This window comes from Sprattus sprattus (assembly GCF_963457725.1).
Source record: "Sprattus sprattus genome assembly, chromosome: 4".
NCBI classification, from domain to species: Eukaryota; Metazoa; Chordata; class Actinopteri; order Clupeiformes; family Clupeidae; genus Sprattus; species Sprattus sprattus.
In genome coordinates, this window is record NC_137923.1 from 38,696,941 (window position 1) to 38,818,571 (window position 121,631).

The following is a 121,631-nucleotide window of genomic DNA, read 5'->3' on the forward strand; positions in this document are numbered from 1 at the left end:
AATTACGCCCCCTCGATGTCCTGTAATGGTCTCTCTGAACGTTCTAAAAACGTAAATGTGCATGGTTCCCTTGACAACTCTAGGACGTTTTGCACGACGTTCCAAGACGTTGCAGTGACAATTGGGAAACGTTTTCTATAGGTTCTGGGGACGTTCTGCAGGACGTTGTAAAACCGTCCCCAGGACATTGCAATGACGTCTGGAAAACGTGTTTCTATAGGTCCTGGGGACGTTCTGCAGGAAGTTGCAAGAACTTCCTGAGGGCATTGTGGTGACTTCTGGGAAACGTGTTAAAGACGTCCTGGGGACGTTATTCAAGGACGCACCGCGGACGTAGCAGGCACGGTGGGGGTAACGACCGTTTTTGCTGAGCTAAATGAAAAAAATAAAATAATAATAGATCGCGGAGCCGTCATTTTGCTTACAGGGCGCACACACACACGTTCAAGTTCAAGTTTATTTATATAGCACATTTCATATAATATACATAGACACACACACAGACACACACGCGCTTACAAACTTGATTGCAAGGCATGGGAATTGAGCCGTTAACCTTCCTATTACTAAACCACTTCTCTACCTACTGTACTACCACTGTCTGATTGTTATTTTGTCACTTTAACACGTTTATCACAGTGTGAGACAGCCAACAAACTTAGTCATTTTTTCCGAGGGTTTGAGGAAAAGCATATTTAAGCGATCTCAGTCACTACGCATTGAGGGTTTTCCATTTTAATTAACATCCATGGCACGTCACGGACGTGCGGGCAGGGAGGCAGAATAACTAGCCAAACTAAGAATGATGAAATAAAATAAATATGAATGCTTCTCTACTGATCTGTGCTATAAATGTAATGTCTGCATGATTCCAATACAATGCATACATAGGAAGGTCTATCAAGTCTCTAGCTTCCTAATATTTAGGCCTATAAAGCAAACGTGCACTGCCCTTATTATGTTTTAAAGGAACAGGCTAATCTGCCGTTAGAAAGTTATTTAACAACACACATATGCAGCATTTTAAATAAAGCGCAAACCCTCGGTTACAAACAAGGAGCGAGCCGAGTGAGAAGGATCCAACATGGCCAAGCAGACTAGCCTTAAAAGCTTTTTTTCAGAGGCCAAACACAACTGATGAGGGTAAACCGTCTGACGAGGATGAACCTGTAATACTTGCAGTGTTGCGTCTGAACGCGTTTCATTTCATTATACTGTCTATGCCCGTGCGTGAGCGCGCCGAAGTTGCATAGGAGCCGAGAGCGGTATTGTAGACAGAAATTTGGAAAAATTATAGCTCGCACTCGCAGCATATTGAAAATTGGAGCTGTGAACTTAGTTCAAAATTGAACTGAACTAGTTCATGTAGAAAGTGAACTTTCCAAACACTGAATACCTGAAGCCCTAGATGTTAGAACAGCTTCACCAGAGAAAAGGCCGAAATGTCAGGCGTTTATGTCGTTATGGAGTGACAAGTTCTCTTGGCTAAGGTGCGAGGTAATTGATAGTCACAGTAAAATGTTCTGTTAGCACTGCGAAAAGGCGATGCAAAGGATTCACAATAGGGTCGAATAATTTTAGAATCTCTGCTCTCATTGAACAGAGCAATGACCATGTTGCGGCGCTCATTTTAACGCGACAGCAGGTTGCGATTAAAGGTCACTTATTGACGCGCATCAGACATTAATGTTTTTGTTTCCCATTGTAAACTTAGGAAAATAAACATGTTGCATTCTAAACTACCTGATTATGTTATGTTAACGTAGGCAGTACGTTTTCCTCAATAGGCTAATTTAGAAGCAGAAATAGATATTTGGCCGGCTTATCATTCAAATGTCGGGCAAATGAAAAACATTTTTCTCTAGCGGAACCTCTGGTTCAGAGAGGAACATCAGAGGACGTCAAGGGGACGTTTTGGAAGGACTGAATGCGAACGTCCCGCAGAGGACCACAGGTAAAGGGGACGTTTTTGAAGGACGTCCTGAGGACGTGTGCCGAGAGACCAAATCAGAATGTTCCCTAAAAGTCCGATTTAAGGCTCATGCGAACGTCACGCAGAGGACCACAGGTAAAGGTACGGGGACGTTTTTAAAGGACGTCCTGGGGAAGTGTGGCGAGAGACCAAATCAGAACGTTCCCTAAAAGTCCGATTTAAGGCTCAGGCGAACGTCATGCAGGGGACCACAGGTAAAGGTAAAGGGGACATTTTTGAAGGACGTCCTGGGGACGTGTGCTGAGAGACCAAATTAGAACGTTCCCTAAAAGTCCATTTTAAGGCTCATGCGAACATCCTGCAGAGGACCACAGGTAAAGGTAACGGGGATGTTTTTGAAGGACGTCCTGGGGACGTGTGCTGAGAGACCAAATGAGAACGTTCCCTAAAAGTCCGATTTAAGACTCATGCGAACGTCACAGAGGGACCAAATGTAGACTTGCTACGAACGTCAAAAACGTTCTGGTAACGTCCTCTAGCGAACGTTGTGGTGGGGACCAATTGGGGACGATTGTGGACGTTGCGAATGTCCTGTTAACGTCCTGGGGACGCCCCTTGTTTGCGGGGTTGACAGCATCTAAATGGCTTCAGAGGCTGTGATGAGAAAGGTGCCTAAATTGTCTCCCTCATTTGGGGCAGGATGTCTGTCTTTCGATAACAGACTAACAGCTCCTTCTCTCATTCTGTTCTTTAGTTGGAAAAGATTCTGCCACCTCTACCTCCTTGTTCTTCTCTCTCCTTTTCTCGTGTCTGGACCTTCTCCGTCTTTTTTTTTTAATTCCTTCTTTTCCTCCACCTTCCTCGCCATGGCATTCTCTGTGATCTACTCTTCATGTCTTTAATGATGTGTTTTTCTTCTAAGCACAGACTGCCTCTCATGCGGTACAAACTACAACTACACACAGTCTGCAGTAACATCAAGACCATGCACACAAACACACTAAAACACACAGACACAGTAAAACACAGAAACACACACTTAATCCACTCCCACACATATGTGGCCACCATCACAGACACCCACACGTGCCTACATATTCATTAAAACAAGCACGGACACACACACAGACAGACACACATACACACACACACAGGCTTAAGATCTCTCAAAACAGTGAACATGTCCTCAGGGGAAAATATTTTACTAAATTGCCGAGGTCAAAAAGCTAGAAGCTAGACCTATCTGGCTTTCTACATTTCTACATATGTATTTAATATTTTGGCGCAAAGCTCCTCATATAGGTTTGAAATGCTTCCACTGCACTGGTGGAACATTCTGTTTCGCAGTTTTTACACAAGAAATTGTATACTGTAATATGTTCTTACCGTAAAGAGTGCCAACAGAATGTGTTCATTGCAACAGCCCAACTGATGAATTTGCCTGAGGAAAAGAAAAATCAGCAAACATAGCATTCATTAGTGAAACACTGGCAAATGTACATTCACTTCTTCTCACATGGCAGTTATTTCTATAGGTTCTCCCCTAATAAAGACAGGCAGGGGGATGCAGGGCGAGATGGACCGATTTCAAAGGACTGGATGGTGGGCCATCGCGTGGAGCTGGCACCTCTTTAACGATGCGCTCCTCTCCCGCAGTGATTTTCCGATGAGATTCATCTCGCCTTTCCATCCCCCTATTTTTAATTTCATCTTCAAAGCAGGGCCATCCAATTCCAATTTCTTAAGTCTGCGGTTGAATATAATTTATTATGAATGAGACACACAGCAGACAGTGTATGGTTGGAGGGGGGTTTGGGGGAGGGGTAGGGGGGCAGACAGGGGAATAGGGATAGGATACAGTTATGCACAACCTATATACTGTAACTAGAACATACTATCCATGCTTGGCATTAGATATGTATGAGTATAAGACCGTAAAGGATGAAAGCTAAATAGATAAACACATGAAGGGAGAGAGAGACGGAAAGAGAGGGAAAGAGAAAGAAAGAGAGAGAAAGAAAGATGGAGATAAAGTGGAAGACGAGTAGGTGGTGGATGTATGTAAATAAGGCTACAAAACTCACTGCAAATATCATAAGCACTGGCAGTAAATTGTGAATTAAGTGTTGAAGAAGTGCAGTAAACAAGCAACTTGGTAAATATGTGTTTATGAGAGCGACATATAAACATGCTACCGTCAGACTTTTGCTCTGCTGTTGCCAGGGTTATGTAAGATTACGTAACAGCTGTTCAGCATGAGTAATATTTCATAATGGCCAGAAGCTCAGAAGAACGGCATCGCACACTTCCACTCACGCCTTCATATCTAAATCAAAGGCCAGAGAGATGCTCAGAACGTTCTCCCCTGGGTTCTGCAGCGGCGCCTTCCCCGCCGCTGTCTGAGGCTTCAGAGCGTTCTAATGCAGAACCCTCTCCGCAGTCTCTCATGCCTCTGTTTTGCATGCAGACCCAGACTATCCTCTTATGAAGTACCAATATCAAAGACTAACTACCTCCTCTCCCTTCCAACCACCCCCTGCTGCTATGGAGATGTCTGGGAGGTTAGGGAAAGGTCACGGCCCATACGTTACCCAGCATGCTCAGATGCACAGATTCCTTATATCGTCTGCCCCTGCCAACGAATACTGGGAACCTCCAAGAGAAAATATGGATCCTTCTCGCCATCAACTCAACGGCATTAAGAAGTCAATGGGGAACTAGAATGGAGCACTCAATGGATTCTGTTCTAATTAAAGGCATGGTATTGCACACTCAAAGTACTACAGACCTTTGAACATGAGACAAGCTATAGTTTGCCCATCTAAATATACACACAGAAGTGTCCCAGAAAACTGACCAATGCCTGCCCTCATCATTCTTTCCTTCTTTTTTTCTATTATCTATTTATCTTTCTTTCTTTCTTGCTCAAACACACCATGCAGACACACACACTTTAAGTGCATCTTACATTTTAAGCTTGTACAAGCTTCTTCTGACATGTTTTAAGACACCTTTGCATCATACAGCTATCCTTTAACATACATAAATACATTAAATTATATTATATAAGCAGTAAAAATGCATATATTTTAAAACATAAAACATCTTTTTAACATGAATTTCTAACAAGCCAAGTACTGAAGCATATCCATTAGAAATAAAAACTATCCAACTCAAACTAAAAATCCTCACAAAAAATCTTAATCTAAATAGGGTACACACTCAATATGCAGATATACATAAACCCACACTGGAAACACATGTCGCACACACATTCGCTCACACATATATATGATGCCCTGAGGGCCCCAACAGACGTGCACGTACACACACAAATAGACACACACACACACACACACACACACACACACACAAACATATCTCACAGCTGCGGATAGTATCTCAATGACCACAGGCACAGATAGGCAATGCACACAAGCAGGCAAGCAAGAGATACTGCAAGAGCAGAATGGATAAAGGACGACTATATAAATCACCCACAGGACTAAAGCTAGATAATACAGGGAGAAGATATAAAGATAGAGAGAGCGAAAGGGAGAGAGATGGGGGCCACAGTGAGCGAGAGAGAGAGAGAACGAGGGAGGGAGAGGGAGGATTATACATCGTCGGAGCAGGAGTGGCGGGGTCAGGTCATTTCTGAAGCAACGCCAAAGGTGCAGACGGATCCGATGACGACAGCGGCAGCGGCAGCAACTAGCGATATCTCAGAGCCACCCCCTGTGCCCCTACCTTCTCCTGGACAGCAGATGAACAAGCAAGTACGGGACTAAACCACTGGCCCGGGATCAGTAGCGACGTGCTGGCATCGTTCCGCGTCTCTGAATTGAAATACCGCACAGAGTCCATCGCGAGCCCCCACTGAGAATCCCACGAATGCCCTCTCAATCAGGGCCTTTGTCTGGTGTGCCGGACAGGCCAGCAGACTGATGGACAGTTCCGGAGGTTCCCGGATGAAGAGATGGAGGTCATGTGAGAGGGTTGAGGAGAGATGGGAGGAGCAAACAATGGACGACCCTTACAGATTCCCCTTTCATCCACACACACTAGGGCATACACACGCACACACACACACACATATATATTTATACATACAGACACATATGCATACCTATACGTACTCAAACACTCACACAGACAAACATACACACATGCATACACACACACGGAGCCATACACGTGCACAAATATGCACACTCTCACACTAACGCGCGGACTAACGCTTACTAAAGAAAAGAAAGTTGGAGCTACTACCTTAGCACTGATTGCACCAGTCATCCACAAAACTCCCCGCCGCCCACCCTCATTCCCAATCCACTGCATTAAGAACACATACGAGTGGGGTTTAAAAAAAAGTGTAATAGCGCAGTCCCAAAACAGCGATAGATGAGACACAAAGCTATGATTTGCAGCAGGCCCTTCCCTGTGCGCGCGCACACTCTCCCCCCCCCTCAAATCTCATTCAGTGCTCCATGAGCTCCCCACTGCCGGGCCCCTGAAAGCGAGATGTTCTGCGAGCAAAACCCTCTCCCTCCCCTCCAGAACCAGGGGAAGGAAACAACATTGTCGAGCCTAGAGAGTAATCTTTCTGTGTGAGACACAGGAGAGAACCAGCAGAAAGATAAAGAGAATGCAGTAGAGAGGAGAGGAGGGAGAGAGAGAGAGACAGAAAGAGAGACAGAGAGAGAGAAAGCGAGTGAGACATAAATCGAGCAAGAGAGAGTTAGACAGAGAAAGAGAGAGAGAGAGACAGAGAGAAAGATATGGAGGGAGTGAGATGGACTGCGAGAGAGGACAAACAGAACGGGACAGAAGTGGAGATCTCTGACTGCGGGAGAGAATTTAGGGGGAAAGAAAATGGAAAGTTCAGGACTTAAACACACAAGTGTAGCAAGAGAACACAGAGGACAAGTAGTACAAAGAGCTCAAGAAGCATAGAAGCATAGAAGCATAGAAGCCCAGAAATGCACATAAAACAGAAAAAAGGTCGCTGATAGAGACAGAGCAATGAGAAGTAGGTTGAAACAGACACACACAGAGAATAGGACAAAGGCGAATGAGAGTGTACCAGCGTGGGGTGCAGGGGATTAGACCCCTCGTCTCAGTCCTCCTCGCCTGAAGGTTCAGTCATCACCTCATTTACCCCTTCTTCAGCTCTCCTTCTCTCTGTTTTCTTCTCTTTTCTCTCTCTCTCTGTCCATTTTGAGTCTTATTCATTGTCCCCCTCACTCTCTCTCCCTCTCTTTTGCGCTTTCTCTGTCTATCCCGAAAGCATGCTTGCCTTGGCCGTTCTTCCTCTTCCTTCTCTTCCTCGTCCAGCGTGGGGGGCTCGTCACGTGAAGAGAGAGTCTCGTCGGGGACAGAGGGAATACCCTTCAGATGGCGCACGGGAGGCGAAGAAAAGAAGCGGGCACAAAATAAGGAGAGCGAGAAAGTAAAAAATGGAGAGATGTATGGCTTCTACCCAGGCATGTTGGCAGACGGGGCAGGCGAGATCCTGGGGCCTGTGATTGGAGGGGGATCCCTGGAGCTGAAGACTGAAGCAGGTCGAGTCTTTTCCGTGCAGCAGCAGCAACAGCAGTAGAAGGAGAGAGTTCACAAATGCCAGGAGGGTTGTGATAGAAGAAGAGAAAACAAGAAGGGGGAATAAAGCTCTGTTCCCGATGTGGATCCATGACCGAAAAGCTAGTCGGTGCGCGCGAGGAGAGAGACACAGAGCGAGAGAGAGAAGGAATGGGTCAGGCTGCATGTGTGTGTGTGTGTGTGTGTGTGTGTGTGTGTGTGTGTGTGTGTGTGTGTGTGTGTGTGTGTGTGTGTGTGCATGTGTGTGCCTGTGTGTAGCGAGGTGGGAGGGGAAAGAGAGAAAGAGAGACCGACAGAGGGAGAGGGAGAGAGAGGCAGGGGCGCTCATGGAGGAGTATGCAGCAGTGAAGAACAGAGGAGTGTTCCGGAGCGAAGGGGAGGGGGATAAAGTACCCCCCCCAATGCGCACACACACGCACACACACACACACATACACACCGAACACACAGACACACACACACAACACACACACACACACATCCCTCCACCCGGCCTCTCCCAGTGTGCCATTTTCTTACATTCATTTTTTTCTCTCCCCTCCTCCCTTTCATTCCTGTGCTAATACCTCCAGTAGCTTCTCTCTTCCTCCTTTCCTTCCTTCAGCTTCCCTCGCTTTCTCTTAGCTTTCTCTATCCCTTGCGTTCCCTCGTCTCATTCAAGAACCCCCTTTTTTTACACATGCACTTGAACTCTGAAGCCCGCCTCCCCTCCCCCCTGCCACCCCCTCCCCTTTGCAGACTCCTCACAGGCGAGGGCTGAAATAGCTCGCAGGCTGAAAGTGAGAGAGGGAGGGAAGGGAGGGAGAGGGGGACAAAAAGGGAGAGAAGTATAAGAGAGAGAGGGGGAGGGGAAACGCAGACAGAGCTGACTGTGGTGGAGTGTGTGCCTGTGTGTGTGTGTGTGTGTGTGTGTGTGTGTGTGTGTGTGTACATGTACATGAGTGTGTACCTCTGTATATGTATGCGTGTGTCTGTGTGTGTGTGCCTGTGCGTGTAACTTCATCTCTACGTGTATGTGTGTCTGGTTTTCTTTGAAAAAATTTTTAAGCCAGCAACACATACAGTGTCCTTCTCTTATTGAATTTCTGGCCTTGGATGCAATTCAAGACACAAAAAATACACAAATCACACAAAAAAAACTACATTTAAAGAGACACTAGAAATCATCACCTTGCAACACTTCCTCAACTCTCTTCTGGCTTCTTAGGATAAGCTGTCCATTAGGTCAGTTTTATGCATGGGACCAAGCTCTGAACTGCCCACACAAGCTGCTCTTTCATGTTAGCGGGGTACTACTAGTATGTAGGTAATGGAAGAACAGGAGGACTATGGGGAGCAGACTGTGCTATGTCACCTATGTATTGTTTTAGAAACATTATAAATAATAATAATAATAAAAAGCAGAATTATAAATGGTATATAGGCTATATATATATATACACACACACAAGAGCGCTGTGAGATAACCATACAAACTGAGTGAGAGAATGACACATTTTATTACATAGAATTCGGTGTCCTCTCTTTGGTTTAGCTGTGCAAATGTGAACATCTCCAGTAGAGATGGAAACATCTCTCTCAATAGGGGGTGTGATATCAAATTTGCTGTTGCAAATGCTCATATTGTTGGAAATGTGCATTGAGGAAAAATCTTTCAGATGTAACAGCACTCTAAATGTGAGTGGGCAACCTCCATGCTGCTGGGCAGAAAAGAGGTGACTCATGCTCATAAATCGTGCCATGAACAGGCTACCATGACAGTGACATGTGTGTTCGTCATGAGATGGTTTGAAACAGTGACGTTCAGGGGAAATGACAATCAGTCCACAATATATGCCTTAACCAACCACACCAATCAGATTGGAAAAGGCTAAGTACCAGTCACAACCAGTGTCTTCTCAATGACAAAATGGTACCACCTGAATGACGTATAAATTCATCATTATAGTTTGGACCTTTTCACTTTCACATATTCAAAAAAACAGGAAGCATCTGCTTTGTCAGTTCCTTAACGTGCTACTAACACTGTCAATTTCCTACACATAAGTTAAGAACACATAACAGGACAGTGCTTTTTAAAGTACTGTAATGAAGGCTCTTTATGAAATTGTTAGGATTCGTATGAAATCATTAGGATCCTTAGGTTTCTTTGGTTAACAACTTTGCAGTAAATTGAACAGAGAACCCTTTTCCAAGCAGAGGAATTGTTGCTAAAGGATGCCACAGTAGACCTTCATATAAAAAGATCCCTTTTTTTACAAGTAAAGAACAGAAAACCATCGCCCCAGTAGAGAAGCCTCAACAACACAAGGACAGGAGTTGTAAAGGAGGAATAGAATGTGAGCTACAGAGGAGTGTGTGTGTGTGCCTGTGTGTGTGTGTGTGTGTGTGTGTGTGTGTGTGTGTGTGTGTGTGTGTGTGTGTGTGTGTGTGTGTGTCTGTGTCTGTGTCTGTGTCTGTGTCTGTGTCTGTGTCTGTGTCTGTGTCTGTGTCTGTGTCTGTGTCTGTGTGTGTGCCTGTGTGTGGTGAGGTGGGGATGGCAGAGGTCAAGAGGGGTCAAGGGAAATGCTTGCTAAATTGACATTCACCTTGATGCAGGAACCATTCTTCCTCTACCTCTCTCCTCCAGGCCTGAAGCAGGTTTAGTGTTCTCCTCTCACTGACTCACAGACTCAAGGATGGCCCGCAATCTTCAAGATGCATTGATTCACAAAGAGATCCAATTTCAATGGCTAATTAATTCAGGATTCTGAAGTGCTACTACTAAAAATACATCTATATCTACACACATATGAAGATACATGAAGTTGAGATGAATGTAGGAGAGAGAGAAGTGTACTGAAGGACTGACATGAGATAAAAAGATAATCAAAGGGAATTGCTAAGAAGTACTGGTTAAAAAGAGGTAGTGGTGCTGGAAGAGCATAGGTTGAGTGTTTCAGGATAGAGGCACATAGAAGTCATGTTTGGCATTAACAGCATACTTGTGTTAGAAATGTCAATGTCGAGAATTTTTAAAACATTTATAAAGTAATAATTGCAAGTGAGAACATGGCAAAGTAGTGACTCTGACTTTGTTAACTGGCTGGCTATGATTAAACATTTACAGGGTTGGTATGAAATGGAAGAAAAATAAACATAATTGGAGATATCGGGGTGGGCGTCTTGATACAGAGAACAGAAGAACAAGCTGTTCTGATAACAGTTAACTCTGGATCAGTACTAGCCCACATCTGGGACCAATTTGTTCCAGAGTCTATTGGCATCAATACGGATACTATGGGAGGAACCGGACTGAATATCACAAAACCTCTGAAGCGGGGTGAATGTCACAGGATACAGTAGATACAAATCTGATAAATATTGCGTTAGAAAGAAAAGAACAGAGCTGTGCCCCCTACTGCCAAGTTTTTTTTATTATTGTCACAACACTTAAGTACCTCATACTGTTTGTATAGCATCCATGTAAAGTATAATAACAGAAATGAATGGTATAGGTCTACAGTCCTTAGAGTCAAAGTGAATGATGGCTTATCAAGACAAGTTAATATTGTAGTTTCGGAGGGTTCTTTGAAGATGACAAAGTAATTCGCTTTGGTTGGAGACAGAGGGGCAGGAACGACAGACAAAGACACTGACGGCGCAAAGGCTCTTGGGGCTTGATAACTCTCTCACACACAAACAGCATTACCGCAGAGCACATGATGAAATCATCTGAAATATTTGTCATTCAATGTTTTTTACGCCAGCACTGAGCCCTGCTCCAGCCAAACCCCCTCCTGATTCAACTCACCTGCTTCAGTCACCTTCCCAATCTCCTGATTGCCTGATTACCTGCACCTGTCACTCCCTCCACCACTATATAAACTCCTCACTCCCTTGTCTGGCCTCGTTGTAAAATGACTAATCTCCATGAAGCAACCAGTTCCTAGCGCTACGTCTCCCGCGTTTGTCCCAGCTCTGTTCTCCCACTTCCAGGTCTATCGTTATCTCCTATACTGTTTCGAGCTTCTGCGCTCTAATTCTCCTGTGTGGAGTTAATTCCTGTTTTCGAGTTTCCACAGATTTTCTGTAGTTAAACTTCTGAGCTTTGTGTTTATTGGACTTTATAACTTATAAGCATTATCTCGTTTTGCGTTTGTTCTCCCGTTAATTCCGCTGTTCCCCTTTTTCTGGGTGTTTGCAATAAACTCTGTCATATTCCACCACTGAGTCCTGATGTCCGAGACAATGTTACACTGGATACAAAAGGAGGGCAATACACATGAAATTCTAACTTGGAACACAGAACACAGTTATCCACCCTATTCTAACGCATAACATGATGGGAACCAACTCAGCACAAAGTCCCACAAGTGTTGTGGAAGCTGCTGCTGTCGTTGAGAACAGCCCTGCAGAGCCTCAGTAACTTGGAGTGGGGATAGGAGGTGAAGCCTCGGTCTTTGCCTCCGGTGCAAACCTGTCTCGGTTGCGCACCACCACCCTATTCCTTTTGATCATCCACACCCTATACACAATGTCTGGCAGTCTTTGCCATTACAGAATATAGTCCAATTCTTTGGCTCGTTAGTTTAGGAGAAACCCCTTTTTTATGCTCTGGACAGCTTGCCTGGCCACACACCTGGAGAGGCCGAGCAGCAGCATGAAAGTCATGTTCTTTGACTTCTCCAGCGTCTTCAACACCATCCAGCCACCCCGACTAGCTGAAAAGCTCTCTGTAATGCAGGTGGACCATAGCCTTGTGGCCTGGATCACGGACTTCCTCAGCAACAGACCACAGTACGTGAGACTGCAGGGCAGCCTGCCGGATGTGCTGATGAGCAGCACTGGCGCCCCCCAAGGAACTGTGCTGTCTCCTTTCCTGTTCACCCTCTTCACCTCCGACATCCGCTTCAATTCAATTATGTGCCACCTACAGAAGTTCTCCGATAAGTCCTCCATCGTCAGCTGCATTACGGACGACAATGAGGTGGAGTTCAGTGCTCTGGTGGAGAGCTTTGTAGGGTTTTGTGACACCAATCACCTCCAGCTCAACATCGGAAAGACCAAGGAGCTGATGGTGGACTACCAGCGGAGCAAGAAGAGCCCCCAAATCCTATCACCATCCGAGGGGAAGAGGTGGAGGCGGTGGACACCTACATGTTCCTGGGTGTTCACATAAACAATAATCTAGACTGGACTGACATCACTGAGGCCCTCTACAGGAAGGGGCACAGCAAGCTGTTCTTCCTCAGCGACTCAGGTCTTCCAAAGTGTGCAATAGGCTGCTTCAGATGTTCAGTAGCCAGTGTCCTTTTTTTTGGCGTGAATTGTTGGGGGGGGTAACATCAGCATAAGGGATGCCAATAAACTTAATAAACTGGTTAGGAAGGCTGGCTGCGTGCTGGGAGCTGAACTGGAAAATCTGGAAGCGGTTGCAGAGGAGAGGACGAGGAGGAAGCTGGACGCTATCGTGGAGAACCACTCCCATCCCCGCTATGACGAACTAGTGCAGATGGTGATCACGTTCAGCCACAGAAACATCCCTCCTCGGCACACCACAAAGCGCCATTAGGCTCCCGAACTGAGGACTGACCTCCCCACATAATAAAATAATAACTTGTATCTAATATATGCCAGCTGTCCTTTAATGCTCAGCGGTGGTTTGTCAAGTCGCTTCCTCTTCCTCACTCTCCTACAGGTCATCCTGGCACACCGGTGCTTTACCCCAGGAGACCACAGGCTGGAGCATGAGCTCTTCCTACTCCCTCCCTCTGCTACTGTCCAAGGTAGGATAGCCTTGAACAGGTTAAGATCCAGCGGCGGCCAACCATCTCGGTCATGTCTGCAAAGATCAAGTGGTCCTGCTGCCACGGTGTTGACTACTGATTGAGCTGCGGTGATATCAACGGCTAGTCCTCAAGCTACCAGTGTGGCTGCTTCCCACGTCCTCACTGGGAACACTGGAGCATCCCGATCCCTGGTCCTGGCCGGGGTGTAGCTCTTATCAACAAACAACACAAACAAACAAGGCTGACTTCAGTCAGTTCTTTATTGCCACAAGCGACACACTGCAACACACACGTGTATTTTTGAAGGCGGCGACACAGGACACACACACACACAAACACACAGGAGCAGTGGTCAGCTTCTCAGCGCAAGGGGACCAAGTGAACTGTCCGTCTGGGTCACGGACGGACAGGAGAGTGTTCTTTTTTTGCATGTTTTTCTTTTGGGGTTCTTATTGGAGGAAACCCCTTGTGAACACGGGGAGAACATGCAAACTCCACACAGAAAGGCCAGGTAAATAGCCCACCTGAGCACTGAAGGTCTGGGGAGGACCTGCCCCCCAGAGCCAAAAGCGAAATCAAACCCATGACCTTCTTGCTGTGAGGCAGCATTGCAAGCACCTGAGCCACTGGTCACGGGTTCTGGTGGGGTTTCAGAGTCGGCGACTGCGCCCAATCCTATTGAAGCTGATTGATGAGCTTTTCGAGTTTTCATGGCTCAGTCATCTTCATTCATTTCTGACAACTATGCAGCATCGGAATTTGGTTCCTCAAATATGGCAATTTCTTTGGTTGACCCTTTTATTTTGAAGCACATTCAGCAGGAAACACTAATACAGAAACCACTGTGGGCTTCATGTGCTTTAAGAACTATTGTAATAATACCATAGTTCCGAGCACATGAATGGTATAAAAAAAAAAGTCTTACTAGTCACTAATAGGACAGTTTTCCATGAGGGTGTATCAATGCAAAAATAGCAGGGCATGGCTAACACATGATAAGAATTTGTTTATTTAACACTTAAAGTTGTAAGCAAGAGAAAGGTGTGTGTGTATGGTAATGCTTGACCAAAAGTTTTCATAAAACAGAAAGCAAGGTTGACGTTTAAGGACCAGTATTATATTTCCTGTACTAAATCATAAAATTATAAAATCATAAAAAGATAGCTAAGAGCCCAGAAGGATTTCAAGATGGATGTAGAGTTGGCTGATTTTCTCCCGAACAGGTAAGCATTGACCTTCAGCTAAGGTAAGCTAACCTTAACAAATGTATCAAGGCTACGAGTAGGGATGGGCACAGTCATTTCAACATGCCACTACTCAAGGCAGGAGTATATGAGACACAGCCGGTGCAGTAATTCGAATTAGAGCGGGCTAAAACGTCATGCTAACACACCATAATGTACGGCTATCAGTCACACTGGAGGAGCAGCGGGCCAGTGTGACAGAAATATACAATACAACAGTAACAGTTGATTAGCTCTTGCTAATTGTGTCTCTTTTCAGATCAAGATGTCCAGAGTCTACCCAGACTGTGGCCATGCCCGGGAGAAGGGTGACCGGCATCGCCGCTGTACGCTGTGCCTCGGCAGGGGGCACGCTGAGGCGGTGTTGTTCGGAGATATCCCTCCTGCTTGTGCGCTCTGTGCCGCAATGACGACGGCACAAGTCACGAAACGCCTCTCTCTATGGGAGAGAGAGAACCTGCGTCCGGGGGTGCAGCCTGTGCTGTCCGGGGTGGTGTCCCCGGACGGACGAGGCTCCCCTCGCCCTGGGAGCAGCAGTGGGCCTGGTGGTTTCCTTCGGGTAGCCGCTGGGTCCTCCTGCTCTTCCCCAATGCGCTCGGTGGCCCCAGTCGCGGTGACTGCGGAGGCCGCCGAGCCGCTGTCTGAGCTCGACGTCCAGCTCGACGAGTTGGACGTCCACACCAGAGGAGAGAGTCTGTTGGAGGATTCGTTCGAGGACTCGGACGAGGACACAGACATGGTGATGGGTGACGTGCCGAAGGCTATGAAGCCTACGGCACACTCCCGGAACCTGGGTCACCAGCTACACGAGGTAGCGGTGAGGGCGGCGAGCCGGCTTGGTCTCCCCCTCCCCCCTCCGCCCAGCATGCGTTCTGCATTGTTGGACGGAGAGTACTACGGTGACCCACCCCAGCCAACTTCCTCAAACATCCTCTTCTTTGAAGAGGTTCACGAGGAGTTGGAGACCTCATGGGCTGCGCCGTATTCAGGGCGCGCTCCGGTTCCGGGGTTTGCGGAGTACCTCCGTGTAGACCGAGCGAAAGAGAAGGGCTTCCTCTCCTTTCCGCCGGTGGAGGACACCGTTGCAGGGTATCTCTCCCCTGCTTCCCCCACGATGCGCCTCGGCCAGAAACCCGTGCTACCCACCAAGAGCGCTCGTCACATGGCGGTTCTGGCCGAGAAGGCTTACCTGGCTGCGGGGCAGTCCGCGTGTTCCACGAACACGGCGGCGCTGCTCCAACGCTACCAAGCTAAGCTCCTCACGGAGCTCGCAGCTCGTCTGGGGGACGACGAGACGGTGGAGGAGCTACGGAGAGCAACGGATTTGTCTCTCCGCCTCACCAGATGCTCGTCGCAGGGGCTGGGGCGAGTCATGGGGCCTTCTGTTTGACGCAGAGGTACCTGTGGCTCTCCCTGGCCAAGCTTTCGGACAGGGAGAAAGCACCACTCCTTGACGCTCCAGTCAGCGTCCAGGGCGTGTTCGGTGATGCGGTGGGGGCGATGAACGACAAGTTCGAGGCTGAGCAGAAGAGCCGTGAGGCTTTTCAGTCGTGGATGCCTCGGTCGAGCAGCTCCGAGCCAATGTCCTCTTCAGGGCAGACCACACCGGCACAGGGCGTGAAAAGGAGTGGGTTCCGATCCCCAGCTCCTCCAGCTAAGGTGGCCGCACGCCGCAGCTGGAACAAGAACCCGTTCCGGCCACCGGCCCAGCCTGCTAAGCCACAGCAGCAACAGCAGCAGCAGCCAGCGGCACAGACAAGCTCCGGGGCCATGCACAAACCCACACAACGTGGTACGAGAGGGCGAGGCAGACAGCAGGTGCCCTGATGTTCGTCGCCCCCTGAAACGAAAGGGTGGGGAGGTGGTGTGCCCGCCACCACCTGGGAAAGTCGCCAGATGCGCTCATGTAAACCCCATGTCCAGCATGACGAAAATGTTCCCACAAGCACTACATTCCCATGTTCTCGACACTGTCCCGTTAGGCGCAGACACAAGACAAGCTTGCTTTTCCCCTCCCGCGATGCACCCGTTGTGTTCGCAAAACCAATTTTTTATTCAAACCAAGAGGGGAAAATCCCAGATCTCACCCTCCTCCGTAGGAGTGGGGTCAGATCAAGGTTTAGACAGATTGGTGATGAGCAGCTTAGTAGCCGACAAATTCAATATGAGCCCCAGGCTGGCAGACTGCGTTTTGAGCTGGCGCGCATGCGCAGTCTCGCCCTGGGTGCTGAAAACGATTTCAAGTGGTTACACTCTTCAGTTCGCCAGGCCTCCGCCCAGGTTTACGAGTGTAATTCAATCACGGGTGCCACGAGATCGCGCACATTTCCTTCAACAGGAGATAGATGCGTTACTCGTGAAAAGGGCTATAAGCGTAGTGTCGCCAGAGAATGCAAGCTCAGGCCATTACAGCAAGTATTTCCTCGTCCCCAAGAAGGATGGGAATTACCGCCCTAGATTAGATCTACGTATACTGAACAAGTCTCTCATGCCGCTGAAGTTCAAAATGTTAACTCCACGCCGGCTGATTCAGTTCATAAAGCCGAGCGATTGGCTGATCACGTTAGATCTCAAGGATGCGTACTTCCATGTTCCGATTCATCCCAGACACCGCAAGTATCTGAGATTCGCATTCGGCGGAGTAGCATACCAGTTCCACGCACTTCCATTCGGTCTCTCCCTAGCTCCGAGAGTATTCACAAAGTGCGTAGAGGCTACCATCGCTCCATTGAGAACCTACCTGGACGATTGGCTCCTGGCTTCTCGCTCAGAAGCAGAGGCGGTGCGGGAGTGCCATCTTGTGGTGGCACACCTGTACCGCCTCGGATTTGTTCTGAACAAAGAAAAAAGCTCGCTGCGTCCTCAGCAGGCAGTGCCCTTCCTAGGCATGACAGTAAACTCCGTTTCAATGACGTTGTGTCTGTCGCCAGCACGAATAGATGCTATCAGGGAATGCGTGCAGATGTTCAGACTAGGACAGAAGGTCTCATCCCTTCGCTGTCAGAAGCTCTTGGGATTGATGGCAGCCGCAGCAGTGGCACGCCCCCTCAGGATGCTTCAGGCGCGTCCATTCCAGGCGTGGTATCTGTCATTGAAACTCGACTCCGCCAGAGACAAGTTTCGCTTGATCACGGTGGATTGCAGATGCTGGCAGGCCTTGGCCGTATGGCGATCCCCGCATTTCCTCTCAGAAGCGGCTCTGCTGGGTGCAGTAGTGAGCCGCGTTATCGTCACCACAGACGCCTCCACTACAAGCTGGGGTGCGATATGCGAAGGATATTCTGTGAACGGGCTCTGGTCATCATATAAAAGCCACGTCACATATAAATGTGTTGGAACTACGAACGATTTTCCTAGCGCTTCGACATTTCATTCACATTCTAAGCGGGCGTCACGTTCTCGTCAGAACAGACAACATGTCCGCCATGGCCTACATAAATCGCCAAGGAGAGGTGCGCTCCCCTGCACTTTATCATTGGGCGAGCCGACTGCTCCTGTGGGCAGCGAAGCGCATTCGCTCTCTCAGAGCAGTGCATATACCAGGTCATCTCAATAACGGAGCCGACCTTCTGTCAAGGGGCAACCCTCGAGCAGCAGACTGGTGCCTTCACCGTCAGGTGATCAACCAGATTTGGCTTTGGTTTTACAGGGCACAGGTGGATCTGTTCGCGAACAGAGAAAACGCCTGCTGCCCTCTGTGGTTTTCGCTGGGAGCCAGCGATGGCCCAACATGCGTCTTTACGCATTCCCTCCGGTTCCTCTGCTACATCAGGTAATCCGCAGAGTGGAAGAGGAGGGTTTGGAGTTGATATTAGTGGCGCCCCATTGGCTCAATCGGCCATGGTTGGCGGAACTAATCAGATTGTCAGTGCAGCCTCCGTGGGAGCTCCCTCTGCGCAGGGATCTCCTCTCACAGGCTCACGGGATAGTTTGGCACCCCAGGCCAGAGCCTTGGCAGCTCAGGGCATGGCTCCTGAGAGGAACAGGCTCTTAGCGTCAGGCCTGTCGGATTCTGTAGTGAATACTATACAGAGCGCTCGGGCGACGTCGACCCGATCTCTGTATATGCTCAAGTGGCGCATGTTCGAGCGATGGTGCCCTGCACGTCAGCACGACCCTTTTGATTGCGCCTTGGGCATCATCTTGGAATTCTTGCAACAATTATTTGATGAAGGAAAAGCTGCTTCTACTATCAAAGTGTATTTATCAGCTATTTCCGCCTGCCATATTGGCATTAACGGCAAATCTCCGGGTAATCATCCATTGGCTTCGCGCTTTATGCCTTCTTGGGATTTGCTAGTTGTGTTACGGGCACTCACGGGTCCTCCGTTCGAGCCCCTAGAAACGGTGGACTTAAAGTTTGCTTCTTTGAAAACCGCGCTGCTCCTGGCACTAGTGTCGAGAAGCGCGTTGGTGACATGCAAGCGCTGTCTGTCAGCCCATCGTGCATTCAGTTTTCGATTGCCGGGGACAGGGTAGTATTGCGGCCTAACGCAGCATATACACCCAAAGTAGTGACAACTCCGTTTCGTAACCAGGTCATTGAGTTGGCCGTATTCTCGCCCCCTCCTTTCGTATCAGCGGAGGAGGAGCACTTGCACAAGCTCTGCCCAGTGCGCGCTCTACGCATTTATGTAGAGCGCACTGGTTTATTCAGGCAATCAGATCAGTTATTCATATGCTTTGGTGCAAGCGCCAAAAGCAAACCCCTGACAAAGTCGAGCCTCTCCCGGTGGCTGGTGGAGGCTATCACTTTGTCCTATACAAGTTTGTCATTGGAACCCCCGCAGAAGCTTTGTGCGCATTCTACTCGTGGAGTTTCGTCATCCTGTGCCCTGTTTAAGGGCGTTTCAGTGGATGACATTTGCAAAGCTGCAAGCTGGAGCTCTCGCCACACCTTTATTAATTACTACATGTTAGATGTGGCGGAGCCCGGTTTCCTGCAGAGCGTGTTGCAGGCGAGTGATCTGTGATCATATGCAACATGCAATGTTTTATTAACTGCATGACTGTCTCCCTTTATTGATTAAAGGCGGACGGCGCAGATGGGTGTAAGTATTCATAAGCATGGGATCGGTGGTCCCGTTTCTCTTATATTGAATTCATTCCCCTTATAAGACACACTGCCGCCGCCACATGAACCTCTATGAGGGCAAGGCGAATGGGTTGGCGTGTGTATATGTATATTGGCCGACACTTTTGCACGCGGGATTAGACACGGTCCCGTCAATCACATCGCAGACCCAACTGCGATAGGGAACATGTCGGTTATAGGTATAACCTCGGTTCCCTGTGTTAGGGACCAGATGTGATAAGGTTGCGTGCACAGTGCGTGTTTTCTTCTGGAGGCTCAAAGGCTCAGAGTCTTCAGAGGATGAGCGGCTTAGTCACCTTCAATATATAGGGACCTGAGGGGGCGGGCTCAGGGTGGTGATAGAAAGTACTTCGATTGGTCAATGAACAGGTCATTTCCCGTCAATCACATCTGGTCCCTAATTAGAGACTTGGACAGAATTGGTGGGCAGGTAAGTTCTACATGAATGCTTAACACCCTTAAAGTGTAAGTTCACCCCCAGCTCTGAACTCCACCCACTGACATTTTTTGCAGTGCTAAGAAGCGGGTAAGGGGCTGAGAGTTGACTAAACTATATATCTCTAAATATCATGACAGAGACGTACCTAAGGTTGACTCTACCTCAGCGTCAGCCTTGCAAGGTTCATGACCATTTTAAACAGCAGATGGCGTGTTATGCACAAAAAGCAGATTTTTGTTCCCAATAGGAATCATTTAGTTTAAAGCTCAATATATATATATATATATACAGCCGCGGAAAAAATTAAGAGACCACTTCAAAATTATCAGTTTCTCTGGTTTTACTATTTATTGGTATGTGTTAAAGTAAAATGTACATTTTTGTTTTATTCTATAACCTACTGGCAACATTCCTACCAAATTTCAAATAAAAATATTGTCATTTAGATCATTTATTTGCAGAAAAATGACAATTGGTCAAAATAGCAAAAAAGATGCAGTGTCTTCAGATCTCGAATAATGCAAAGAAAACAAGCTCATATTCATTTTTAAACTACACAATACTAATGCTTTAACTTAGGAAGAGTTCAGAAATCAATATTTGGTGGAATAACCTTGATTTAAAATCACAACTTTCATGTGTCTTGGCATGCTCTCCACCAGTCTTTCACATTGCCGTTGGGTGACTTTATGCTACTCCTGGCGCAAGAATTCAAGCAGCTCGGCTTCTTTTCATGGCTTGTGACCATCCATCTTCCTCTTGATCACATTTCAGAGTTTTTTTTATGGGATTCAGGTCTCGAAATTGGGCTGGCCATGACAGGGTCCTGATCTGGTGAGACTCCATCCACACCTTTACTGGCCTGGCTGTGTGGCATGGAGCATTGCCCTGCTGGAAAAAACACTTCTCAGAGTTGGGGAACATTGTCAGAGCAAAAGGAAGCAAGTTTTTCTTCCGGGACAACGTTGTACTTTGCCTGGCTGAGGTTTGTAAAAGACCATAAGGGTTGAACCAAAGCCGACTGGAGGGTCTCCTAGTTCGTCTTCTCTGATGAGTCCAATTTCACAGTAGGTGCAAGACTCTGTGGCTTGTAGGCCTCTCCAGGTCTCCGTCTAACCATCAGACGACCATGTGTTGGGCAAAGCTGAAAATTGGACTCATCAGAGAAGACGAACTAGGAGACCCTCCAGTCCGCTTTGGTTCAATCCTTATGGTCTTTTACAAACCTCAGCCAGGCAAAGTACAATGTTGTCCCGGAAGAAAAACTTGCTTCCTTTTGCTCTGACAATGTTCCCCAACTCTGAGAAGTGTTTTTTCCAGCAGGGCAATGCTCCATGCCACACAGCCAGGCCAGTAAAGGTGTGGATGGAGTATCACCAGATCAGGACCCTGTCATGGCCAGCCCAATTTCGAGACCTGAATCCCATAAAAAAAACTCTGAAATGTGATCAAGAGGAAGATGGATGGTCACAAGCCATGAAAAGAAGCCGAGCTGCTTGAATTCTTGCACCAGGAGTAGCATAAAGTCACCCAACGGCAATGTGAAAGACTGGTGGAGAGCATGCCAAGACACATGAAAGTTGTGATTTTAAATCAAGGTTATTCCACCAAATATTGATTTCTGAACTCTTCCTAAGTTAAAGCATTAGTATTGTGTAGTATAAAAATGAATATGAGCTTGTTTTCTTTGCATTATTCGAGATCTGAAGACACTGCATCTTTTTTGCTATTTTGACCAATTGTCATTTTTCTGCAAATAAATTATCTAAATGACAATATTTTTATTTGAAATTTGGTAGGAATGTTGCCAGTAGGTTATAGAATAAAACAAAAATGTACATTTTACTTTAACACATACCAATAAATAGTAAAACCAGAGAAACTGATAATTTTGAAGTGGTCTCTTAATTTTTTCCGCGGCTGTATATATATATATATATATATATATATATATATATATTTAATTACATAATAGTCAAATTAACTGTTAGGCATATTGTTCTGGCTTTTGTCATTGTAATTCAATGTATGAAGTATTTCAGTATCATTTGAGTGTGTCTTTTTAGGAAAAAAAAGGTTTTTATGTGTAAGATTGGATTCCTGTGCCTGTATGACCACGGATATGCATGTGTGAAACCACTGGTGCATGGACTGGTGCATTTAGCATGGAGAGGAACTAGTTAATTAATGGAAAATATCACAGCCAGTGAGTTTTTTTCTCATCGAGGAATAGTTCAGTTCATTGCCTATTCTACTCTTAACTAATGTCTACAAACTAATGTGATGTCCTTGTCAGGAAGTGCGGTGGTTTTAACTTTACAATAATAATAATACTACACAATACTATTTTTTTTACCTGCAAAAACAACTGTAGTCAATAAAAAAAAAATCTCTAAATCTTGTCATGAAGATTGTGCTACCAGCAAAGACTTGAATGTGATGACGTCACAGCATTTCTGATGGTTTGTTCATGAATGTGTGTTCATTAAATTAGGTCTCTGTGGAAGCCATATTTCAGTCCCAAATGTCTTTATTGGCCATAGAGTTCAGCATGACAGCATTGTGTCATTGGAACAGAGGTGTGTGTGGGTTTTTAGTTGCTGTTCATGACACCCTGGATCCAGCTGTTGTAACGGCACACGCGGGCGTAGACACTGGGGTGGCCCTCCATAGCACACTCATAGCCCCAGGAGACCACACCCTGCAGCTGGCCACCGCACACCAGAGGTCCGCCAGAGTCACCCTGTATGGAATGAACACGCACACACGCACACGCACACGCATCACAGACAGACACACGCCCACACAAAGAAGTCATTCAGCTGCTTGAGTAGGCTTTCAGTTCTCTCCTCAATATAGATTTTGCTTTTCATTTTCTGTCAGCTCATTCTCCGTACTTGTACAGTCTTGAATGTGGTCATAGTAAATGGTCACAGTAAATGTTGCACATCACAGAGACAGCCTAGCTTTTAAGTGATATGACATGCTCAGGACAAGGTATGATAGTAGAAGCATGATCCCAGAAGTTCATGTGTCAAGGCATTCAGTACTCTACTAGCAATACATTATAGTTATGCCATGATTCCACAGTGTGTGATTCATGAATTATGATATGAGGACTCCGGGGGTTATCTGTGGTTATAATGTCATAATTCTAGGGATGACCTGAGATTATCAATGACAATGCTATCATGATTCAATTGGAGATCTGTGTCTATGATAAGCTTTCTGCGGTGATCTATTATTTTGACATCATGATTACAGGGCAGATCCCTAGTTATGATGTCATGCTTGGGGTTATCTATATTTATGATGTCATAATCCCAGGGGGCATTGGGCATGGCTCTGACCTGGCAGCTGCTGGCTCCTCCATGCATGAAGCCAGAGCAGAGCATGTTCTCAGTCATCAGGTGGGGGTAGGCATTCTTGCAGATGCGATCATCGATGATGGGTTGTCTAAGGCACTGCAGGCGGTCAGGCATGGCAGCTGATGGGGCGACAGGGGTACAGGAGGTAGTAAAGTCGTTTAGTAATCAGAAGGATGCTAGTTCGATTCCCTGTCGAAGCGTCCTTAAGCAAGACACTAAACCCATAATGGCTCCTGTTGTGCAAGAAGTCCTGCATAAGTAAGGGATAATGTATTGTCCGGAGGTCATTCTACAAAAATAATTCCCGACGGGGCGAACAACACCCCGACGCGCAGCGGAGGGTGTTGTTTCGTACCGAAGGGAATTATTTTTGTAGAATGACCTCCGGACAATACATTATCCCGCTTATTATACGGGTACTTGCCAAAAACGATACAAGACATTCCTCCAACATACCTCTTTTTAATGATTTAGGTGCCGTTTCATGTGTCCCGTTTAGAAATGAATAGTTCTTCAAGCAAATAGAACTTTGAAGTTTCAGGTGTTGCATAGCAACCCATTACTTGCTGACTTCAAATTACTCTCTACTGTTGCGTTAAAATTACTGGACTTCTGGCGGAATGATATGAAAGATGTGAATTAGAAGTACAAAACCCGTTGCCAATGACAGCGGTGATTATCTTTGGCAGAGGTCTGCTAGCAGGAATTAATGTATGGGTATGACGTAGGGATGGCCCATTCAAATCAACGGTACTTTTTGGAACGTTCTGAAGAGCCGTATAATAAAAACACATAAAGCGCACAAAGATAATGACAGAGGAGTAACTATACTACTTACTACTTACTTAATCTGATACACTTTTTAAGACACACATGAACAGTGAAGCCTCCTATGACGGCTTGTTACAGAAACTCTGATGCATACAGACACCCTCACATTCTCCAGGACAGGTACCCACTTCCGGTGGTGATGGTGTTGCCCCATCCGGACACCATGCAGCCCTCGTCGGCCACGGGGCATCTGCTGGGCAGGGCCACAGTCTGGACGTAGCTGTTGATTGTAGCTGGGCGGCTCAGCTTGATGAGCATGATGTCGTTATCCAGGGTGTTGTCGTTGTAGTTGGGGTGCTTGATGATCTTGGCAGAGGCGATGGTCTGTTCGCTGCCATCGTTGGAGGAGTGGCTGTGCTCACCAAGGCGCACCTGGATGCGACTTCAGAGGAGAATGAAGAGCTAGGCTTAGTTAGTTATGAGTTAAGACTTAGCATGAGCTAATGCTAAAGCAGGCTTTCAATCAGAATGACAACTCTAACAGAGTAAGTGTTAATTATGGAGTTGTTACCCGGAAAAATATTATATAAGGTACATTGACTGTTGTGTATGGGAGAATATACAATGTACTGCAGTTTCGACCCTGTGCTAATGCTAATTGTAGAGAGACCACAGGTCGCCTGGAAGATCCTCCTTTCTAACCCAAGGTTTAGTGCACCTGTGATCAGTGCTTTTCTGTTATTTGGTCATCCAATGAAACTCACACACCTACACAGATTGCAGCAAACGGAGGAAAGGCTTCCGACAGTCTGCTGGATCGGTGTGTCTGATCGGCACAAGATCTGTTCCAGAACTATAAGCAGGTGTATGTTTTCTCTTTTATAATTTGTGGTTGATTCAGACACCACACTTTTTAGTTTCTGCTTGGGTGAGTTTGGACGCCATGCTTTAGATTTCTGCTTGGTTAATTCGGACACCATGCTTTAGATATCTGCTTGGTGAATTCAGACACCATGCTATAGATTTGTGCTTGGTGGATTAGGACACCCTTGTTAGGTGGATGCTATTTTCAGAGAGGAGGTAAGGACTCACGACTTGTAGCAGTGGGCAGCAGACACAACCCACTGGCTGGAGATGAGGGAGCCACCGCAGAAGTGGAAGTAGCCGTCATTCAGGGAGACCTGGTAGGGCGCGGAGTGCTTGGGGCACTCATAACCTCCCACAACCTTCTCATCTGACGCCCCTACAGCGGCCAAACCACAACAACATATGTATTAAAGATAGACGTTTTTCTGCAACAAGTATAGATGCAAGAAGGTATCAAGAGAAAAAGAACCTCACACCAAAAGTGGAGATAAACCAGCATGCAATTACAACCCAGATTACAGCTGATTGTGTAATAAATACATTTGAACCTGATTGATCCAGGCTAGGTCTCTCCTAGTGTCGGCTATTAAGTTGGTTAAGTTAATAATACTTATTTGCATAATACCAATACCAATGAACATTGTCTGAAAGCACTTGATTGAACCCCCTAGGCTGGGCACACAGATGACTGTGGTGAAAAGGGAAACCTGTTAAAGGCAAGGGTCATGTAGATCTGTAGTAGAATCTACTTACAAAGCCATCTTCCTCTTATCAGGCAGAGAGCTAGGGTCAACTGTTTGGTAGGCAGCCATGCTAACTATTGTATCACTAACACCTCCTGCCTAACAGTTCCTAGCTCAAACTATGAAAACGTTCAAATAACCGCCTATGTGCTGTTTCACTGCAGTTTACTCACATGCCACCCCGAGCAATGCCAACAAAATCAGGCTCTTCATGTCCACGCCGGTCTGCAAGCTATTCGCTGTGAGACATGGGCATCTTCCTTCCTTTTTATACCTCCTGCCTGCCCAAAACCACCTCAGGTTTTATCAATGCTGTGGGAAAGCTGCAGGTGTCTCTGGAACCTTTACCTCATCCCAGAAGGAAAGCTCATGTTAACTTATCCACTGCGCATGGCAATATGTTATTCAAGCTTTTAGTTAAATGCAATAAGGTTATGTGATCTATGCTATAGAGGTTATATGGTAAGAGTTAGGGTTGGGGTTTGTAGAAGTAAATCCTTTTGCTCTGTTGGACAGGTGCTGTGGTGTCTTGGTGTGAGCCAGTTTTATATGGATACTATATGGTGCTGCAACAGATGTTCCATAGGGTAGGCAAATAATATGGCGCCCTGACATCATGTTTGTCAAAGACGTTTTATCAAGTCGAGATAGCAGACATGCAAGTCAGTGGAAATTGGTGAACTGGTGAAGTACAAGTGTTATATCTTTTTGCAAAGTGAAAGACTGTAAACAATCTTTTTTAAATTAAATCTATTTGAGTGTTTTCCATTCGAGCTATTCTTGAAAAGGCCTTTTTACAGAATTCTGATCAAAGGGCCAAAACAACCAGAATAAGGAGAGTTACTACCGGTAAGGTCAGAAAGGTTTCAATGATGACGGTCTGGTGTAAGACAGGATGGCAAGAGAGACATATCCTTGGTTTAAATTAAAGATGCAAATCAGCATATTGTTCCCCACGGTCCTTTAGCCGACCGTTTAGTGTGTGCATGCTTAACATTTTTTTACTGGCTCAAAGTTCTCTCACTGGAATACTGAGAATATTCTTCATGGCTAAAGACACAAGTCGTGGTGACATCAGAGGTCAGAATAGGGGACACAGAAATCAATCCGTTCTAAAACCCTTACACAATACACTCATTCTGTTTCCCTGGTGATTTGGAGGGCAGAGCAGAGTTATGAAACTCCCTCGGGTGTGGCGTGTGTTGCGCTCTAAGGATCAGCTGAGTTGGCTTAGAGTGTGGAGGAAGAACCACGCCAAGCATGGCGTGATCAGTTACTGGACACCTTCCATAGCAGAACTGTAAGTCATTTTAAATCAATTACAATAGGATAGAAAGCTGATGTCTCTATATGATTGAAAAAATATTGAAACTATCTGTCAGGATTGTGTCAGGGATTGAATCCGAGACGCTGGATTGGCTAACCAGTGCTCTAGCCCAGTGTGATAGTGAGGACCCAATTGCATGATGTTGTTCACAATTGTTTTCTTTATTTCCAAACAGGGATATTTCCAAACAGCGGTATCCATCGCACAGAAGAACAGTGGAAAATCCAAACGCACAGAAGATCAGGAACAGGGCAAAAGGCATAAACTAAATCAGATACAAAATGTAGCTTTCAGGCAGGCCTGACCATAGCTACCCGAGGCAGGCTTCAAAAAGCCAAAAGCGGCTAAGGACCGCAACGAGACACAAAAGCGGTGTGAGAACTGCAGCGAGACACCAACCAGAAACTAGCTAGAGCTAGAGCCACCTGAGTGCTTGAAAGGGCTGTGTGTCTTGTGAAAAGACTAATGATCTGAAAAGGGCCACAGAGATTAGCCAGGTATTTATACCCTGGTTAATTGAGAGAAATGGCAATCACAAAATGCGAGACAGGTGAGGGCACACAATGGAAAACAGATGAGTGAACACAAATTACAACAAAAGCACACAATGGGAAACAGGTGAGGGCACACAAAGAAAACAAAATACCAGCACATATGCATAATAATAAGTCAGCCATATATTGGCCTTTGGCCACCAGAGGCCGCCAATGTCCCAATTATTGGCCATCGCTTCGTGACACTATCAGCAGCACTATATTGCATCATAGATATGAGAGCCTCTAAATGTTATGTGGAAAGTCCAGCAAAGGAAACCAATCTTTCAAATCGTAATACATAAAAAAAAAAACACACACACACTGGCGATTAGGGGGGAATTGCAGCGGAATAACCTGGGAGGTTTATTTTAGAAGTAGATACTAACATGGTACCAAATGGCCCAAAAATGTTTTGTAAAAAAGGAAACAAAAGTTGCATTCAGAATCAGGTTTTATTAAGTCCATGTGGAAAACAAACAAGCTCAGCAGTTTTGCCTCCTCACAGGAGAGGTGGTGAAGTGGGAACTGGTTCCAATATAGCAGATAGAAAAGCGGAGCTCAGGTTGTTGAACATGATTCTGCAGGGAACAGAATATTCTTTTAAACCACAAAAATGGAGGCTGTCCCACACTTGCACAACATGGAGGAGGCGTGCCTATCAGTACTTTTATCAATCAAGAATGATGTTTATTACTGTAAGTAATGCACATTTTCATATGCTATAGACTATCATGCTAAATATGGGTCCCAAATAATTCTAATACTGCGCAAAACTAGCCCCTTAGTTGCAGATTAGCATTAGCAATGGCAGACCAAGATCAGTGGGCAGCACAGGTCAGGTCAGGTCATTCACTGATCAGAGGTATTTTAAAGTATGTGTTACTTACCCCAGAGATTGCTGCAGTTTTTTACTCAGAGATTCTGCCGTCTTGTCTAAAGTGCGGTCCCAGAGGTCGTAGAAAGGCCTGCTAATGGCGGCTCCAAGAGGGTCCACTGCCTCCTCTGAGGAGTCAGATGAGATGGGGAGATTATCCACGCCTGTAAGCAAACAACAATGAGGGCACTCATTCACCTGTCACTCACTCAAGTCATTCAGGCACTCATTCATTCACATACTTATTTATTCACTTAATGAATCACTCTCCACTGATTTGAGTGGGATTAGAAAAGTGTTTACAAGATTTGGAGTAGGGGCAAGCTCATTTTGAACTGCAGTCCCTTAATTACACAAACTCAGTAATATAGTAACAAACACCGATAAATTCTCTCCTATACATGCACTATTTCTGTATTGAGTACACTCACAAACAGTGGCATGCAAAGATAACCAGAAACCAGTATGAACAGTGGCTTTGCCATCAACATGCAGACTTTTTCCCATCAGACTCATACACACAGTTCTTACACAGTGCGAAAGCTGCGATGATAACAACAGCCAAAACGTTCTTCATGGCTACAGAGATGACAACCTCAAGCACACACAGGGAACACACACACATACAGGGAAAATAGTAAAATGACCCATGCTAGCTTCAACACAATTGTTATCAGTGTAATAAAGCATAAAAAAGACTCCATTTAAATGTCATTCATTGTTACTTACCTGCAGTCTTCCACAGATCCTGTCTGTATGTCAGATTTTTCCCCTTAGTCTGTGTGTACATGAACGTGTGTCTATGTGTGGTGTTGGTCAACACTGCAAATATTGAAAGCTACAGTGAAGTCATTCACCTGATGACGGCATCCAATCCAAACTGTTGAACTTGTTCCCCTGTGAACCGTAAACTAGGTGTATGGCACTAGATCAGACCAAACAATGTAAAGTGCACTCAAATCCCAGCCAACTGTAAAAGGCCTATTTTGATGGAATGTCTTCTTTGCTGCCAGTTATAACTGTGTTCCATGACTGTTCACCACTCGATCAAAAACCAACGAATCAGATAAATGCATGAATTGGTTTTCAATTTGAGAGGTACATCCACAGTAACCTGAAGATATCACAAATAACTTTCTATTGATAATACATTTTCTATTATATTTGACCAAACACAATGCCATATATAAGTGATAAAGCATATTCACAGAATATTCATAATACTAAATACACATTTTTTTTATTTTGCAGGGGCAAAATAAAGTCATAATATATGGTTAATTGTTAGTATATTTATTATTATTGATATTTCACAGTATTTAAAGGTTTGCTTCTTAACCTCAGTACTACATCATCTTCTGTACATGGTCTTAATTAGCTTTGGCACTGCAATTCTTCATACTTGCATTTCAAGTGTCTTGTGGGATTGAATGTGGGATGGTACATTTCAAGAGTCAAACTAAAATGGCCACCATGCAGTCCATCAGATCATTTTTAGTACACAAGTAAAGAGGGGGAAAAAATCCTTTTGTTCTTGGTCAGTTTAGCCTCCACACAATGGTTGGACTTCGTACAAGACTGATGAGCAATGTGTTCTTTCCAAACAGATGGTGAGGTCACAGACAGTATGCCGTTCTAAAATGACATTTAGGAAAAAATATTTTTTATTTGAATGTAACACACATATGCATGCATATATCATCAAATGCAACATCCATTTATTCATTCATTCATCCATCCATCCATTCATTTCTCTTTGCATGTGGGTTTTCCATGGCGTTTAAAAAATAACACAATAATGACCTGCATAACTTAAAATTATACAATATCACTTAAAGTTTGTAAAGAGAGCTTTGAACATGTTCTTTGCAAGATCAGCTGTTGCGTAGACCAGACTTAAAGTTGTTTCGGTTGTTGAACTGGGAGACAAAATAAGACAAATAGGTCAAAAGAACATCTCTACTTGAACTTACATCATTGGCCTGAGTTATATTACAAATTAAAAATCACATTATGATTCCCTCATTTTATTACCAATGGAAATGTTACTTTCAGCTCCAACATTAAACTATGCTCTTACAGAAACACAGAGGACATTAAAAGCTCTTACAGAAACAGAGGACATTAAACTATGCTCTTACAGAAACAGAGGACATTAAAAGCTCTTACAGAAACAGAGGACATTAAACTATGCTCTTACAGAAACACGGAGGACAATGAAGAAATGCTTAGTGATAAACCTACTCAAAAGCAGCTTGAAGGTTCTCTTTTCCAATTATCTGGCCAGCCAGGTCCATGGTCTGGTCAAATGTTGAATGAACGTGGGGAACCCACTCAGCATGCCTTGGGACACGAAAACCCACCACACCTTGATCAGATAGCACAGAGCACCTTGATCACTGCATGTGTGGTGTTTTGCAGTTTATTGAGAAACAGTAAAACAAACACACGTTACATGCTTTCCCTCTCTCTCTCTCTGTCCCTCTCACACACACATAGTTTTGAAAATACACACCAGGTTGTGTTTCCAGAAGAAGAATAACACTTAACATGGGAGTCATGAGAGCAGAACTTACTGATGACAAGTACTGCCAGGAAGGCTGAGATGAATAGTAGCTTGGCCATGGTGAGAATCCTGCAACAGGCAAGATTTTAACATACATATACCATACATGTCATGCACATATAGTATGTGTATATATATATATGTATACAGTACTGTGCAAAAGTTTTAGGCAGGTGTGAAAAAATGCTATGAACTAAGAATGCTTTGAAAAATGTAAACAATAAATGTTTATTTTTTATCCATTTACATGGTAAGACTGAGCACAGCAACAAGACACAACATAGATATACTGCATCAGCAGGGTCTCTCCCAGACAAAGATTTCAAAGCAGACAGGGGTTTCAAAATGTGTAGTTCAAGCTCTTTTGAAGAAGACGTTGAGGATCGTAGACGCAGTGGTCAGCCAAGGAAACTTAATGCAGCTGATGAAAAACCCATCAAGCTTATTTACCTTCGAAATCGGAAGATTTCAAGCAGTGGCATCAGCTCAGAACTGGCAGAAACCAGTGGTACCCAGGTACAGACATTTACTGTCCGGGGAAGTCTGGCCAGAAGTGGTCTTCATGGAAGAGTTGCAGCCAAAAAGCTCTACCCCGACAAGGAAACAAGGCCAAGTGACTGAACTAAGCACGAAAACATAGAAACTGGGGTGCAGAAACATGGCAGAAGGTGCTCTGGACTGATGAGTCAAAATTAGAAATATTTGGCTGTAGAAGAAGACAGTTTGTTCGCCGAAGGGCTGGAGAGAGGTACAATAATGAGAGTCTGCAGGCAACAATGAAGCATGGTAGAGGTTCCTTTCCAGTTTGGGGCTGCATTTCTGCAAGTGGAGTTGGAAATTTGGTCAGGATGAATGGAGTCTTCAATGCTGAGAAATACAGGCAGATACTAATCCAACATGCAATACCATCAGGGAGGCGTATCATTGGCACCAAATGTATTCTGCAGCAGGAACATAACCCCAAACATACAGCTACAACTATCTTCAGCTTAAAGAAGAACAGAAAGTCCTGCAAGTGATGGTGTGACCCCCACAGAGCCCTGATCTCTACATCATCGAGTCTGTCTGGGTTTACATGAAGAGACAGAAGAATTTTAGGAAGCCTACATCCACAGAAGATCTGTGGTTAGTTCTCCAAGATGTTTGGAACAATTTACCAGCCGAGTTCCTTCAAAAACTGTGCGCAAGTGTATCTGGAAAATTGATGCTATTTTGAAGGCAAAGGGTGGTCACACCAAATTTTGATTTAATTTAGAATTTTCTTCTGTTCCTTCACTGCATTTTGTTAATTTATGAAGAATTGATGAAAATAAACTGTTAACACTTCCATTTTTGAAAGCATTCTTAGTTTACAGCATTTTTGCACACCAAAAGGAAGCAAGTTTTTCTTCCTGGACAACGTTGTACTTTGCCTGGCTGAGGTTTGTAAAAGACCATAAGGATTGAACCAAAGCCGACTGGAGGGTCTCCTAGTTCGTCTTCTCTGATGAGTCCAATTTCACAGTAGGTGCAAGACTCTGTGGCTTGTAGGCCTCTCCAGGTCTCCGTCTAACCATCAGACGACCATGTGTTGGGCAAAGCTGAAAATTGGACTCATCAGAGAAGACGAACTAGGAGACCCTCCAGTCCGCTTTGGATCAATCCTTATGGTCTTTTACAAGCCTCAGCCAGGCAAAGTACAACGTTGTCCCGGAAGAAAAACTTGCTTCCTTTTGCTCTGACAATGTTCCCCAACTCTGAGAAGTGTTTTTTCCAGCAGGGCAATGCTCCATGCCACACAGCCAGGCCAGTAAAGGTGTGGATGGAGTATCACCAGATCAGGACCCTGTCATGGCCAGCCCAATTTCGAGACCTGAATCCCATAAAAAAAACTCTGAAATGTGATCAAGAGGAAGATGGATGGTCACAAGCCATGAAAAGAAGCCGAGCTGCTTGAATTCTTGCGCCAGGAGTAGCATAAAGTCACCCAACGGCAATGTGAAAGACTGGTGGAGAGCATGCCAAGACACATGAAAGTTGTGATTTTAAATCAAGGTTATTCCACCAAATATTGATTTCTGAACTCTTCCTAAGTTAAAGCATTAGTATTGTGTAGTTTAAAAATGAATATGAGCTTGTTTTCTTTGCATTATTCGAGATCTGAAGACACTGCATCTTTTTTGCTATTTTGACCAATTGTCATTTTTCTGCAAATAAATGATCTAAATGACAATATTTTTATTTGAAATTTGGTAGGAATGTTGCCAGTAGGTTATAGAATAAAACTAAAATGTACATTTTACTTTAACACATACCAATAAATAGTAAAACCAGAGAAACTGATAATTTTGAAGTGGTCTCTTAATTTTTTCCGCGGCTGTATATATATATATACAGTATGTATGTATATATATATATATAGAGAGAGAGAGAGAGGGGGGGGGGGGAGAGAGAGAGACACACACACACACATACATGCAAATACACTACAGTGAAAAGAGGCACATTGGAAAAGATGCTGTAAAGTAAGGAGGCTTTCAAAATGTTCATGTTTGAACTTAAAATGTAAATAAATAGACACACTAACGCAGAAAAAAACTATTAAACAAATGCCTACGACCTTTACATAGTACTGTGTGTGTGTGTGTGTGTGTGTGTGTGTGTGTGTGTGTGTGTGTGTGTGTGTGTGTGTGTGTGTGTGTGCGCGTGCATTAACAAAGGCATGTTGCTTGTGCCATAAATTAATAGCTTTTTCAAGTACCTTGGAGCTTGGGTGAGTATCTGAGTTGAGTTTGCAGGATCTGCAACAGCACAGTGTGGAGGAGGCCTGTTTTATTCAGTACAGCCAGTAAGACAGAAACAGGCCTAGAGAGTAAAGTGCAGTCATGTCATAGGCAGGGCAGCTGCTGGTCTACAGGTCAGCAGTCAAATCAATATCAACAGAGCACATGGAAACACAGAGGCTGCTTGCTTAAAGGAGAACAACTCTCCACCCCCCAATGAAAATAGTGTAATGGGGGCCAAGTACCAAACGTGGAAAGGCATAGTGTTTCTACCATCTCTAATAATTATGCATCTTCTACTGCCACGAGAGTCTATGGCATCCCCTACTATATGGTAAAATGTTATGTTGGGTGCAGTCCTTTAAATCTTTTCAAGTTTCAAGTTTGACCACCTGTAACCGTCCTTGCTGTAACAATAGGTCATACAATCATATTTAAAGATCTGTCACACATGTAATGTTGGAACTGGTACCATTACATTTCTTAGGTCAAGTCAAGTTCAAAGTATCCAATGATGTCTATATCCACCATAACCAACTCATACATTTTGTCAAGTCTTCAGTAGGAATAGCAAAAATGATCTCAAGACTAAGAATCATGTTGATAATGAGATACTGTAGATGTGTTTGCCAGTGGCAGCCAACTGAAATCTACAGCCATCATAACAAGAAGTCTGCTTAACATCAAAATTGGAAGATGGACTTGAGACACTGTCCGGAGCATGTCCTAAAACAGTCACTTTCTTTTTTTCCACAAAAGAAATCTGTAATCAGCTAAAATCATACATCCCCATATGTATTCTTTACATATGAAATGAATTTGACCTACATCTGACCGTCATTTGGCACTGGAACTAAACAGGAAGTGATGTTGTATCCTTTAAAAATGTAATGGGGACTCTAATAGTCCCCACGATCATATTGTCATTTGTCTTGTAGGTGGCCCCTATCCAAAAATTTGACACGACTGCATAATTTCATTGTTAGCTTAATGTAAATGCATAAGAGTGTCTAAAAATCTTTACAAACTTCATACATTTTGATAACAAAACCATGGTGACTCTGCTAATGGGCTTGGCCCCGACATCCCTGTAAAGAGCCGAATTTCTGCATTTTTAAAACACAGTTGAACGGTTTACTGATGGTTTCTTGTGTGACTCCACACATGGAAATGCTACACAATGAATCATTCCCAAATGAATCGCATACGGAGTCATGGTGGCGTTGATGGGTTTTTAAATTAAGTACAGGGAAAACAAGCATGAGTACACAACACATGATCTTCCCACCTTTGTTCTGTGCAAAGATTCCCTTCAGACTGATTCTGTGATCTGAAGGACATCTCTTCTGGTGCAGGAACTTTGCCCAGGTGACTAAACCATGTTGTTACTGGGGGAGGAGAATGGCCACTCCCATTCAGACATGATCAATTGTTTGACTTCGAATGACCACATAGAGTGGTAGAAGGTTTTTCTGAGAACTAATAAATGGACTGAGAAATTAATTGATGAGGCCTAAACCCTCTGAATCTTTGCATGTCTTTCATATATTATCTTTTGGATTTGACTGAAGTCCTTTCTGTCCACCATGACACCAGCAGTCGGGGTCGGAGGTTTCCTTCAGGTTTAACTTGTGCAGATCAGAGACTCCGTTAATGTCTAATTTTGAAGTGCATTACACTACAGATAAATTCCCCAGAGATGTTTTTCATGTTTACTTGTTATTTAACAGCCATTCATTTGTCTGGAAGTACAACATACACTCTCATTGATCAAACTTCAGTGAGAACTCCTTTTAAAAGTGGTTTGTGGTTTGTGAAGGTCGTGCCTGAATAAAAGTGGATGACTTCATTGTGTTATTCACCATATTGAGACCATATTTAATACTTCAAACAAACTGATCTTGAAAAAAGAAAATCCCATCGACAGTCTTATTCAAAGTGAATGGATTCCATTAGAATCATTTGTGAGGTATGCACTGGAATCCTTTTTGGCGCAGCAAAGATGACATCACTGGGACCAGAGAAATGCTGGAAGTACATGCAAGAAATAATTACTAATTGTTAAAAGAAACTGCAGTAAAGCAGAAATTAGACAACAAGACAAGACATCCTATATACTATGCAGAAAGACTTGGCTGCATTCATCTTCTGGCCACGTCCAGGCAAACACTGACCTACTCTACTCAAACACAGAGCAGACTTATTATATGTCCTGAGGTACCTTTAGGGCCATTGAAGAAGGTTTCTAGGAGCCCACTTGCTGTAGTTATCATACTGCCTGCCGTGTCAGTGGCCATTCTAGACAAGAAAAAAAGACAAGAAAACACATTTCATTCACACATTTATTCTTGGGGCACTAGCCTCACTTATTTTAACTGAATCTGAACCATGTAAAATTATATGGTTTACTGGTTTACAAGAAACTTCAACTGTTTGCTTGGGCTACAACAGTCAGTATTTGTCTTTATTTTTTAAAGTACTACAGAAGAGAGTGGAGGAACACTTTGGCCAAGACATACTTTAAAACTGCAGCAAGGCTCTCTTCTCCAACTGCCTTGCCGGTATGTTCCATGGCCTGGTCATACACAGACCACAGGGACACCATGGGGGATTCAGACTCTGCCTGCCTTGAGACACGGAAACTCTTCACACCTTTAGAAGAGAGTAGGCACAAGGAGTAAAAATGTCTACAAAAACCAATACAATCTATGTGGCATCGGATTCATTAGCTGGATGTAAAGTTCCAAGAATAGTCTTTTCAGAATCTGCTAAATAGTTCTATAAACAAAGACGTTGCGTGCACTCATATATCACTCATGACTATGGTGCCACAGACTAGCTGAGAATCTAAAGACGGTTTGTTTCATTGAGCAACATCGTTGGCAGGGTTACTATGAGTGCTTACCGACAGCAAGAACTGCCAGGAAGACTGTAATATGTAGCAGCTTCTTCATGATGACAGGATGCAGATGACTGGAAGACAAACCTTCATCGATCAAAACAAAACCTACCCAAGCAATAATATCATTAAAAATAAACCTTTCCAAGCAAGATCATCTTTAATACAAAATGAATAATAATAAAAAAAATCATTGATAATTAGCAAAACTAGTTTTAACACAAGTGAGAACCTTACTGTAGTCTGTAAAAGCTGCCTGAGGACCTTGTGGAAAGTCAGAGGTTCAGGAGCTGGAGTTCAGCTTTATGAAATGCAGTCAGTCAATAAGGAGGTATCAGCCTTGGAGGGTAAAGTTCCTGCTGGTTTAGAGGTCAGCGATCAAATCAATACCCACACAGAGAACACACATAAACAGTTTGCTTCACAGACCAGCACAAGTTATTACAACACAACTTATTTCCTACCATGCATGCACCCACACACATACTACCACTTACCAAAAAGATAATGGTGTCATGCTGCATAGCAACTCATTTTAAACCGGAATAGATCAGATGGGTGAAGCCATATGTACTAATTTATACTGGCTGTACAGAGGTATTGGGCCAGAGCGCTCAGGAGCTCAGCTCCGCCTCCTTAGATCAACAACAAACCCTGCCGGTGTAATAATGCATTAATTAATAATTTATGTGATAGCGATATAAATGAAGAGGCTTTTGAAAGATGATCATTGACCATCAAGTGACACAAGGGCTTCCCCTCCTCACAAAAGCCAATTTAACCACTGGGGGTAACAGAAGGTGGTCATTATCAGTCATTTGCAGGATGATGTTGAAAGTTTAAGTCATTCACATTATCTCTAGTGACATATGAAGTGTAACACCAGAATAAAGGGAGGTCATACACCCCAAAGGGCTCTCTGAACATTTAATACGGTTATAAAGATTAGGACATAGGCTACATCATATATAATAGGTCATCCCTATATGGCAGAAAATTTAGCAAGCTTGCGATTGCTGACAGCAACACTCTGACATGGCTTTTATAAACCCAGTCTGTTGACTTCCTTCTCATTCCACATCACTTTGCGCATTACTGTTTTGTACAAAAGTTTACGCAGACGTCAGAAGTGAAACACAGTGAAAGATAGCATTTTCAATGTTTACATCCAACCTTGAGAGGCAAAGTAATGAGATGATAGAGCACAACAAAGTTATATGTAACACGTGTGTTTATTTAAGCAATAAGGTTCGAGAGGCAGTACGGTATCGTCAATAATGTACTTGTTCGAGGGAGTTGTTAGGCCCGACGCGCAGCGGTGTACTGCATAGCAACGGTCAGTTATCGGAAAATAGTTGACCGCAGAACGTTGGGAAGCCCCATTCAAGTGAATGGAGCATTCTACAGCATTAAGAAGAGCCGTGTAATAAAGATAGAATATAGGACACCCCGGAACTAATTCTCAGAATGGTGGATTCCATCTACCCGTGTTATAATTCTATCTACCCGTGTTATAAATAAGGCTTATACACCCCCACTCCATACTGTCCACCACCCATGGAATTAGACCGGTGTACTTTTTTTTGCACCTTTGCTGTTTGGTAGCAAACCAGGTGGAAGCACACAGCGGTGTTTATTCAGGCCAGGCTTGGCATGAGTCTCATCCATACTCCAGTTCAGGGATGGATAGAAATGACTAAGAAGCTCTCAATCCTTTACCTGCTCCATTATTATCAATCTCATGTTGAGAAGCACTGAGTCATCCCAGATCTCAGATTGATGTGCTGAATCATTCGCTCCAGTTTCCCTTAACCTCTGATTTGATTTCACAACACTGACACAGTTTTCGTCAAACATCATTAACATCTTTATTTTAGATCATAGCATCATAAATTAAAAAAGTGCGTACAAAATTTGAACAAGTTAGGAAATTTTTGTAGACAACTATGTACAAAAAAAAAAAATCAAATTTGTGCTAGAACAGCAGGTAAGTCAAGCTCAATATCCCTCAAAATTAAACTTCAGTGTGTGCAGCTGTACATTTCAGACCTGACTCAGTGAGTTCTGGACTATCAAAAGGGGTCACCCCATTAAAGCATGCAACAACCTCTTCACCGCCACAGGCCTCTCCATTCAGAGCAGGAAATGGAGCTAGCCGATGTCTTGGTCCCTAATGTATAGGGTCAAGGACCTTCAGTTTGGGGGCAGGTGATTTGCGTCTGCTGGTTCTGCTGGTTGTGTTGGTTCAGTAACATCTTGACAAGATTGGCCACAGATGGAGAAGGGCCTTGCTGTTGGTATTGAAAATATAGGAAGGAAAAAAATGGCTGTTCTGAGGTTGCTGTATTGTAACACTTTAAGGTTCCCTACTGTATTTTGTTTACGAACAAACACTAAGACACGCATATAAAAACAAAAACAATAATGAAGCTATTTTGGGGAGCTTGAGTCGTAACAGCCAGCTCCATTCTGGGGGCCTATGTTAGCTTGTCTGAAACACAGCAGTCATAAAGAAAAGAAAAACAAAAAAAATACCATCTGGAGGAAAAGCGGTTCATCTCTATGCAGGATTAAAGCAGTATTTGTTCATGAACTGCGTCTACTTCACAGGTAAAGATGTGGATAGTCTTGGAGTAACACCTACATCAAATAAAGTCACCGCTGTAAGATAAAAATCAAAATGTATCGAAATAGCATGAGAAAAATGGCGAGTGAGGTTCACTTGGGAAAAGACCAAGAATACAGCAGGCCATAACTCTGAATGTCAGTGTGAGAAAGGGTGGCATCCATAGACAGACAGGAAGAAACACTTGACATTTTTCTCATGCTATATCAATACATTTTGATTTTATCTTACACCGTGAACAGCAAAGTGTCTTCAGTAGAAAGAAAAACATCTTTCTTGCATTTTCAACTCCCCCTGAAGTCAAGGGTGTACTACAGTAGAAAAAAATCCCCCCAAAAAACATATAGCTGCTCAACAAAATGTCAAATAGTGCTGAAGTCCTGTGTTGTAAAGCTGCATTTCCATTGTGTCTATGTATGAGATGTTGAACATGGTTTGGTTTGTCCAAAGAAGACTGCACAAGTCTGTGGGTTCAATAAAGCAGGAACCCAATGAAGGACAGAGGAGGGTTTTGCCATCACTTTTATCAGCCATGTCCAGAAGGTAGCGCTCCAGCAAAGGACATACTATTTTTCTTCGACTCAGAAAAGTCAAACAGACATAGCCAGCTAGTTAGAAAAAGAGGTAACGAGTCCTAGGGAAGATGGAGGAGTCTTGAGTTGACTCCCTGAAAGTGGGAAAGACAAGATAAGGGAAATACATTGTGGAGAAAGTTAAGAGAGAGAAAAAAGTATGGTGGGAGGGGGAAGGGCATTTCACTTGTATAGGCATTTTGACATGGGGCCATCGGTATAACAAATCCTCCAGTGCCACAACCTCAGGCTGATTAGCCCCATGCTAACTGCTGTGTAAGTCTCCCAGGCTTGTAGGCTCACTTTGAATCAGCTCACCGCAAAGTGCTCTGTAACAAGAAACAATGGACAACCCCGCACCTAGTCCCACCTCCCCATCCCATCTCATCCCAGCTTTCAGTGTAGCCCTCACACTGCTTATTCTGTGAGCTTCTGCGTACCTCCTCCAAACACCGTTTTTTTAGACTGTGAGGTAATCCAGCACATGGATATTTACCAGTCTACAACCTTACGAAGGAGCTTGCCTTCCACCAGCACGCTACTCGATTCCGGTTCCCCAATCCTTCTGCCATCACAGTTTCTTCCTCTTCCCTCTTTGCTAGTGCCTCCTCAGTTGAGGTAGCGGCGGCAGCGCCTGGCAAGACAGTTGCAGTGGAGCTTGCTGTTGGCATCCTCGATGGGGAACTTATAGTCGTAGGTGAGCTCCTCGCTGCGGTGGATCTTCCTCTGCGCGAAGATGACGATGTGCTTCTGGCCATCCACGCTGATGACGCGAGAGTAGCAGTTGGGCTCGCACGAGTGGTTGATGAAGCGCGCTGCGTTGCCGTGCATTGTGGCGTCCACAACCTCGAAGTCGTCGATCCGGAACATGTAACAACCTATGCCCTGTGAGGAGCAGAAAGGGAGGACAATTCAAGACTTGACACAAATTAGAGAGCAGGAAGAGACAGACTTCGTATATATCCTTCTCCACAGATTCTTTTCTCTCTCTTTCGCTCAGAGTAACTGATCTAACGAACAAATGGACAGGTTTCACCGCTCAGTCTTTCATGCACTAACCTTCCTGTCGTAGTGTTTTTCCCGCTTATCGGTCAAAACGGAGCGGATGACATTCCCGGCGTACTCGATCACCATCTCACCAGCCTCAATGTTCCTTTTGCAGAAAAGTCCACGTCCGTGGATGGGAGACCTGAGGAAAGAGGAGCAGAGAAGAAACAGCGAGAGATCAGTTAGGGACCTTAAAACAGTCAGCATACTGAGATATATAAAAGATTTTACAAGATACTAGTTTTTACTCTTCATGTTTATGTTTCAAAATATCCCCACTACATGAACTTGTGGTATAGGATGATTTAGATTCCATCTAGAAATACAGTTCTTAAGTCAACATTGCATTTCCAACTCATTTTTTAAGTAATAACCAGTGTCAAGTGATGACTTCCATATTTAGCTATATTCTCTTCAATCATGACCAGGCTAGAACTCATGAGATCCTTTGAATGGATCCAAACCACATCACTAAGAGTGTGTCCACACTAGCCCGGGTAAATGTAGAAACGCATTAATATGTCTGCGTTTGGCTTTACCGTCCACACTAATACGGCGTATTCGGACACTGAAAACGGAGATTTTCGAATACGCTCCCCTGGCCGGAGACATCTGAAAACGCCGCGTTCGAGTAGTAGTGGGGACGGGGTCCACGGAGCTTTTCAGATACGATGACGTTCGGTTGCTATGGCACTAGGGGTAGCTTGCGCTTGAGAGGCTAGAACTTTAAAATAAACATTGGAGGTGAAATGATTATGCTGCTGTCTCTACAATTTCCTTAGTATAGTTAGTGAATGTTATAATGGATACCCATATATGTAGTGGCAATTAAACGTTGAAATTACTCTTTTTTTTCTTTCTTTTCTAACAGTATATTCAATGAACGGGTCCATTAAACTAGACAATTACTCAAGCTTATGCATATGCATCCGTCTTTAACAAGATCCGTAGCGTACAGACAAGTTCACACTCACAGTGGCATAAACAAATTTGCGATACCTTTATCCTTATCAAAGAAAAAGTCCAATGTATCTATAAGAAAGAAGCCTCTATAATTCCTTAAATAATGAATGATAATTTAGGCACGTGTCAAATTAGGCACAAAACTAACCTAAATAATAATGCTTCTTAAATAAATAACAATGTACTTAGGTAAGCGCGAACTTCGTAAGCCAGGAGAAGAGGCCGCGAAAGAACAGACAGGTCACATAAGACAGAGTAAATGATAACCAGTTTCTTTATTTGACAACACTTTTGAACATAATCAGAGTCATAATTATTTTAGGGAATGAACTTGGTGTGGTTGATGCATAAAACATATTAGCAAGATAAAATAAATAGCAAGAAAAATAAAAGATAAATGTTTTACAAAAGGGAATAATATTGCCCGAGGAGTGGAGAGTTTCAGGTTGTCAAGAGGGAACCTTTACAGATTGAGTGCAATCTTAGGCCCTCATATTGAAGGCCAGGCAACTGGAATGAGAGAGCCAGTGCAGGTGTTTAAAAAGGTGGCCGGTACGTTGTACTACCTCAGCGACGAAGGCAGGCTGTGCAAAACCGCTAACTTATTTAGCTTGGCCCGTCGAACGGTATCAAAAATTGTCAGGTAGGTATGTACAGCTATCACCAATCATCTTGGTACAGCACCCTGCCACTCACTCGCCTGCAGTAGCAGACCTTACCAGTAATTTCTACCAAAACTATGGTAGCCTATAGCCTACATCAGTGTAGGCGCTGTCGATGGCACACACATAGACATAAAACAACCGTGTTCAAATCTTTCAGATTTCATCAACATAAAGAACAAATACTTGCTAAACATCCAAGCTGTTTGTGACTATAAATACAGCTTCATTGATGTAGGAGTCGTGAAATGGCCCGGTGAATTCGAAGATCAACAAGCACCTGAAAGATATGGCACGATTCCTCCATGTCCTTAGGTCGTAGTGGACAGTTCACTCTTGAAGCACAAGATTTATGCACTCATCAAGTTGACATCGGTGGCTGTTGAACACATTTTATCGTAGCTCCGGAGCTTTGTTTTAAATGCTGCCAAATACATAGTCTCATCACTCTGAGTAACGTGAATGGTAAATGGCTTAAACCATTCGGCCAGTCCTTTCAAAATCATTTGCCACAAGTTAAGTAGCTGAGACCAACGGCTGCTGCTTGATCTGTCTGGGTTTTTCTGTTGCTCCTGCCAACCATCCTTTCCTATTTTAGCTCAAGCCCAAGTGGACTTGACTTTTTGTATTGCCTAGCTATCTCAGTCTGGGTAGATCAAACATTTCGGGCAATTCTGTCAGATTTGAATTGCACGGAGACTCGTGCATACCCAGTTACTGGTATAACCTACAGAATGAAAAAGTAAACGGAGGAATAAACTGCTTGAAGACACAGTTGCTGGAACTTCATCCAACGAACTTAATCCAACGGAAACACACACGGTTATATTTTGATGGGTCACATGTCAATATTGACCCATATCATTGGCTGTCAATTGCCCAACATCCACAATGCTGTACATCCACATTCCCATTTTATACAATTGAGGGCATACCCATTGCGTTTGGTGGTCATTCATCTATGTTAACACTAAGCACAATGTAGAGTGAAGCACTTGGTAGTATAGCTCGAGTTGTAACTATGTAGGTAATGCTCCTACCCGTGATCAGTAAATAGTCCTACACTATATTCGGAGGACGAGAGCGGCAAGTGGCGCAACCATGACAACGATTGTCATGTACCCGTGTACACCCGTACTAGTGTGGACCGCAAACATTTTTGAAAACGGTATGAAAACGCTAGTATGGACGGAGATAGTTTTCATTGCGAATACGCGTATTTGTATTTACCCGGGCTAGTGTGGACGAACCCTAAATAAGATCCAGTAACGTTCTCCAGATGAACAATAAGCAGCAATAAGGAGTTCTGTTCCAAAACTAGCATGCAAAAATCTTGCAAACACCACCAACAGCCAAGTTGACACTGATAAAAGCTTGCCAACACACCAACAGGTGTCTTTTGGCAGTATAGCTGGCAAAGTCCTATATGGCTAGTGGGAAAGACACAGGTGTTTATCTGTCCGTCACATGACTAGTGGTCCCTTGCTTTGGATCACAAGGACAGCTGCAAGTCCTGTCCAGAGTCCACCCTGGGCATTAGTTATATTGAAGCAGGTCTTTTGATATTGGGGTGGAACTCACGGTGACCTGACAAATTCCCTATAGCAATTCATTTGTCATACATAGGCATACTGCCTATTGCTGTATGTCTGTTATTTTATATGGAACTTGGCGTCTGAAATAAAGATTTATATATATTAAGAAGACTTCTTTGATTACCTGTAGACCCCAACAGCTTCCTTAGAAGTCCTCTTCAGGTGCCTAAATCTCATGGCCACAGGAAGCTCACTGTTGGTGGCTCGCCTGTGGGAAAATGAAGCGGTTCAGTGAAACTTGGGAAACTGAAATTAAATGAATGTAGTTCTTCAGAATGGGACATGGGTGACAAAGAGGATTTACTTAAACCATTTTATATATAAAAATCTCACTAAGTATAGCACCGTTTGATCAAATTATAACTATACCTACAATATTACAAAGTCGGGACAAAGATACGATCAACAAGAGACTAACAGCAGAGAAGTGGGGCTGGAGAGAGTTATGAAGAACATTTTCTCAGAATGAGTTGTTGGACATGCTAAACACCAACCTGGTGGATTTGAGTGGGAGGTCGTCCTCCTCTTCATCGTAGACGGTGTTCTCTGGTAGCGTTCGGTGCTGAGACGCCAGGAAGTCAAACATGTCAAAGGTGGACTTCCTGTAGAAGACACAGCCATGCATTTGACAAATATTAGGTGTGAGTTCTAAGAGGTATGAAACATTCAATGCCCCTTCCTCTGCATATACTTTGGCCTTAGTTTCTTTTCATCAGGCCACATATTGCTTTGTTGTATTGTAAAAGAGCCATGCATATGATATGCTTCAGGTGTGAGATAGAAGGAAACCATGTGTTTTTGTAAGGGTATGTTATTGTATGATTTACACACAAAAAATATTTTACTATATTCCTTTTACTCTCATGTTATTATTGCTGAGGTCTTCTAGAACAGTGGTTCTCAAACGTTTCACCGTGAGTACCACGTCAGAAAATATTTGGCTTTCAAAGTACCACCATTGTAACTATCATTGACCTTCGGTAGCATGCCGTGCGATAGGAACTAAGTCTTATTACCTCACTGTTATGCCTCGCATGCCTTGCATCAATGCTTGTAGTAAATATCAAAAATATCAAGGCATGTCAGACTACCTAAAAGAGTCTATCAGGACTTGGACTCCCAAGTGTTAACCGGCCCCTCTGTTTTTTTATTTACTTAAACAGTTTTTACTATTCATTGAAGAATCGACTATGTAACAAGACTCAGATATCTGCAATTGTCTATTCTGCCATGTTTAATTCCCATTTGATGGGGAGCTGAAGAGACAGGCTGTCGGCAGAATATAAAACATCACTGCAGATAAACACTGCAGAGCAGATGAAAATCCTTTAGTAAGCATTCTGTAGAATGTACTCAAGCGACAAGCACAGACGGTTCTATGACAAGAACCCTAAAAACTTCAAGACACAATTTTTTTTCTTTTTGTAGTTCTCCAAGAACATCGTCAGCTGTATCTTCCTGTCTTGTTCTACTCTTTGCTTTGTTGTTTGCTGCCCTGTGCCCTGCTGCCTAAAGTACTCGGGTCACGGAGCTAGGGCTCACCGCTGGTAGACCTCGGCCCGAGCACAGCCGCTGGGGTTGATGGGTAGCTCCTCCTCAGGCTTCTCTTGCTGGTGGAAACGGAAGCGGTGGCTTTGGCACTTGGCGGCGCCCTGCAGCTGTTCCAGGAGGTAGAGCACGGCGTTGTGCACCACACCCAGTAGCTGGCCGCCGCTGAGCACGCTCACGGGTAGCTGACGCATCCCGCAGCCGATCCTCGCCTCCTGGACGCCCTCTAACACAGCTCGCCATGCCACTGCAGGGGTAACCATGGAGAGAGAGAGAGAGAGAGAGAGAGAGAGAGAGAGTGGGGGGGGGCGGGAGAGAGACAGAGGGAGAACAAGACATAAGAGACACATAGAAACAGATTTAAAATAATAAGTTATGGAGCAGATTGAATAATGACCCAACAGTTGAAGCACTGGTGAGAATGCAGTGGCAGGTGTGGTGTGGTGTGGTGTGGTGTGGTGTGGTGTGGTGTGGTGTGGTGTGGTGTGGTGTGGTGTGGTGTGGTGTGGTGTGGTGTGGTGTGGTGTGGTGTGGTGTGTGTGGTGTGTGTGTGTGCATTTGCAGAGACCCACCCTCGATACTGTCCGCCTCCACCCTGAAGCCGTCATCGCTGGTGATGATGAAGCTCAGACGAGGCTCGTCTTTTCTCGGTGACTCGCTGGGAGAACGTTTAGGAGACGGAGAATCCTCATCAGAACTCATCCCTGACAGGATAGCCAGAAAAAGGAGGACGTGAGACGAGAGCTGAACCAGGAAACACACCCATTTGTTTTCCATGCTTCTAGAACGTTCTACAAGGTTATGGTCTGTAACGCACCTGAGTAGGGACCCCAGTCAGATAGATCACCCTCTCGAGCGCTCACCCACACGTGGGTTTTCCCTGGGAGACCACCGTTAGCTCCTTGGGGGACAGCTGGTCGGACATGTTTAGTCGTCTCCCTGGTGACAGGTATAGGTTAGAGTACTGTTAGAGTACTGGCAAATACCATGGTAAAGCTGGTAATATATTTATCATGCATATAGAACTAAGTCTTAAGTTTAGATTCAGTGACACAACAATCAAACAATAATAGAGTTGAGATATCTTGAAATTTCTTACACTTTGCTATCTTCTTGTTTGGGGATGTCAGGTTTTGGCCGTTCAGGACGCTCAGGTTTCGGCTGATCAAGCTCCAAGATATCCTTTGCTGATGGATTTTTTATACGAACGCCGCTACATCTGTGTGATAAGTATTTCATGGTCAAATGAAACAAAATTGTACATCGTACACTATACATACAAAAAACATAATGAAACTATTCTAAACAATACTTTACTTTCTACATCAGTAAATACAAAAGGTAGATTATTATGAAAATCAAGTCATGAACGGAAAGATTTCTAACCTAGAGGCTGCTGCGCTGCTAATCAGATCCGCCTTGGCAGTAGGGGGTGCCTGTGGCAGAAAATCAGTCCGACATTTTTTCACTCCGATGCGTTCAGACACAGATGACACGTTCTTTATCCGCACTTGGGAAGCCGATTTGGTCAGGATAGCAGGCTTGGTTCTCCTCTGTGCAGACGGCGGTGTCGCTATCATTTGGGGAGACTCCAGTTTGTTCAGGAAAGGATGCACGGAGAACTGGGACGGGCTCAGCTTAGGAGAGGAGATCCCTTCACGGTGGCTGGCCATGGCTTTGTCTATTATAGCTTGAGCCATCTCTCCCTGACTCTGACCTCGGAGTGGAATGGTGACCTCATTAATTCTGACACTGGAGGGTGTCCCGCTTTGGCTTTGAGTGATTTGCTGTGATGCGTTGGGCATGGGTAATTTTCGGATCCAGATGTTAGTGGGGGGTGCTGAGCCACTACTGGTGGTGTAAGAGATGATGTGTGTGGTGACGTTTGAGGTTTGAGGGGCCACGGTGCACGGTGAAGAAACAGGGGTCACCAGAATCTTTGGGACTGGTCGTGGCAGGACATTCTTACTGTGGATGATCTTGGCGATCTGACTAATGTTGTTTAATGAGGGTGATGTTGCACTAGGGCTCTGGAAGGTGTTGCTTTGGGGGTCTTTCACGAGGATCTGACCGAAACGATTGACCAGAAGAATCTGAGGGGCCTGAGATGTGCCAGTCGTAACGCGTCCCTGCTGGTCTAAGGGCTGCTTTGGGTTAGTCAGGCGAATGGCAATAGGTTTTCCCCTAGGGATTTCGTTCTCTTGTGTAGGTGACCCAAAACCATTGATTACAATTGGGGCAGCGGTTATAGGATCTTTTAGGGGTACAGCACGGAATGCTGGTGATGAGGTAGATGGGATGAGCGGACGAGACCTACTTGCGGGAAATGCGAGCTTAACTATATTCTGCTTAGGTTGAAGTCGAGGAGAAGGGCGTGGGGTGTTCACAGCTAGGTAGGTTGGTGGAGATGAGGTTTCAATTATTCGCACCCTTGGATTGAATAAAGGTCGGGTTTTTACTGACAACTGGCTGACAACTGACTGTGGCCTTGAGATGGGCATTGCTTTCAAGCCACTATCTGCAGATACAAACTCACCAGTGTTGGGGTCCAGCATGACAGAGTTTTGAGGATCTGCAAAAGCTACAGAACCTGACGATAATACTGATGCCACAGCAGAAATCTTGGAATGACTTGCTGATGTTGTTACCGTACTAACGTGTTCTTCACTGGTACTAGTTCCTGCAGATGGCTCTGATACCTGATTCTGGCTGGTCTTCCCCAGTCCCTGAGAGTCATCTTCCCCTGTCGCTTCCCCTGCGTCGCTCTCCGACTCATTGTCTGCTCCGTCCAGCTGCGAGATATTACCTGAGGTAGGAAGGCAGGACAGGCCTGCCTGTGCCGGGTCCTTGGACGCCTCGTGCAAAACCACAGTCCTCGAGAAATTCAAATAGTGGTCCATGTCCTCATCGTCCGAGGAATCGATCCGCAACCTCTCCGCCACCAAATTGGGAGGGGAAGGCTCTTTGGAGCCTGTTGACCTACATGCATCTACCAACTCCTCGTGAGTTTGGGTCACCTCATCTCCTCCTCCTTCACCTTCTCTCATCTCTACATCCCCCCCTGTGTGTGCTCTGTACTGCAGCACCATGTTCTCGTGCAGCAGGGCCTCGTCGAACTCTAGCTTGGTGTTCAGCATCGAGGCTACTACGTCATCCGTGTCCACATCAAAGTGTCCGTAGGGTGCTCCCTGGTCTGTGACCAGTATAACGGTGTCCTCATCAGCATCTGGGTCGGCAGACAGCTCATCTGCGACTAAGAGAACGGTCTCCTCATCTGTGTACGGCACAGGACTCACGCCATTGGTCGCCATCACAGCCGCGTCCTCCGGCTCCGACGAGGCCAGGAAGTCTTGCGGCACCTCGGCTGATTCTGGTTGGGCGATGTGGAATAGCTGTGGAACTTTTGGCGAGAGGTGGAGGGTCAAAGAGAGGCTGCCCACAGTGGCAGGAAGAGGAGAGAGTCCTGAGGGGGCGAGGGACGTGGGGGAGGAGGACAAAGACCGGTTTGGAGAGCTGAAGGGGAGGGACCTTGGGAGAAGCGAGCCGGCTTCAGGCCTAAGGGGAGAGGAGTTACGTCCCCGCAGGGTGGCACTAGGGCGGCGGGGTCGTCGAGTTTCATCCAGATCGCTGATGGTCAGGATGTGATGGGACTTGGAGCCTGCATTGCCTGGAGCACAACAAGCAGCAACTGATAAGTGTTTGCACCACAATATCACATCACACATCTTTTTGGGATATTTCCATCAACAGAGGAGCTCACCTGGGGAAGGCAGGGGTCTGGATAATCCCCCTACCGGTCTTCTAGAGTGGGTAGAAGCTGAAGTTTTGGATCCAGCATCATGTTTGGCTTTTGGTGACTGAGTGCCAGTGGGAATCTCCACGGGCTGCGGTGTTGTGTCTTCTTCAGTTACCATGGCTACAGAGACAAACACCGCTTAGACAAAATACAAAAATACGTAGATTATAACTTCCTCAAAATTAACCAGTGAAGAAAAAAAAAATTCAAAATTAACTGGTATGCAGAATATTTCCATGCACACACATGCAAACACACAACCAATGTCTAAAGTTGTATAATTAGCAGGGGTTACCCCGGAGTGGTGCTGGGCTGTGGGCCGTGGTTTGGTTGCTGCCCTGGCAGTGGACCTTGCCCGCCGCCGACTGCTCTGGCTGGCTTGGCTGCATCTCCCGCACCTGACAGGTGTACTTACAGCGACGGTGAGGGTTCACTGTGCTCCAGTACCAGCGGGAGCACCTGTACACACAGACAGAGCACCATTATCATTCACCCAACCACCACTCAGCACAGCGAGCAACATAGGGTCGGCCGCAGAGTAGAGAAATCAATGGGTGAAATCCCATTTCAAAGAGACTAGGGGTTCTACTCACTGGTAGCCCACAGGGAACAGCTTTCCTGAGTTTGCAGACAGCTCTGTCAACACACCCAAACGATGGATTTGCATCGAGCCTGAAATAGAATAAAACAAAATGACAATATTAACCCCCACACATCGGCACTGATAGGACAGGGTAGATTAAAATACTGTAATACCCTCTTCTAAGCCCAAGAATGATTGTGATTTTTGTGAGTTAAAATAGTCTGCAATGCATGTATCTTCTCAGCCCCAAACTCACCAATCATCATGTTAATGACGTCTGGCTCTAAACCAGTGAGGAACTTCCGGCGGAGACTAAATCCTTCAAAATCCACATATATGCGCCGCAAAACCTCAAAGCCATCACTGGACACCACCTACAGGAGACAAAAATAGACACATTACCATCTCAACAGGAAAAGAACAACACCTCTATGTGGTACTGCTGCTTATTACAGGATGTCGAGAAGCTTTTGTAGAACAATTACTAATACAGCACCACATGTATTCTGCCAGTAATATGTGTGCTGTATAAGGGATAATGTATAATCTGTCGATTAATAATATATGGGCCATTCTACCGAATTGGTGCAAAGTCAGGTCGGAAATATTTTGAATTTGTTTATGTTTTATTCCCAAAACTTTGTCTGTATGTATATTGTACCATATCTAAAGTACACATATCTAGTAAAAGAACAGTCAATTTTTATATTGTATTTTCAGAATGTGTTGGAATGTTTTTCCTCTTCCAAAAATTGTCACTACCGAAACATCACATTTACTATAGTAAAAAAGTATTATCATTGACCTGTTCAGATTGTGTTTCCTTCCCTTCTCTGAAGAGTATTTTTACAAATATTTCTTGAAGGTTTTCATAATGAAATTCATAAAAATGAAATTTTAACCAAATTTTCAAGTTCAATTTATACAATTCATCAAAATCTAAGTGCAATATTTCTTTGTAAAATGCAAAATACTGATCATATTGATTCCAGAGTTGTTGATTGATGAAATTGAACATACATTAATCCAATCAGTATCATAACATTTTAGTTGATTACTTAATACACTTAATTTTTTACAAAACATCCTGTGTTTCGGTAGTGCTGCACTGTTTGGGTAGTGACATCCAGTGTTTCGGTAGTGACTGCACTGTTGGATGGATGTTCATTTCTCTCCCAAAATCATCCAAAAGGTGCTCTGGGCCGCCCTTTAGTCAACACAACACATTTATTTAAAAATTATGGGATCAAACTACTTACCATTTCATTTTGTCACTACCGAAATCATCTGGTCAATACCATATGTTTCGGTAGTGACTGTTTCGGTAGTGACAATTCTAGCTAACTTTAAGCATAAATAAAGAATTCTAGCAAGCACACGGCTTGCAAACACATCTTTGAAGAGGTGAACACACATACAAACATAAGATTTTCCATGAAACCCCAAAAGGTTTACTTAATTGAAGAACATGCGTTTCGGTAGTGACAATTCTTAAGGTTACACGTCGATTTTCAGACTTTGGAACACATTTATATAAAAACTATGGGATTTAGCTACTTACCATTCAACCATGAGGGACAGAGATGCAGTGTCACTGCATGGTCAAAAATGCAGAGTCGTGGCTAAAACACAGGCTCAGCCAATGGACTAAAACTGTTGTGTTTCGGTAGTGACATGAAAACTAGGGACATGATTTTTTGAGTATAGAAAATTGATTTAAAAATGAAACCCACAATAAATCTAAATATTCCAAGTTCTGTTTCAACCCAATCATAAAGATCTTTGAAATTAAATCATTGAAAAAAATAAAAAAAAATTGAAAAGTGTTATTTAAAGGCATTGAAATTTAGATGTCAGGGTTGGGGACAGCTACTTCCCAATAGAAAGTATAAATGATGATTTTGTATATATTTAGCTTATCACTATCTCATGTAATGCATTGGGTTTATATAGACCATAACATGTTCTAATTAAATATCTATGCCTAAATACCTAAATGTTTTGTAAATAGTTTTTATTGTTGAGGGACTGCATATTACACGAATTCGGTAGAATGGCCCATATAAGAAACAAATGAAGATTTGGGTGGCCAATTCAACGAAACATTCTGCAGCCTTCTGAAGAGCTGTATAACAATAAAACATTCAAATCAAACATAATTTAATAGAATACAGTCTCTCTGATTTTCTTACATACACAAACACACACCTTGCCATCGTTGAGGTCACAATGCTTAGGGCAGTAGACTTTTTGGTCCTCCTGAAAGACGCAGTTGCGGACGCGGGCGCACATGAAGTGGTAGTTACTCTGACAGGAGCTGAGACAGCAGCCCACTGTCGCCCCCGACAGGCCACACCGCTCACAGCGCTGGTTAGAGAGGGGTTGGAGAGAGGAACAGAAGTAGTATGAAGACAGATGGATAAAAAAGTGGCAGGGAAGGAACAATAAATTAGGGAGGGTGTGAGTCGTGACAGTATGCAAGTGACAGTTGACAGACTGAGTTTTCCTCAAATTAATTTTGACTGGATTATGGTCATGCTAGGGACAGATACATACACATGTCTTTACAATTACCAGCTCTGGCTATTTACTATGTTGTTTTGTGATCCAGGTCTGAAATCCAGCAAAAGTGTCACAGCTTTTACAGCATTACCTATCACCAATATCTATGTGTTATAAAGTATGATAGCTTTTATCAGGGCCAACTGTGCTATTGTTGCCTTGTCCAAGGCATGTCTGTTGGCTTTTAGCTGGTTAACTTGCTAGTTTTAGACACAACAATTTCCTGGAGTTTAAAAAAGAGGAGTAAGAAGTTAAGGCAAAGGTAAACATACAACTTAAGCACTTAAAAATCTTCAGGAGGTTCTCACCATGTAGCGCCCCCTGGTCACAGCGCTGTGAACATGCAAGAGGGCCCCCTTTTCCTCTTGCACCTCAGCAGACCAGATGCAGCAGTTAACATGAGCCCATTCATTCTGACCTAGATACAGCAGCCTGCCTGCCTCCTGCATGTCAGAGATATAAAGAGAACAGGGGGGGAGACAGACAGAGAGAGAGAGAAAGAGAAAGAAAGAGAGAGAGAAATAGGATGGAGAGAGGTGTGGGTGTTAAACAGGAGTGCCTAAACTTTCAAGGACCAACAGGACATTAATCAACAGCCGCTTTTCCATTTTCATCACTCTGTAGTTTTCACATCACTTTTGGAGTCGCCAAAGCCCGCTTGGAAGCTCAACGGAGGTGGCACCAAAAATGTACCAGGTCCACCAAATGAAAAAGCCAAAAAAGCGAGCGGAGTTGAGCCGAGACTAGCCGAGCCAAGCCGGTACCATGCAGTGGGAAAGCGGATTATGATTGTTGTGAAAGTACGGGTGTAAATGTAATGGCAATAGGGCTCACATTGGGCATGGCATCTCCATGTTTCTGGCAGAGGGCGCACTGTCTGGAATCCTGATACAGACTCTTAGCTTGGTCAGGATTAAGGATCCCTTTCACTCCTATGAGAGAAAACAGGAGTTAGTGAGACAGAAAGCACAGATTGATCAAGGCATTCCATCATTGAGATTTCACAACTGACATAATTAATAATTCACCCTACCTTGGGCATCAAAGTGATCTCTCTCCAGCCACTGGGCATAGCTATGCTCATCAGAGGGAGGAAGCACCGCTTCTGGGAGCATACCACTATAGGAAAACAGGGGTGAGAGATAGTGAGCCAATGAGAACGGGAAAAAAAAGAAGTTAATTAATTGAGCATCACAAAATGATTTACAACTTATAATGCTCACAATTATCAGATTTATGTTAGAAATGATTTACAACTGATACGGCTTACAACTCTAAAGTAAAATTTTAAGGGTTTTAAATGCATAACCAGAATGTGTAAACAAGCATTTTTCTTCTCTTGGACAGGTTGATTAGAATTAAACAGTCCAAGAGAGTCCAAGAAAAGTCCAAAACAGAGAAGAAACGGGTAGTAATGGAGTAAACAGAGTAGTAAACAGAGTAGAAACTAGTGTAATGTGGTAGTAATGGAGTAAACAGAGTAGAAACTAGTGTAATGTGGTAGTAATGGAGTACCTGGGAAATTCCTGAGAGCGCGGCTCCCACGTCTCCATGTGTCCTCCATTGAGCCAGCTGAAGGCCTCCTTCATCAGCTACAAACAAAATACAAAATAACACACAGATTACCATATTTTGCAAAAACAAATAATTAACACCTTCTATCACTACATAAATATCCTTTGGAATACAGACAGAATGATTTGCCACAGACTTGAGACTGACACCTAAGACCTGGTCAAGTCTTACCTGCATGTAGAAGGACCTGAGCTCGTTGGGAGGACTCAAATCTTTAGCTATTGGTTTCTTCCACATCACCATGGCTACGTCCTCACTGAAAGCTCTCTGGGGTTAGAGACGAACAAACAGGTAAGAGAAGTGGAGGTATGTGCGATAAATTGATTATTTGTGAAATTATATGTTTATGTGAGAAAATTGTGTGTGTGTGTGTGTGTGTGTGTTTGCCAGGAAGTGTGACATAAGATATTGAAGTGTGTAGGTGTACAAGATGGGTGAGTGTGTGCATGTGTACGTGCGTGCGTGCGCGCAAGAGAGAAAGAGTGATAGGTGAAATAGTGTGCATGTGAATACGTGCTAACAATCTGAAAGTATGTAAAGAGACTCAGGCCTCACCACAGTGGTGTAGTCACCCTGCTCCAGCTTCCTGCTGACGGCATGCAGATCACACACGGCTGGATGCCTCTTCAGAGCCACATCCTCTAGGGATACCTCACACTGCAGACAAAAGACACAAAACATTTCATTGAGGGCCACATCACTGCAATATTTCCCTCTCTCTGTCTCTGTGTGTGTGTGTGTGTGTGTGTGTGTGTGTGTGTGTGTGTGTGTGTGTGTGTGTGTGTGTGTGTGTGTGTGTGTGAGTGAGAGAGAGCAATTGTCAATTGTGTAAAGCTGGGCTGAGTGTAGGTAGTTCCTGTGTTTTCCAATGTGTATTCGGGTTACCATCCCAATAGGTGAAATGTGGTGTGTGTGTGTGTGTGTGTGTGTGTGTGTGTGTGTGTGTGTGTGTGTTAAGATGAGTAGGTATAATTGTCAGAGCTGGTCTAAGAACTGAGCGTGTGTGAGCAGCAAAGTGAGATTGAAAAGCGTAACAGCCCGGTGTTGGCATGTGTACCTGTTCACAGGTAAGGATGTCCTGCGTGAGCGGGGAGTCGAGCAGAGCAGACAGAACCATCTGCAGCCCGGTACACAGTTCCTCCTGAAGCTCCACCCTCCAGTTGCCCAGACCACACGGAGTACAGATGAACCCGCCCACAGTACGCTTGTCCAGCCGCTCACAATCCTCATCTGAGGGGGGCCGGAGAGAAGGAAAGATAGATAGATAGATAGATAGATAGATAGAAAGAAAGAAAGAAAGAAAGAAAGAAAGAAAGAAAGAAAGAGAGAGAGAGGTCACAAAAATATATTGTGATAGAGGATATAGAAACAGTGACCACAAAAGAGGAGAATCGATTCAGCACAAGTGGGCAATTCCTCAAAAAATCCACTCAGTCGGGTACGTGGTAACAGTTCACCATAGAGGACAGGACTTATGGTAGACATAGTATAATCCGGCAAAACCGAGCTACAGTGGTTGAGTCACTCACCTGAGAGCTTCTCACACTTGCTGTGTACCCAGTGAGAACATCGGGCGCATTTTAGCATGTGCTTCTTGCAGCCCGTCTCATCATAGCAGCCCTGGCACACTGGACAGAAGTTACCTGGAGGAGAGAAGGGAGCCCAAGGATGAGAATATCAGGACCAGCATAAATAACCTTCAAAACTTTTAAGAACGCCTCCAGGCAGATACTTTCAAATGGCCTCTTGTTTAATCCCAATGCTTGAAATACACATGTACCTTTAATCTGTAGTTCTACCTATTGTACCTTTAAAAGCTGATTAAAAGAGGTCTGCGATGCAGGAAGCTTGTGTGGTTGTGGTTTTGAAGGGTAATAATGTAATGCTCTCTATTGGGTTATTTACGGTGGGGTTTTGTGTAAAGTGTTCTATGCATTTTTGCCGTAGAGGGATGTTCTGTTGTGTGTGTGTGTGTGTGTGTGTGTGTGTGTGTGTGTGTGTGTGTATGTAAGAGTGGGAGTGTTTGAGTAAGGCTTTTTACCCAGCTTATGGAGGACACTGCAGTCGGGACACAGGTCCTGCTCGTGGTTCCAGGCCATGTCCCATGTCTTCCCTGGGGTCATCCCACAGCTCTTGCAGCGAATGCATTTCATACATACCTGAAACAAAGTATCAGTTGGGTTGGTGACACTCAAATGTCACATTCGAACGATATTCGAGCAAACCTATACACTTTTCAAATTAATTTCAACCCACATTGGGCACGCACAAAAGTAATAGAAATTATTGTGATTTCGAAAGTGCAAATTCTCCTGTGTTCTAGGAACTTATGCACCCTAACTCTGGCAGTAAGTGTTGCCAGGACAACATTAAAGCACATTTGTGTACCGGAACTTTGTGAGTATTTTGCTGTTGTAACCTCAGAGGTGAAAGGTCACTCACCCAGGGCAGGTTGCACTTGAGAGGCTTGGGGTAGGTGGGTCCCAGGCATGAGGGGTGGTAGCAGTACAGACATCTCCTACACTGCAGCACTGGCTTCTCAGACACAAACAAACACACATATTTCATTGGTTCGCTTCAGTAGCGCGCATGCGTACACACACACACACACACACACACACACACACACACACACACACACACACCAGAGGTTCCGCTAGAGAAAAATGTTGCCGGTCAAAATGACCAGCATAGTTTTCATTTGCCGGACATTTTAATGATAAGCCGGCCAAATATCTATTTCTGCTTCTAAATTAGCCTATTGAAGAAAACTGACGGCATGCGTAGCTCAAATAATAACATAATCAGGTAGTTTAGAATGCAACATGTTTATTTGCCTAAGTTTACAATGGGGAAAAAAACATGAATGTCTGATGCGCGTCAATAAGTGTCCGTTAATCGCAACCTGCTGTGGCGTTAACCCATTGGCGCCGGATGCTGCGTAGCGCAGCATAGCCCCTCCTGCCGGTTGCTGCGTAGCGCAACATAGGCTTTCCTGCCAGTTGCTGCGTAGCGCAGCATTTTGTACACGTGCTGTTTTCATGACGAATGCAGCGTATAACTCACTCTGGTTGGTTAAAATTACACATGGGATGGGTCTTAAGCAATGTTCCCTCTAATTTTTTTCAGCACTGAGCAAATATTTTTTATTCTGAGCGCACATTTCAGCACTGTGAGCAATTCGTAAACCACGCGACCTTACGAAAATGACCACGAGCCTGCGTTTGCCATAGGTTTCCAAAAAAGATGACAGCAAATGCATCAATATGTCTACAAGGTTGATATTTATTCAAAATCCTTTATAATGGCTGGACATTTTAATGATGGTGTTTTACCAGTCAGTTTAGTTGAACTTAAAGGATCTTTGGTTGAAATTAAATAAGGTTTAGGGAGGTTATGACTGGTTCACTGGTTATGAATGATAATGATATACAGCCGCGGAAAAAATTAAGAGACCACTTCAAAATTATCAGTTTCTCTGGTTTTACTATTTATTGGTATGTGTTAAAGTAAAATGTACATTTGTGTTTTATTCTATAACCTACTGGCAACATTCCTACCAAATTTCAAATAAAAATATTGTCATTTAGATCATTTATTTGCAGAAAAATGACAATTGGTCAAAATAGCAAAAAAGATGCAGTGTCTTCAGATCTCGAATAATGCAAAGAAAACAGGCTCATATCCATTTTTAAACTACACAATACTAATGCTTACACTTAGGAAGAGTTCAGAAATCAATATTTGGTGGAATAACCTTGATTTAAAATCACAACTTTCATGTGTCTTGGCATGCTCTCCACCAGTCTTTCACATTGCCGTTGGGTGACTTTATGATACTCCTGGCGCAAGAATTCAAGCAGCTCGGCTTCTTTTCATGGCTTGTGACCATCCATCTTCCTCTTGATCACATTTCAGAGGTTTTTTATGGGATTCAGGTCTCGAAATTGGGCTGGCCATGACAGGGTCCTGATCTGGTGGTACTCCATCCACACCTTTACTGGCCTGGCTGTGTGGCATGGAGCATTGCCCTGCTGGAAAAAACACTTCTCAGAGTTGGGGAACATTGTCAGAGCAAAAGGAAGCAAGTTTTTCTTCCGGGACAACGTTGTGCTTTGCCTGACTGAGGTTTGTAAAAGACCATAAGGATTGAAAAAGCGGACTGGAGGTTCTTCTAAGTTCGTCTTCTCTGATGAGTCCGATTTCACAGTAGGTGCAAGACTCTCTGGCTTGTAGGCCTCTCCAGGTCCCCGTCTAACCATCAGACGACCATGTGTTGGGCAAAGCTGAAAATTGGACTCATCAGAGAAGACGAACTAGAAGACCCTCCAGTCCGCTTTTTTCAATCATTATGGTCTTTTACAAACCTCAGCCAGGCAAAGTACAACGTTGTCCCGGAAGAAAAACTTGCTTCCTTTTGCTCTGACAATGTTCCCCAACTCTGAAAAGTGTTTTTTCCAGCAGGGCAATGCTCCATGCCACACAGCCAGGCCAGTAAAGGTGTGGATGGAGTTCCACCAGATCAGGACCCTGTCATGGCCAGCCCAATTTCGAGACCTGAATCCCAAAAAAAACCTCTGAAATGTGATCAAGAGGAAGATGGATGGTCACAAGCCATGAAAAGAAGCCGAGCTGCTTGAATTCTTGCGCCAGGAGTAGCATAAAGTCACCCAACGGCAATGTGAAAGACTGGTGGAGAGCATGCCAAGACACATGAAAGTTTGTGATTTTAAATCAAGGTTATTCCACCAAATATTGATTTCTGAACTCTTCCTAAGTGTAAGCATTAGTATTGTGTAGTTTAAAAATGAATATGAGCTTGTTTTCTTTGCATTATTCGAGATCTGAAGACACTGCATCTTTTTTGCTATTTTGACCAATTGTCATTTTTCTGCAAATAAATGATCTAAATGACAATATTTTTATTTGAAATTTGGTAGGAATGTTGCCAGTAGGTTATAGAATAAAACAAAATGTACATTTTACTTTAACACATACCAATAAATAGTAAAACCAGAGAAACTGATAATTTTGAAGTGGTCTCTTAATTTTTTCCGCGGCTGTATATATACACAAAATAAAAGTATCCAAGGTGTTTAGTCATTTCTCAGCAGGTACAACATTTAAGTTGAACTTCATTGAAAGAAAACTGCTAATGCAGTGCTTTACAATAAATATAGTAATTATAGTGTACTTTTTCCTAAAGGTAGCCTTTATAAAAAAAATGTAATAACTGGAGTGGTTTGCAACAAACTAAGCTACAAAACATGTACAGTGGTGGCCAAAATTATTAGAACACTCGGCATATTTAAGAGGTTTCAGTTGTTTTTGTTGAATTGGCCATTAAAATACCCTTAAAACTAATGAAATACCTACAAAGTCATCATTATGCTCTATAAACCATAGAATAGAGCTATCATAAGTAGATTTAGGTCAATTTCCGTACAAAAACAAACTAGGCCTATTTCACTGTCAATGTCACACAATCATGTTCCTTCACAGAAGAAGCCAAACAACTTGTTTAATCATTGTCAGGTGTGGTCGTGGTTAAATTGATGGTGATGCAAGAGTCTCAGGACACAGCTCGGTGATTCTTTTGAATGTACAAGGCCTATCTTCCGCATTAAGTGATTGGTAACATAAGGGTTTTGTCACTGAGGCCACACCACCAATTGGTATAGATTCAAAGCCTCTAGAGAGGCAGTCTTGAAGCAAATGTTGCTCTTTGAACATGGCTAAGGTGAAGAATGAGCTAATGAGTGAGCAACGGGTTCGAATAAAGGCACTTTTTTGATGCTGGCTGTAGTTACCGCCGCATAGCCAAGGACTTGACATGCAGTCCAAGCACTGTAAAATACACTTTAGACCGCCATTCCACCAGAACCGAAAGGGGAGAGGCTAAAAAAATAAACTGTGTGAAGTGAAGCATCTCAGAATTCTCAGTCTTAAGGACTGAAGAAAGACTTCACGAGAATTGGTGACGAGATCAACAACACAATGACTAACGGTTCAATAGTGTTCCCAAGAACTGTGCGTCAGAAGCTGTGAGAAAAATAACTTTTTGGCAGAATAGCAGCACAGAAACATTACTGAAAGAGAAGAATAGAGTGAAATGCCTGAAATTTGCAAAAGAACACAAGAAATGGACAAAGAAAGATTGGTTTAAAGTGTTGTGGACTGATGAGTCCAGGTTTGAATAGTTTGGCAACAAGCGAAGAGTGTATGTTTAACAAAGTGAGGGGTAGAGATATAAAAATGAGTGTCTCTGGCCAACAGTTAAACAAGGAAGGGGTTGTATTATGGTGTAGGGTGCCATTTAATCCTTAGGAACAGATGACTATGGCGAAATTGATGGCATCATGGATAAGAAAGTATACCATAACATTCTGGTGAGGCATGGAGTACCTTCTGGGAGTGGTGTTAATGGGCCTGGATTTATTTTCCAAGAGAACAATGACCCTAAACATTCTTGTAACTATTGCCAGTACGACCTGTGACAGAAGGAATCTTCTGGAACATTGAAAATTATGGACCGGTCCCCTCAAAGTCCGAACCTCCAACCCATCAAGCAAATTTGGGGCGAGTTGGAAAATAAACTGGACAGATCTATTGTACATTCAAAGGAAAGCCTTTGGCTTGAGTTGCAAAAGGCATCGGATAACATTAGTGTTGAAGTTCTCAAGAAATATATTGACTCTATGCCAGAGAGATGTGCTGCTGTAATTGCTGCCAAAGGTGGGCGTACCAAATATTAGAGTTAAAAGTGGATAAAAACAGTAGGAAGCACTTAATCTGATATTTGTTGTGCTCAGAACAACCATCTGCATGTTTCATTTACATTATGAAATTAAATGTATGTTTTGGAGACAAAAAAAAAGGTCAATATTCTCAGATCTGTAAGGTGTTCTAATAATTTTGGCCACCACTGTAATTTGAATTACATTGAGGGAGCTAGGCCTATCTGGCTGTTTGGCTCATCTTGTCTGCAGTCCTATGGAAGACAAACCTTTCTGACTAAACATATGTCAAAATGTTGTTGCAGTTATCAAGATCACTTTGAATAGGGCCTAATAGGTCTAATTGAAAATATTGGAAATTTCTACCTCAAATCTTCTCGCCTCACGAGTTTGTCTTAGTGGCATTCATTAGACTGAAACCGCGTTCACAGTCGGCGCTAGATGCTTGGAATGTGCCACAAATGTCGAATTTGTAGGCCTACCAGATCTGGAAAATGCTCACTTTTCAGCGACCACCTTTTTTCAATAACCATGAACTTGAATTCGATAAATGCGTCCCGGGACCGCATTATGCTTCCTTCAGAAGCGCTTCGAACCCTTTCGCCAGATTGGTCACGTCATTCAGCCCATGATCAAATTTACTAACTGCACGATCCAACGTGTCCGGCTCAAAGGCAGCCCACTCAGCTCAGGGAAGCGGGCATCCAAGTGCTCACAAATTTTAAGGACAAACAGAATGATGTCACTTTTGTTCACTGCACGTTTTCCACGAGCGAACTCTTTTCGCGTTTGCCTCCGAGCATATGTAAATATGTCTGAAAGTTTTATCCTACCTGAGTCAGTTTGGACTATTTCATCTAGCCGCTCATGTTTAAACGTTAGGCAGACCTTTTTCTGGGGCACCTGCTCTGCCTTTCTTTTCGCCATGGTAGCCTATAACTGCTGGAGCAGAGACTGGCAAGAGAGCTAAAGGAAATGTTGTATGTAAACATTCTAACGCACATCCGGCTGGGTTGTCAGACATGTCAGTATTTGAAATGTTTATTACCTAGCCTACATCCCCTTTGATGCTCAGATTTTTAAACCCTAAAAAAAAATCGTTTATGCGGTGTGGAAAATGTGCGCGGTTTGAAAAATCTATTGCGCGGGCTCTTCGACTGGCCTGCGCGGCCGCGCGCGCGCGCAGCTTAGAGGGAACATTGGTCTTAAGGCTTTGCTAAAGATCAGGTGACCACCAAAATGAACTTTGGTTGGCTGAAAATCACGTCAATCAATCAGATAGCCACGCGATATTCTGTGCTTGTTTTCAGTGATACCATGCTGGCTAGCGAGAAGTAGCAGTGAAGAAGTACCAGTGAACATGGAGTACTTTGATAGCGATGTCAGTGATTTCGACATAGATTTTGAAGGATTTGAGTCTGAGAGGGAGAAGGATAATGACTTTGTGCCAGAGGATCCATTAGATACGGCACAGGAGTGGGATTTTGTGGGCACGAAAGGAGAGGAGGAGGGATTCCAGGTGGACTGGACAACCGGCAATGATCTGGAGGTAATTATTTATGTTTTGTTTTCTTGTGCGATCTTCCGAGTTCTCTTCTCTTAGAAAACGGAATGGGCAGTAATGATAGTGGCGCTATAGCGATTACTAATGGTGATGATGGTTGATAATATATACATGCAATAATGTTAGTTATAGATACAATAATGGCATAATGAATAAATAGCATTTACATTTAGCAGACGTTTTTGTCCAAAGATTTTAGATAAGAAAAATAACGTGCAGAACTGTATAGCATAATACATCATAATGAATAGTAATACAATTATGAATAAATATAAATACTATAAATAACATTGATGGAACTGGAAATATACTATTCTGTTAGTGTAGCTTTATTGTGTATCCAACTTGAATGTGTACTCCCTGTCTGTGCCTCAATGAGACCTGAACAATTGGCATATGAACACCTATAACCACTATACCCTATAGACAGTCTAGTAGGCCATTGTCTTAGCACCAGCTGAGAGGGTGGGTCTCATAATAATAGAATGATTGAATGCTTTGTCATATGTATTTTCAGATATCTCCATCTCCAGGATAACGTTGACCCCGCCATGGCTTCATGCTCCATGTGAACTGCGAGGCCAGCTCCACCCCAGGATGTCTCCATCCCTCTCCTCTCCATCCCTCTCCGCTCCTCCCTCCCCATTTATCTTCCCCCCTCCCTCCCCCTCTTCCCCTCCCTCATAATGTTTGCATACTTGAAAATTGTATTTATTGTATTTTAGATCATTGATTTATATTGTTTTTGTGTGTTTGAGAGTTTTTTTACAAATGTTATTGTTTTTTGTGTGCTCAGGGAGCAGGTTTTAATAAAACCTGCAGTTCTTACCTTCACAATGCTTCTTATTTCATGTTTCTAAGTGCTACAGAGGCTTAGATATTAAGGTTTTTGTAGACGTTGACAATTCTTACTGTTTTCTCAGAAAACCCTCAGGAAATGAGGTACTTTCTCATAGAACAGCATAGGATTTAACAGGCGTTTTTAGCAGGCGTTTTAGGCAGAAATGGTTTAAATTGAGCGACGCAACATGGTCATTGCTCTGACTATGTTCATTCTAAAATGATTCGACCCTCTTGTGAATCCTTTGCGTCGCCTTTTCGCAGTGCTAATAGAACATTTTACTGTGACTATCAATTACCTCGCACCTTAGCTAAGACTGAGACTCCATAACGCTAAACGCCCGACAATTCGGCCTTCAAGCTGCTGAACATCTAGGGCTTCAGGTAGTCAGTGTTTGGAAAGTTCACTTTCTACATGAACTATTTCAGTTCATAATTTATAATTCAAAAGTTCACAGCTCCAAAAAAGGAACTTGTTCTGTTCGTGTTTTCAATATGCTGCGAGCTATAATTTGTCCAAATCTCTATCTGTCTGCAATAGCGCTCTCGTTTGTGCTTCATTTAAAATGCGTGTTGTTTAATAACGGCAGATTAGCCTGTTCCTTTAACACATAATAAGGGCAGTGCACGTTTGCTTTATAGGCCTTAATATTAGGATTGTTGCCCAATTCAGATTGTGTTTGCGAGACGGGATTTTTAAGAAATTCCAATCAGACAATTTGACCGGTGAGCGCTAATATTTTCGGACATTTCAATTTTTTTTCGGACAAAGTCCGGTAATTACCGGACAACGGAAAACGCTCACACACTCACAATGCCCAAAACAACTTACTCTTGATATAGAAATGTTACAGCTGGTGTTCAGTGTAGCTGCTTTACGGAATAATGTAATGCAACATCAAACTATATCAGGATAACGGTATTGTCTCATCTATATATCGTTTGAAAACATATCGGTATACCTTATCAAGTCGACATACCACATACCACCCAGCACTACAACACACCCTGTTCTGTTTCTTTCGCCCACACCTACCATCCCCAGCAAGCATCTTTGGATGCATATTTGTGTGGCAACAATGGCCTTACTCACCCTCGAGTGTTTGCTCTTGCGGCCGCAGACGTGGCAGTGCTTGCAGCGGCGGCAACACCAGTTCTCCTTGTTCTCCTCCATGGGGCGCTCTTCTTCCTTCAGACAAAAGCTGTGGAAAGGCTCGCAGCACACCTGACAGTAAACCATCTGGAGAGGACAGGAGAGGGGGAAAAAAGGGATGAAATCAAAAAACAATAAGGTAGAGAAAGGAGGGGACAAATGGTGGAGAAGATGACAAGGAAGCAATAGGGGTGAAGGAGAGAAAGGAAGATGAGTGTGGAGATGAGAGGAGAGGATGAGAAGAGAGTAGTAAACTTGAAAAAAGACAAAACGTTCCTTAGAGAGGGAGGGGGGGGGGGAGGGAGAGAGAGAGAGAGATAGCGAAAGTAAGTAAGTGTGTGTTCAGACCTCATGCTTTCCTTTACTGGCACAGAGCAGGCAGACGCTATCTGGGGAGATGGGAATGGAGGTGAGGACGCTGAGACCACCCATGAGCCACACATTCTGGGCACTGCAATCCTCCTGTTACACACAAACACAAACACAATGAATTTTGAGTAGCCTTATGTCAATGGCCATGTAATTAAATAGCAGCTGTAATTACTTCACTGCAAATTGTACTTAGAGTCTGGGATACATACAAAGTACACAGCATTTCTATTGTTTAGAGGTGAAAAAGAAATCGATAGTGTAGCATTGCAATATTTTTTGGCATAATATTATATTAATACAGCGTATTGCAATATTTAGTTATTTCATATTTGTATTTAGGTATAAATACACTCTGATAACATAGCTTCTGAAGACCTCATTCTTTGCTTGCATCACAGCGGAAATTGGAAAGGGAGTCGACATCAAACTTACTGTGCCAAGATAGCTAGAGACTTCCAGTAAATGACGCATAATATACAGCCGCGGAAAAAATTAAGAGACCACTTCAAAATTATCAGTTTCTCTGGTTTTACTATTTATTGGTATGTTTTAAAGTAAAATGTACATTTTAGTTTTATTCTATAACCTACTGGCAACATTCCTACCAAATTTCAAATAAAACTAGAAAATGCATTTCCTGAAGGAAATACCAGTGCATGAAATGCAAAAGTTAGGAAAGGAAGAAGAAAAGAAAGAAGAGTGAAAGAAGGAAAGAAGAGTGGAAGAAGGAAAGAAAGAATAGTGAAGAAAGGAAAGAAGAGTGAAAGAAGGAAAGAAAGAAGAGTGAAAAAAGGAAATAATAGTTGAAGACGGAAAGAAGAAAAGGAAAGAAGAGTGAAAGAAGAAAGGAGAGTGAAGAAAGGAAAGAAAAGTGAAAGAAGAGTGGAAGAAGGAAAGAAGAGTGAAAGAGAAAAAGAGAGTGAAAATATTGAAAAAAGGAGATAAAAATGGAGTGAAGAAGAGAGATTGGGTGTGAGAGAAAGTAGACAGAGAGAAAGATGGAGAAAAAAAAAATTGAGAATGGATGGTGTCTTAATGTTCCTAGTTACAGTTAAATTGAGAGGGGCAGAGAGAGAAGAGGTTCCTTTGATTTGGCGCAGCTGTCAGTAAAGCACAGGTGCAAGCCAGTTTAAAGACCCTATTATGATGTCATAATGGCCCAATGTAAGTCAATGGGAGAAATTTATATTCGTTTTTCTTTAATATCTTAAAAAGTATAAAGTTTAGAAAAGTGAAAAATACATAGCATAAGTGTCGTTTACAAGACCTACGCGACAAAGTTTGAATGAAGTTTCTACGTTAAGCGGTTCGGGCTGAATTAATCGCAGAAAAAGGTAACAAGAATAAGAAGAAGAAGAAGCCTAGGAATAACAATACAGGGCATTTCATGCACTGTAACTAGAAAATGCATTTCCTGAAGGAAATACTAGTGCATGAAATGCAAAAGTTAAGAAAGAACGAATAAAAGAAAAGTGAAAGGAAGGAAGAAAGGAAAGAACAGTAAAAGAAGGAAAGAAGAGTTGAAGAAGGAAAGAAGAAAGGAAAGAAGAGTGAAGAAAGAAAGAAGAGTGGAAGAAGGGAAGAAGAAAGGAAAGAAGAGTGGAAGAAGGAAAGAAGAAAAGAAAAAGGTAAGAAGAGTGGAAGAAGGGAAGAAGAAAGGAAAGAAGAGTGGAAGAAGGAAAGAAGAAAGTAAAGAAGAGTAGAAAGAAGGAAAGAAGAAAGGAAAGAAGAGAGGAAGAAACAAAGTAAGGAAAGAAGAGTGAACAAGAGTGGCTCTGGATAAAGACAGTAAAGAGAGAGTGAAAATATTGAAAGAAGGAGAAAAAAAGAGTGAAGCAGAGAGATGGAGTGTGAGAGAAAGTAGAGTGAGAGTGATAGAGAGAAAAAAAAGTAGAGTATGGAAGGTGTCTATTAATATTCCTAGTTATACAGTTGAATGGAGAGGTACAGAGAGAAGAGGACCCTTGGAGGCTTGCCGCAGGTGTCAGTGAAGCACAGGTGCAAGCCAGTTTAATTACCCTATTATGATGTCATAATGGCCCAATGTAAGTCAATGGGAAAATTTAGATTTGTTTTTCTTTAATAACTTAAAAAGTATAAAGTTTAGAAAAGTGAAAAATACATAGCATAAGTGTCCTTTACAAGACCTACGCGACAAAGTTTGAATGAAGTTTCTACGTTTAGCGGTTCGGGCTGAATTAATCGCAGAAAAAGGTAACAAGAATAAGAAGAAGAAGAAGCCTAGGAATAACAATACAGGGCATTTCATGCACTGTAAATATTGTCATTTAGATCATTTATTTGCAGAAAAATGACAATTGGACAAAATAGCAAAAAAGATGCAGTGTCTTCAGATCTCGAATAATGCAAAGAAAACAAGCTCATATTCATTTTTAAACTACACAATACTAATGCTTTAACTTAGGAAGAGTTCAGAAATCAATATTTGGTGGAATAACCTTGATTTAACTTTCACTTGTCTTGGCATGCTCTCCACCAGTCTTTCACATTGCCGTTGGGTGACTTTATGCTACTCCTGGCGCAAGAATTCAAGCAGCTCGGCTTCTTTTCATGGCTTGTGACCATCCATCTTCCTCTTGATCACATTTCAGAGGTTTTTTATGGGATTCAGGTGTCGAAATTGGGCTGGCCATGACAGGGTCCTGATCTGGTGGTACTCCATCCACACCTTTACTGGCCTGGTTGTGTGGCATGGAGCATTGCCCTGCTGGAAAAAACACTTCTCAGAGTTGGGGAACATTGTCAGAGCAAAAGGAAGCAAGTTTTTCTTCCTGGACAACGTTGTACTTTGCCTGGCTGAGGTTTGTAAAAGACCACAAGGATTGAAAAAGCGGACTGGAGGGTCTCCAAGTTCGTCTTCTCTGATGAGTCTGATTTCACAGTAGGTGCAAGACTCTCTGCCTTGTAGGCCTCTCCAGGTCTCCGTCTAACCATCAGACGACCATGTGTTGGGCAAAGCTGAAAATTGGACTCATCAGAGAAGACGAACTAGAAGACCCTCCAGTCCGCTTTTTTCAATCCTTATGGTCTTTTACAAACCTCAGCCAGGCAAAGTACAACGTTGTCCCGGAAGAAAAACTTGCTTCCTTTTGCTCTGACAATGTTCCCCAACTCTGAGAAATGTTTTTTCCAGCAGGGCAATGCTCCATGCCACACAACCAGGCCAGTAAAGGTGTGGATGGAGTACCACCAGATCAGGACCCTGTCATGGCCAGCCCAATTTCGAGACCTGAATCCCATAAAAAACCTCTGAAATGTGATCAAGAGGAAGATGGATGGTCACAAGCCATGAAAAGAAGCCGAGCTGCTTGAATTCTTGTGCCAGGAGTAGCATAAAGTCACCCAACGGCAATGTGAAAGACTGGTGGAGAGCATGCCAAGACACATGAAAGTTTGTGATTTTAAATCAAGGTTATTCCACCAAATATTGATTTCTGAACTCTTCCTAAGTGTAAGCATTAGTATTGTGTAGTTTAAAAATGAATATGAGCTTGTTTTCTTTGCATTATTCGAGATCTGAAGACACTGCATCTTTTTTGCTATTTTGACCAATTGTCATTTTTCTGCAAATAAATTATCTAAATGACAATATTTTTATTTGAAATTTGGTAGGAATGTTGCCAGTAGGTTATAGAATAAAACAAAAATGTACATTTTACTTTAACACATACCAATAAAAAGTAAAACCAGAGAAACTGATAATTTTGAAGTGGTCTCTTAATTTTTTCCGCGGCTGTATAGTATAGAAATAAATTGCAATGCATCTTGCTGTAAAATAATGTTTCTCAACTGGTGGGTCGCAAAATTATTCAGAATGAGTCGCAGGGTGTGTGTTTTTTCAGAACTAAAAGAGTGTTCTCCCTTGCAGCTAAGATGTGCTCTAGGGTTCCTGTTATCTGATCAAGATATTAATATACAACAATACATATTGTCTAAAATATAGTAAGCACAATTTTGTATTTCTCTCTCCCTAACACAAATTGACCCCTGAGCCTTTCCGACCTTGAAGTCGATGCGAATCCTATGCACGTTTCTCTGGCGGGATGTCATCTCTCGTGGGATGAGGCGGTTGGCCAGCGCCGCCAGTGCGCTGGGAGCCGTGTTGTGCTGCACCGAGCTCTGGGAAGGAGTAAGACAGGGGGCGTGAGCTTGGTGGGGCGCGCTTTCTTGCGCGCTTTCCGGCGCGCTATCCGTCTCGCTATCCGCTCTTGTCCCGAACGTTCCGCCTGCGGGCTGCTCCATCTGCTGCTGCTGCAGGGGGGAGGAAGAGCCGGGAGGCTGCAGCTGCCCCCCAGCCGTGGCCGCCCGCACCACACTGGGGGACAGCCGCTCCAGCCGCAGCTGTAGGCTCAGCTTGAGCTTCAGGGAGGGGAAACCGGACGCTGAGGGGGAAGGAGGGAGATCCTGGGCCTGTGAGGGGGGTAACTGCTGAAGCAGGAAAAACGGGAGGGGAGACATGTAGGGGGTGGGGGTGTGGTTGGGGTGGGTAAGGAATGAAAAGGGAAAAGGGAAGGGAAGGGGAAGGGGGGATGGCAGGGTTACAGCACAAACCAAGCAGAGAAAGCCAAGCATCCTCACTTCTTCCAGACCTTGGGGTGGGTACCAAAAACAAATGTTTCCCCTGTAACCGTTTTCTGAGGCACAAGGTAGTTTGACGTAGAGCCGTAAAACGAGTACAAATCGGCAAAGAGCTTCCTTTTTCTACTGTTCTAATTGACTCATTTACTGCGATAGTGGTTAGTTTCAGGCTAATTTGCAAGCCAGCTTGGTTATTTCTATTTGTAAATTAGTGAAAGAAAGCTTGCACAAGCTACAAAATGCATGATATCCAAAGCATTTGTAATTGCTCATTCACAGGCATCTACTTTTAGCAGGAAACATTGCCTACTGGATTAGTGAGATCTGGTCAGAGATGGACAGAGAAGTTGCAGATCTAATCTTCAATGTCATAATGCCATGTTTGAGTATTGCTACTCTGTTCCTACAACAGAGCTAAATATGTTCTGTATTTCAACACTTGTCAATTGACATTGATAATGTGGACGTCCTCACTAGTACAGTGTCCTCCTGTTAACCCAACATGGTAGGCCTCTACCTGAAAGTGACGTCCTACACATTTGAATGCTAACGCTAATGCTAAAGCTGTCAGTGATACCCAACCCCTTTCAACAGTAATGCTAATAGACAGTGAGGAAACACAGCAAGATCATGTGATGTGGGTGGGGGCGTTGCTACAAGCAGAGGGAGGTTCATAGGAGGGAAATGGCAGGAAGAGAGGTTGGAGATGCAGGTAGAGATCTGTGGCGGATGTCACAAGGCTGGAGTGTAAAAAAGGCAGTAAGAGGAAGGAATATGGACGCTAACACAATACAAGCCATCTGAATAAGCCCATGGTTCAAAAATACATCTACAGTAAGATCTGAAGAGATAGATATACGTGTAGGGGACTTTTCTGAAAGATAAAGGAAAAAAGGAACGTGAATGAAAACCAACTGAGACAGAGAGAGAGCGCGAGTAAGACCACATGCACAGAACGCGAGGAAAGCCAGCCAACAAACGTGTCTACCATGCACTGGAGGGGAAAGCCAAATTAGTTTCTCACTGGACTGAAAGAAAAGTGAATTGAAAAGAGAACTGAATTACACACAAAAAAAAGAGACAAAGGACTCTTTTACACACTAAAGGCATTGCAAACTCTTAAATATGGTCTTAAAAGCAAGATATAGTGAAGCTGAAGACAACAAAGATGGCAAACTAATAAATGGCCAGGCTATACAGTGAGAAGCTACATTTAACATTCTGTGAAACAGGTCAGCTATACAAAATCTTGTAGGGTCAATTCCCATGTGATATACAGTTTTACAACTATAGCTATGAAAACAGTACTGAGAAAAAGAAAATCAATTAAATTTGTAGTCTGCATGACAGCTAGGGCTACATTTACCAGAAGTTGTTATGAGTATTTTTTTTAAATGGCTCGAAAGCCACACAGGTCACAAAACTATTTTATGTTCAACATTTCTCAATTCTGATAAATATCTTAATTCTTGCAGGACCAGTCTCACAGGTTAAAACCCCATGCAATAATGTTGAAAAACACAGCAATTTGCAAAGTAAAATTCAAATTTCAGCTGAGTGCGTGCTGAAATAACATGCAGTCGATGGGAGTCCATTACCTTCTCAAATCGCCGACGGCCAGATTTGGCAAACGGTGGCCGCTTGGGCTTTGTGAAGTCACTGCCATCCTCGACCGCAGGAATGGCTGGGGCCTCTGTAAGAAAACAACCTCATCAGCACCAGGCACTTTCCACAGACAACTTCAGCAAAGGTGTGTGTTGCCACTGCTGTGCATAGTTTGCTTGATATGATATATTTATTTTGCATTGATTCTAAGCAGGTGCTGTAGATATGTGAAATGCGCTGACAGTTAGACCACTGTGAGTGCATGCATCTAACTCTAACCTCAACACACTAACACTTCCTACACAACGACAGTGGAAACACATCAGACAATGATCACTTGTGTAGTTATAACAGGGGCTTCTTCTTTAAAGAAACAGAGTACAATGGGTCATTTGACAGAATAGATTAATCAAAGGAGAGGCATGTTTTGTTGACTAGATACAGCCTAAGGCTCCTAATTACAGGCATTCACAAATTCAATTCTGGTTATAGCCAAACAGTCCTTACATTTCAATTGAGGTTAAACATTAGTCATCCCGCTAAAGATTAAACAATATTGGTGGAATACCTTTAAATGGGAAAGGAAAGGCTATCTAGCTGCCAATAATCAACCAAATAATTCAGCCTAGTTGAACCTGTATTGCATGAGATAGGGTGCAGGACAATATGTAGCCAGGGCTACCTAGGGTGAACTAAGCAGAGGGTAGTTAGGGAATGTGGCCATTCTAGTATCTTGAGTAGCATGTGTACCTAGCAGACAGGTGAGTACGTCACAATAAAGTATCAACACATCTCAAGAACTGTGGCACAGAGACAAGCAAGTCAAGTCTGTCCATAAGCGAGCGATCACAGCTAAGACTTACTAATTACTAATAATCAATACATAATTACTAAAAAAATAAAAAAAAACAGTTCCACAAGTAAATACGACTACACACTTACACCTAACAAAAAACTGTTTGTTTTTCTGCATCCTATAGGTTATCGTTCAGAAACACCGCAGTAGTGATCCTGACAGATGGATCATGATGCTGTGATGCCAATGCTAATAACACACCACCTGAATGTTCTGATGCCTATGTGCAGCATTTTGCAAAACAAAGAAGTAAAGTAAAGAAACTTTGAATTCAAATATTAATTTTAATATTGTCTTTCTTCTGACAACTAGTCCCATTAAAGGATGTTTACGAAGCATGTTGCTACGCAAAAAAAGCCAACAGAGGGACAAACACGGGTCTATACTTGTGCATACAGACAACAGGAAGATACAGAAAAACTGGTTATCAGATAAAGCTGCACACGTAGAAAGCCTCTGCACAACTGGCAATATTTAACTGTAGCTTAATGTGGAATAGTTTTTCTATAATAAGAGTTTAGATTCATGAAAGCCAACAAGTTTGGCAAAAATAATGACTCATACAAATTGTACTCACAGGTGACGTTTTATTAATAGCAATTTTTACAGACTTTTGAACCGCCTATTTCATATTTCAAGCCCTTTCAACAGCCATCAACATTTGTGAACACCAAATGAATGTTAAGGGTTTGGTTTCTTCACTTGTCTATGCAGTCTGCTAGTTAGCAGACCAATCCAGTGTTGCGCTACTTAAAGTCAAGTAAAGTTACAGGTCTTTCACTATTACATTAAGAAAACATATGGCTGAAGTTTTTGATAACTTGCCAATAGCTTTTAAGGCAACAAACTCCACAGACCACTTTGTTCTTCGCCAATAAAAATCTACTCTTGACATAAAAATAAGATGCATCATTAAGTTCAAGTGATGCAATGACCAAGGCATGACCAAAGGAGGCCTTCAATGGCAGTAGGAATGAGACGGTGAGTTTTCATGAGGTAAGAACTTATTGCCACAATTTTCACCTTGTGACAAATTTTTTATTTTAGAAAAATATAGGGTGTTTCCCATTTCTAGAGAATATCTCGTCTTTACCCAGTCATCCACCTGAAGTCAAATCACAGTGTCATCCATCCTCAGTTGAGAGTCAAGCAGACCCCTTGAGTTGGGCTCAAGTCACCATATTTGCGGACTGAGTCATGACACTCCAGCCCCCCACCACTGGTGTGTAGTGTGCATTACCGTTGCTCAGGGGTGTCCTCCTGTGGATGGGCTGGTGGCTGGGGGACTCGTCCGAATCAGTCTCGGCGGACCGAAGGAGATCACTGTAGCAAAGGGGTGTGACCTGTCTACGAGGCTGCTTCCTGGAAGGGGAGGGGCTTTGGAGTTCAGAGGGCGCATGCTCCTGCTCCTCCTCCTCCTCCTCCTCCTCGCTGGATGCGTTTCCGCTGGCGGAGGACCGCCCGCCACGGCGCACCTGGACTGGAACACACACAGCAACCATCAGACAGGAAACCGGCACGCAGGGAACGCATCACTAACATCAACACATTCCCTCACACACATTTAGAGTAGCCATCAGACAGGAAACAGTCACGCAAAGCATTGGTGACAACACACTCTCTCTCTCTCTCCCCTGGTATGATCACTAGATTTTCCAGAGTGGTCAGTGAGATAATACACGCATACACAAACACACACACACATAATAAGACACATACAGCCATTAGTGGACACAAACACCACCCATGCAAAAAGCAAACACAGGCAGAGAGGACACCGTAAGGCCAAGCTTCATATCAACTAATTTAAGGTGTGTGGTGTTTATATAACGGAAGCTGTGATCAGGACGTGCTCGTACCTTTGGGGTTCCGGATCCCCATACGCTTGGCTTTCTTCAATGCAATGCGGGAACATTTTCTTTGGCTGTTGGACATACAAAGCAGCTCGTATCAGTGGAGCCATGCTGAAGCTGGCTTATAGTTAACTATCCTCTACCCTAACTTCCCGACTGAACCCAAGCAGCAAATCAAGCCTCTAATTCCCTTACGTGGACTTCCAGTCCAACTACATTAAACATGCTTGTTCATAATGGCTGACTTGAGTGCACTTTAAGGGACATAAACAGTGCAATGATTTAAGTTTAATACGACAACTGCAAGTGGCAGAAGGGAATGTGATTTCAGCTCAAAATCAAACACAGTAGCCATAAAAGCAAATTACAGTTACACTAGTGCAACCAAGAAAGGACACAAAGAAGCAACTCATTTTCTGGAAGAGGAGGGCTGGGGGGGGTGTGGATTAGTTTGTTAGGCCATGACTCACATGCAGCACTGCCTCTTCGTGTTGGGGCCACCGAACTTGGGCTTGTCCAGGCAGTGAGCGCAACGGCTGCAGTCGTCCTCTTTGAGGCAGCCCGGGCAGCGCAAGCAGCGGCGTGACCGGACTCCCTTTCGACCGCGCCGCTCCAAGGTGTCGGAGAAGACGCTCTCATTGTCAGATACCTCACCCACATCTGCTAGAACCAATCAAAGAGAGGCATGGGGGGAGGAGAAGAGTAAAACCGAAGAAAGCAGGGATAGAGAATGAGGGAAAAGACAGGCAGTTACAACCAGGGCTATCTCAAACAATCTAAGGATTAAGTGCATTTTGGGAGGTTTAATCCAGAGATTTCAGCACAAAGCAGTTTTTTGGTCATCTAAAAACATGCTGGATTTAAAGCATTTTTGCTGCGACATACCTTCCGCAGTGGGAGAGGGGGCAATGCCCTCGCGCTCATGCATGGGAAGGGCGCTGAGGCGTGGGATGTCATCGGGTATCATGGCGCGAGGCTGGCCCAGGGCCACGGCTGCCGCTCGACACACATGTTTGATCCGGGGCCCAGTGAGCAGTTGCTGCTGCTGCAGCTGCATAATTCATAAATATAACACATATTACACATATACAAGAAGGAGGCAAGCATACATGATCTTACTACATATTACTTGCACTACAAACAGAGCACAAATTACTAATAATAAACTGAAGCAATAATACAAAAATGTAACATAGTAATTGCAACTTCAATCGTGTAAATGCTTTTAGACCCAACTGATATAGATCAGAACTCTTACACACACACAGACACACACACACACACACACACCTTAGAGGCAAGGTCCTTGTTTGGGGCCCTCACCATCCTTCTCCTTCGTCTCCTCTTTAGCCCTGTCGTTTCAGTGGCTTCTCCCAGCTGGACTGAACCAGGAAGCTGCTGCAGGAAAGGCTACTCAGTCAGTGCTCACACATGCAATACCCAGCACAACAAATACACACTTACACTTGTTGTATGCATTACATCCAAATACCAAAGTCATCTGTGAAGTTTAAAGTTGCAATTTACATAAGCAATATCTGACGACAAGAGAGCTAAAGAAAAATATCCCACATGACTACAAATGTGACTAGACTCCTATACTTTTATAATACAACCGTACCTATACACTGGCACACAAGTAATACACAGAGGAAATCTTTATTGATTTACCTGAGAGGATTTAAGCTGTTTTTGCTGGTCGATCTTGATTAACTGAACCTTGGCCCTCTTGAGCAGGTGGAACATCCTCTTGTTGGAGCTTGACACAGAGATGCGGTGGGTCGTCCCCTCCTGTTCAACCAGTAGACGCTCACCAAGATCTCTCTGGGTTAGGACCTCACTCGCCATCTGGGTCGATCCCTCCACTACGGGGGGAGGGGGAGGGGGGGGATTAGACATGGGTTTTCCTCCATAGGCAGAAATTATTTTCATACAGTTCTCAACATAATTCTGTCAATCGGAAACTGCAAGTACTCATTTAAGTATATATTTAGGCTGTTTATGAGCATCACCATGAGCATGCATGAGATTATTCATACCTTTGTCCCCTGTTGCAGCATCAACATGCTCTGCACTAGGTAGAGTAGCACCTGCCACATTTAGGTGAACTGCCAATTTCCTCACCACCCCAGGGGACTGGATGTCCTCCATCGTCAATTTGGACTTCCTCCTCTTCTTCACAGGGCCTGGTGAGTCTTCGCCGCCCTGTGTGTCGCCCTGCTGGTCACCCTGCGCTCCGGCCAGGGTCCTCTGCACTTTCTTCTGGGCCAGGCAGGTGGTCAGCTTCTTCAGCCGCTCGTAAAACTTCAGGTTGCCTGCACCCGTGCTGAGCACCGAGCCTTTGCTCCGTGGAGCGTCTGAGGTAGTAGATTTGTCTTCCTGAAATCTGGCCGCGTCGCCTTCTCCTTTAGCGTCCTCGTGGTCTTGAGATTTCCTCCTGTGTCTAACTTGCTTGGGGGCCGACGGTTTGCTCTCCAATTCGGGACTTTGAGAAGTGCCAATCCCATTCTTCTTCAGGGCTCTCTTGGGGAGCAGGTGGGACATTCGGTCATCGTCGAGGAACCTCTTGGGCGTCTTGATGACTCTGGAGGAACGCCCGCTGACCACAGGTGTTAGTTCAGTGTTTGCCTGCGCATGAGACTCCTCCTCCTGCTGCTGTATCTGCTGATTCTCCAAATTCAAAGACTCTATTGGCTCGTAAGTTCTCTGGCGCGGTTTTCTGTGCTTCGCTGGGGTCTCGGGAGAGTGATCTGTTGTCGGCATGCCTCGCTTCCTACGATAGCCTAACAAGGCCCTCCGCTTTTTAAATTTGTAGTGAGCTGCCCTTCTGCGCATCTGACCCCCTGACAATGCAGCAGTCTGATCTGAAGGTTCATGTCCACCCTCCCATCCTGCCTCCGCACCCTCCTCAGGTGATCTCTCCGCACCTTTTGAAACCCTCCTCTGCTTGCCAACAGGCTTGGGGGAGACAGCCGCTGAGCTACTGACCATGTCTTTCGTCCTGTGGCGTTTCTGAGGAATCCAAAGCAAGTGACTAGGATTCCTCCTTTGGCCTTCAGAGCTTGGACTAGCAGATGGGAGGCTGTTCCCACTGTTTGGACTATCTAAGGCACCTGAACCTTCCCCCTGAGGAACAGGCCGTCTTCGTTTCACAAACTTGCCAAGCATCGGGCCTGTGCCTTTACCAACCACCGCGGGCACCTTTGCAGCAGACGTCTTGCCCTGGCCTTTCACCAACGTAAGAGTCCACACAACTTTGCTTTGTTTCTTCTGTGACAGACCTTCACTGTGAACAGGTAGGGGCTTTGCAGGACCAGCCAGCTCAGCCTTGGGATCCTTCAGCACTACGGGAAGGGTGGTGCTCTCAGTGTTCAGTTCTTCCACTTCATCATTTGTTAAAACAGCATTTCCTAATTTCCTACGCCTCTGGCCTTTAGCTAAGGCTTTGGCTGGTTGCCTACCATCAGCACCTGGGCCTTTGCCTTTCAAAACTTGCCGACCCTTCACTGTTTTTGGTGGCGAAACTTCCTTTGTGGTCTTTTTGACGGCAAATTTGACGAGCAGTTTTGGCTTAGATGCGTTCCTCGTCTTGGCACCAGTCGCAGTAGAGGGTTCATTTTTGCGGATTTTCTCGCCCCTCTTGACGACCTTCCCATAGAGGGGCTTGATCTCTGTGACTGAGGGGCCCTGTGATGGCGTTGCATCTTTCTCTTCATTCAAGTCTGGAGCTGGAGGTGGCTTTTCTGCTGGTGACAACACTGACTTCAGAGGACTGCCTGCTGGGACAACAGAAGAAGGATCTGCATAAACAACTGTATGGAAAATAAGAGTCCATCTGATGTAACACAACATGTATCTAAACAAAGAGCAATACTTGATGTAGAATTATATGCAGCATTAGATGGGGGGCATTGTGAGAATTATTATTATTATAAGTCTGAATAAAAAGTATTTTTCACAAACAACTGGCTGTTTTTAGACCATGCAATTTGGTAGGGGTGTAACGGATCATCATTGATCCGTGATCCGTTTGGATCATCTATTTCGGTTCGGCACACGCATGATCCGCGGATTGATTTATGAAAAAAAAAAATGTTTGCGCATGTTCAGTCCACACACAGCCGTAACCATTCCTGCTAGTTCCAGGGACAGAGCTACTTAACACTACTACTTAGCAACAGTTCCCTTTTCAATAAGCAAACAGTCCTATGGCTCGTTGTGATTTATTGTCCTCAGCGTACAACATGTAGAACAGTGGGCATGGAAAATAAAAGTAGGCTAGACTTCGGTGACTACTGTAACGATAACTGCTGCCTCTAGTGCTACGTCTGTTTCCATATACTCGCGCTGCCACACAAACCTGTCGCCTAGGTTACCACACAGACGTAACACGTAGCTGACATAGCGATTGCTAACATAAAGAAAAACCTGCAACACAGCGTGGTCATGGCGAGCGGAGGAACAGAAGAACTTGAACGCCCCACATTTAAATCCCCTGTTTGGGAGCATTTTGGCTTCCCTGTCAAATTGAATTCAGAAGGTTGTTGGATAAAACCGTGACGGTGTGTAGGCACTGTGGCACAAGAAAGCCATAGCCTACAACAGTGGAAACACATCGAGCATGGCCACGCATTTACAGCGACATCACCCCGGTGTTTCACTGACAGGAGTGAAACCGAAAGCGGCTCAACAACCGCTCATCACCGCGCCATTTAAGCAGCCCCTTCCTCCACAATCAGACCGGGCTAAAGCAATCACAAGTGTTAATAAACAAAAAGACAAAACATGTTTATTTGTCTTGTCTATTTTTTTTTTTTTTTTGCTGATCCGAAAAATTATCCGATCCGTGACTCTGATCCGAGGAACGATCCGAACCGTGAGTTTTTTGATCCGTTGTACCCCTACAATTTGGTATTGGGGTTAATGTACCCAACCAACATCTGTGTAAAAAAAAATTAAAAAAAATTCCATGACTTTTCCATGACTTTAAACCAAATTTCCATGACCAATTTTTTTTTATTTTTTTTTTATCTCGGTGTAAACGTGATAAAATGCAGTATTTAAACTAACAACGAGAATTCCAAAGCAGACAGTATACAAAAAAATGCAGTTTAAGCTCTGTGTCATAAACTTAGTGCATTTTGTTAGCATTTGAAAATGCTTCCATAGGCCATTAAATGCTGGGCGTGTACAAAAATCCCAAATTTAAAAAAAAACTAATTTTGAGAAAATGATGCAGAACACAATCACAGATTTTTGATATGTTAAGAACAAATATCTAATCTTTCCAAAACTGTTAGTTTCATGTTGGTAGATGCTGTCATTTCTTTTTGCTTTAGCATGCCAGAACTTGCACAAAATGGGTTTTCATCCATTTTCAAGCTTTAATATCTTCCAGACCATTCATCACATAAGGACAGTTTTGTATACAGAGCACATACAAGGGTCAGTGTATAATATCAAGTCTCTAGCTTTAACATTGAGCTTTACAAAAACATTCAAAGATTCTGCCACAGAGCGTGGAGTAAAATTTTCGAGCACCCCTATACTATGATATACCCAAGCCATACACTTGGAACTCCATATTCAAGTAATGGTAGCTGATTTAAAGCGTATTAAGTTTGAAGGAGCTAGCTTAAATACTTTCTAGTTACAGCAATTAAAAAAAATGGCTCTTCAGAAAGCGCTGCTAAAAAAGCGTCTGAAAATAACTTAGTTGCTAAAACATTTTTATGTGACAAAACTATCGGGAGTAGAGAGCTAATTTTTCAGACTTTACCTTTGAAGACGTATATGAACTTTTTTCAGCCAAGTCTGAGATGGTGGAGTGGGGAGATTTTCTTAACTTTTGACGTTTGGCATGGAATGACGCAATTGTGTTGCAATCTGGCTATGGGGGAACATTCGTCAAGAGAGCAGGCTGGCATCTTCAGGATGCTTTAAAAAAATAATGCAATTGCCCACATTACCTTCGCAGTTAGCACTTCATTCTTCGTTACAGAATCAGTTATCGACGCCTGCTGTGGTTAGAAAGCCGGTGATAGGGTTGCTGTAGCTTCGCTAGAAGCAGCGCTCTGTTGGCTTCCTTTGGCATGGCTTAATGGTTAATGCCGCCTCTCCCATGTTTGAAATGTCGAATGTTTTGCCACCACAATACCTACATTTTGCTCGTCCCGGGTCTTCGTCTGTTTTAACCCAAGACATGTACTTTTCCATTTGTAGCCAAGCATAGTTAAATCTACACTTCCCTGGCATTATCCCTCCGCTTCCTTGAGTTACTGTTGCTATGGCCACCAAACTTTTCAGTAAGTATGAGAATGTATGCCTGCTTATATTTTTAGCGTATTTCTTTTACATTTTAAAAGCATATTTATTATTAAAAACCCAGCGTAAATAACTTTGAAAATATGAATATAACAAATATCCATGACTTTTCCAAAACTTTTGGGATTTTATATTTTATATTTTTCAAGCACTTGTCCAGGCCTAGAAATAACCTTTTAAAATTTCCATGACTTTTCCAGGTTTTTCATGACCGTACGAACCCTGAAAGACTTCCAAAAAAACAGGAGTATCCACCACTACTTTTAGAGCGTGCAATTGACTGGTGTGGTAAAGGGATTAACCCCCAGGAGGTTAAAATGTATGCTATACATAAATAACTTTAAACAGTGGTTCCAAAGTCACAATTATTTGTTTGAATTCTGTACAGGTTTTGGTACAGTAATATGTAATTAGTATAAATGTCATATTTGTATTTTCCTCTAAAATCCCTACAAAATGGTCATACTGTGAAAAGCATTTTTTTTTATTTTTACTTTTTACTATGTGCAAAAACTGACTGCTGACTGAACTGTATCACAATCACAACTGTTTCTCTAAGGTCTAGGATATGCAACAAGAAAAAAAATCTCTAAATCATTTAGTTCATATGAACAAATAAATGTCCCACTAACATTTGTCCTCGTCATTGTACTATCAAAAGGTATCAATAGATGGCCAAATGGCCTTGACCCATTCATATATAGAGGGTTGCTTTTAACACCCCTTCCCATCACGCATCAACACCAAGACAACACACAAGAGAAAGCCAAAGGAAACTACATTACAAAAAATCTCCACATTATTTTCCGTTTACACTATAGGGCTACATGTGCAAACGTACATTTTGATACAAATTACATTCCATACCCATCCAAACTAATTTTGGCACAAATTACACTGCATAACCATCCAAATATTTAAACGTATTCATCCAATAGAGACAGATAGTAGTAGATTATCAAATTGTAGCTCCATTTCACAAACTACATTCCATTGTCCTTGAAATCTAAAGGCTTAGTCTGTGTTATAAAAAAAAAAAATGTGGAGTATTCTCCAACTCTCCGTTTACATGCGCGCTAGCGGAGATGTAGGCTCTCTCCTTTGATGGAATTTCATATACAATATACTTCCAAATGACAGGGCCTGCCACAAAATAAGAGAATTATACTTGGACCTTGGTGAAGTTTGTTTACAATGGACTTCCTCCCGTGAATAGTTCAGCTAATGTCCTACTGGTGCATGGGGTGGGCGATATGGCAAAATCTTCTATCACGGTATTTGTAATTTTATATCACGGTTGGAGTATATATCACGGTATATTATACGTAGGGTGACCAGATTTGAGTTTGAGGACATTTCAGCGGTGGCTAAATTTGTCCACAGGCTATTTATTGACCCTTATGAACACTAAGTTGCAGAAACAATACTGCCTCAATAAGCTATTGGCCTAAGCAATAGTGGCCAGTATAGGCCTACTTTGTACTGAATGTTTCCATTGAATCTTTAAATAGTAAGATTAAAACAAAGTGCATGTAGTGGCATTTAGTTTCAGTGCTTATGTGGCTTTCAGTGGTTCTTTAATGTACTTGCAGAAGATACATCAAGTGTTAAACACTTTCTTTTCAATGTTTGTTCATATGTTAACGCAAAAATGACAAGGACATTTTTTTCTTATATGGCCACATATAAAAATAAAAACATTAAGAAAGTTGGCCATTACACATACGCCCCATTGACCACTTCAACCCATTGGTGCAACGTCCTACGTCGCCGGCATATTGGTTAGGTGAAGACTGTCCTGTAAACAAACGCTAGTAAACGATGGAGCTGCGTTTTTTCTGGATAAAAAGCACATTAGCGTTTACATTTCTCAACCGATTTTAAACCGATTTCAAGGGTTTAGGATCTACGTGGAGTTCCAATACGTTTTGTCTCCATGTTACTAAGAATCTAGAAAGTTAAGCTATAATCACCATCGACATATACATGCTATATGTCGAAAATAATCGCTGCTAGACGCTACTAGACGTTCCTGTTCTTCTGCTCCCACAGCTCCTTCACTTTGAAATACTGAATTTAAATCTAAACTATCGAAAAGGTGCATCTTTAACTACTTATATACACTTTCCAGACCGTATTTTTCCCAACAGTCGAGGACTACTCAACAAGTAGGCAGGTCATGTGCTTAAAAATTGTACAGGCTCTCGTATTATACTGCTCTTTAGAATATAAAAAAAAAAATCAGTTGATTTGAATGGGCCACCCCAACGTTTGCACGTCTGTAATGTTATGATTTTCACTGCTGGGAAAAAGTAATGACGGGTTTTGTGCATAGAGCGCATTCATATCTTTCCGCTAGTAGTCCGGAAGTAACGTAAGTCAGAATTTCAAAACAAGAGGATGGATACCGCGGTTGAAACGGTATGGCCAAATCTCTCCCGGTAGACACATTTCTACCGTTGCACGGTAAATACGTCATACCGCCCAGCTCTACTGGTGCATGCCTAAACATTTCACTTATTTTAAGGTACTTATCAAATTGTTGTTTCTATTGTCAGTTTATTAATCGGAAGGGAAAACGTTTCAAGTTCATGCACGGGGTGAGTAACTCACCATCACACAGTGGGATAAAGACTTCAAACAGAACAGGGTTATCCGCCACTTATCACATGTTTACTAATGTACTCACTTTGTGAGAGACTGCGTGTGGAGCGAAGAGATCTACCACCATCTGCTCCAAAGCCAGCAAAACTGTCCTCCTGAAGAGATGAGATGAGAGGGGGATAAAAAGAGAGTTCACATTCAGATCTTCCACACACACAAACACACACACACAAAAACCAGCTTGGAAGTGTGTCCTGGAAGTGCAGATAGAACACAAGTTTTCTCTGTGCCGCAGAACACTCTCTGGATTCCAAAATAATTTGTTACGTGTCAAAACGTTGTGCCACCATCAACATCTGCAGAGGAATTGCCAACCTTTTCAGGCTTTCCTATAAAACAGGCCTAAACATCAAACCCTTGGATTACATTTACCCTGGGTCAACTGTCTGAAATAGATCCCTTGCCTTTACAAGGACAATGGTATTGACTGACTATTTATGGTTATAACAACACTGCACTGTCAGCTCTTGGTGAAATTGCAGAAATACAATAGGTTCAAAGATATATGCATATGCAAATATGGGATGGATGCACGTATGTATGGATGCTTGTATGTATATATGTATGCATTTATTGTATGGATGGACACTGATAGATGGGTGTAGGTAAGAGTGTATGTATGTGTTCATTCGCATTATATGGCGTAAGTCTTTGACCCCATTAGGCTAATATCTGTAGCCTACATTTCAGCACTGCAGAAGCTCCCTGATGTGATGGTACTGTGAATTGCGGCATTCCAGAAATATTCATATCTATTTGCCTAACTGTAGAGATTAATGCTTTACAAAACATAATTACTGATTTAATCTATCAACGAAGCAGACAGAGATGCACAAAACACATACAAATATTACAGCAAGCAAGATCTTAGAGATTGGATCTCCACTACAATCAACTTTTAGACTTTAGAGATTTAGTAGGATAGATATCATACTGGACAAAATCGGTCCATTTTGTAGTAATAATTAAAAGTAATAGAGTTGCCTGTTGCTCATCAGACTATAGCCTGGTCCTCCTTATTCCACACACTTTGCTGAACCACAGCACCATGGAATGAGAGGGGGACACAAATCCCTGGATCAATCAGAAGATTATCCTTAGCTTGGATCAGAAAACGCATCACCATTCTGCCCATAATTGCATTGGCTACAGCACAGCACCAAAGTAACAATTGGCAAGGGACACCTAAACTAAACCAATCGGTACCATTGTAAACGAGTTTGTTTGAGAATTGTCTAGCCACACAAACCTACTGCAGAGTTCAAGAAGGACTGTGAGTGTCCTCAGCTTTTACTGCTGCCCCAAATCCAAATCAAATTGCAATCTTGGTTATGCATGTTGGTAAAACCTAACCATCTTGTAAATTAATTGGGGGTCACAGGCATGTGTACTTTTACAGACGAACACACAAATTACAATGAAAAAATATTTACTTTGTGACTGTTCCACTCTCCTCATCCTCTCTGTTCTTATGCCTAATTACTGTTACTCTTTTAGAAGACACTTTTATGCAGAGTGACTAACATCACAAGTTAGGTACACATTCCCTGGAAATTCCCTGCCACCTTTGTTAAGCTAAACCTGCACACTATGCTGATTACCAATTACATGACATTTACCACAACTATCCAATTTTGTGTCGAATAAACACAGAGAGCAACCTGACCATGTATTATGTTGCATCAACTTCAGAGGGCAATATTTGTATTATTTTAAATCTCCATTTCACAATTTTTTTAATGAATATCCCTAAGGTTGCGATACGGATGAATATCTTGTTTTTAACCTTATCAAGGTTACCCAAAAAAAAAATGAGGGAACTGCCACCCGTGCCAAACCTTGATGAAATAGACATAGGCAGGGCTCGAAATTAACTTAAAAAATTCACCAGCCAATTATATTTTTTACCAGCCAAAATTAAACCTGCCATTTCAGACCTACTCTGACATTGTTTGATATAAACAATCTTCACCTATGATTTTAATATCATCGTTAATCACTCTCAGAATGGATTAAAAGAAATCAACCAATATTGCCCAATTGGCTGGTGACAGCCGCAACACATGCTGTATCATGCTGTACCCGGGAATCCTAAAAGGCCCTCCTTTACGATACGTTAATTATGTAATTTACTTTTGCATGACCTTTTTTTAAAAAGCACATTCAGGAGTTTGCTATTAAAAATGTACTTCAGATGAATTCATTTAACCTCATAAGAAGCGCTGCATTAGGTCTACTAAAAAAAAAAAATCTAAATTAAGCTTTTAAATGACACCTATATGATAGATACATATTGTCCAACTAACACTACAGCATAGATATTCAAAAGCTTATTATAATATAGTCTTACTGATCTGACAAAAAAACCGCATTGAAAAAACAGAGGGAAGGCAAACAGTACCTCTGCTTCACTGAAGGGGGCGTGCGAGAGCCCACTGGTTGGCGATAAGCTTATTCAGCCATTGCTCTTCTACTAAGCTTAAACTACAACCGTCAACGTATTTCGGCTCCCCATTATTTGTAATGAGCCACCTACTGCAACATGCTCTTGGTGTAGCTGTAGCTGCTGTTGTGGCTGTTGTTTCTTCCTCCCTAGATGTTCTCTGCACCTTTTCTTGAGGTGATGCAACGGCAATGAATCGGCACATTATTTTAGCTTTCGTTTAACTGCGTTAACTTGCGTGAGGTCAACTAAGTCGGTTTCAACTTTTGATTCGTGCTCAAAATATTAGAACTTTATAAGCTCAAAGTATTAGAAGTTTGTATTCGCTGGCAAAATATTAGAACATTGTATTCGCGTGCAATTTGTAATTGTTGTATTCAAATTCTAAGAACTTTATATTACCCTTTCACTTCTCCCGTTCGTGTTGGCGTTGCAAGCTATTTTTAACCATGACGGGCGCAATAGTCGGGAGATTTGCTCCGCAATGTCACTCGCCAAGTGGCGGAGCATCGGAGACAATTTAGTCGCCAGCCCAAAAATCTACACGACATTGGCGCTTGGCGGGTGCCAATTTCGAGCCCTGGACATAGGATCTGAAGCCTAAGTTTCACAGGATATTGAGCTCCTGCGTCACGTGACTTTTCGTTGTCGGACGCCATTTTGGCAGTAAACATGACGACCGGCGCCAGCCTTCAAGAGTTCCTACCGAGCGAATATACGTATATAAATAATAATAATAATAAATAAAATATAAATTAAGGTTGAAAATGACAGCCACTTAGGTTGGGTACGTTCAAAAACACAAACTAGCAAGTTACAGATGCACTGCAGTAGCTACCCAAGATAATAAACAAACATGCTAACGTGACACTGCCGTACCTAGTCAAGCTAATAAACAAACAATGCTAACGTGACACTGTCTATCAAACTGGGATAATTTAATACTTACCCTTGCAGTGATGATGCCAAAATTACAGAGATTACATTTAAGCGACCCATATAACGCTCCTGGGGTGCTTTTCAAGAGCATAACATCCTACAACGAAGAATATTTACCTGACTTGCGCTACGCTGACATCCACAGCTATCTGCTCAATTTTCCCTCAGTTTACACTGGGGACTCCCTCAGAGCATACAAAGGCTTGGAGTCTTATAAATGGTGTCAGTCCGGCTTCGTAACACAACTTCGACTGTGGAGTCTTGCATCCAAAAACTTCGGCATCATCACTGCAAGGGTAGGTATTAAATGATCCCAGTTTGATAGACAGTGTCACGTTAGCATTGTTTGTTTATTAGCTTGACTAGGTACGGCAGTGTCACGTTAGCATGTTTGTTTATTATCTTGGGTAGCTACTGCAGTGCATCTGTAACTTGCTAGTTTGTGTTTTTGAACGTACCCAACCTAAGGGGCTGTGATTTTCAACCTTAATTTATATTTTTTGAATTTCATACATAGGTTTATCACTCCCAACGGCTAAATGACAGTCAACTGAAGCCGTGACAGCCAGTCAGTGCCTGCCAGATAACTGACACGATTACTGCCAAAATGGCTACGCCCATCGTTTTTCGGCACGCGACCAGCAACTATGACTACAGGCGCAGGAACTCAATACACAGATGACACAGCCTCTGAATGAGTGTGTTTGGTACTGATGGGCAGATGCTCAGAAAGAGAGAGCGAGGACAATGCCAGATGGGAGGGGTGTAAACACACACTCACACAACAGGCGTTGGGCGAGAACAGCAACAGCTTTAGGTCACTCTAACTGGCCAAAGAGATGGCTTCACTTAGGGTTTAGGGTTGGAAAGAGAGGATCATGTTCCCTTTGGCATTTCCTCAAGCAATCCAGTAGGGGTCACAGTTCTGCTACTAACCTAACATGGTCATCTATCAAGACACAAAAACTTTTGCAAAAATCTTTGATAGGGTAACACGCCCTGCTATACCTGCATTTTCTCCCGTCCTTCCAGTTAAGCAATGCTGTGTGCATTCAGCCCACAGAGATAATAATGCACCATATATGAGCATGCTTGATATTCACAGCTAACCCCAGCATCTCCTCACTTTAGGTTTCTGCCAGGCCAACACTCAGCTTGCCGAGCTGAGGGGCTGCCCATAGGGGAAGAGATTGCCATCTGCTGTTTTCAAAGGACAGGCGAAGCCTCTCCCGTCATGCGGTCTGACTTGCAGCACTACCACTGCATGTTGTGTTTGTTACAAACAGAGATAATTCTTCCTCACCAGTTTACTTAAAGGTAGTAGATAGATAGCCTAATGCAACATTAACCATTACACTGAAGCAGACACACTTATGTTCCTCAACATGCTCTCCCCTCACATTCGGGAATACAGAGTAATCCTAAACCACAACACAATCATACACTCACAAACTAGTACAAAATCCAAGTGGTCGTGTAGCACATTTAACAACAGTAGCAGCAACAAAAATAGTTTTATGAAATGTATTTCGGGCTTTCCCTACAAAATCTCCCTGATGCCAGTTTAGTCTCATCCACCTCTTCTACTCACCAATTGCATGTTGAGAGTGAACAGCAAAAGAAACACCCTTCACCTCTGTTGTATTCAATTGAAGGTGAGACGTTGATGGCAACTGGGTCAGCTTCTGATAAATACCACGAGCACAGAAGGAAGACTAGTGACAAGGAAAGCATCGGACAAAACTACAGGCCAGTCAGAAGTAACCTTGTTTTGCAGAACTAGGAGTAGAGTGGACGCTTCTATGAGCAAGCAACATACGTAGGTTCTTAACAAGTATATATTACAGCTTAGTCTGTGTTGTTGCATCAGTCCATTCATAGCCTAAATACTGATGTCACACTGTACAGTGCAGCATCTCAGGTCAGAGGCTCAATGGACAGAACCAACTGTTCCCAAAAGTCATACTGCCACGAATTACAGTTCAAAAGCAAGAACGCAGTAGTGGTTTATTTGTTTAAGAGACAAAAGCTGTGCATAGAAGTTAACATTACATCATGTGATCAACATAGCAGGTGTCATCCATGGAGAGGCGCATCCTCACAGGATTCATCTTTCACCGATAACAGGGCAGGGGAGTACACCGTGAGAACAGCGAGAGTAAGTATTCAGAAGTAAATCGGTGCTCAGTTATGGAGTCAAACTAATGGAGTAAACGTAAACCAAAACTACATTTGTCTAAAAGTGAACAAACGTTATCTCTCGAGTCTTTCGAATCCAGCTCACAGTTAACATAAACGAGGTCAGAACTCGAAACCCGTAGCTAACGTCACATTAACTTACCCTCTGATCTTCAGATGACCAACAAAGACATCACATTTTACTACAGTGTTTAAGTTATACTAGAGTGCCAAACTAGAAGCGAAATTATTGAGTTATGTTAGGCTTTGTGTGCACTCTGGAAATGCAACTTGGCAAGCTAACGTTCGGTAACTGACTAATAGTTCAGTAACTTTCCTTCTAAAATGTCTACATGAATCTATGTAATGCTATTGCCAAGATGGCTATATACATTCCAAATATGCAAAAGTAAGCCATGCACAGATAGTGTGGGCTCGTGACAACACGTTTCGCATCCCGTCAGATGAGGTATCGTCAACTTCTCTGGTGTCACGTAGCATGCAAGCTATCTAGCTAATGTTGTCGAGCTAACTCCGTAACTTATTAACGTGTATTAGCGCGCGACAGGTGATGTTGCAAAGCTTTGCACGCGGGTGGTATGCATCTATGCATGCAACCTACGTTACGGCCAAGCTGTCGTGTCCTCCTCCATCTCATGAAAAGTTTCCTGACAATTAAGGCGGAACAAGCAGTAATACATAGTAAAGGACGTGGCAATGCAGACACAGACTGCACAAATTGACTGAACAGTAACGGCAGAGGAGGGTTATACCACACTGACAAAACAATACATCATAAGTACAACCGACCGTACACATCTTTAGCCGTCTACGATAGAAGATGATGCTCGCCTCAATGCTGGTGACGGGTACCATTAACGTTAGTCAGTATTAGCAGCGCGCAAATGCCCCGCCAGAGTATACAAGCCAATGACTGAGGCACACACACCTCTCACAAAATGGTATTTTAACAAAGATCGAAGAACTTCTAACTTACTTCCCACTACCAACAATAATGCAAACGTAACGCCAACGTTGCGGCCGCTTAGGGTATGCTAGCAAGCTTTCAGAAACTAAAACTCACTAGCTTTATGCAAGCTAACGTTAGCTACAACATTTGGAAAATGACATGAGTGTTAAGGAACTAGATTATATTACACAGCTGAAGCGCTGTAGCATTACTGCGTCATTGTCTAACGTTCATTTCAGACGTTCTTTCAAACCAAAAAGATCTGTCGTATGCCAAGTTAATGATACAACTCTATATAGCTGGATAGTTAGCAAGCCTTTAGCAACTAACCTCCTCACTCCCGCTTGAGTCGAAACCCGCCTCTCTCTTGCGCTTGTGTTTCTCTGCAATCCGAAGTAAGCGCACTAGTGACGGGTCCTCTTGCAACGTAAGTCCAATGTTGACGGGCCTCGGGCCCTTTGAGGCAGTCTTTCCATTTCCAATCTCCAGTCGACCAATTCGCAAACGCTTTTCTGATCGCACTTGGCTGCGAGATGTGCATGGTCGAGCAGGAAAGCGACAGCGAGCTGTGGTTGAAGTGTTAATGCCAGTAAGTACAGCAGAGGCTGACAATCCACCTCCCACTGCCGCCATTATTAACTACCACAACAACTGCGCTGGAGAAGTGTATCGGGGTGGGTGAAACAAGATGGAAAGGCGCGAGATAGTCCGCGCGCAAAGCACCGTGGGAAATCGAGTTTCTGTTTCTAATTATGACTCATTGATTGAATTGCCTGAATATCGGCATACTTTGCCAGTTGGTAGATTCACAACTTTTAAGATGGAGATGGTATTAGAAGTCCTTAGACCTGTGAATTATTATTTTAATTTTTTTGCCGAGATTAAGAATGATTTAATCATTTTATTCTTAAAGAAGACCCAATATAGCATTAAGATCAGTCTGGTGAGTGTTGTATAGTGGTAGTATTAATAGTAGTAACAACAGCACCATTAGCATAGTAGAACTATTTGTAGTAAGCTAGTTTAAATTAAGTACGTTTTGAAACGTTTTCTTTTAAAAAGTTAAGGGATTTTCCAAGAACTGCATCCTGGAACACCCCCTTAGTTGAGAACCACCTTGCATCAAAGTTTAGTTAAATCTTAACCTTATCTGCAAAATAGAGAACTGTTATTTTCAATAAAATAATATTGATTTATGTTCCTCAAAACACAACAGTTAAGTGAATCAAAGGAAGTGAAGTTGTAATATGAATTTTTATTTCAGTACATCAGTTTCTGGACAGAAAAGGACACTTCATCACAACCACAATGTGTTATTTGAAAACAAAACATAACCATCTCTTTCCCATTTAAAATGTAGGAAAAAAAATTATAAAAGGGACCGAGTTGAAATGTTCATTCCTCTAAATAGACAAACTAACATGAAGGAGAGGTCAGATGGACTCTGAACACACCCTATGCATAATCTGAAGCACCAATGAAAACCCCTTGTTCAAACTCCCGTTCAAAGGCAAACCAAACTTCTAACTATGTTTTAAACATACCAAACCACATTTAATCAGCAGAAAGGACCTAAACAGAGTAGCAAAATAATGAAAGCTGTGATTTGATTTTAACAATTGATATTTGTATGTACAGATGATGTATATGTTTGTATTTGCAGTAACCCATAATTATTGAACATTAATAAAAACAACTTTAAAATGACTTCTAGAACCTATTCAAGCTCGTCTGCTCCAAGTCGGGCTTAATGGCAACACTGTGATGTCCTCAAATCCCATCCTATTCAATCCCTACACTCTGTCAATCTCACCCTATTTTAAAACCCATTAACCCAGACCACTGTTCATGCCTGTGTTGCCATCTACCCCTTGCCTTCGTCTCCCCCTTTACCCTCACTGTGGATCTGCTGGTGGGCCTTGAGGTTGCTCTCTCGACCAAAGCTTTTGCCACAAGTGGGGCAGGTGTGCCGGTCGGACCCGTGGGCACGTGCCATGTGGGCCCGCAGCTGCTCGGCGCGTCCGTAGCTCTCCTCACACTCACTGCAGGCATGGGCCTTTCGTGGTGGGGGCGGTCGTGCATGTGCCTCTTTCTTGTGGGCGCGGAGCTGTGCCACACTGCTGCACACGGCCTTGCACTCTTCCATTGGGCAAGGGATCTTCAACTCCGGCTTCTGCTGCTGTTGCTGTTTCGGAGGTCGTCCCCGACGTTTTACCGTACTCACTTCTGCCGAATTCTCCCCACCTTCTGACGGCTGCGTCACCAACACCTCCTCTGCCTCTTTCTTCACTCCATTCTCTGCCTCAGGAACCGGTTCCTCCTGCTGTTTGGGAGGTCTGCCACGCTTGCGTGGAGGGGGCTTGCCGTTGCAGTGCTCATCGCCTGCATGTTCCTCCTGGTGTTGCAAGAGTTCAGCCTCTGTCTCGAAGCCTTGCTGGCACTTGGGGCAACGATGGGTGAAGCCGTCATCGGGTGGAGGTGCATCCGGGGCAGGGTGTCGGATCAGGCGATGTGTGCGCAGTTTAGCCGGGCCACGGAATAGCATACCACAGTCCTTACAAACACATTGGCGCTCAGAGCACAGGTTTCGGCGGTGGTCTGTAAGCTGGAGGGGAAAGAACAAGTGAGAACGGCATCTTGACGGGGGTGGAAGGAATGAGGAAAAGTCAAGGAATAAGCTTTAAAGATGCTCTGAGCAATACCTGTTTTTAGAATAGTTTACCTAACTGGTAACACATTTTGATAGCTGCTACAAAAAAATATAAAGTAATTCTCTGAAACTAAGTTGAGCTCTAATCAGCCACTAACACTATGAACATTGTGCAGCTCTTGTGATGACAAAGAGGGCGTCCCGTTACAATACACTTAAAAGTAATCTCATGGTGATGGACTAACATGTCACATGCAGATTGGACATAGGCTGGTTCACCTCACCTCAGAAAAGGTGGCGAAGCTGCCCTGACAGTGGGGGCAACGAAAGGGCTTGTCCTCTGTGCTGTGGGTGGCTTGGTGCTGTGTCAGCTCCTCTGAGGCAGGGAAGGTGCGATCACACACATAACAGGTGAAGAGTGTGTCCGTCTGAAGGAAGGAATGATTACAAATTACCAGATAGCTAGATAGATTGATATATTGATAGATAGATAGATAGATGGATAGTTTATTAATCCTGAGGGAAATTTTAGGACGTCCAGTAGCTTTTACAATATACACAACTCACAGGCACAACACACATCACGACCCATAACCAAATGTATGACGCATTTAGATGTCATTTCAGTCAATCAGGCTAATTGTTTTATTACAATGTAATTCTATTGTCCTCTGGGAGTGCTGGTCACCTGTTGGAGCTGCTGTTTGTACTCCTCTCTGTGGCTTTTCCTCATATGTCTCTCCTTAGCTTTAGAGTTACAGAAAGTGATGAAGCACTGAAAACACTGAAGGCTGTCATGTTGATCTAGAAAAGGACGCAAAATAGAGACAAAATGAAAGGCCACGTATTGAAAAGACTATGAAAAGTATGTCAATTGAATCGACTACTGATTCAATGAAGTTTAAGTGGCTGCAAATACGTTGTTCATGTAGTAATTGCTTACAGGGCTGCTGGTTTATGGCTGGCTTTGGCGCTGCCACTGCCACAGGGGTAACCAAACTCTCTCCCACCACAACGTGATCCACGTTCAACATTTCAAGCTCCATTTTCACGTCCGAGGCCATTCGATCACTGGCCCAATGGGACTAAAAGTAGAGGGCGGGAGTTTCATTAGGGCAGTGTTTGAGTACATTGTGGATACCACACCCCACCCGTACCAAGTTTGATGTGTTTAAAGACTGCAATGTAAGGAGTTACAGTTATGAATAGAGCGATTATTCTAAAACCAACTAGCTAAATGGATAAAGTGACTATTGATCATTTCAAGTCTCTTCAGTAACATTAAAGTAGTGTTCGATAGCTACTTTGCCGTTGCAAAACAACTGAGACCTCAACCAAAAATATGCCGCAGATATATTGAAATAACATGCCAAAGCTTGTGCAAAAGCACTGCAAGTCCTTCAAACCACGACGCTGAAGTTGACGTTTGTTTCGCCTGCGCAATGCTAATGTTAGCTAGTTAGCTACGATGTATGGATTTCGCTCTCTGCTGACGAGCACTAGGAGGCATTATTGCGTTACAAAATAAAACATTTAACATTTACATTGGTGAGCAATCAGCTACATTGAAAAGTTTCTGCACGTGAAGCATCATTAGAGGGATCTTGGAATGCTGGTTAGCTAGCTTTCTGCATGGTCGCTAGAGTAAACACTGGGTAGGTAATGCTAGCTTGTAATAACCGACTGCTGGAAGCTAATGTCCTTTGTGCCTAGCGATTCCGTTAACGTTATCTACCCTGGTGCATTTTTATTCTGTCCAAATACTGTGATCTGTGTAAAGCAACTGAAATAGCCTTCCAACCGGCAATCACACAGCACAGATATATCAAAACAGCTCAAGTTAGCTTAATTGAGTGTGCATTAAAACTTCAGATAGCTAACGTCGTCCTCTATTAGCTAACATTATCTAGTAACAGGACTAACAAAACAAGTGATTGATTCCAAACATGAGCGATGGGTATTTCAAAATGAGTTTCGTATTCCTCATAATCTTCAGCTTATACAAGATAAAACACGTTACAGTTCATGTTTGTATCATAACATTAATACATTTAAATTTGAAACGGGACCATAGATTTAGTAAACAAAATACCAGTCGCTGCTTACCTTTCAAGCGTCCAATGAAATTAAGCACACCCTGAACGTGAACCCCTGACACGTGACGTGAGAGCCTATTTGGCGCAGGCCAGCTCAAAAAAATTACAGGTTTTGTGTTTTGTAGACCAGCCACAACACAGCCATCACACAAAATGAATAACCTCAATGAATTGCTTTATTACATTATTTGTACATCCCAACCTTTAGGAAACGCATGTGTTTCAGTGAGATACTTACCAGGGTTTTTTCAGTCACTTGTTAAAACAGGCAAACGTTTTATATGTGATTAATGTTTCAATTAACCAACATCTAATATACAGTACCCAAGACAGAATAATGTAGACACATTATCACATAATAAATATATGATCTGGTGATTAAATACATGTCATTAACCACATTTGTCGGGTGGACCGGTTTCGAGCATGAGACCAAAACATGATGTTAGTGTCATGTGTCATGATCACGATCACTGTTACAGAAAAATGTATTTATATTTCACTTAATTTAAACAAATTTGTGCCAAGGTGGCCATTTCACCGATGAAATTCAGCCTTGACCCTGACCAGACATTGAAATCACTGATACACAAAACAAGATTTTTCTTTTTCCAGCAGGATTTATGAATTGTAGAAGAATTTCATATCTTTAAAAACACACAGAATGTTTTAAATACAGACACAGGAGCAGTTCAACTCATTCATTTATGTATTTACTTACTTACTTACATAATCCTAGAATAGTCAAAGGCTTAGAGTGATATTATGGGTTGGCATGATGAGTTGGCATTGCCCATGATCCGAGCATCTAAATCTACATTTAAGGATCTTTGAACAGACAAGGCGGAAAATGCAGGCATCACGGTGGGTTACAGAGGTGGGGCATGAAATTCACTTAAATAACATTAATGGTAAGATGTGCATCCACACGTATCTATTTGTGATAAGATTTAAGCCCTGGCTTGCTGCTTCTGTTTAAATTCTGTGATGCGGCTCTCCATTACAGGGCGAAAGTGACGGATCAATCCCTGGTGAAAAACAGACAGAGAGAGAGATTATAATAAAGAAAATCAAGGTCATGATATTTCTCTGGGAGAACGTTTCTAAACATATAAGTGTGTGTGAGTGTGTGTGTGTGTGTGTGTGTGTGTACACAGGTGTTGGTGGTGGTAGGAACTTTGTGCCTGTGCTCCACTATTAGAGTTTTACTTCAGGAATCTATCCTTCACCAAAATATCACTTGTATGCATAATGCGATCAATTACATTTTTTTCTATCTAAAACATATCATAGTACCTGCACAGGCCAGGCAGCACCATCGCCCAGAGCACAGATAGTGTGACCCTCAATTTGCTTGCTGATTTCCCAGATCATATCAATCTCCGCCTCACGGGCATCGCCCTTCACAAACCTCCACATCATGTTATTCATCCAGTCCACACCTGTACAATGGCGGATAGACAGTCAAGTATGAAAGTTATATCTCAAATAGACATAAGGATGTACAGAATGAATGACGTGAAAGGAAAAGCCAGACTGTGGTGAGCAAGTATGATTGTGTGTGTGTGTGTGTGTGTGATTGAGGACATCACACACAATTCTTTGACAGGCACAATAATTATCTTACCCTCTCTGCAAGGCGTACACTGGCCACAGCTCTCATGCTTGTAGAACTCAATCAGACGGGCGATGGCTCTAATTACATCCGTCTGTTGTCACAAAGGAAAACAAGCCATAAGAACACAGACAGTTATAAAAAGAGAACTTCAAAGTAAAAGATTACTTCATGTTCTGATGCTGTTGTAACCTATGTGTCTATAATGTACATGAACCTACAGTGTATATGAGGTTGGTGCTTAAGTAGACGACTTTGGTTCAGTCAAGACTAACATATCAGGTCAACCCAAACAGTAAGTACGTGTGTGTGTGAGTGTGTGTATGTGTGAGTGTCTGTATGTGTGAGTTTGTGTGTGACCAATCAATGAGACGGACACTCACAGACTTGTCCATGACAATGAGGGCGGCTGTGCCCAGGCCAGTTTGAGCCTGGAGCAGGCCGTCAAAGTCCATTAGTACATCATCACAGACATGACGAGGAATAAGGGGAGTAGACGAGCCACCGGGAATCACACACAGCAGGTTATCCCATCCCCCACGCACTCCACCTACAGGATGGGAGGAGTGAGAGTGAGCCAATGAACAAACAAATACACAAAATCACATATCTATATGCACTATGCAGCTTGCTCATCTACCCACTGCAAGAAGATGGTACCACCTGCCACCGGTGGTTGCCTGCATGTGTCAAGTCATTATCAATAAAATCACAACAAATTTGCAAAACTGCTAATCAGCACTATGTAAGGCTCAGGACTGGCAAAAAAAAAACTAAATGTTAAGGCCTGTTCAATTATTCACAGCTAATTAACAAGTTTGAGAATGACCTGGTGTGCTCACTTTTTGGAACAGGAGTGAAATTAACAGCAGAGTGCAATGACAGCAGAGTGTACTTCAGTTTGGTGTACAGACTATCACTACAGCAAAACAAGTATATATGCATAGGGTTAGTGAGAGCTCCTAAATATGAAATATAAATTCTATTCTAATTCCAAGTAGGTACCTGCATGCCTCTCAATAAGCTCCTTCAGGGGGATGGACATCTCCTCCTCCACTGTGCAAGGGGTGTTCACATGTCCAGAGATATTAAACAGCTTCGTCCCAGAATTCCTCTCACGACCCATGCCTACAAACCATGAGCCACCACGACGGCAAATGGTGGGTGCCACCGCCACGGTTTCTACGTTGGCGACAGTTGTTGGGCAACCAAACACACCTGCAACACAAGAGAAAGGGTACACATCTCATAACCAGGCCTCAATTCTATACGTAAAGCATATATTGCTGAGCGCGCTGAGCAGGACCATCACACTACTGTTGTAGTTCTTACCTACGTCAGCAGGGAAGGGAGGCTTTAAGCGTGGCTTGCCCTGTTTGCCCTCAATGGACTCGATGAGAGCGGTCTCTTCTCCGCAGATGTAGGCACCAGCGCCGCGCATCACATACACGTCAAAGTCATAGTCGGAGCCACAAGCGTTCTTGCCAATAAGACCAGCAGCATAGGCCTCGTTGATAGCCACCTGTAGAGAACAACCCAACAGGTTGGATGGACGAAAAAGAGTGAAGAAGGAAAATAAAGAATTTACCTCAGCCATTCTAGCCCCAGTTGTAAAGAAACGCAGTGCAGCATAGACGACAAACCACAAGCAGGATTTCACATACTGTTAGATATAAACAAATGGCATTATAGTTGTCTTAGCAGGTAGTATCTCGTATTCCTTACCTGAAGGTTGGAGGACTCGTTGTAGAACTCTCCGCGGATGTAGATGTAGGCAGCGCGGGCACCCATGGCCCTGCCAGCCACCAGGCAGCCCTCCACCAGCTTGTGGGGGTCGTGGCGCATGATCTCCCTGTCTTTGCAGGTGCCAGGCTCACCTTCATCAGCATTCACCACCAGGTACTTAGGCCTGAAGGATAAAGGGGAAGCCAGAGAGGGAGAACGTTTCAAAACATAGTGTGTGTGTGTGTGTGTGTGTGAGTGTGTAATGGGCTGGGTGTATAGACACAGCCCTCTCCCATTGTGTCCAGAAAATCACACACCCCCCTATAGAATAAGTGCATAAGTATGAGGGGTTGGTACACAAATCTTAATTGCATTTGAAATGCATCTGTTCATGTGATCAGGAGATCAGGAGCTACAGACCTGCCATCGCTGGGTTTGTTCATGAAGCCCCATTTCATGCCAGTGGGGAAGCCTGCACCTCCTCGGCCCCGGAGCCCAGAGGTCTTGACCTCATTGAGGATCCAGTCCACCCCCTTCAGAAGGATTTCTTTGGTCTTGTACCAGTCGCCACGACTCAGTGCTCCCTTCAGCCTGAGAACAATATCACAGTCAAATGTAATAAGGAGTGGGTCATATAAGTGGAATTTCACAAGATAATCTTTTGTCCCCATTAATTAAAACCAGTCAGCTGTGACATGTACTATTTAATAAGACTGGTTTTTAAAACACCTGAAATTGTTTCAACTTAAAGTACATTTAAATCTATAATTATGCATCATTCCATTGTCATCTGGCGCTTGTTGCTGACTTGTTTGTGCTCACGCTGGTGCACATGCCATGATGCATTTAAGAAGCCTACCTCCAGTCATGTCTGCCATACAAATTGGTGAAGATTCTGTCTTGGTCAGCCAAAGGGCCGAACTTTGTCTTCTTAGGTTTTTCCTGTACAAAGAGTAACAGGTTGCAGCCAGGTACAAATGGGCACTCATAGTAATCTTGCTTAAGCTAATTTATATCAGCTGCCAGGGCAGAACACACATTTCAGCTATTTTTGGTTTGAGAGTGTGTAAAATAAGTGTGTGTTGCAATTTCCCTGTATGTTCCTTAAGTGGTCTACTATGTGTTTTAAATTAACGTTTAAGTTGTGTTATTGGTTGGGGTTAAATACGTATAGCACAAAGCAGTCATGTGGTTATGTTGAACTACATTCAAAATGATTTGTTCCTGCTGATAACATCTTATTTTGCTATTTTACCTGAGGCTTTACAGACACAGACATCCTGTTCCCCATTTACCTGTTGAGCGGCGGTGCTGTTGAAACGCGTGATTGTTGTTGCTGTGCACTGACTGGCAGCAGCTGCAGCAGCTGGAGCGCGTGCAGCACCGCTGACCAGCACGCGAGACAAAGTCAGCATCCTAACCTAAAGTAACCAACATTTACAAAATAACAAACAATTGTAAACAAAAAGTGCCTTTGAGGTATTAAGCTGAAGTTAAATTTAAGCCATTTCGAGAAAAATATACATATCCACTTCCATCAGCAAAAGCTGTTTTTTAACACAGCTACATAACATGGCAATATTCAACAGCTTATCCTAGAAAAAAAATCCTACCAACTATAAGAATTCGCAATTATACCATCTATGACAGACACAGACACACATGCATCATCTTTACCACCGTCTCTTAAAGCAGAAATACAGAGTTCTGTTCCAAAACTAGTAAGCTAACTACCTAAAAGGCATGCAAAAACCTTGCAAACACCACCAACATCCAAGCCGTCACTGATAGAAGCTTGCCAACACACTAACTGGTGTCTTTTGGCAGTATAGCTGGCAATGTCATGCGTGTGAAAGCTTTTCTTCCATTTTAGCAGGGTGTTCAAGCCCGGTACACAGAACTAGGTAGGACATATCCTGGATGGCTAGTGGGGAAGACAGAGGTGTTCATTTGTCCTTCACATAACCATATGCTATCAAACTGAATTTGAGGATGGTACCAAACTAGTTGCCTAAAAAAACCATACCTCAAAAAGTGTCACATTTAGCATAGTGTTACTTTAATCCCAAACATGTTTACATACCACTGTCCTACGCAAATCAGTTTGCATAACAACTGTTGGAGCCCCTCTTTAGACCTTGCATCATACATAATGCCATGCGCAACTAAAGTGAACACAGGCTGTCACATGAGTCAGTTACATGAAAACGTAAATGAATAATCATTTGAAGAGTGAAATAAACAATTCAGTTTGTTCACGGCATTTGAAAACATGATAGAGATAACTGTAAGAAATTCAAGGAAGAACGCAATACGTTAAATGTATTAACGTCATGTGAGGTGGTGTTTTCTACCAATCCTACTTTATTCTCATAAGCCATCGTCGAACACCAATGTAATGTCAAGCTGCCACCTATGCTAGCACAACTAGCTAACACAGTGGCAAAAGTGACCCTCTTACAAAATGCCGAACAAACGTGAAGCACATTAATAGACAAATGCCCTAATATTTATACAGGCATTAAAATATCAGAGAGCATCAGGCCGTAATGTTTAATTCGCCACCGACAACAACTTCTGATCTAACTTAAAACATGGAGCGGTGACCTCCATATTCACTTTCATGTAAGGCGAATTTGGATGACAAGATATCATTAGCTAGCTGCACTTTCTAGACTATACAGTAACACACTGCCTCTGCGGCAAGTAGAAATTGTTATCAGACAGAAAAGTTAAGAAGTAATACGACATAAGTTACAAGTGTAAATTAATTCTTACCGTGGTTCTGAATCCTTAAATCGTGTCGGACTCAGAAATCTGTGCTTACAAAACGAGTAGCGGAAGTGATCCTTTCGCGACCAGGAACTAGTCCGATTGGTGTGACGAGCCGTGTTGTGAAGAGGGTCATGCGGTTTGTTACAGAAGCGTTCTCAGGTTCCACCCTTCTCATGACTAATGCTAATCTTCATTAAATAAGGGGATTGGATAACTGTCTGCTTGTCCATCAAGACCAGGTTAAGGGAATAACGTCCCTTCAAATCTTACTTCAAGCTCAAATAGACTGCAAATAAAGCCTATCCACATTACACTTAGACAATTGTTCCTGACTGTTATCAGCATCACTATCATCTTCAAGGACCTATGCCTGGATAGTCTGATGACATTTTAAGTCCCTTTTCTTTCAGGCTTTTTTATTGGTGTTTTGTTGATGAAAGACATGCATTTCTTTTGGCACAATGCTTTTGTCCCAGCATTGGCTACTTATTAATGCCTTCGAGACAACATCTCTTAATCCATACAACCTGATGTGCTCTTTATACACCTGGGAATTTGCACATAGGTCTTAATATGTGACGTGCAAATGATGTGTTAACAGGTATTTCGTCCCTTATTATGATACCAGATATTTTTTTAACTGTAGCCTACTCATGATAACAGTTAAAGCTGCCTAGTTTTCCCCAATCGTCCAGCATTACTGTAGATTAGGGCGACCAGACATGCCCGTTTCAATGGACAGTGCCAGTGCCATGTCTCCAGCTGGACCTGTTTCCGGGAAATATCCCAGTTTTTAACTTTAAAAAATAGGGTTGTATAGGGTGACCATATATAGCAACTTCATATAGGGTGACCATACATCCTCTTTTGCACGGAAGTCATATTTTTGGGACGTCAAAATTAGGGATAATGAACAGCATATATCACCCTCTCAGATGATGGTAGTTGCTAATCTGTGCAATGAAGTATGGTGGAGTGGCTTGGTTTTAAAAATACAGCAAAGGTCAGTGTTGTTGCATAATATGATACTATTTTACATAAACACTGCCATTAAAATGTTTAGGGTCACTTACAAATATCATTGTTTTCCATGAAAACATACATGAAAGAGTTTGAATAGTAAAAATATAGCAAACTAAATAAGAAACCAACATGGTTGGAAATAATAACCTTTCATTGAAATAATTGTGTCCTTGTGCTTTGTGGTGATAAGTCTCGACCAGAAGCTTGCAAGTGTCAAGTGAATCCACAAGCAGGGGTGGGGTTACGTGATTTATGTGGCCCACCTGCCCGCACCGCCAGCATGCCCGTGGCTGCCCTGGGTTGTCTAGCCTAGCCCGGTTGGCGATGAAACTGGGGGGGGGGGGGGGGTAAAACCTCCCCAGGGCCGCCGCCGGGCACGGGACGCAGCTTGACGGCGTAGCGCCGCTTGCAGCACCAGAGGCCGTCCTCATCCGGTATCCTGGTGCCCCCCCTTACGTCCTCGAACAAAAGTTCAAGGGCCGCAAGGACCGCCTCGTCCGTGACCCCTGCACTAAAGGTGGTCAAAGTGAGTGGGACATGCCGCCGCTCATAGAGAGGCACCAAACGGAGAGATTTATTTTAGAATTTAAGTCACAATAAAGAGATGAATACCGGAAATTGATCTGCCACATATATTCGTGCCAACATACTTAAAAGGTTACCTAACACCTCCCACCTATGCCCTGTTTGGTTGACCCATAGAGGTTTGACCTCCCATCTGACTCCACTCAAATCAGAAGGCGATACTGTATCTGATACCACACCAATTATTTTCCTTGGGTCAACGTGAGGTGACACCCTCTTATTTCAAATTCCAACGGTTACTAACCCCCGTCTCAGATAAATCAATGGCTATTCTGTAAATACATTCCTTATTCATTTCATACAAAAATATTCAAACATTATCATGGTCAAAATACATAATACCGGAAATGTCCCTTTTTTATTTCATAGATTAAAACAGTGGATATTTTAGTGACATATTGACTGCCGAACTGGAAATGTCCCAGATTTTCATTTCAGAAAGCTGGTCACCTTACTCTAGGCCTACACCTCAGATGCAGATACTATTTAAGCACACTGACGTAGGCTACATATATGCCAGTTCAGTCCAATTATATGCACACTGCCCTAATGACAATTTTCAGAAAGTATTTAAAATTTCCTGTATGATATAATAACTTCATAGGACTATTTTAAACATTGAACTTGGGTATCACAGTTCTAAGAAGTGACAGTTGCCTTATATGATAATGTTTCTTTCTGGCTATCATAAAATGTATCTTGTAAGAGAAAAACTGGAAGATAAAAGCAATTGTTTTTAAGTCTATTTGTGAGTAGAGGTCACTGTGACCAGCCTTATTTCCTATAGAGAGACTGTTGATGGTGTTTAAATATTGCAAGAAATAATAATAAAATAAAACAAAGTTTTAGCATTCATTTGAAGTCCACTGAGAACAGACTGTTGATGGTGTTGAAATATTGCAAGAAATAATAATAAAATAAAACACAGTTGTAGCATTCATTTAAAGTATATTGAAAAATGTTAATACTGAAAAGTCTGTGTCTGTGGTGGACTGGCTGTTCCAATTTCCAATAATCACAGCGATAAATTTAAAACATGCACACAGATAGCAGAATATCAGTTCAGAACAGTCAATGAGGAGGAAGGCATCTGCATTGTATGCAAAGAAACTCTCTTGTTCATTTTCTTGTCGTCTTTCCTGTTCTCTATATTCAGTGAAAGATAGTTCCAGTTTCAGTCTAGGGCATATATTGATTAGCAACTAAATACATGTGTGTTGTGTACTATTCAAACCTAATGTTGTGGTTCAGTGAGGTGTGATAGAAGACAAGTTTCATTGAAGGCATCTTGCCCCACCCACACAGTGGTAGTTCTTCCTTGCTTGTCTCCATCACTGCATGCTTTCATCCTCTCCCTCACTCTCCTTCTCTGTCTTTATGTCTCTCTCTCCCTCCTTTTTTCTCTGTCTGCATTTCTCTGGTGGAAGGATAGAAATGTCTGGGCGGTCAATGCGCTCCATAGCAATGCTCTCAAAAGCTCTGCGTAACAATGGATGCTCCTCCAGGACCTCGTTGAAACTGTCCACACTCAGGGAGTAGAGGCGGCAGTATGTTTCTGCATTCACACTGGCCGTGCGGCGTCCACGAGTCAATAAACAGATCTCTGGATGGGAGGAGAGAGAGAGAGAAAGAGAGAAAGAGAGAGAAGTAGAGTTATGATTGTATAGGGTATCGTTTAGGGTTTTTTTCAGTGTCACTGCCAGGCATGATAAAATATTGATTATATGAGACATAATCTACAACTGCAGCATCAACAACGTATTAAAATCTGATATTTAATTTTTTTTTAAATGCTTTCTGTCAGGGGGCCCCAGAATTCTTAGCAGTGCCCCTTTCACTGAGACACACATGCTAGACATTCAAGGACATATAGGATCTCACATATGGTGCATGATATACATTTAATGAAGTACATGTCTATAATAATCAGACCAGAGGCGTTTCTAGACCAGAGGCGGCTAAGTCAGGTTTCCATGAAGCTTGTTTACCAAACGTTTCAATGGAGCTTGTTTACCAAACTTTAGATCCACCAAAAATGGAGCATACCCCCAAAGTATGAGCCATCACTGAGCTGCTTCTCCTTCTTGTCACTGGTTATAACTGTGACACAGCCGTGTTGTATGAAGTACATCTTGCAGCCTAGCGTTCCTTCCCGTATGATGACGTCATATGGGAGAAACACCTCAAAGCACAATTTGGTCAGCACCACAGTCACGAAATGGGGGTCAATGTTAGCGAAGAATGGCATGTTGGCCACCAACTCACGGCAGTTGAAGCCCTTTATCTCCTGTGGACATGGACAGACATGGACAAAAGGACACGAATGAGATGAGAGGACAGCTTGTGCATGGCAAGACACAAATAATACATGACAAGACACAAATAATACTGGCAGATGGACAGATAAAAGGCAGGCAGCGCTGATTACAGGAGGATAGGAGTGCAGTATTAAAAGGAAAGAAAAAAAAAAGGTTAACAAAGCTAAAATGTATTAGAAAGGGAGACAAAATGTCAAGGACAAACAGGAAGAGCTGAGCTTCTCCTGGAGATAATCATAATGTTACAGATTCAAATTTGATGATAGTTAAGCCAATTTAAATGCATGTGAAAGACCTCTTTGAGTGGATCACTGAGCTCTCCTAAAATGTTGTCCTCATCGAACATCTTGCCCTGGAAGCGGTGCTCATAGTACTCATGTATCTTCTGCCGCAGGTCAGCGGGAAGCTTGTGGAATGACATGTACTGTTCCACCTGCTTATACTAAAAGAAAAACACAAAACATCATCTTAAATCTTCATGTTGAGTTTATATTACAGAGACATAATCTCTATGCACGTGTGTGTGTTTAAGCAAATGGATTAATCCTTTTAATAACTCGATAAGTAGATCTGATTATGCCATGCTGAGATGGCATGGGTTAATGCTGATTCATTTGTTTGGGTAGATGCCTCTGAACCTAGCAGCAAGCTGCATGCACACAAAATTGCCCCGCTTCTTATTTCCTGACAGCTTTATACAGTAGTACAGGTTGTCTGTCTTGATGAAACCTGGCATTGTTACTCTAAATCAGGGGTCCAGTCTGGTCATAGGGGGGCCAGATTTTGACGGTAAACGTCGGGGTGGCCCATTTAAATCAATGGAACTTTGTGGGTCGGATAAAATCGCTTGGGGGGCCGGAATTCGCCCGCGGGCCTGAGTTTGGACCCCTGCTCTAAATTGTTATTTAGGGTTTAACTGTGAATGTTGTATCATGTCAGTACATTTTCCAAGATGTCACAGTTTGTTTGTGCATCCTCACCTTCTCCTGGTACTGTCGACGGGATGAGTCCAGAGATTGAATCAGGTTGGTAGCAGTACCCAAAAACATGGCATAACAGGTAGCGCCAATGATCATGCTGATCATGGTCAGCCAGACATCTGTCAAAGATTCCGGTGCCTGTGCCCCGTACCCGATGCACAACATGTGGCTCATAGACATGAAGAAGGCATAGGAGTACTGTAGCTGCCAACTGGCATTCTTAGTGATGGAAGGACAGGAAAAAGAGATGAAAAAGTGAAAAGTGCTTTCATAGCTGTAACTAATGCACTCACATATACAGACACACACGCAGCTGTCCAACTCACCACCATGTTGTTTTTGGTGACCCAGCAATCAGACGGGAAGTCCTGCATCATGGGCACTATGAACTGCAGGCAGCCATCCCAGTGGCACAGCAACATCATCATGCCAATCAGGTTCACTATCTGCACCACCGCACTCGCAAGGTCATAGGTCATATGGAACATCTGGACGGCACACAGGCAGAGACCAAGGTCACAGTTTATTTCATCCTTGTCTTCCTCTCTCTCCCTTCCTCTCTGTCTCTCTCTCTCTCTGTCCTCCAGGACTCATACGTCATCTTTTTATGCCTCTATCCTTTACATAAGCTCTTCCTTTCTTCCCTCCTCCACCCCCACTTCCTCTCATTCGTGCATGTACCAAATGAGTCTTCATTTGTCCTTGACCTCTCTGTCCTCCTCCATCCTTCCCTTATCTTTTCCCTCCCTTCCCTCCTGTACTCCTCCTTTCTCACCTCCTCCCACTGGTGGATGTAGCGGATGAGTCTGGAGAGCCTGAGAAGGCGCAGCAGGCTCAGGATTTTAGTGAAGCGGACGATTCGCAGCGCCCGTGCGGTGCGGTACACCTCCGCTGACTCCATTCGGGCCCTCAGATCAACCAGCCGAAAGACGTAGTCCACTGGAAAGGAGGAAATGAAGTCCACTAGGAACCAGCCATGCAGGTACCGACTACGTATCACCTGAGGGCCCACATGTCTTGTTATTATTTATCCAATTCCTGTACATAATCACCCATAAGCTACTCTGTTCAAAAAGCATACAGCGTAAGCCTAATATTGTCCTACTCAAAATGCAGTTGCAGAATTTTCAGAGAAGTGCAGAGGCTGCAAAAATCTTAAGTAAAGGGTAGACTTCGAGAGTAAGGCCGAATCTCGATTCTTCCCCTTGCCCCTTTTACTTTCTCTTTGTCTTGTCTTAACCCTAGCACTTGCAAGTGTAAGGGCCAAGGGCTGAAAACTTTCCCCTATGAAATGAGACGCCACTCGGTTTCGGGTACGTCATGCGTGACTGTATGAGCTATGAAACTAGCGATTTAAAAAAAGTCTAATGAAGAACATGGTTGCAAATATATATGTATACAACTGTGTAGAGCACGAAACAAGACTGTCGTCATTTTTAAATTAATTATAAGCCAAAAATACTTACATGTAGTGTATGTAGCATCTAGCTGGCAAGCTACCATATAAGCCAATGGAGTGGTGGTACACGCGCTAATTGTATCCTAAAACTACTGTTTGAAAGCTTCAGTTAAGACCTACAATACTATGCATCGTTCGTGTAGTACATTTCAGATCAAACCGAGTCATTATAAACATATAAAAAGTTGTGTAGATAGCTTTATTCATGTAAAATATTCCTCGCTTCAAGCAGCCATGTTTTTTTGAAAATTCCCGAACTGGTTTCGTTATGTGCTCTGGGATAGCCCTTGGAGGTAAGTGAGCTCTCAAGTGAGCTCTAAAATCATCTTAAAAATAAGGGGTACATAGCACTCAATCTTATCCCTTAATCTTGATCAAATTGGGTATTGAGACACCACTAGCTCTCACATGAACGCGCAATTTCAAGGGTAAGGGGGAAGATAAGGGGTAAGGGGAAGTATTGAGATTGGGCCTAAGATTTTACCCGTGGGTCCAAGATGATCTGAGCACCATCGCCTTCCAGAACACCTGTGCGAAAGTTGAAGATCAGGTCCAGAAGGAAAAGTGTGTCCGAGGCCACATTAAATGTGATCCACGGTGCCGTGTTCTGGTCTTCAAAGAAGGTGATGCCCCATGGCAGGATGATCAGGTTTCCCATCATCAGGAACAGCATAACCAGGTCCCAGTAGAACCTATTAGATCTCAGGACATTGTCGGGAAAAAAGTAAGACAAGCCACCAGTAGGAGACACCCAGCCACAGACAATTTTTCATCTAGTCTAGATCTCACCCACTTTAGAAAACAGCTATGTACTGAAATGTGTTACAAATACTGTATATGGCAGAATGGTCCCAGCTGGAAGGCAGGTTTAAACCCTTTAGATACAACTCCAGAATCCACAAAAAAATGAATTACTATCATCAACTAAAAAAAGGGATAGTGTTCACACAGGTAAATTAAAATGTTTCTAAAGTGACAGCAGGACCAAAAAAGAAAATTCCCTTAAAATCTATATCACAGTAGAAAAATGTCTCTTGTGGAATCTGGCAACCCTCACACACTGTCTGGGTGTAATTTTCAAGCCAAAGACCACAACCCTGACATCACAGCTCTTTGCACTGAGAGTAGGTCAGGGCAGCCCAGCAAGTCTCACTGGCTGATTGTAAATTCTGGACGACCCAACATTCCTGAAACAGAATATTCAGTCATAAATCCCAGGACCATTCATTATAAATGTATTGTAGGCACTCACAATGCTGTAGTGCCCTGTACTGACCTGATCTTCATATAGTACATTAGACGAGCCTTTTATGCACAGCCTTGTGAAATTTAGTCAAAGACAAATTATTTTATCCTGTGGTTGGTACAGTATGACACCACAATGCGATATGACTTAAAATAAATATCAGAAGAATTTCAAAGAAGGTGACGATAAATCCACAGTCATTTCTGTTTTAGTGTATAGATTAAAAGCATATTTAATCAAAAATAATAAATTAGTTTGGCACAATATGCTTCCATCCAATATCATGGTCTGTTTTAAGAACATAACTTTTCAATTTTCTATTTGGGGTTTATTCATGTTATAAGGGTAATTTAAATAAAAAAGTAAAACAAATAATCACAACCATCTATGAGCCCTTTGTAAAACACTGGTCTCTTGTCTGACAAGCAGACAGCCATACTGTGCAGGTTCTGTGCTTGATTTACTTCATGGTTTGGACTTGAACCAGGACTAGTGTTAAGATGATGAAACCATGTAAAAAAAAAAAGAAAAGTGAATTCAACATTTCATGATGCGCTTTTTGAAAATGAATATCATAAGAGTTTAACAGCCATTCACTCATGGATTGCCCAGACACAATGACTCACAAAGTCTTCTAATCCAGGTCATCTTTCCTGATACTCACAAACACAATCCTCTCATCCACTAAATTGACAATACAGCTTGTATACTGACACCAGCCACAGTACTCAATCTCACTTGGCACTTCTAAAATTAGATGGCTTTTACCAATGTAGGGCCTGATAGTAGCCTGCACTGATAGCAACAGCCCTGATAAATGGTAACTTTAGAGTGTGAAAGAGGAAACTGGTAACCAAATGCTCCAGGACACCTCCACCCTCACCCCTTATTATATTTGGACACCCAACTGTTAGTGGTTTGGCTGTTTGAACATCATCAAATCAAAAACTGGGTTCTGTGGACACAATATTTCCATTAACCCAAGGAGACATCCCTTGTTGGAGAAAACAGATGAGTGCCCAATGCCCATCAATAGTTTTAAGATTTAATTTCTTTACAGAATGACTGAACTTGTCTGTGAACATAGCTTTATATCTAGCAGCATCTGTGCGCATACTAATATATATATATTAGATATACATACACAATGAAAAGGTCCCTTATTTTTCTGTGTTTTTTCAACTGGCAACAAAACATGAAAAGAGGGACATGTTGTTGCCTCTGTGAAAATGGTCTACTTGTGAACATGCTTGTTCTGAGCCATAAGGGATATGTTGAACCAAGCAGTCTCCTAACCACAGAAAAACTGTGTCATGATAGGCCTACATCAGATTTGTTAGCTGTGCATTCATTTTGACCATGAAACTCCTTCTCCAGACTGTGTCAGTAGCCTACACTAAGTGTAATTTATTCTTTGCCTTTGTTTTCTCATACCTCATGACCTCTGCCCTCTGAATTACCTGAAGTCGCTGTATGGGTGAATTATCCACACGTTGTAAGATTTTACCCGCTGTTGTTCCGCAGCCACTCCTTTAGCGCTACCAAACATTCGTAGGGAGAATTTATTGACTCCGGGTAGGAGCATCGAACTGAACCGCATTTGGAAGGTGGTAGTCCTACTGTGCATGCCCTGGTCCTGTTCGTCTATGCCTGGCGATGGAGTTCTTGGCATTTCGCCCGGGTACTTAAAATCATATGCAGTGGCAGTTGTCGAGCCACATCTGGTTGTGGAAGTTGTTACTGTAGAAGTCTGAGATCCTTCCATGGAGTCTGTCATTTTGAAGTTGTGTTGTGTTGAGGACTGTTGGTGATTTTGGTTCCCGAAAGACAGCAGCCTCCTGCTCACTTCTCCTGCGCCCTCGCCCCTCATTGATGTCTGCGATGATGAGCGCCAGAGGGGGAATAATCTACCTCTGCTGCACTTTTTGGAATCCCCATTTGGGGCTACAGGTTGCCCATCGTAATCCATTTCCAATGTGATTAGAGTATTCAGAACTATCTACAACAAACAAATCCTTAGTTTCCCAAAAAAATCTGCAGCTCCTTGTGAACACCAGAAGTTTTGTGTGCTCCCTGACGCGCCCTTTAGCGTCGATTTGGTTTCCTCCGTGTTAAACCATGGTGACCATGATCTTGAACTCCATAAACATACACACTCAGTTGCTCTGTTGTTATTCCAGGAATTTCTCTATTGATCATCTGATCGCTTCGGCGACCATCCCGCGTAAAGATTGGAATGTGTATACCCGCTCGTTCGCTGGTGCCCGTAGGTGTGTAACTGTACAGGTGCTTTAATCGGCTTGCTCTCAGCCCTCCCCCGGTGACGCCTGTTGCGTCGGTGGCGCTGGGCACATGTGCCACAGACTTGTTCGTACCTGAGACAGTTTATTATAGTACTCAGAGAGAAAGGACAATTATTGATGATAGTTAATCATAAACATCTATTATCTAGACTGCCCTGTGTTTCCTGTTCACTGTGGGCGAGACGACGACGGTCGGTATCAATTAGGTGTTTTCTTTCAAGTGTGCCAGAAATCCATTTAGTAAAGTGCGTGGTGTCCTATTCCTGGATGCATTCCAAAAGCCCCGACCTGCTGAACCTGAGACTTAATTACCTGCATGGCCTAATTCCTTTGGCCTTGGTCTCCTGCAGTTGTTAGAATGTATGTTCTGATAGGGAAGTCAGTGAATTGTTCTGATGTTAAGTTTTGTAAAGTTTCTACTAATTTTCTCCTTCTATTTAAAGCAGCAATAAAGAGTTCTGTTCCAAAACTAGCAAGCTAACTTCCCAAAAGGATTGCATTGCATTGCAAAAACCTTGCAAACACCACCAACAGCCCAGTTGACACTAAAGGAAGCCTGCCAACACACAACTGTTGTCTTTTGGCAGTAGGCTATAGCTGCAATGTCATGCTGTGAAAGCTTTTCTTCCATTTTTGCAGGGTGTTCCAGCCCAGGATGGCATATCCTGGATGGCTAGTGTGAAAGACAGAGGTGTTTATCTGTCTTCCACATGACCATATGCTATCAAGATGAATTTGAGTAAGGTACCAAAACTAGTTGCCTATAAAACCATAAGTCTAAAAGTGTCAAATTGTTGCATATATTACTAGTGATCTGGTCCCATGCTTTGGATCACAGAGACAGCTGCAAGTCCTGTGTAGAGTCCACCCTGGGCATTAATTATATCGCAGCAGGGCTTTTGATATTGGGGTGGAACTCAAGTTGACAAATCCCCTGTAGAAATGCATTTGTCATAAGTAGGCAAATTAAAAAGACTCATATCTGACGCATCAACATCAGTAGGACACATGCCCCCTTTATTGAAAGGTCAACAGACCGTCACTGATTTCCTACGGAGTATCTTTCCAAATCTGTATATTTAGAGCAGCAGTAAGGAGCCTTGGTACAACACTAGTGATTTAACTACCTCAAAGGCACATTCCAGACAGACCCACACAGTGCACAGTGCCCTGCACAAATATTGGCACCAATAGTGAATGTGATAAAATATGTCTTTGCTGTTTAGCCTCTTGGTCTTTCACTTAAAATATTCACAAAATTCTTACCTTTTCATTGAAGTAAAATTATTGAAAGAATTTTTTTTTTTGACAATAAATAAATATTATTCTCCAAAACAGATGTGCCACAATTATTGGCACCCCTTAATTTAATGTTTTGAGCAGCCTCCCTTTACTAAGATAACACCTCTGAGTCTTCTCCTATAATGCGTGATGAGGTTGGTCTGAGACCATTTTTACATACAATATCTCTCCAGATCCTTCAGATTCTGAGGTCAACACTTGTAGATTTGGCTTCAGCTCTTCCCACACATTTTCTATGGGGTTTAGGTCTGGGGACTGTGATGGCCATGGCAAAACCTTTATTCTGCTGTCGGTGAACCATTTTTGTGTCGATTTTGAGGTGTGCTTTTATTCATTGTCCTGCTGGAAAGTCCAACCTCGGCCCATTTTAAGCTTCCTAGAGGGGGCTGTTAGGTTTTCATTTATTATTATATGGTATTTGATGGAGTCCATGATACCAGGTATCCTAACAAGATGTCGAGGGCCTTTGGAAGAAAAACAGCCTGACAACATCAAAGATCCGCCACCATACTTCACAATGAGTATGAGGTATGGCTATCTTTCTGTCAACGCCAAACCCACCTTTGATGTTTGATGCAGACAAGCTTTATTTTGGTCTCATCTGAACAAATAACTCTAAAATAAAAGTCTGACTTACATTTGGCAAACTGTAGGAACTCAAGTTTGTTGTTGATTGACAGCAGAGGCTTTATTCTGGCAACCCTTTAAAACAACTTGAGGTGTTGTAGGTGGCGTCTGATGGTAGTTTTGGAGACTTTCTGACCCCAGGGCTCAACTCTCAATTCTCAAGCTGTGATTGTTGGAGATTACTTTGCCAGTCGAACCATCCTCCACACGGTGCGTAGGGGTCAATTTACAGACAGGTCCTCTTCCAGGCTGATTCCATACATCTCCTGTCGCTTTAATCTTCTTTAACTATTGCCCTGATTGTGGATATGGGTATTTCAAACTGTTTAGATATTTTCTTATATCCCTATATCCGGGATCCAGCAGTTTAACAACTTTTTGTCACTGTGTTCTTTTGCCTTTCCCATTTTGATGAATGACCAAGGGTATTTGGCCTGTGTCACCTCATATTTACACCCCTGTGAAGCAGGAAGTCATGGTTGACCACAAAAAGGTGAACTTAAAAATGTAAAACATGACTGGTCATATACTTCAGTTAGATTTTAATTATAAGATTTTCTAGGGGAGCCAATAATTGTGGCACCCATGTTTTGGAGAAAAATATTTTATGTAATGACAAATATATATATATATTTCAATAATTGTACTTCAATGAAAAGATAAGATTTTTGTGAATATTTTGAGTGAAAGCCTGTTTTGGTCACATTCACTAAGGGTGCCAATAATTGTGGAGGGCGCTGTAGCCTGGGCAGCTAGTGGGCAACAGGTGTGCTTATCTGTAAATTATACTAGTTTCCTATAAATACTATAAATCATAGTTTTTTAGTTTGGGATTACATTGTTCTCATGTGAATGAATTAAACTGAAATATCATGTACTATTTGTTGAAACTGCTATGATATACATATGCAGTAAATAAAAACAACAGCAACAGTTGCAAGTGACTAGTTTGAACAGAAGAGGGCGCCATGCTGAGATTTCCACTGGCTATAAGATAAACTTGTCCAAGTCTCTCTAATGAAGTTCCAAAAGTTTTTAGAAAAAAATCTAAATAAAATCAAAAACGTTAAATGAAGTCTTTGTACAACTTTGACATTACTATTCGGGGGAGGCTGCATGTCCTGAAGTCACTGAAACTGTAGGATTTTGCATTGTTCTTAATCTTAAAAATAATGCAAGACAACACATTCTTTAAATACCGCTGTAGTTTATTGGTATGTTTTATGGCACAGAGACAGAGTGATAGACATAGATAAAAAAAAAAACAGATGTAACAAAGGTTAAACATGACATATTACTGTGATAAAAAGTCAGCCCTCAGGGTTTGGCCAATATCTTTGAATATATTTAACAAAAGCACATTTCTTCCTGTTCCTCCTTTGGCAGAGGTAACTTTTTTTTCGCAGTGATAGAATGATCTGACTGATAAGATAGGCCACAAACAATGTATTCCAACTACATTTGTTTTACAAGACTTTTAAGACTAATACCTGCAACAAGTCTGTCAAAACAGCCATGTTTAGTTATATATATTTGGTGTGATATACATTTATAAAGATAGGAGATACATATATATATGTTTGGTTATAAATATAAAGTATAAGTTCACTAAAGAAGATTCCCTGAGAGACACATTTCTAGTGAAAACAAATAATCCGTAAAATTTCCTTGTAAACATCAGTCTTTTCAACTTCTCTTTAAAGTTGGTCATGTGACTCCCAGAGAATTTGGTCAGCTGACTTCTGAGAAACAGGCTTTCTGTTGCTTTTTACAGCCTTTGGGGCGTACTGTTGCTAGGGCATAGGCAGAAAGAGCACAGACCAATCAGAACTTACCAGGAAATACTCAATAAGTAGTTAGTGTCTGATATGTTTGCAAACAAAAGGAACTGAACAACTAAAATTGAACACATCTATGATTAAGTTTCATTTCAACCAAGTAAAGATTTAGGGTTGGAATATCACGATTTATGGATTCACAGGGCAGGAGAATTTTCAGCCAGTCAGATTCGTTTCTTCAGTTCTAAGGCACAATCGAACCAGTTATAGGCTATCTGCAGTGGACTCTGTGAAATAGGACGACCACAAAATAATATTTGTATTTCCACATGGTTAGTGATGTATGACTTCCTCATGAAAAAACAAAACGCACACACTTTCAGAATGGAGGGACAGTACCTCACCTCACCTCACCCACATACATAAAAACCCTCCACCTAACAAAATTCCCCTGCCTCATCCTGCCAACCTGTCTGCACTTCCGCACTGAAATCTGAAGTTTATAGAGAGAATTGGGTAGGCTGGTGCAGTTATGTAAGACGACATACAAAAATTCACCATTGTGTATGTCAGAGTTGTATTTCAGAAACAGGAAGTTATGGAGGCCTGAAAAAACAATGTCAACAGAGTGAGACTGTGGGACGATGTTGTGCGATGAAGGGTGACTGACATTTGACTGCGGGAAAGACCAGCACTTACCTCATTTAGGTTTTGGTTCCGCTGTAAGGTACCGGAATCGCCTAGCTGTCTTATTACCAATAGTAAGAATAATCCTAATAATGAACAATACAAATAAAACCCAATTTGTGTAATTAACATGCTACTTTCACAAGAAAACAAACTAGTGAAAAAGATAAAGAACATGATGCATGCATCTAGATTATTCTGCCCCTTCACTCATCTGAAGATTTAGTGTTTGTATTTGGTTGATATGGTTGAAATGTAATTTGATGTATTTCTCAGATGGTCTGAACAAGTTCAGATAGTTTACCTTGTAAGGTCAACCATGGCTTCAAAAGGATTTGATAAAGTTTATATTCTCGTGAGGCACTTTTAAATTACATGTCTTCCACTACAGAAACAGAAAATGTGACTCAACCATTTGAAAAGTAGTGTTCATCTTTGACAACCAAAAACCAAAGACTGAATACTTAACTAAATGAGATGGTTACGTGTCCTTTTCTGTCATTATCTACACAGGTAAGACATTTAAAGCAATCGCATTTTTTATTGTCGATAATAAAAGCACACTCCCTACCCAGCTCAGTAAAGGAAATATTTCATAAAGCAAGAGGAATAAACTGTGTGGTGTTCTAAACTCAAGAACAGTACAATATGCAAAATGCACTGACTCGTTGTGGTAGTATTAGGTTTTATGGCGTTCTAGTTTTTTGTCTAGTCTGTTTCTGAACAAACTATGAAAAAAAAAATTGACCATTAACTTAGCTTAGAAACACACAATTCCAGTGGTCGTGGGCATTTGAGAATACTGAAGTGAATGAACTTTCACCAAACCGGTCAAGGAATTTAACATAATCATTATGTTGACGTAGGTACTGGGGCAAGACAGGAAAAAACAGATATGGTGAAAGCATAAAAAAAAACAGAAGTAGGTTACATAACTACTGAAAGCTCTTGAGTGTTAGTTTCAGTTCACACTTCTCAGGCTTCTCAGAAATGGAGAATCAACCTCCACGGTTTTGCAAACATTGGTTTGTGGGTCAGAGAAAGAGCGGAGTGGGTGCATCATAGTTACAGGAAGCAAGCCAGAGCATAGTCTGCTGCAAGCAAGCTTACTACATGAACTGTTGTCCTAGCAACTGCTTGAGTTCTTCGAGGAGCAGCCGTTCCCATCTGTGCCTTCTCTAAATATGTTACTGTGGCAACACCTCAAACAGTCAACAGACGGAGTTTGATACAGAAGCTACCTCCAATGGAAAATGTGAAGAGGAAGACAGATCTTCATGGCAATGATGTAGATCTAGTGAAACAACATGAATATCAAAACCATTCACCGATCCTACCCGTATGTGTTCACAGGAGCAGACGTCTCGTCGGAATGGTGATGTGAATGGGCTTTTCCCTCTTTGGTCACAGGATATCAGTCACGTATCTTGAACTTCCTCATTCACCACGAGCAGTCATGTTTAAATTTTCATCTGGAACAAGACTTCCAACCTCCCCTCATGCATCCCACATATACACACGAGCAACAGGTCATCAGAAATATTTTACCACATTTTCCACACTTCTAACCTATTTTCTTTACATTTCTCTTGAGATGGCTGAAACCTACATTTACCACATAAAGCAAGTCGGTTCTGTGATGTTTCACACTGGTAACAACATCCACACATAAAAAGCACATACAATTCCTATTTTTAAAAATTCATGATATAATTTGCTTTGAAACAACCCTTAAACAATATGTAATAAGATACTTCAGTTTCCATCATTAACTGGACTTTCATACCTCTGGGAACCTGAAAGAAAACCAGTGACCAATAACCACCAGTGCAAACGTGTTGTTCATGGGAAGTGACCCTTCACACACTTGGAGCATTCCTGTGGAGGATGTGAGTCACCAAGTATGAAAGGGAGGTGTCTATTTTCATCCGGCTGGTCTAAACCGCTTCTAAACCCAGTTTTCTACACCTTCGCCAAGTAAATGACAACACCAGACAACAATTCTTCACAAAATAAACTCTTTTATTTTACTGAAAAATATATAAATATATATATATATACTAATTTTCAACATATTTGGAGTTTTTTTTGTTTCTCTTGCTATTCAACATACGTTTTCAGGTGCTTGATTAGAATCAATTAAGTCACAATCCACTCAAACAAAACGAAGCAGAATGTGTAGCAAACCTTAAATGAATCAAAGTTGAGTTTCTCACCTCAGTCCAAATATAGACTGGAGGACATGTGCTGTTGCGAGTGATTATACAGGCAGGGCCATGTGACTCATCCAGGAGTGACCAGTTAAAAGCTTGCCACTTGCATGACCTAACATCAGGCGCTTCATTACAGATGGCTGCAACTGTGGAGATTTGGTTGGGGTGGGAGGGATGAATAAGAAAAACTATATTTTTAAACTCTTATATAAAAAATAAATTTTCTAAAGACAAATGTCAACACAAACTTAGCGTTCGATTCCTCAGGGCGAGCTCGACTTTACGGCAGACGGTCTCCTCTCTGTAGCTGCTGCTGCCTGGAGCACAGTGAGCGCACAGGAGCTGGGTGTGGGACAAATGGGCATTTAAATCTCATAGAGATTATATAATTCCCACGGACACATCTATGATCTTATTAATTTCCCTTGTGATCCCAGCATTTTTGTGGTCTCTGTGCTGTGCTGTGAATGTCAATGATGGACAGATGCTGTGAGTCCATTTCACCTTATAAGAAAGGCCAGTCCAGCTCCAAGGCCGGCGAAACCTGCCACTGCCATGAGGGTGTTTCTCACCACAGATTCCGGGTCCTCCTCATAAAAGAAATCCCTGAACCCATGCTGTGGAGAAGTAGTAAGAGGAAGCAAAAGCACCTTTAGTTATACTCACCCAAACAAGAACTGGTTACAGTTCCTACACTCTTAGGCCTGGTTCCTCTAAACTCTTATGTCATGAAGTTTACACTTTCAAAGGGAACTGTATTCCCATGAATAAATCATTTTAGTTTAACTGAAACCAGCACAATGCTGCTCCACCTCCAATCACCACAACCCTGCCTCGTTCTAAATTACTGTTGCTAGAGCCAAAAGAATCTCCATGGTATCAAGGCAACTCACCCATCCATTGTTGTTGAGGAGCCAGTCATACTTCTGGAGGGCCAGGTATGAGGAGATCTGGTTAGAAACCATTTCTACACACTCTGGCCTGCCAGCCCCCTTCAAGTGTCCACTGAGCACTGCCCCAAAGGCCACTAATGTGGCGATGCGACCCCAGTTAGTGGTGCCGTCACTAAATGTACTCTCAGCCACATCCGTCACAAAGGACATATTATCGCCATGGTTGTCCAGATCCAGCCTCCTCACCATACCTGCAGAAACATCAGAAGGAATGAGGCAATTATACATTGACATACTGTGGAAAGGCATGGGGGTATTCTTACAACATGAGGGAAATGTAAACAGATGGGGGTTCTTGTTATTACAGAAAGACTTTTTTCCTCAAGTACAAGGGTTGTATCAAAAAAGAGGCCTAAATGATTGATTGATATTCATCTACAGCAATGTGAAATTGAAAGTAAAGAAACAATCTACCAGAAATCTTATGAACTAGCCCAACTAAAAGGCACTGTGTTCGAGAGTTAAAACTGACCAATATGATAACCAGGCACAAATTCCAACAGGTAAGCCAATTTTCTACGTTGTACTTTGCTTGGTACGTGCTGATATTGACAGACACTACACAAGGGGCCTATGTAACGAAGGCATGCAGTAATGACCGCTTCCTGCGCGCGTTGAATGCACTGATAAGACATTTCCGCAGAATTTAGACCCTAGTTCCAAGAAGCGGACTTTCGAAATGACGAAGTTTCACTGAAATGATTATATCAGTTCCTCTTAATATTTGAAAAATGTAGGCTAGCCAACGACCACGGTGGACTATGCTTTCTGCGGCAATTTAAGTTAAAATCCTTCCGTTATATGGTTTGAGCTTTACTCATAATTACAGACAAAGTGCAACTTCAAAGTCGGGTAACTTATCAGTGTGGCTAGCAAATGTTATCTTGCTACCTGGGAAACAATGTATTCAATACAACACATTGCCAAAATAAACATCACACATCTCGATGGAACCCTTTATTTACCAAATTGCCAGCGTTTGTTACTGTTTGAGAACAAACTGTCTGTGAAGCTAGCGAGGCACAGGGTAGGCTAAGGACAATACGGCCACCCAACGACTGCCAAGCGAGCAAATAAAGCCACTTCCGCCTAGCGTCAGCTAGAAAGGCCACGGACATTTCTCAACTTGCAACTTGTTTATACGAGAGGCAAAGTCCACAATGTGACCTTACGAAGGCTTACCTTTGAATGCAATCTCGTGCTTTGTTAAAACGTCGTTTACGACCTTCCTCATAGTTCCCATGGCTTTGTGTGGACGCCGTTCTGATCGCGAGAGACCCGTATAACTCAAATAAAACTCAAAAATTAGTTCTCTCGTTTCTCGCATGAGTTCAGTTTCTCCTGTAGGGAACTCTGGTATACAGGGCTGAGAGTCCGGAGATGTGGGCAAAGATCCATCGTCTTCCGAACTGTGAAAACCACTATCAAAACCTAACGCTTTTCGCTCAGGAAATGAGACTCGGGGTGAACTATCCACTTCGTCAGAACAACCATCCAGTTCATTATCGGTTTTCAAGCCAATCGACTTTGCTCCAGATACAGCGTTTGGAGCTGCAGAGGGCGCTCCGATGTCTTCCATAAAGTCCTTGTTGTCCGCGACTCCATTTTGAACGGTGTAATGAGGACAAAGCAAACTGACGACACTGGCGGTCGTGCGCTTCATTGTTGAGAGACTCATTACTACAGTCGAGAAGTTTAAGTTGTACTGTTGAAGTACGAGTATTTAAAGCGTAAGCGCTTCTTACGAAATTGGTAAACTCAAGACCTGTCCTCGACAACACTCCGACGGTAGAGTGAAGCGGAAGTGGATTTCTAAAGTACGGATATATATAAACTACCGTACGGGCGTGGTCAGAAGCCGGTAAACCCTTATATGGTATTTCCGTTCATCAGTATGACAACAACAGAGGTTATTGGTTAAGAGGAGAATAGGGTTTGGCTTAATGTCGGCTATGCCTATCTATTTATGAAGAGTCTATCAGATTTTGAGAAAGCATGTGAACGTTTTTGTTTGACATATTTTGAATAACTGTCTGTGTTTCATTAAATATCCGAATCCTAAAATTAACAGACGGATATGTATCCTAAAATGGACAGAACGCAAAACTGACCATATGAAATACTTCTATTATTGATTAATAGTGACAATAGATTTAAAGTAACACTATGCAACAATTTGATACTTTTTGAGATATGGTTTTATAGGCAACTTTAAAAAAAAGTTTTGGTACCATCCTCAAATTCATTTTGATAGCATATGGTCATGTGAAGGACAGATAAACACCTGTGTCTTTCCCACTAGCCATCTATATGCCCTATGTAGTTCTGTGTACTAGGCTGGAACACCCGGCAAAAATGGTAAAAAAAAGCTTTCACAGCATGACATTGCCAGCTATACTGCCAAAAGAAACCAGTTAATGTGTTGGCAAGCTTCTATCAGTGTCAGCTGGACTGTTGGTGGTGTTTTTGCGGCGGTCATATAGGTTTAGTCGGAGTTGTTTTCTGGTTATTATGACCGCCGCGCTGTTTGCCGATTTTCTGTCAACGATTTCCGGGACACTGAAACACTGGAGTGCACGGAATTTGGTGGGCATGTAGCCTTACTAGATTAGCGTGGAACCACTGATTTTCGTTTTGATCCGTTGCACCCCCGTTGGACTGGACCCCTTCTAAAGAGGGTGGGGCGATTCAGTTTTCTGTGAAGAAGTCGAAAACCGTAGGGCTTTTTTTTGGTATGTTGGTCTTAAGAGGCCACGTCAACCGTCAACCTACCACTTATTTCATGTATAGCGCCACCTAGTTACAAATGAAAAAGCAAAAATGGAGTGTTGTAAAACATTTTAATTGTAAGTTGACGAGTACAGAACTGCACGAAATCGGAGGTGTGGGATCATTATGACACCTTCTGACTGCACGTTACACGGGGGGGCATGCAATAAATTGATTTATATGGTTATACACCAACTGGCCTGTAGATGGCGCGACACAGTTTTCTTCGAATATCCCGAGAACTGTAGGGCCTTGGAGGGCCAAATTGTTCTTGTATGTTTGTGTCAAGGGGCCATGTCAACCCATACCATAACCAGTCATTACATGTATAGCGCCACCTAGTTAAAAATTAAAAAGCAAAAATGAGGTGTTTTAATCGAATATATGTCAAAGTGCTCGAAAAATTACCAAATTTGCCAGGGACATCAAGCCTGTAACCGTCCATCTTCGGTGGAGTTTTTGTCCATGGATGAAGCAAAATGGCTCTGTAACGCCCCCTAGAACATTGCAAAAAACCCTGCGCATTGGGGTTATTTTGGCGTAGCTTGTCATGGTGGCAGGTCCACAGGAAGTCGGCCATTTTGAGTGGAAGATGCGTTTTGACGGCGTTTGCACACCTCGCATCTGATCGAACTCCTCCGACAGCTTTAATGGGAACGCCTTCAAAAATGTGGTCCGGCTGCTCTTCAGCCATGGGCGACTAAAAGTTATATTGGATTTTCTCATTTGTCGGAAGGTGTGGGCGTGGCAGACCCTCAAACTTTGCCAACTTGTTAGTGCTTGCCACAAAACACAAAGTCTCTTATAACTGTTGCGTACATTGTTTGATCCAGAGACAATGTCTTAGGGTGGACGCTGGATCCGGCCCGAACGCGTACATATGCCTGACTGATACCACCTATAGCGCCACCTGTTGGTGGTTGGAAACTTCACTTTGTTTCCACACCTCGCATGTGATTGAACTCCTCCTACAGATTTAATGGTAATGCCTTCAAACGTGGTCAGGTTACTCTTCAGCAATGGGGAATTAAAAGTTATGAGAGTCTTTTACAAAGTTTGAAGGGTGTGGGCGTGGCAGACCCTCAAACTATGCACTCTTCACAAC

The 121,631-nt window shown here is 43.0% G+C and overlaps 6 protein-coding genes across 11 annotated transcripts; all 6 read right to left on the reverse strand.

The window, feature by feature from the left end:
• Positions 1–22,676: 22,676 nt before the first annotated feature.
• Positions 22,677–26,045, reverse strand: LOC308363849 (trypsin-like; the record flags this gene model as incomplete). The annotated part of the gene is made up of 5 exons (XM_080836733.1): positions 22,677–22,826; positions 23,434–23,570; positions 24,411–24,664; positions 25,315–25,465; positions 26,006–26,045. The coding sequence occupies 5 exons, from the start codon at positions 26,043–26,045 to the stop codon at positions 22,677–22,679; spliced, it is 732 nt and encodes a 243-aa protein (XP_080692859.1).
• A 12,601-nt stretch (positions 26,046–38,646) lies between these two features.
• kmt2ba (lysine (K)-specific methyltransferase 2Ba) lies at positions 38,647–90,066 on the reverse strand. Of its 6 annotated transcripts, none has more exons than XM_080837454.1 (37): positions 89,753–90,066; positions 82,918–82,987; positions 75,944–77,680; positions 75,576–75,769; positions 75,195–75,302; positions 74,790–74,955; positions 74,375–74,567; positions 73,911–73,975; positions 73,292–73,531; positions 71,189–71,283; positions 69,015–69,440; positions 64,968–65,081; positions 64,560–64,706; positions 56,768–56,860; positions 56,367–56,484; positions 55,855–55,968; positions 55,383–55,555; positions 54,881–54,982; positions 54,497–54,592; positions 54,266–54,342; positions 53,784–53,869; positions 53,585–53,682; positions 53,059–53,193; positions 52,397–52,555; positions 50,445–50,562; positions 50,199–50,277; positions 49,901–50,064; positions 49,570–49,743; positions 47,196–49,476; positions 46,909–47,028; positions 46,627–46,748; positions 46,382–46,513; positions 45,804–46,056; positions 44,756–44,863; positions 44,386–44,469; positions 41,054–41,183; positions 38,647–40,879 (listed from the first exon to the last, which is right to left on the reverse strand). In XM_080837454.1, exons 1-37 carry the CDS (start codon positions 90,053–90,055, stop codon positions 40,604–40,606), a joined length of 9,150 nt encoding a protein of 3,049 aa, XP_080693580.1. In that variant the 5' UTR covers positions 90,056–90,066; the 3' UTR covers positions 38,647–40,603. The 6 variants fall into 6 exon arrangements, with proteins under 6 accessions (XP_080693580.1, XP_080693581.1, XP_080693579.1 ...); XM_080837455.1 differs by having other exon boundaries at positions 75,195–75,299; positions 75,944–77,683; XM_080837453.1 differs by having other exon boundaries at positions 74,375–74,564; positions 75,944–77,683.
• Positions 90,067–90,729: 663 nt separating this feature from the next.
• Positions 90,730–94,191, reverse strand: LOC308363958 (uncharacterized protein). Its single transcript, XM_080836881.1, has 5 exons — positions 94,179–94,191; positions 93,016–93,157; positions 92,761–92,876; positions 92,357–92,500; positions 90,730–92,027 (listed from the first exon to the last, which is right to left on the reverse strand). The coding sequence occupies exons 2-5, from the start codon at positions 93,134–93,136 to the stop codon at positions 91,287–91,289; spliced, it is 1,122 nt and encodes a 373-aa protein (XP_080693007.1). The 5' UTR covers positions 93,137–93,157; positions 94,179–94,191; the 3' UTR covers positions 90,730–91,286.
• Positions 94,192–94,768: 577 nt separating this feature from the next.
• On the reverse strand, positions 94,769–100,393 carry ndufv1 (NADH:ubiquinone oxidoreductase core subunit V1). Its single transcript, XM_080836917.1, has 11 exons — positions 100,287–100,393; positions 98,804–98,929; positions 98,368–98,450; positions 97,929–98,099; positions 97,509–97,692; positions 97,116–97,305; positions 96,789–97,001; positions 96,167–96,333; positions 95,796–95,877; positions 95,465–95,610; positions 94,769–95,196 (listed from the first exon to the last, which is right to left on the reverse strand). Exons 2-11 carry the CDS (start codon positions 98,921–98,923, stop codon positions 95,119–95,121), a joined length of 1,434 nt encoding a protein of 477 aa, XP_080693043.1. The 5' UTR covers positions 98,924–98,929; positions 100,287–100,393; the 3' UTR covers positions 94,769–95,118.
• Positions 100,394–101,615: 1,222 nt separating this feature from the next.
• On the reverse strand, positions 101,616–109,566 carry hcn3 (hyperpolarization activated cyclic nucleotide-gated potassium channel 3; the record flags this gene model as incomplete). Its single annotated transcript, XM_080836312.1, has 9 exons — positions 101,616–101,812; positions 103,303–103,494; positions 103,938–104,178; positions 104,505–104,651; positions 105,190–105,408; positions 105,516–105,677; positions 105,965–106,189; positions 107,133–107,340; positions 109,355–109,566. The coding sequence occupies 9 exons, from the start codon at positions 109,564–109,566 to the stop codon at positions 101,616–101,618; spliced, it is 1,803 nt and encodes a 600-aa protein (XP_080692438.1).
• Positions 109,567–116,694: 7,128 nt separating this feature from the next.
• On the reverse strand, positions 116,695–119,538 carry mcl1a (MCL1 apoptosis regulator, BCL2 family member a). The gene is made up of 3 exons (XM_080837566.1): positions 118,940–119,538; positions 117,698–117,948; positions 116,695–117,421 (listed from the first exon to the last, which is right to left on the reverse strand). The coding sequence occupies exons 1-3, from the start codon at positions 119,433–119,435 to the stop codon at positions 117,305–117,307; spliced, it is 864 nt and encodes a 287-aa protein (XP_080693692.1). The 5' UTR covers positions 119,436–119,538; the 3' UTR covers positions 116,695–117,304.
• Positions 119,539–121,631: the final 2,093 nt, after the last annotated feature.

Excerpts from the sequence above, each read along its gene's own strand:
- kmt2ba (XM_080837452.1), bottom strand. The coding sequence starts at position 90,055 with ATGGCGGCAGTGGGAGGTGGATTGTCAGCCTCTGCTGTACTTACTGGC. Across the intron at positions 50,065-50,198 it reads CTGTTCCCTGTGGGCTACCA|GTGCTCCCGCTGGTACTGGA; the intron begins GTGAGTAGAACC and ends CTGTGTGTACAG. Across the intron at positions 41,184-44,385 it reads GAAGCTGTTGGGGTCTACAG|GTCTCCCATCCACGGACGTG; the intron begins GTAATCAAAGAA and ends CTCTTTCCTCAG.
- LOC308363958 (XM_080836881.1), bottom strand. The coding sequence starts at position 93,136 with ATGGCCTCGGACGTGAAAATGGAGCTTGAAATGTTGAACGTGGATCAC. Across the intron at positions 92,877-93,015 it reads AGCCATAAACCAGCAGCCCT|ATCAACATGACAGCCTTCAG; the intron begins GTAAGCAATTAC and ends GTCCTTTTCTAG. Across the intron at positions 92,501-92,760 it reads ACAAACAGCAGCTCCAACAG|ACGGACACACTCTTCACCTG; the intron begins GTGACCAGCACT and ends TCCTTCCTTCAG.
- ndufv1 (XM_080836917.1), bottom strand. The coding sequence starts at position 98,923 with ATGCTGACTTTGTCTCGCGTGCTGGTCAGCGGTGCTGCACGCGCTCCA. Across the intron at positions 97,693-97,928 it reads AACAAACCCAGCGATGGCAG|GCCTAAGTACCTGGTGGTGA; the intron begins GTCTGTAGCTCC and ends TTTATCCTTCAG. Across the intron at positions 97,306-97,508 it reads ACGAGTCCTCCAACCTTCAG|GTGGCTATCAACGAGGCCTA; the intron begins GTAAGGAATACG and ends TGTTCTCTACAG.
- mcl1a (XM_080837566.1), bottom strand. The coding sequence starts at position 119,435 with ATGAGTCTCTCAACAATGAAGCGCACGACCGCCAGTGTCGTCAGTTTG. Across the intron at positions 117,949-118,939 it reads GCACGAGATTGCATTCAAAG|GTATGGTGAGGAGGCTGGAT; the intron begins GTAAGCCTTCGT and ends ATGTTTCTGCAG. Across the intron at positions 117,422-117,697 it reads TCCTCAACAACAATGGATGG|CATGGGTTCAGGGATTTCTT; the intron begins GTGAGTTGCCTT and ends ACTTCTCCACAG.